At 44.8% G+C, this 144,179-nt stretch overlaps 4 protein-coding genes across 4 annotated transcripts in view; 2 read left to right on the top strand and 2 right to left on the bottom strand.

The window, feature by feature from the left end:
* LOC137533355 (serpin A3-5-like) overlaps positions 1-11,674 on the top strand; it is a 59,557-nt gene extending 47,883 nt beyond the window's left edge. The window contains exon 5 of the mRNA XM_068254722.1: positions 11,300-11,674. Within this exon, the coding sequence (XP_068110823.1) occupies positions 11,300-11,488 (189 nt within the window). The 3' untranslated portion in view covers positions 11,489-11,674. The remainder of the gene's footprint in view (positions 1-11,299) is intronic.
* An 11,995-nt stretch (positions 11,675-23,669) lies between these two features.
* On the top strand, positions 23,670-32,272 carry LOC137533636 (alpha-1-antiproteinase 2-like). Its single transcript, XM_068254977.1, has 3 exons — positions 23,670-23,711; positions 26,948-27,609; positions 31,891-32,272. Exons 2-3 carry the CDS (start codon positions 26,952-26,954, stop codon positions 32,130-32,132), a joined length of 900 nt encoding a protein of 299 aa, XP_068111078.1. The 5' UTR covers positions 23,670-23,711; positions 26,948-26,951; the 3' UTR covers positions 32,133-32,272.
* Positions 32,273-39,301: 7,029 nt separating this feature from the next.
* Positions 39,302-109,591, bottom strand: LOC137533635 (alpha-1-antitrypsin-like). Its single transcript, XM_068254976.1, has 6 exons — positions 109,574-109,591; positions 94,691-94,813; positions 81,235-81,898; positions 66,674-66,950; positions 62,931-63,078; positions 39,302-39,490 (listed from the first exon to the last, which is right to left on the bottom strand). The coding sequence occupies exons 3-6, from the start codon at positions 81,872-81,874 to the stop codon at positions 39,302-39,304; spliced, it is 1,254 nt and encodes a 417-aa protein (XP_068111077.1). The 5' UTR covers positions 81,875-81,898; positions 94,691-94,813; positions 109,574-109,591.
* A 6,127-nt stretch (positions 109,592-115,718) lies between these two features.
* LOC137533634 (alpha-1-antiproteinase-like) lies at positions 115,719-133,904 on the bottom strand. The gene is made up of 5 exons (XM_068254975.1): positions 133,810-133,904; positions 133,330-133,730; positions 129,710-129,980; positions 127,464-127,611; positions 115,719-115,904 (listed from the first exon to the last, which is right to left on the bottom strand). Exons 2-5 carry the CDS (start codon positions 133,712-133,714, stop codon positions 115,719-115,721), a joined length of 990 nt encoding a protein of 329 aa, XP_068111076.1. The 5' UTR covers positions 133,715-133,730; positions 133,810-133,904.
* Positions 133,905-144,179: the final 10,275 nt, after the last annotated feature.

Here is a 144,179-nt window from a genome sequence, read left to right as displayed (position 1 = left end):
TGGCTCGCCTGAAGGCCCGTTCTACACACTTTCTGGGGTATCCTCGGTCCTTAAATCGCCTCTTTAAAACCTTGCTTTCAGCTTCAAAAGCGTCTGTTGTTGAGCAAATCCTCTTAACCCTAATAAATTGTCCCACTGGGATGTTATTTTTGAGATTTGTGGTGTGATATGAGCCATACTCCAACAAGCTGTTGGTGGCAGTGGGCTTCCTATAGATGGTGGTTTGTAATTTGTTATCGGGACCCTTATAGATATTTACGTCTAAAAAATCCACCATCTGTCAACTTGATGTTCAAATTATTTCTGTTTAGAGCTTCCAGGAATGCTGTACACTCCTCCCTTGGTCCCTGCCAGAGTATGAGCAGGTCGTCGATGAAGCGATACCAACCCAAGATAAAGGGGTGGTACCGCTCCATCGACGCCGCCCACACTGTCTCCCTCTCCCACCAACCCAGAAAGAGGTTCGCCACCGATGGGGCACATTTAATCCCCATGGCGACGCCCCTCCTCTGAAGAAAATATTGTCAATCAAACAGGAAGAAGTTGTTCCTCATGACATAATCCAATAGCTCCAAAATGAATCCCTGAAGTTCTCGTTCCATGGCACTTCCCATCTCCACAAAATATTTGACTGCCATAAAGCCATGTGTGTGGTCAATATTAGAATATAAGGATTCTACATCGCAAGTTATTAAAAGGGTTTCCTTTTGTACCTCCAGATTGTCAATGCGACATAATAAGTCACCTGTATCTCTGATGTAGGATGACAGGGCCGTTACATGGGGTTGCAAGAAAAAGTCAATAAATTGACTGCAATGTTCGTTGAGGCCGCCAATTCCTGATATAATCGGGCGACCCGGTGGGTCGTCCATTTTCTTATGCACCTTGGGGAGCATATAAAAGGTGGGAGTTATGGGTTTATCTACCCACAAAAAGTTTTTCTCTTTTTCACTGATTACCCCAGACTCCAGTGCCACAGCAAGTAATCAGTGAAAAAGAGAAACACTTTTTGTGGGTAGATAAACCCATAACTCCCACCTTTTATATGCTCCCCAAGGTGCATAAGAAAATGGACGACCCACCGGGTCGCCCGATTATATCAGGAATTGGCAGCCTCAACGAACATTGCAGTCAATTTATTGACTTTTTCTTGCAACCCCATGTAACGGCCCCGTCATCCTACATCAGAGATACAGGTGACTTATTATGTCCCTTTGTCAATGTATGGCGCCAATATTGTATTTGAAAATAAAGGTGCATTTTTTCAGTTTTTCATCCATCACTATTTACAAGCTTATAATTAAAACAAAATTGTAATATACCCTCTTTACATGCATATTAAAAATGTTCAGACCCTTAGGTAATTATTTATGTTTTTTGTTCTTTTTTTTTATTTTGTTTTTCATTACAAATTTTATTTGGGTAATGTTTTGGTGTGGGAGGTAAACAGTTAACTTTAAATGTAATTATGTGTGTTTATTTCATTGAAAAATGTATGTAGATGTAGCTTTACTATTTGACCACAAGATGGCCACTGTCATAAAAAAATTTTTTAGTCCTGGAAGCGAACGCTTTCATGTCCAGGAAGCATAAGGAGGGCGGGAAACTTTTTTTCATCAGAAAGATGACGGTTTCTGGTCAGATGCCATTGGTCTTTCTACCGGGGACTTAGATCAATGAATTGGAACTATGGGGCCCCCCTTGGTCCATGCTCAACCCTCCGCTATGCAAACACAGCCAAAAATATATGTTTATATTTTAAAACACATCCCACTTTTCTGCACAAAAGCCCCCCGCCACACACACACTTCTTTATTTAAGTGGAACTTCAGCCTACACAAACATACTGCCATTAAAGAAACTCAGAGATCAATAAATATAAAGCTCCGATACTTACCCAAGGCTTCCTCCTGCCCCATAAACACAGCTAAGCCTTGTAAAAAAAAATACAATAAAAAAACATAAATAGTTACCTAAGGGTCTGAACTTTTTAAATATGCATGTGAAGAGGGTATATTATGAACATTTTTTTAATTATAAGTTTGTAAATAGTGATGGACGCAAAACGGAAAAAATGCACCTTTATTTCCAAATAAAACATTGGCGCCATAAATTGTGATAGGAACAAAATGTAAATGGTGTAATAACCGGGACAAATGGGCAAATAAAATACATAGGTTTTAATTATGGTAGCATGTATTATTTTAAAGCTATAATGGCCGAAAACTGAGAAATAATAAATTTTTCCCATTTTTTTCTTAATATTCCTGTTAAAATGCATTTAGAAAAAAATAATTCTTAGCAAAATGTACCACCCAAAGAAAGCCTTATTGGTGGCGGCAAAAAAAAAGATATAGATCAATTCATTGTGATAAGTAGTGATAAAGTTATTGGCGAATGAATGGGAGGTGAAAATTGCTCTGTTGCATAAGGTGAAAAAATCCCCGCGGGCTGAAATAGTTAAGTTACATTAGTTATGTTAATTAAAATAGATAGGTAACATAATCTCTTACCCACCCTGTTTTAAAAGAACAGGCAAATGTTTGTGATTTCATGGGGGCAGCCATCTTTTTGGTTGAAAGGAGGTGACAGGGAGCATGAGACACAGTTCCAACTGTACTGTGTCCTGATTACCCCTCCCAGCTGTGTGTGCTAGGCTTCAAATCTCAAATTAAAAAAAAAAAAATTGCACCAAAACAGCAGAACGAGAACAACAACATCAGAAATCCCATCATGCTTTGCACAGCATCAAGGGAAAAATGCCTGGGCAGTTTTATTTGATGGGGCGGAGCTTAGCTTCTGTGTAGCTAAAAACTAGGCTTGGGTAAGAAAAACAAAGTTCTGATGCTGTGAAACTGTTAAAGAAACACCAAGCCTTTTCAGTGCTGCTGAGTAGATTTTTTAGTCTGGAGGTTCACCTTAAGCCTTGCAGACTAGCAAAAGGAGTGGGTTTAATAATTACCTTCTTCTCAGTGCATCCAGCTGAACACTTCCTGCTGCTATTCCCCGCCTCCTGATGCCATGAGAGTAGTGTTGGGCGAACATCTAGATGTTCGGGTTCGGGCCGAACAGGCCGAACATGGCCGCGATGTTCGGGTGTTCGACCCGAACTCCGAACATAATGGAAGTCAATGGGGACCCGAACTTTTGTGCTTTGTAAAGCCTCCTTACATGCTACATACCCCAAATTTACAGGGTATGTGCACCTTGGGAGTGGGTACAAGAGGAAAAAAAATTTAGCAAAAAGAGCTTATAGTTTTTGAGAAAATCGATTTTAAAGTTTCAAAGGGAAAACTGTCTTTTAAATGCGGGAAATGTCTGTTTTCTTTGCACAGGTAACATGCTTTTTGTCGGCATGCAGTCATAAATGTAATACATATAAGAGGTTCCAGGAAAAGGGAGCGGTAACGCTAACCCAGCAGCAGCACACGTGATGGAACAAGAGGAGGGTGGCGCAGGAGGAGAAGGCCACGCTTTGAGACACAACAACCCAGGCCTTGCATGAGGACAAGAAGCGTGCGGATAGCAATTTGCATTTTGTCGCCATGCAGTCATAAATGTAATACAGATGAGAGGTTCAATAAACAGGGACCGGAAACGCTAACCCATCACAGATGTTCATTGTTCATGTTACTTGGTTGGGGTCCGGGAGTGTTGCGTAGTCGTTTCCAATCCAGGATTGATTCATTTTAATTTGAGTCAGACGGTCTGCATTTTCTGTGGAGAGGCGGATACGCCGCCGATCTGTGACGATGCCTCCGGCAGCACTGAAACAGCGTTCCGACATAACGCTGGCTGCCGGGCAAGCCAGCACCTCTATTGCGTACATTGCCAGTTTGTGCCAGGTGTCTAGCTTCGATACCCAATAGTTGAAGGGTGCAGATGGATTGTTCAACACAGCTACGCCATCTGACATGTAGTCCTTGACCATCTTCTCCAGGCGATCGGTGTTGGAGGTGGATCTGCACGCTTGCTGTTCTGTGTGCTGCTGCATGGGTGTCAGAAAATTTTCCCACTCCAAGGACACTGCCGATACCATTCCCTTTTGGGCACTAGCTGCGGCTTGTGTTGTTTGCTGCCCTCCTGGTCGTCCTGGGTTTGCGGAAGTCAGTCTGTCGGCGTACAACTGGCTAGAGGAGGGGGAGGATGTCAATCTCCTCTCTAAAGTCTCCACAAGGGCCTGCTGGTATTCTTCCATTTTGACCTGTCTGGCTCTTTCTTCAAGCAGTTTTGGAACATTGTGTTTGTACCGTGGATCCAGAAGGGTATAAACCCAGTAATTGGTGTTGTCCAGAATGCGCACAATGCGTGGGTCGCGTTCAATGCAGTCCTAGGCCGAAGAGGTCATAGCCTAGGGTCACAAAACCTGTTTATTGGGCAATTTCAATGGTGGCGAGTCTGACGTACATAAATCGCAGCAATGGCCGTTAGCAACGTCTGAATCTCACGAAATGTCTCATGCAGGTAGAAGACATATTGTTAGACTTGGGCTCCAAAGATGGGTTCCCTACATCTCTGCAAACCAGAGTTACAGGGCTCCAAATTTGGTAAAATCCCCCATAGGCTTTCATTGGGCCTCCTATTTACAGTTCCAAAATCTCACATCTTTTCAAAGGGCAATTACTCAGCAGTGGCAAATTTTCTAGCATTGTAGGGACCCTTAGGGGGAACATGACTGGTGAGTTTCGGGCCCCTAGGCCAAAGAGGTCATAGCCTAGGGTCACAAAAACCTGTTTATTGGGGCTATTTCAATGGTAGTGATGGTGACGTACATAAATCGCAGCAATGGCCGTTAGCAAAGTCTGAATCTCACGAAATGTCTCATGCAGGTAGAAGACATATTGTTAGACTTGGATTCCAAAGATGGGGTCCCTACATCTCTGCAAACCAGAGTTACAGGGGTCCAAAATTGGTAAAATCCCCCATAGGATTTCATTGGCTCCCTATTTCACTTTCCAAAATCTCACATCTTCTCAAAGGGCAATGGCTCAGCAGTACCAAATTTTCTAGCATTGTAGGGACCCTTAGGGGGAACATGACTGGTGAGTTTCGGGCCCCTAGGCCGGAGAGGTCATAGCCTAGGGTCACAAAAACCTGTTTATTGGGGCTATTTCAATGGTAGTGATGGTGACGTACATAAATCGCAGCAATGGCCGTTAGCAAAGTCTGAATCTCACGAAATGTCTCATGCAGGTAGAAGACATATTGTTAGACTTGGATTCCAAAGATGGGGTCCCTACATCTCTGCAAACCAGAGTTACAGGGGTCCAAAATTGGTAAAATCCCCCATAGGATTTCATTGGCTCCCTATTTCACTTTCCAAAATCTCACATCTTTTCAAAGGGCAATGGCTCAGCAGTACCAAATTTTCTAGCATTGTAGGGACCCTTAGGGGGAACATGACTGGTGAGTTTTGCCACTGCTGAGCCATTGCCCTTTGAAATGGTGTGAGATTTTGGAACGGTAAATAGGAGGCCCAATGAAAGCCTATGGGGGATTTTACCAATTTTGGACCCCTGTAACTCTGGTTTGCAGAGATGTAGGGACTCCATCTTTGGAATCTAAGTCTAACAATATGTCTTCTACCTGCATGAGACATTTCGTGAGATTCAGACGTTGCTAACGGCCATGGCTGAGATTTATGTACGCCACCATCACTACCATTGAAATAGCCCAAATAAACAGGTTTTTGTGACCCTAGGCTATGACCTCTTCGGCCTAGGGGCCCGAAACTCACCAGTCATGTTCCCCCTAAGGGTCCCTACAATGCTAGAAAATTTGGTACTGCTGAGCCATTGCCCTTTGAAAAGATGTGAGATTTTGGAAAGTGAAATAGGGAGCCAATGAAATCCTATGGGGGATTTTACCAATTTTGGACCCCTGTAACTCTGGTTTGCAGAGATGTAGGGACCCCATCTTTGGAATCCAAGTCTAACAATATGTCTTCTACCTGCATGAGACATTTCGTGAGATTCAGACTTTGCTAACGGCCATTGCTGCGATTTATGTACGTCACCATCACTACCATTGAAATAGCCCCAATAAACAGGTTTTTGTGACCCTAGGCTATGACCTCTTCGGCCTAGGGGCCCGAAACTCACCAGTCATGTTCCCCCTAAGGGTCCCTACAATGCTAGAAAATTTGGTACTGCTGAGCCATTGCCCTTTGAAAAGATGTGAGATTTTGGAAAGTGAAATAGGGAGCCAATGAAATCCTATGGGGGATTTTACCAATTTTGGACCCCTGTAACTCTGGTTTGCAGAGATGTAGGGACCCCATCTTTGGAATCCAAGTCTAACAATATGTCTTCTACCTGCATGAGACATTTCGTGAGATTCAGACTTTGCTAACGGCCATTGCTGCGATTTATGTACGTCACCATCACTACCATTGAAATAGCCCCAATAAACAGGTTTTTGTGACCCTAGGCTATGACCTCTTCGGCCTAGGGGCCCGAAACTCACCAGTCATGTTCCCCCTAAGGGTCCCTACAATGCTAAAAAATTTGGTACTGCTGAGCCATTGCCCTTTGAAAAGATGTGAGATTTTGGAAAGTGAAATAGGGAGCCAATGAAATCCTATGGGGGATTTTACCAATTTTGGACCCCTGTAACTCTGGTTTGCAGAGATGTAGGGACCCCATCTTTGGAATCCAAGTCTAACAATATGTCTTCTACCTGCATGAGACATTTCGTGAGATTCAGACTTTGCTAACGGCCATTGCTGCGATTTATGTACGTCACCATCACTACCATTGAAATAGCCCCAATAAACAGGTTTTTGTGACCCTAGGCTATGACCTCTTCGGCCTAGGGGCCCGAAACTCACCAGTCATGTTCCCCCTAAGGGTCCCTACAATGCTAGAAAATTTGGTACTGCTGAGCCATTGCCCTTTGAAAAGATGTGAGATTTTGGAAAGTGAAATAGGGAGCCAATGAAATCCTATGGGGGATTTTACCAATTTTGGACCCCTGTAACTCTGGTTTGCAGAGATGTAGGGACCCCATCTTTGGAATCCAAGTCTAACAATATGTCTTCTACCTGCATGAGACATTTCGTGAGATTCAGACTTTGCTAACGGCCATTGCTGCGATTTATGTACGTCACCATCACTACCATTGAAATAGCCCCAATAAACAGGTTTTTGTGACCCTAGGCTATGACCTCTCCGGCCTAGGGGCCCGAAACTCACCAGTCATGTTCCCCCTAAGGGCCCCTACAATGCTAGAAAATTTGGTACTGCTGAGCCATTGCCCTTTGAGAAGATGTGAGATTTTGGAAAGTGAAATAGGGAGCCAATGAAATCCTATGGGGGATTTTACCAATTTTGGACCCCTGTAACTCTGGTTTGCAGAGATGTAGGGACCCCATCTTTGGAATCCAAGTCTAACAATATGTCTTCTACCTGCATGAGACATTTCGTGAGATTCAGACTTTGACCTCTTTGGCCTAGGGGCCCGAAACTCACCAGTCATGTTCCCCCTAAGGGTCCCTACAATGCTAGAAAATTTGCCACTGCTGAGTAATTGCCCTTTGAAAAGATGTGAGATTTTGGAACTGTAAATAGGAGGCCCAATGAAAGCCTATGGGGGATTTTACCAAATTTGGAGCCCTGTAACTCTGGTTTGCAGAGATGTAGGGAACCCATCTTTGGAGCCCAAGTCTAACAATATGTCTTCTACCTGCATGAGACATTTCGTGAGATTCAGACGTTGCTAACGGCCATTGCTGCGATTTATGTACGTCAGACTCGCCACCATTGAAATTGCCCAATAAACAGGTTTTGTGACCCTAGGCTATGACCTCTTCGGCCTAGGACTGCATTGAACGCGACCCACGCATTGTGCGCATTCTGGACAACACCAATTACTGGGTTTATACCCTTCTGGATCCACGGTACAAACACAATGTTCCAAAACTGCTTGAAGAAAGAGCCAGACAGGTCAAAATGGAAGAATACCAGCAGGCCCTTGTGGAGACTTTAGAGAGGAGATTGACATCCTCCCCCTCCTCTAGCCAGTTGTACGCCGACAGACTGACTTCCGCAAACCCAGGACGACCAGGAGGGCAGCAAACAACACAAGCCGCAGCTAGTGCCGAAAAGGGAATGGTATCGGCAGTGTCCTTGGAGTGGGAAAATTTTCTGACACCCATGCAGCAGCACACAGAACAGCAAGCGTGCAGATCCACCTCCAACACCGATCGCCTGGAGAAGATGGTCAAGGACTACATGTCAGATGGCGTAGCTGTGTTGAACAATCCATCTGCACCCTTCAACTATTGGGTATCGAAGCTAGACACCTGGCACAAACTGGCAATGTACGCAATAGAGGTGCTGGCTTGCCCGGCAGCCAGCGTTATGTCGGAACGCTGTTTCAGTGCTGCCGGAGGCATCGTCACAGATCGGCGGCGTATCCGCCTCTCCACAGAAAATGCAGACCGTCTGACTCAAATTAAAATGAATCAATCCTGGATTGGAAACGACTACGCAACACTCCCGGACCCCAACCAAGTAACATGAACAATGAACATCTGTGATGGGTTAGCGTTTCCGGTCCCTGTTTATTGAACCTCTCATCTGTATTACATTTAGATGTTCGCCCAACACTACACGTGACCCGTTCGCCAATCACAGCGCTAGCCGAACGTTCGGGTAACGTTCGGCCATGCGCTCTTAGTTCGGCCATATGGCCGAACAGTTTGGCCGAACACCATCAGGTGTTCGGCCGAACCCGAACATCACCCGAACAGGGTGATGTTCTGCAGAACCCGAACAGTGGCGAACACTGTTCGCCCAACACTACATGAGAGATATGAATCACATGATCGGGGGCGGGCGAATGGCAGCAGAAAGTGTTCAGCTGTGAGTTCCACTTCCAGTGCCTGGTTGTTGCAGCCACTGTGTAGCACCAGAGGCCAGAAACATTGGACATGTACAGTCAGTCACATGCCAGAAAAATTAGGTTCAGGATCAGCCTCAACCCTTTGTTGGTGGTGGTGGAGAAGTCAGTCGCAGCGTGCAAAGATGCTGTGTGGGGACTGACTTACAAGTCTTCAGGCAGGCAGTATCCCTCCGGGATCCATGCTTCATTCATTTTAATGAAAGTTAGGTAGTCAACACTTTTTTTTACCTAGGCACATGTGTTAACTTTCCCAAATTCAATGCCGCCAACAGATTGCTTCCGTTGTCACACACAACTTTTCCGATCTCCAGTTGGTGCAGGGTCAGCCACTGATCCACCTAATCATTCAGAGTGGCCAGGAGTGCTTGTCCAGTGTCACTCTCATCTTGCAGGAAAGTCAGGCCCAGGATGGCGTGACACCGTCGTACCTGGGATGTGGAATAGGCCCTGGGGAGCTGGGGGTGCAGTTGTTGTACTAGTAGAGAAAGCTGCAGCAGTGGAGGAGGATAGCGAAGAGGGTGGAGGAGAAGTAGGAGGAGAAGAGGGGGTGGCAGCAGGACTGCCTGCAAGTCGTGGTGGTGTCACCAACTTTGCTGCAGAGCCACGCATTCCTTGCTTGACAGGCTGGTAGCCATCAACAGGTTTACCCAATGCGCATGTGATATGTGTACGTGATATACCTGCCCTGACCGTGCTTTGCATACCAAGTATCAGTGGTCAGATGGACCCTTGCCCCAATACTGTGTGCCAGAGATGCCACGACTTTTTGGCCTTTTTTGCAAAGGCCTCAGACTCCACCAGCTTGTATAATAAAAGTTAGCAGCCTAACAGTTCCACAAACCAGCTGTCAGACGCCGGGAAAGGGGGTGACTCTGAGACATTGGCTTCTTCCGCTCCAAAACTTCCTTGACAGAAAGCTGACTGTGGGCAGATGAGCAGGAACTGCTCAAGGTGAGAGGCGGTGGGGTGGAGGGAGGTTGAGAGGGGACAAGGACAGCAGAGGTTCACATGGCTGAAGATGTTGGACCAGGAGGAGGAGGGTGGCTTTGAGTTTGTGTGCTGCTTTTCCTCATGTGTTCATCCCATAGGTGTTTGTGATGTGAGATCATGTGACTTCGCAAAGCAGTTGTCCCTAGGTGGGTGTTGGACTTCCTTTGGCAGAGGTTGCAAATGGCATTGTTGTTATCAGAGGCAGACACACACAAAAAATGCCACACTGGTGAGCTTTGGAATGACGGCATTCTGGGGGTGGCAACAGCAGGTGTTGAAGGACGTGTTGGCTGGTTGACCCCAGGTGCCAATACATGCTGTCTGCCACTAGCTCCTTTTGATGACGAGCCGGCGCGAACAGCTGATATCTGCCGGGTGACTGTGCACTGACTAACCGTTAGGGCCATCTCTATCAGGAAGGGGAGTTTTAGGGTTAGGCATCAGGAAGGGGGGCTTAGGGTTAGGCATCAGAAAGGGGGGTTTTAGGGTCAGGCACCACTATGGGGGTCTTAGGGTTAGGCGCCACCAGGTGGGTTTTAGGGTTCAGCACCCCCATCATAGGGGTCTTAGGGTTAGGCACCACCAGGGGGGTCTTAGGGTTAAGCACCACCATCATAGGGGTCTTAGGGTTAGGCATTGGTAGAGGGAGGGTTCTGTGTGAGAGTAGGGTTAGGTTTAGTTGTAGTAAAATATTGGTAATATTTACCAATGTTTTACTATGCTTATTACCACTGTAAATGTATTTTCATTTTCATTGTTATGTATGATAGTTTGCGATTTTATTACCCGTATTATAACATATTTATTATTCTATCGCAGATAAAGATGAAGAAACAATAAAAATATTTTTATAGATAATATCTTAAAGGAGAGCTGTAGTGAGAGGTGTATGGAGACTGCCATATTTATTTCCTTTTAAACAATACCAGTTGCCTGGCAGCCCTGCTGATCTATTTGGCTGAAGTAGTGGCTGAATCACACCAGAAACAAGCATGCAGCTAATCTTGTCATATCTGTCAAAATTGTCAAATAAACCTGATCTGCTGCATGCTTGTTCAGGGGCTATTGCTGAAAGTATAGGAGGCAGAGCATCAGCAGGATAGCCAGGTAACTGGTATTGCTTAAATGGAAATAAATATGGCAGCCTCCATATACCTCTCACTACAGTTGTCCTTTAACATTTCGAATCATCTGCACCCCACGCCCTTTTTCCTTTGCACCCTTATTTGATGTATGCGTTCTACAGTCCTATGTTCTACAAAATATCCAATAATAAGGACTAATATCCCTATTTTTCTTTTTCAATTATAAAATGAATGTATTGTTATGTATGTATGTAATGTTATGTATTATTTTAACCTGGTCTTAATTTTTTTTATTTTATTTTTGGTGGGGGGGTCTGCAGGCTGTCCATAAATCAGTGGTGACCGTAAACGAGGAGGGGACTGAGGCTGCCGGGGCGACCGGTGTCGTGGGAACTGAGAGAAGTAAACCACGTGTCATTGCAGTGAAGCGTCCTTTTCTGATGACCATCCTAGATAAGTTCACAAGGACCATTCTCTTCGCTGGGAGAATCATGAGACCAGAGAACTAGGCTCCCAGAAGCCCTGTAGCTGCAATAAATGAATACAGCAGTTTATCTCCTTCTGTGATGTGACATTACTGGTGTGATATCAATCTCATAAAATGTATGGGTTAAGGAAACTCTGTCTCTGATTTTCTAAGTGTCTCTCGGAAATATATTCTCTCTATCACTCAAAAATAAAACTGATTCAGCAAACCTGTCTTGAACTGATTTAAAATTGTCTACCATTACTTTAGTCTGGGTCATAAATGGACAGGTGGTGTAACAATAGACAGAGCAGCCATAGCCTAGAGGCAGGGGGACTCAATGTGTCACTACCGAATCCTTTCCTTTTTCCTTTTAATGTATTATCTGTCCATGTAATGGTTAAGGCGCCTGGTAACTTTGGTGCTGGATCATGCCACTATTCTACTCTTGGCTTCCTAAATAGAGACGGCTCGAACCTCCGGTTTTCAGTTCGCGAACCGCGAACGCGAACTTGCGGAAAAGTTCGTGAACCGGCGAACATAGCGAACCGCAATACACTTTAATGGGCAGGCGAACTTAAAAAACTACAAACACTGTTTCTGGCCAAAAATGTTTCAAGGGGTCTAACACCTTGAGGGGGGCATGGCAGAGTGAGATACATGCATGCCCGTTTCTAGGGCCGTGCGACCAGTGCGGCCACCCTGAGCGCTGAAGGAGTGGGGGCGCTGTAATGGAGGGGGGCGTCAGCCACAGGAAGTGCAGCCCGACCTCTCCCTCCCTTCCTCTCCGCGGGCCGCCCTCTGTGCTCTCCCCTCCGTGCTACCCCCTCCGAGTGTGATTGCAGAGTGAGCGCAGGGAAGTGCTGTGTACAGAGGGCAACTCACCTGCCTGCGTTCCAATTGCCGCTCACTCGCCACTGGTCAGCTCCTCTGCCCAGCCGCTGATACACGCACTGCTTCCTGTTTAGCTCTGTACATAGCGCTTCCCTGCGCTCACTCTGCAGTCAGACTCGGAGGGGGGAGCACGGAGGGTGGCCCACGGAGAGGAAGGGAAGGAGAGGTTGGGCTGCCCTCCCCGTGGCTGACTCCCCCCTCCATTATGGGGGGGCGGGTACCTAACTATGCTGGGGGGCAGCTACCTAACTATGCTGGGGGGGCAGCTACCTATCTAACCTATACTGGGGGGCACCTACCTACCTATTCTAAACTACCTGGGGGGCAGCTACCTAATTTAACCTATACTGGGGGGCAGCTACCTATCTAACCTATACTGGGGGCAGCTACCTAATCTAGCCTATACTGGGGGGCAGCTACCTAATCTAACCTATACACTTCACAGCTTCAGTACAGTATATCTACTCCCCTGCAAACTTAATTTAAACGCCCAGGGGAGTAAATATACGTACCCCCCTGCTACCACTGCTGTACGCGCTCCCGCTTATTTGTGCGCTCGTTCACGTTGCCATCTGCCCGATAGGAGATCAATGAATGGGAAGTCCCCGTAGCAATGATCGGCGCCTTCTATGAGAAGCTGCACGATCACTCTAATAAATAAGTTTCCCATCCTCCGTACACTTCCTGTAAGCATACATATTTCGCTTACAGGACGCATAAAAAAAAAGACTGAGGCCATCTTGTGGCCAAATAGTAAAACTACATCTAAAAGCATTTTTTTTTTAATGCAAAGACCCGTTTTTACATTTTAAATTAGTAAATTAGTAATTAGGTAGTACATTTTAAATTAACCCCTTACCTCCCACACTCCCCAATAGTTACCAACATTTATTTTTTTTGTAAAAAAAAATAAAATGAATTTACAATTATAAAAAATACATAAATAGTTTTCTTAGGGACTGAACTTTTTTAATATGTATGTCAAGAGGGTATAATACTGTTACTTTATAAATTATGGGCTTTTTATTAATGATGGATGCAAAACTGAAAAAAAATGCACCTTTATTTCCTAATAAAATATCGGCGCCAGACATTGTGATAGGGACATCATTTAAATAGTGTAATAACCGGTACAAATGGGCAAATAAATTACGTGGATTTTAATTACGGTAGCATGCATTATTTAAAAATTATAATGGCCGAAAACTGAAAAATAAGGATTTTTTTTCCAATTTATTTCTTATTTTCCCATTAAAAAACATTTAGAATAAAATAATTCTTGGCATAATGTACCACCCAAAGAAAGCCTAATTAGTGATTAAAAAAACACATTTAACACATTTCATTGTGATAAGCAGAGATAAAGTTATTGGCAAATCGATGGAAGGAGAACTGAAACGTGAAAATTGCTTGGATGCTGAAGGGGTAAAACCCCTTAGTGGTGATTTATGGAAAGCACTTATGCATTAAGCAGCAATCTGCACATTGATGTGTGTGCTGGAAAAAATGGTTGAAGCAAGAATAGTTTAATGTATTCCCCTTGCCCAGCCTGAATATTCAATTTCCAATGACAAAAAAAATGCTTTGTTTATTTGTTGGATTTGGTTCATTTCAGCAGTTATGGCAGGAAATGAAAGTGTGCCTGAGATGAAAGGGTTGAACAATTTTATACATACCTGGGGCTTCCTTCAGCCCCCTCCATGCAGATCGCTCCCTTGCAGCCGTTCAAAGCCTCCTGGATACTGTGGTAGATGCCTCGTTATCTTTGGCTAGTTGGCAAAGGCACAGTCCGCCTGCGCACACTCCCCTGTGGCTGGGAGCATTCTGCACCTGCGCAGTACGCTCCCGGCAATGAGAGTGTGGCAGGGCCATGCATGCACACCACGCCCGAGTGAGTGATCAGCCTGTAAGGGGTTGGAGGAAGCCCAAGGTATGTATAAAACTTCTCAACCCTTTGGTCTCAGGTTTAGTTTAACCCAGACAAAGCATGCATGAGAGAGTTCATCTAATTACCTGGCATGACTGCTGAAAAGGACTGAATGCAAGGGTGTCCTTGGGGACTATGGTTTGGGTGAAATGCAGTGATTACGTGTACTTTAAAGCGGTATTGTCACCATAAAAATCAAATTTCAACAGCAACGGGTCTGAGTGTATTAAGTGATAAAGATGCTTATCCTGCATTCAAAACTTGCAAAACTTTTTCTGCTGTTATGGTTTGTAGTTATCACATACTTTACCAGGGGCGTAGCAATAGGGGGTGCAGCGGTAGCGACCGCATCGGGGCCCTTGGGCCAGAGGGGCCCCGAATGGCCCTCCCTCAACTACAGTATTAGCTCTATATTGGTCCTGTGCTCATAATAATCATTTATATATATACTTTGAATAGTGGTAATCATTAACAAACTGCTCCCCATCCCCTTCTTGCACCTCTGACACTGTAGTTGCCATTGGCAGCTTTTAGTGCGCTGTTTCAATTGCTATGTATAGAGTGCATGGGGGGCCCCATTGTAAAACTTGCATCGGGGCCCACAGCTCCTTAGCTACGCCACTGTACTTTACAAAGCACAATAGGACGACAAGGGGAACATAGATACACTAACAAAATGTACAACAGAGTTCCAAGCAGCACAAATATTGTGACAAAAACAGTAAACATTAGGAGCAGGACCCTGCCCTTGCGAGCTTACAATCTAATGGGTAGTGGGGGACACACTAGGTAAGGGGGTGCCAAACAGTGCCAAAGAGTTGAATGCTGGGAGTTATTTTTATCTATAATATATTCCTCCTCTTCCATTTATTTCCCTGCCTAGCTGCTTATCAGAAACACCCTCTGATCACTTGTGTTTACAAGCAAGGCTGAGGTGACTCAGCGATTGGAGGATAAGACAGTGTAGTTCCTAGTATACACCTTAGTGGGAGTGTCTGAAGACTCTGGGAGGAGGGCAGCTAATGAATACACAGTGAGCAAGAGAAGGGAGGGGGGAAAACAAGAGTCAGGGAGGATATTGTAACGAATGCGGAATAGTCTCCTCGGTCAGCGCACAGCAGGTGCGCTGACACAAGGGAGATCTCCTACAAACGTTCAAACAAGAGGGACCCAGTAGTGGTGGAAACAAAGCAGCCAGCAGGAGGCGCTATGGAGCACAGAGGAGAGATTCCTCCGTGCGCTCCAAAGATGCCAGACTGCGACTGCACAATGCAAAAACAGTACACAGGTGTGAACACAGCACTGAGACAGAATAGACTAGAGCAGAATGCATAGAAACAAACTGGACAGTCATAGAATGAAAGGATGTCTGCCAATCTAGTTGCAAGCCATGCAACGGCATACATCCACAAGACGAGAAAGGAGAAGTACAGAGATCGAAGTAGCGATGCACGACCGCAGTGCACGCTCACTTCGCACACTTCAGACAGAGAAGTGCCTCAATGCCACCGCAGCACTGAGACGAGAGCAAGAAACCGGAACACATCCGATATGAAAAATAACAAACGTACTCGCTAAACACGGTCTCCGCACGAAAAGTGCAACAGAGACAAAACACGTTCCAAGCACGGTCGCCGCGCGTTAAGCGCAACAGCGACAAAGCATACCACCCTAACTAACAGCAGAGATCAAATGGCAAGATGGGTTCAACCTGACAGGAGTTGAGAACCAGCTCCTGAATAACTAACAAAACCCTTGCAAACAGATCACGGAAGGCTGTGCTCAATCCAGTCACACTAAACAGGAACTATGACAAGCAAAGTCTTCTGGGAGGAAGTGACATTTATACTAAAGCCCTTCCAGAGAAGTAGAGAAGTCAATTTGCAAAACAAGTGGATGCAAATTACCTCTGCAGCAAGCTGCAAGCTGACAAAAGGTCTCTTTTCTAGAGACCTGCAGAATGCAACCCTGAAAATGACAAAAACTGCCAGCTTGCGCAGGCCAACAGAACAGATCCTTACAAATATAATGTTGGCATTAGCTTGGCAAGATGGCCACTGCCTAGAATAGGATTTTCTGCTTTTCCTTTATAAAATTCACAGGAATCATTACGTGGATTTCACAATACATCTGTTATTTAAGTAGAAGTAGTATTTATCTACTTATATATGTGTTTTTTATTTCTAGGTTAGCATGGGTGTCACTTGTTCTTTAAGTGAAGCACAGTCAAATTACGTGTTTTTGGAGGGAAAACACTTCGCCGGTGCTCAAACTTTCCCGGCAGGCCCACTTACGCCACTAAGGTCATGTATATCTGGCCCCACCCATGACACGCCCATGTTTTGTTGCATGGCCACACTAATTTTTGGCGCGACGCGCTGCGCGTGGCGCACAGGTGTGTGTCAGTCAAAATATCCTTTGTCAGTAAATTTTTATAATGTTGTCAGTAAAAAATAATGTGAACAGTTGGCAACACTGTCCCTAGGGTTTGTAAAAAAAACATCTGTCTCACACTGCAGCAAAGTTCTGATGACTTCATGTACAACGCTACAAACAAAGGAGTCGCAGGTTGAAAAAAAGTTGTAGACTGGCCCTTATTCAGCAATCCCTCAGAGGAGATTCCTCCTATATTCTTATCACACACACAGGCTAGTGACCTTATGGTGTCTGATCACTGACATAGTGGAGTGGGTAAGATTGATGTCTGACTTTAGTTGCCTCATTGAGAGCTTGTTGTCTCATACTGAGTCCCAGATCCTATAATAACCGTATCAATCAGTGCCATTCTGAATGTTTTACCAAAGTTACAGTGCATACTATGGGCCTGATTCACTATTCGGTGCTAACCCAGTTAGCACACCCAAAGGCTATGGGCGTGCTAACTAGGGTGCTAAGTAGTTAGCACCAAGAAAAGTGAATCAGCTCACGCGCAAAGTCCCACGTGCATAGTCGCATCGGGTGCGTCATTTTCATTGCACCGTGATGCGACGTTGCACGCTGTACATGCACAAAGTTTTGCGCGTGGGACTTTGCGCTAGTTTAGGCGTGAAGAGGGGCGTGAAGAGGGGCTTTTCACAAGCGTGCTAACAGTTAGCACCGATTTGTGAATCAAGCCCTATATCGTATGTTCAGCATGTCATTGTTGTTCCTCCATATAGCATGTGCTCTCATGTAGTAAAATAATACAGCTGTGTGTGTATGTATGTACTGGGAGCAGAGCTGTGACGTGGGACTTGTCGGCTGCAAGGGGCTGGAGGAAGCCCCGGATAAGTAGATCTGGGGGTAGCATAGATTGCCTGACATTTCCTTTAAGTCTAAGGGCCTGATTCACAAACGCGTGATAACTCAGTTATCTCGCCTAAAAGCTTTGCACCTGCAAACTAAGGTGCTAAGTAGTTTGCACTGCAAAGCTGATGCTGTTCGCGTGCTATTTTAACGCGCGTATGGCGTTACGTGGTGTGCACGAACGGCACTGCGCGCTATGCTCTGTTCGCGTGCAAAATCAGACTAAAATATAGTATTCACTGTAACTTTGGCAAAACATTCAGAAAGTCACTGATTGATACTGTTATTACAAGATCTTGGACTTCATTGAGACAACAAGCTCTCAATGAAATAACAACAGTCAGACATCAATCTCCACTCCATTGTGTTGTAAATGTAATCAGAGGCCATAAGGTCATTAGCCTGTGTGTGATAAGAATCTAGGCATCCTTTCGGAGTGATTGCTGAGAAGGGAAAGTCTACAACTTTTTATTCAAAATGTGACTCCTTTGTTTGTAAGGTTATACATGAAGTCATCAGAACTTTGCAGCAGTGAGAGACAGATGTTTTTAATGAACCCTAGGGAGCAGGGACAGTGTACAAATTCCAAAGTGTGTATGAGTCTTTATCTGTGTAGTGGACACATGCAGTCAATATAACAACGGTGCGAGAGCAGAATACATTTTTTTCTCTCCATGCCCTTAGCTGTCAGTTGCTCAAACTTTTCCCCCCATGGGCCCCCTGTGGTTTCTGGGCCCCCCTGCGGAGGCATCCCTTGCAGGGTCTATTGTTACGCCCCTGCCTTCTTCCTGGATCCTGCGCTGCGTTCCACCACTCACGTCATCACTTCCTGCAATGCCGCCCACTGAAGTACAGTGGGTCTTGTAGTTTTTGAGAAAATTGATCTTAAAAATGCAAAGGAAAAATGTTTTTTTAAACTCAGAAAAATTACAGTTTAAAAATAATTTTCCTTTGTATTTTTAAAATCGATTTTCTCAAAAACTACAATGTCTTTTTGAAAAATTATTTTTGAACATTTCGATTTTGGTGGCAATAGCGTGTATAGGGGCTTTGCTCTTAACTGCTAAAGTCGGCATGAAATTATGCAAAAATTACACAGAATTATAAATGATTACAATTACAGATGAAATGAATTATGATTTTTCCCAAAATTTCACATTACGAATTTGCATCGTAATTGCAAATTTTATGCGAAATTACATCTATGCAAAATTTGTGCTCATCACTAATCATGCTTTGGGGCTGTGTGGCTAGCTCAGAGTCTGGACTGGAGCTCTTGCTCTAAGAGAAACCGTGACCAAGCACTGAACTTCATCACAATCAGTAGCTGATACCCCCTTTGCCACCGGAAATCTTTTCCTTTTCACAAATGGATCATCAGGGGGCTCTGTATGGCTGATGTTGTGGTGAAACCCCTCCCACAGTGTGATGACAGGACCATGGTTCTGACATCACACTTGTTACATTGTGGGAAATAACAGCTGTTTACAACTGCCAAAAAAGCAAGCAGCAGATACTTCCACTGACATCACCTGCCAGCAGTAAAAATGTCACCATGTGATCAATGTCAGAATGTAAATCAGGGAGAGGAAAGATTTTACAATAGGCAAACACTGACTAAATCATTTATACATAATTATTGTAAAGATTAAGCACTTTTTTTCATTATGTTATTTTCACTGGAGTTCCTGTTTAAGTCAAGGATCTGATTAATTCAACTAATATCAGCACATCCTTTAGGATAATGTCCAAGCGTCAGTAATAAATTTGAAGTTACGTTGTACAATCGACCAACACTTCAATTCACTTCACAATAACATCAGAAAATCAGTTTTACTCTGGAATGAAGAAACCGCTTCATTGATGGTGATGTGTCATTACACCAAACAGCCAAACAATCCAAAAGTCAAATGACAATATTGGTAACAGTCTCTTGGGCACAGACCAGCTGATAACACAACAAATGCAGTGTGGTGTTACTGTATCTTACCTATGTCCCAGTAATAAAGCAATCATATGGCGATAGTCTAGACATAGGCCTCAAGCTGTTTCGGATGATACTACGTCCATCCTCAAGCCTGAAAAAGTGCACCCTAATGTAATCTACTAATCCATCTTAAATTCCACCCCAATAAACAATTGTCCAATCACCATGCATCATTACAATTTGAATTGACCAATCATTGACCAATCAGCGTTACCTACTCGAGTGGACCTAATGAAAGCCTAGTGACATATGCAAGAAGCATCACCAAGTATCTCAAGAAGGCTGAGCATGCGCCACCAATAGCCATCCAGTACAGAGGTGTCACTAGGGTTGGTGTCACCCGGTGCAGAAACTTCTGGTGTCACCCCCTCTTACCATGCACCTCCAACTTCACCAGGTAGTAATGATATGATGATCACCATGTGGCCCTAGGGGCCTCTGAACTCTGTTATAGAGATGGCTCGAACCTCAGATTTAGGGTTGGTGGACCGCGGACGCAAACTTCCAATAATAATAATGGAAACACCTAACATTTTGCCATCATAATCTTTGAACATGTTTTAAGCAATCAAAACTTGACATACTGCATGTAAAAAAAATGTTTGTTTATTATTTTTGTTATTTGATATGTTTAATTAAAATAATTGTTTTTTACAGATTTTTAAACAAAAGTTGGTTATAATTCATAAAAATGGCAGATCTCTCAGACTTTCAAAGAGGCCAGATTGTTGGTGCTCGTATGGCAGGCGCTACTGTAACAGGAACTACCCAAATGCTTGGCATTTCAAGAGGTATTGTCTCAAAAGTAATGACTGCCTTTAATAGAGAAGGAAAAACGGCCTCAGCAAAGCACAGTTGTGCCCGAAAGTTGCATGCTGGGGGTTCTTTTTATCTATAATATATTCCTCCTCTTCCCTTTATTTCCCTGCCAGCTGCTTATCTGAAACCTGATCCCCTGCTCACTTGTGTTTACAAGCAAGGCTGAGGTGACTCAGCGATTGGAGGAGAAAAGAAAAAAGTAAAGGGCAGAAATGACATCACGAGTTAGCCTTAACTGTGGGCAAAAGACATGGTTCCCACCAGGAAGCGAATTCTCTTCATTTACTATATAACATTCACTGAAATCAAAACGTGGACAGTGCAATACATGTGTTATGCAAGTAGATCAAGTATTTATGTACTTTATATATGTGTTTTTTTTTCCATGGCATAGTATGGCTGATCCTCCTGCTTTAAGGGCCTCCTGAGAATCCCCCATGAAGAGATGGATAAGTCCAAAACCTGTCGGTTCTGTCAGATTTCTACTACCTGCTCATTTTACTCTGGAGGAAACATGCATATTATTTGTATGTGTGTATAGGTATTTTACATTTTACAATTTTTCACGATAGTGGTCCTTTATGGTCACATTCATACTAGTCAGTGAGTTAAAATGCATAAAAATGCATGAATGCAAACTCATGAATGGGCTTGTGAGTTTCAGTGCATTTCCACACATTTCCGTAAGTTTTAACTCCCGGCATGTTGAAATACACTGCACAGCAACTCACTGCTGTAGTGTAAACGATAAATTAAAAGTTTATGGACTTTCCTGTTCCCTTGTAAAATGCACACTGTGTGCAGGGAGTTAAAACTCACTGCAACTCACTCAGTGTGAATGAGCCCTAAGAGGAGTTTCATACAGACCAATAAAACAAACAGCACTTTGTGAGCCAAAAAGAGTGGGATGAAGCGTTACAACACTATTTAAATTACCTGTAGTTCTCTGAACTTATCAGGACATCAGGACATTGTTTGATTGTTGCTTGTGTAATTTTTTCTTTTTTCATTTATAAGCTGGAGCCTGGAGAGGATGGGGAGGAGGGGTTTAAACTACTTATATCACAGAGTTACTTACCATTCCAAAATATCTCTCTGTACTGTGAGTCATGTACAATTATCTTTCTTTAAAGTAAAATTTTCCATAACTGTCAGATGTAACAAATATGGAGACAGAAAGGAGAAAAAGCGCACACTGTGACACTCGTAGGTGATGGCTCTAGGCCCTATACAGGGGCGTAACAAGGTCCCACCGGGCCCCCCTGCAGAAATACTGAGGGCCCCCCTGGGGCCTGCTCGGGGCTGTTTTGGGGGGGCTGGAGGGGTCGCAGCATGAGCTCCCTCCCCTCCGGCTCTCCCCTCTGCGCTTCGCCTCAGTGTTAAATAGTTTGTGTATGCAGCGGCGGGCAGCGGCAGTTACATACCTTCCGTGCGCTCCAGCGTGGACGTTTCTCCCTCTAGTGTCTGACGTGACTTCCTGTATAAACAGGAAGTCACGTCAGAAGCTAGAGAGAGGAACATCCACACTGGAGCGCACGGAAGGTATGTATCTGCCACTGCCTGCCGCTTGGATACACAAACTATTCAACGCTGGAGGGGAGCGCAGAGAGGAGAGCTCGAGTGGAGGGAGGGGGCAGACCGCCCCCCCTCCCCGCCTATGTGCAGCATGACTTTCTCCTCTCGCTGCGACCCCTCCAGCCCCCCAAATTGGCCCCAAGCAGGCCCGGGGCAGGGGCTGCAGGCCCTATTGTTACGCCAGTGGCCCTATACTATAGGAAAGGTCTCACCTGGTTGTCTAACTTGAGAACTTACTGAATAGATACTGACCCTAGCCAGGATTTAAACCCTGCTCTCCCATGTCAAAAGTAGAGCCCTTAACCAGAACACTATCCAGACACTACAAGCCGTCATATCGTCAGAGTTGTCGTTTATAATAAAATACCGACAAAAATAGGAGAGGTGTACTCACTTTGGCGAGATACTGGCCTATATGCAATTAACTTTTTCCCCTGAATTTTCACCTAAGAGATAATTTTTCATCTTCTATTTAAAATAACTTTTCAGCATTTCGCAACTGGAAAAATTCCAAAAAGTAGGTGAAAAAAAACTGTCAAAATTATTTTATTTCCTTGCTTGCTTGTGGTTTAAATGGCATTTTATTGACATGCTTGAAAAAATTACCTAGGAGACAACTGAGAAGAAAAAAGTTACATGCATATAGGCCACTATATTTATATTTAAAACTTCTCTGAGAAATAAACCATTAAACAAACATGGCTTTGTGAGCCAAGAAGAGCTGGAAAAACAGTTGCAACATGGTTTAATTTACGGTATGTTCTCTGGACTTTGATTGTGGTTTGTGCAATTTTTTCATATGTAAGCTGGAGAGAAAGGCTGGAAAGTATTTATTTCAGATACTTCAGAGGGAAGCAGTAGATTTGGGCGCATGAGACAAGTGGACAAAAAGGGCGCCCCATTCACTTTCATTATAAATATCGTTTAATGGGCGCTGAACGGGGAAAATAAGGCGCCGGAGATTTTTAAGGATTTATAACGGCGCCCGGAGATTTTTAAGGATTTATAACTATGTTTGTGATGATTTAAGTTTACAAAATGAGCCCGTGACGAATAACGTTTATGAAGATAATAAATCACTATTTCTAAAACATTTCTAACACATTATTATCCACCCAAAAAAATAATTCACATTTTTTTTCTTTACATTCTTTATTTATTCATGTCTGTAAAACATTATTATCCATAGGGGGTTTTAGGTTTAGGCACCAACAGGGGGGTCTTAGGTTTAGGCACCAACAGGGGGGTCTTAGGTTTAGGCACCAACAGGGGGGTCTTAGGGTTAGGCACCTACAGGGGGGTCTTAGGGTTAGGCACCTACAGGGGGGTCTTAGGTTTAGGCACTAACAGGGGGGTCTTAGGTTTAGGCACTAACAGGGGGGTCTTAGGGTTAGGCACCAACAGGGGGGTCTTAGGGTTAGGCACCAACAGGGGGGTCTTAGGGTTAGGCACCAACAGGGGGGTCTTAGGTTTAGGCACCAACAGGGGGTCTAGGGGTTAGGGATAGGTACAGGGAGGGTTTTTAATAAACGAAAATATAAGTTTCACTTTACAAACAGGGAAGATTAACGTTTTAAGAATTGCCGATCTCATACACATTATTTAGTGATTTATACATTTTTAAATCACTATTTATAAACGAAATTCTACACAATAATTTCTATAAACGATATTTCCATTTATCGTTTATACCACGCGCCCTTTTTTCCCGACGCCCTTTTCGTACGTACGCACTTCAGAGACTTTTTGCTCTGTCCAAAATATCTCCGGGTTCTGTGGGTGAGTCATGAACAATTCATGTTTTAATCCTTATTTAAAATAAAAGTTTGCTTAGCTTGCAGATTTAACATATATATGAGTTCAGAGAAAGTCTGTATAATAATAATAATTGGTATTATTGTCGCTGTTCCAAACTGGATTTAACCGCAAATTAGCCCATTTTTACTTACCAAACCTTTTCACGGTATTGCAGAATGTTTCGCTTTAAAAATTCAAAATTCTTCTAATTCTCCAGCAGATTTTGGGATAAAATTGCATTGAAGTCAATACCTCTTAATTTAGTGATTTATAGCAGAGCCCCAATACACGCTTTAATCACCATTTCCTAGGTATGTTAAGAAGAACAGTGGGAACAAGGGTGGTGGTGGTGGTGGTGGTGGTGGTGGTGACATTTTAAAAAAAATACTCTGTAGTTTTTGAAAAAAAATTGGCTTTAAAATTACCATACTATAAATGTTTTTTTAAAGAAATCTGAAGTGAAAATAAACTTATGATATAATTATTTGTATGTGTAGTACAGTCCTATCTAAAAAAATTAGCATATTTCATCCGACCAATAAAAGAAAAGTGTTTTTAAAACAAAAAAAGTCAACCTTCAAATAATTATATTCAGTTATGCACTCAATACTTGGTCGGGAATCCTTTTGCAGAAATGACTGCCTCAATGCGGCGTGGCATGGAGGCAATCAGCCTGTGGCACTGCTCAGGTGTTATGGAGGCCCAGGATGCTTCGATAGCGGCCTTAAGCTCATCCAGAGTGTTGGGTCTTGCGCAGTGGTGCTTCAAAATTTCGCATGCGCGAAATTTCGCATCGTAATTCGCCGTTTTCCATCGTAATCGTATTGCGAAATTTAAGGGAGGATGCGTAATAAATTACGTGTGGACCGTAATTATGTATCGTAATTTCGTATGACTTCGTAACTTCGCAAAATTACGGTTCATTACAATATTAGTCATTTTGCATTGATGCACGCTTACAAATTTCCGCATGCAGACATGTTATGTTAGTGACGCGCATGCGCTGTTTAATGCGTATGTTTATACGCATCATAAGCATGATTGTGTGCATTAAAATATAGTATGCGCATGCGCAGTGGCTAGTTAAGTGATGCGTAATTACGTTACACAATTTCGTTTACACGCGTAGTATCGTAGCCGTAACTACGCTGTACCTGTAACTTCGTAAAATACTACGCAAAGTTAAATGCGAAGTTTTACGATGCGGAAAACTTCGCGAAATTTGCGAAACGAAGTTTTTGGGCCATTACGAACACCGACTCTTGCGTCTCTCAACTTTCTCTTCACAATATCCCACAAATTCTCTATGGGGTTCAGGTCAGGAGAGTTGGCAGGCCAATTGAGCACAGTAATACCATGTATATATACCAGTATATATATATACTGTAAATATCAGTGTAAGTTAAAACTTTAATTTTCATCAAATTTCAAAGAATGGGGGTAGCAAAATTATACAATGTTGGTGTGTTTTACTTTTCAGATCTGTCTTGACCTTTGAGTACCGAACAATATTATGGATATTCAGAACCACCAGATTTTTTTGTAGAAGACTTCAAGGAACACGTTTTCTGATATCTGGGTCATTTGCAATTAACTTTTTCTCCTGAGTTTTCTCCTAAGTGATATTTTGAAACGTGTCAATGAAATGCCTTTCAAATGACCAGCAAGCAAGAAGACACTTTTGGTACTTTTTCATTTGCAAAATTCTGAAAAATTATTTTGAACAGAATATGAAAAATTATCTCATAAGAGAAAACTTAAAGCAGAAGTAAAATAATAAAAAAAAAACTAAGAGTTTCACTTACCTGGGACTTCTTCCAGCCCCTTGCAGCCTTCCTGTAATGTGCCGGTCCTCCATGATTCTCCATTCTCCTGCCGCCGGCCGCTTTCGGTTCGGGGAACTCGGCACATGCGCCGGCGCCACGGGCCACGTATATAGCGCAGGAGGCTAGAAAGATACGCGTGGCTCGGGGCACGCAGTTGCTGACGACTTGTAAGTCGATGGTACAATAGTACCGATAGCGGCTGGCGGTGAGAGAACAGAGGATCATGGAGGACCGGCGCGGGACAGAAAGCCTGCAAGGGGCTGGCAGAAGTCCCAGGTAAGTGAAACACTTTTTTTTATTATTATTTCAGTTCTGCTTTAAGAGATAAAAATTTATTGCATATAGCACAGAATGTTTTTTATTTTCGCACAGAATTTCTCATTCATGCCCTTGAGCATGCTCAGTATACATTTTTTGTTATATATTTGTATATTACAAGAACACAATTTTGCATGATGTTCGGGATATACACATTGTTATTCTGTGAATTTTTGAATTCCAAAGTCCAACTTGAAATTTTAAAACTTTTCTCCTGAGTTTTCTCCTAGGAGATAAGTTTTCATTCTTCTCTTAAAATAACTTTTCATCACTTTGCAATTGAAAAAAAAAATACCAAAAAGTAAAAGAAAAAGTGCTATCAAAATCATTTTGAGCATTTTCTTGCTTACTGGTAGTTTAAAGAGCATTTTCTTGAGAGGTTGTGAAAATATCACCTAGGAGAAAAGTGAATTCCATGTGGGCCCATGTCATAAAATGTCTTTAAACCACCAGCAAGCAAGAGAATACTCAAAACAATTTTGATAGTACTTTTTAAACAACTTTTTAGGTGGTTTTTCAGTTGTAATATACTAAAATGTTATTTTAAAGAGTAGACAAAAATGATCTTCTGGGACAGTGTTTCTCAGCATTTTATTGGTATGTACCCCTTTTAAAACCCTGTACTCACCTAGTACCCCCCTAGCATAGTAAACATTATCAGAAGTACCCCTTGACAAATATAAATTTAATCTTAGTACATGATAATTGGTTCTTAACCATTTCCAAGCATCTACTATTGCTTTTAATTAGCTAAAACACTAATTTGGTGTTGTTTAAATAAGATCATTTTCTAAAACTCTAAATTTGTATATTAAGCCCCAGTACCCCCTGGAACCATTAGAAGTACCCCCTGGGGTACGCGTACCGCACGTTGAAAACCTAGGAGATATTTTTAGCTGGAATTCCAAATTCTGACTTTCAACTTTGAAATTGTAAAATGCGGAACTGGTAACTCTGTGAAATCTGTGCACTCTATTCTTCTTCCAACCCTCTCTTTTTTCCCTCAATGACTTCACTTTTCCTCTTTCCATCCTGCCCTTTTAATTGCTTAATATTTATTTTCAATTCTTTCAGAACAATGAGGATCCTCTTGATTTTGTGCTTGAGCGAAGCTCTGTTTTGTTTGGGGATCTTTGGTCACTCCACCAAAGATGAACACCATCACGCTAAGGACCACCATGAGGATAATCATGTGAAAACCAGCCCTTTGTGTACAAATATATCACCACTCCAGAAGATAATACCAAGCAATATCAAATTTGCCTATCATTTGTACACACACCTAGCAACAAAATATCCCAACGATAATATATTCTTCTCTCCAGTTAGTATTTCCATGTTATTTAGCATGATCTCTGCTGGTGCCAAGGGTCAGACACAAACTGAAATATTGGAAGGACTTGGGTTCAATACATCATCTGTCTCAGAAGAAGACATCCACAGAGGTTTTCAGCAGTTCATCAGCATCCTCGATGCATCCAATCGTGATGTAGAGCTCCACACTGCCAATGCTCTCTTTGTCCAAAAGAATACCAAACTTCTTGAGAAATTCTTGGAAGATCTCAAAGTCTTCTATCACTCAGAAGCAATTTCCACAGATTTTCACAATACAGAAGAAGCGAAAAATCAAATCAATAGCTACGTGGCCAGTAAAACCAATGAGAAAATCAAGGATTTGCTGGATAGTGTTGACCCAACCACACTTTTAGTCCTTGTCAACACCATCTACTTCAAAGGTAAGTTATAAACATTTCAACAAACATTTTATTGTGTACACACTGTAAGTAGAAACGTATGTATATGTGCAGTTATCCTTTAAATTGGAACTCTACTCTACCTTCATTGACAATTGCTACAAACATATATCAAGATTTATAATTCCTTTTTATTAGATGTTTCCTTCCATTTTAATTTTCAGCTAGCTATGGATTTCCAAAACTGGCTAAAACTGTATGAGAACTTCTCTGCAAGCCTGAATGTGCTTTGCCTTTGTGGAGAATGGACTGTCTTGGATTTCTTAAATTACAGACTGGATAATTAGCTGCACAGAGTAGGAGCTTGTTATACACTTTTCACACCTGTACTAATCCAATGACTGTCAGCAAGCTTTGGAACTCCCTTTTCACAGTCTGTATGTATTAGTGTACTATTAAGGTAGCGTAAGCTGAGGAGGAAGCCACCGCAAGCGACATGCCCAAAGCCCAGGAGCCGAAGGTCACAGGCGAGGGTCCTAAAGTACAATTTTCGCATTTGTGTTTCTGCTGGGTCCCCTATTTCTTAAAAATTAGTGGATGTGACCAAATTGCTGTGAACAGGAATACACCGTTGGTCGACGAGATTTCCTGCTGAGTCCCCTTAACTAGACTAGCGCCATCTTGATTTTGTGTAATTTTGACAAGTTACACAAAGTTATGTTCATGAAATTCAGTGAAGTATTTTGAACACGTTTTCACTTAGATGACTATGGGCTTGATTCACAAAAGGGTGCTAACACAGTTAGCTCGCCTAAAAGCTTTGCACGTGCAAACTAGGGTGCTAAGTAGTTTGCACTGGAAAGCTGATGCTGTTCTCGTGCTATTTTAGCGCGCGTACGATGTTACGCAGTGCGCGCTACGCTCCATTCGCATGCAAAATCAGCTGCTTCGCGTGCAAAGTATGCTTATCACGCTACTTATCATGCAAAGTGGCTGATTTTGCATGCAAAGCGCTGCGCGCAAAGCTTTATAAACTTTATGCGCGTTGACTCTTACGCGCATATTAGCACGTGAAGAGGCAGTTTGCACGTGCTCAGGGGCTTTGCACTGGCGTGCTAACACTTAGCACACTTTAGTGAATCGAGGACTATATCTTCAAAAATGTATGTGCTTGCATGTGAAACTTAATTTTTACCAAATGCATTGAAGTCAGTGGCCATGGGAATTCAAATTAATCATGGTTCATTAATGGGACATATCCCCAAGTAAATATATAAAATCATATGCAGAGAAAAGAGATAGGTGTAATGTATTTTGTGAAGTTACAAATCGTTGTGAAATCACACATTCTAATCCCGATTACGTGCAAAATAAATTGTGCATTAGTTTTAAATTTCGGATCGTAATTGCAAATGTTGCTGTGAAATTGGAGCTCATTGCTAGCTTGTATTAGGAATCTTGAAAACAATTGGGCTTATGATGTCACTCACATGCGCAGAAAGTGCCCGGCAACAGGCACGCCATCAAGGACGCGCACCACCGGCCCAGCGCAGCCGTACTACTAAGGGTCATAGCGACCTGGAAGTAGTGCGGCCACATAGAGATTTGCGGGCGAACTGTTCGCTCACATCTCTATTTACCAGATAAAAAAATTGATTTTTGATTTTATGCCCGACAGTTACACGTTAAGCGACACCGGCCCCTTAGTCTCCAGGCCCTCCTGTGAAGGCAGGGGTCACAGGGGTTATTGTTACGCCAGTGAGTCAATCAATTTTCAAGAGATTCCAGTAAACAATCTATCAAAAATTGATTAAACTGCAACTTTGCATTGTTCAATGCGCTGCAACACTATGAGTCATTGATCTACCACCATTCTTGCCTTCTCCCCCCATAAACCATTAGCAGCTCATTTGAGATAAGTGCTGTAATGGTTGTGTGTCGCAACTCAGATGTCTGATTATTTGGTGATCTGCAGAATCACCAACAATGCAGACGCTATACCTGATTATGTTTTATTGTCTCTCTGCTAGTGGAGGATATAGAAACTGAAAGCAGAAGTCCTCTGTTATTGTCTCACACTGCCCCCTAGTGACAAGTGGCCATAAATACACATTACAGAAGTACTATTTAGTAGCAAGCAAATGTAACAAATAAGTAAAAAGAAATGTGCTAAAACAAATTGGCCTGGAGAACTTGCAAGCATTGGCTGCTAAAGGGTTAATACTTTCAGTCGAATGTTGTTCAGACTGATCTGATATTTTGTGGGGATCGATTCCCATCAGATTCAATCAAAGTGATTGAATCCGTGGGTAAATGAATGGATAAATGATTCCAATGAGATCAGGACCTCTGAGCCAGCTTCACACAGTTTTTCTACTGATAAAATAATAAGCATGCGTGTTTTATTTTGCTAACTTTTGCCGGTTTAATGCATTTATTTGAATTTTCATTTCAATGGTTAATTTTGTAGGGCAGTGTTTGTAAAATTGAAGCTTATGTAATTGCTCTCAGTTTTCCTTGGATTCCTGGCCTTGCACTTCATATTCCTAGTACAGTAAAGTCCCTATTATCCAGCACAGGTGGGGATTGCCTCATACTAGTTATGTGTGCGTGTTGGTTGCTTGAGAATCCAAGGAACTGGGCCTAAAATGTAACTCTAACCTCCCCCTGTAGATTAAATACAGTGCAGTGGTAACAACTTACGAATAGAGTTGAGCCGAAATTTTCGTAATTTCGCATTACTATAATTACGCATGCGAAATTTGCGATTACGATGCGAAATTACGGTAGCGTAATTGCCATTAAAATCGTAATTGAAAATACCATAAGCGTAATTTTCAACTCGTAATTTCGCGTTTCGTTCATGCCGTAATTTCGCATTAAACGCTACCGTAATTTCGCGTTAAACCATAACGCTCCGTATAATGTAAACTTTAACATCGATTTTCTCAAAAACTATAAGGTCTTTTTGAAAAAAAAAAAATTTTCCTCTTATTCCTTCTGATCTCCTTAATATATTCTCCAAATTTGAGGCTCTTAGCATTTAAGGGGGCTTTGCTATTAACCCTTAAAGTCGGCGGCTTTTTTATATTATACGGAGCGTTACGGTTTAACGTGAAATTACGGTAGCGTTTAATGCGAAATTACAGCATGAACAAATACCCATTGTAATGCGAAAATTACGCGAAAATTACGCTTACGCGAAATTTCGCGAAATCCTTCTTCTTTACGATTATGTACTTACGGCCATAATCGTAATTACACTAATTACGCGGAATTTCACGAGATCGTAATTACGTCATTACGCTCATCTTAACTTACGAATCCTCCGGGCGCCTTCCTCTTCATTTCTGCAGCTCCCAGCTTTGTAGCGCCCTCTCCGTATGGCACCCCAAGCGTGCACGAGAGCGGATGCGGGTCAGGTGACATGGCAGATGCTACACACATGCAGACATGTCAGACGCAGATGGGAGCTTCTGGAGTGAGGAGAACCGGCTCTTGGAGAATTCATAGTTGTTTCAGTTGCGCACCACTGTAAAATGTAATGTAAATGCACATATATGCGTTTTTACATGCGGCCCATAGACTTTTATTAGCGGCAAATGCTAGACTTTTCCGCGTTTCTGCCTAGTGTGTGTTCCTAGCCACAATGTTTTGGAGACATAAAGATCATGGATCTCTTGATTGGATCTTTAAAGGACATCTGAGGTGAAAATAAACTGATGAGATACATAATTATGTTTATTCTCCTTCTCCTAAAAATGAAGTTTTTAGACATACCACGGTTTTCTTGTATATGTAAATCTACTTTTTTAAGTTTTTACTGTTTCTTTGTTTCTGCTCGATGACACATTCATTGAAGTATGCCAGGGCTAAAATCTATGAACTAGTATAGACCCTTTTCATCACTTTCCTACTCTCAGAAGCCATTTACTGCCAGAATACTGTTTTATGGCTGTGATTCCTTATCAGTAAGAGTTACACTATAGTCCAACCCAGCCTTGACCCAGACAGAAAATGTCACTTACATATCTGATGTTTAACTCTTTCAGGCTGAGAAAGAAAAAAAGGAACACAGCATAGTAATTTGTGTGATTGGCACTGTACATACACATGTCTATCTCAACATGTTACATCACCTTGGATGTCCTTTAAGATGCCTTGATGAAGGTGTCCTTGGCAACTCCTACTACCTTTGAACTCTAAAGTTCAGTGAGTGTTGCCTATTTTGGACTTTTAGGACCATAAAAGTTTCTACAAACTATTTAACAAGAAGGACTAATATTTTGATTTTTGTCTATTGATGATAAAATAAATCTTCTGTATCCTTATTCTATATTATTTACACCTCCTCTGATTTATCTTTGGATCTGCAGGCCATCCATAAATCTGTGGTGAGCGTAAACGAGAAGGGAACAGAGGCTGCCGGGGCCTCAGCTGCTGGAATATCAAGAAACATGCTGCCGCCGCTGTTTGAAGCAAACCGCCCTTTTCTGATGACCATTCTCGATAAACTCACAGGCAGCGTTCTCTTCACTGGGAGAATCATGAGGCCAGAGAACTAGGCTCCCAGAAGCCCAGAAGCTGTGACAGAAAATAAATACAGCGGTTTATCACAGTCTGTCATATGAAATTACGCTTTGGTGTGATATCAGTCTTGTAAAATATATGAATTAAAGAAACCAATTAAAGTGTCTCCAGAAAACCTGGCTTGGACTGATTTAAATGTGTTTACTTTTACTTTTGCTTGGGTCAAACTGGGCTGTTGTGGTGGAAAAAATGCAATAGCGGCAGGGGCGTACCTAGAAATCCCCGGGCCCCCCTGCAAAAAAAAAATCCGCCCCCCCCCCCCGGGTCCGCTCAGGGACTTTTGGGGGGCAGGAGGGGTCGCAGCATAAGAGGAGTGTGGCAGATCGGTGGGGAAATTCCCCCCCCCTCCCTCACCTCGGGCTCTCCTCTCAGCGCTCCCCTCCTGCAATCATTGGTGGCAGCGGGCAGGCAGCGGCGGCGGCAGGCTGAATACATTACCTCCTTCTTGCTGGAGATCTTCCGTTCTCTAAGAGCAACTTCCTGTTTACACAGGAAGTTTCATGAAGCTCTTAGAGAGAATGGAAGACCTCAAGCGAGAAGGTGGTAATGTATTCAGCCTGCCGCCACTGCTGCTGCTGCCCGCTGCTCGTGACGGCAGGGGTCGCATCCCCTATTGTTACGCCAGTGAATAGCGGCCATAGCCCAAGGGTGGGGGACACCATTTCTCACTACCCTGTTCAGTGCCCTCATAGGCCCCTTTTGCACTCGTGTTGCAAGTGTGTGTTGCATTACCCTGTTTTACTGCAGGGTAACGCAACGCAATGCAAGTCAATGGAGCCTAGTACAGCCTAGCCTAGCGTTGCGCTGGAAGCTTTCAAGCCGCCATACGTCTCCTTCTTTGCATTCCCGTCCGCAATAACATCAACGGAACGCAAAGAAGGCTACATGAGGCTAGGCCTCTTGGCAAAACTAGCTGGCGGCGGGGGACTGTGAGTGACTGCAAGGGCAAGGGATGGCTGCAAAGGAACCCGTAGAACAGGGATGCTCAACTTCGGATTCGGGAGATACCCGGATAGTTGCTATCCGGATATCTCCCAGTAAACCTGTGCGGCTGGGCGGGGAGGTCAAGCTTACCTGTCTGACGTCTTCTTCGGTCCGTCCCTCGGTGCCTCCTACGATGCGTTCCACGCGCGTCACGTGACTACAGAGACTTCCTCCTTCAACCCGGAAGGAGGAAGTGTTTGTAGTCACAGGACCGCTGCGTGGAACGCATCGTAGGAGGCGCCGAGGGACGGACCGAAGAAGACGTCAGACAGGTAAGCTTGACCTCCCCGCCCAGCCGCACAGGTTTACTGGGAGATATCCGGATAGCAACTATCCGGGTATCTCCCGAATCCGAAGTTGAGCATCCCTACCGTAGAAGCCCCAGGTGAGTAAAACTGATTTTCTTCTCCCTGGCTTAAGTTCCTCTTTAAAGAATATCCAAAATAAAATGATACAAATAGAGCCCTAACATAGCTTCCTGAGGGTCCCTAGACTCCGACCGGAAACCGGACGGGCATGGGCCACAGCTATAGGAAGCCGCTGACCTTTGACCCGGATCTAGTTTTGCCTGCACCTGTTCACTCTGTCAGTGATGCTGATCTGCCTGCGCTCCCGCCGTTCTCGTGATCCAGCCAAATAGAGCATAAGTAAGTAAGGTAAGTGTCTGGAGACCTTCAAGAAACTATGTAATGCCTTTTTTCCACCAATTTATTCAGCTCGGATATCCTTTAAAGCAAGAAACGAAACAAACCAAAAAAAAAAAAACTAAGAAGAAATGCAATCCTGAAATAAAGAAAATATTTTTTGCATTTTTACAAAATGTTTTACTATTTTTAGTATTGGTGCGTTTCACAAGGTAATTGGGGAGAGCACATCCAAGCTTGCTCAAGAATGTGTGCATCCGACATTCACACATACGGACCACCATGCCTGCTTATATGTATTTGTATCTGAACTACTAAGTCTAAATAGAATTTCACTTTTCTATTTTTTTTTTTTAGCCGGTCGCCTGGCGTTGCCTGGGTATGTATATTTGGCTAGTGTTGGCTCCGCCCACTTTTTCTAATCCTTACACACAAAAATACTCAATGACTTAGTTTGTGAGCTTTGCGGTCTTTGGCATCAATAATTTGCATTGAAATGAAACAAATCTGATTGGATGTTTGTAGCTCCACCCCATTTTTTGCCAGATTTGAACCCGAGTCACCCAATCACCAACTGTACCAGGTTTGAGTCTGGTGCCATTAACAGTGCAAGAATGGCAGCAATTAAATATTCCTGTTGAAAATTAATAGGTGAATTTTGATTGGCTGTTGTAGGCTCCACCCACTTTTCTGAATATTACTCCCAGTCACCCAGTGACCAACTGTGCAAAGTTTGAGAACCCTGCCATTACCAGAGTAAGAATGGCTGCAGTTTATATTTTCCCAGTGAAATTTGTATTTGTCTCCGCCCACTTTTTACTTATGGGGATAAAAAGTATCCTACACGTTATTCCAGGTAATGTACTATGTGTGTGCCAAATTTCATTCAAATCCATTCAGCCATTGTTGTGTGATCGAGTAACAAACATCCAAACATCCAAACTTTCACATTTCTAATATTAGTAAGATATTTATTTTGGTTTTCTGGGCTAAAAATCTCAGTTTGAAGTTTGAGCTGTATTTAACATCACACTTACATTCCTGCTGTTCATTCAGAGAATTCAAAGAAAGTGGTAATAGCAATCGATTCCCTGATGACCGCAGGACCCCCAGCCACTGTCCCCCCAAAATGTTTGTGACACCCCCCTCCTTCCCAGGCCCATGGTGAGAGGTGTATGTTCACCTGTCACACCAGCGCAAAGCCTCACCTCCCCCAGTGTCCGCCATCTTTTTGCAACATTATGAACGATGAACCTTCAACACTCACCATGGGCACATGGGAGGACACAGACACTTGGGGGGGTGGGGGGGAGGCAGGCGCCGGAACTAGATTTTATGCTGTAATTTATCCACCTACACTAAATGGGTATGTGCAGTGCACCCTTTCCTATCTTATCTTAGGCTTATAGCTTGCTCTCGGCGACTGGAGGACGTTCCCGCAGTGTCTCCAGTACAGTACTCACTCCACTTCACTCTCAAGCACGGTGGAGAGGGGGCGCAGATGCAACGCAAATAGGAGATCCTTACCAGACTGGAGATGCACGGACAATAGCATTTGTTTCTAGGCAACCCCTTGTCTTCTTGTACGTAAGCGGTGACACGTAGGAAGTGGATGCGACGTACCTGGAAGTACTAGCGCACCAGGGCTCTTCCTGTACGCATTGAGACAAATGCTTGTTCCGGGACTGTGCGTGATGCTGCAGGTTCAGCCCCAATACAGGGAGCAGTATAGAATTCGACCTCCCTATCGGTATGATTATTTCTGGATTTTAAAGTCTAAAAGCGGTTAAATTTTTTCAAAGCTTTCAGACCTTAAAAGCAGGAAATAAATGTTCCCGCGGTAAGATCTGCAGCAGCCCCAGCACTCAGCCACCTCCCTGGGATCCAGCGCTGCAATTCTCCCTCCATCCACCAGGTGGCACTGTACCCCTATAGTGAAATCACCGTCTGTCATCATACCGACAAACAGGGATCTCAGCCAAGGGATTCAGAGCATCCGAGGACCGGAAGAAGAATGGCTGCCGGTGTCTAGATGCCAGGGGAGGTGAGTTGAAACGCCGCCATGCTGCACTGTCTCTGCCTACCCCAAGTCAGGCTCGGGATCACCGCTCCTGGCTTCCTTTTTCCATGAATGACTCAGGGTTACCGCCAAGGAGGTTAAATTACACACCTCTCAGAATGGTGACAACCTTTCTCTCCACCGTAGAACTGAGTAAGAGTCTTTGAGGAGGCGCAACAGTGCAGAAAAAATTGTTGACCATCACTGTCTCTGTCTCCATGTGCCGTGCAGCTATGCGGCAACTGAGATATATACTGCTTGTTTTTACAATTGGATGCTATCAGGAATATATTTTGCAAATGTAGATCGGTCCCCACGTTGTTACTTCATTTGACACAATCTATTGGAAATCTATCTGCAGTGTGTGGGCAGCAATAGTTCCCTCTCTTCTGATTAGATTCAATTAGAGAGAGATCTGTCTGATGGTCAATCTGGTGGAAGACTGACAGGTTTGGGGCCACTTTAAGGTTCAAATTTTTATTGTCGTCCCTCATCTCCTTGGCCCACTATTCTTCATATGAAAAAGCCACGAAGCTCCACAGAGGTCCCACAGAGAGGATGTGAAGGAACATTTTTGCAATGGGGACACCGACAGCCATAATAACCCCAAATGATTTCTACCTCTCTTCCCCACTAGTCAAATATAAAATGTAATACATTTCTGGAATTAAAGGACCACTATCTCGAAAAATCGTACAATTAATAATACATGAAAACACATAAAAGTATGATGCAAAAGATGGTGGTAGGTTGGCACTGCAGTGCAGATACAATAAGCTATGGAACATGTACTAGTGGGACAAAGAACAACGAGGGGTTGCTGAGCTGGGCTTCCACACCAAGTATGACACCTGGTCCGCCGGTGCACAATCCCTCCGTGGGTCACCACTCCACACCAATAGAATACTATTCGAAATGAAGGAGCCACTCAACTGGCATTTTTAAACTTGCGTTTATCAAAACAGTAGCCGACACGACATGTTTCGGGGTTTCCCCCTTCCTCAAGTGTACATGCAACCTCACCAACACATCAAACTTATGAACTTCAATAGCCAACACCCAAATTGAAAGACCCTCCTCTTTGGTCAGCTGACCACCTCTAAATTAACCCCTCAGGGTAAGTCCAAGTCCATCCTGTTGGGCACTACAATCAGGTGTCTACTAGTGGGACATCAAGTTTCTCCTCTTGTAAGCCCTTAATCAGCGTGCTCAAGCAGGCAGTATTAGTAAGTAGATCAATGATTGAGAGATAACAAAACAGAAAGAAGGCTGGCACTGCTGCAGTGGCTCAATTTATTGTAGCAAAATTGAACATCACAAGTTCATAACATTGTGCAAAGTTGCGTTTAAAAAGTTGGTTCACATACCAAAGTGAGTGAGGAGGCGCTGTAGATGGTGGTGGGTGCCGGGTACAGGGTGACTGTGAACCAAATTTTTATACGCAACTTTGCACAAAGTTATGAACTTGTGATGTTCACTTTTGCTACAATAAATTGAGCCACTGCAGCAGCGCCATCAGCCTTCTTTCTGTTTTGTTCTCTCTCAATCATTGACACATAAAATTATATTTCTCCCCGAGTAAAATGTACTAGAAATTACTTTTCTCCTATGTTGCTGTCACTTACATAAGTCAGGATAAATCTGACAGAACTGACAGGTTTTTGACTAGCCCATCTCCTCATGGGGGATTCTGAGGGTTTTCTTTAGTTTTAAAAGCACTTAGTGAACAGCAGTTGCTCAGTCCAATTTTAAGAATAGTGTGCAAATTGGTAGGGGGGTGGCCTGCATCTTTGCATCCTTTCCGGGGAGTGTTTTGGAAGGAATAAATTAAATACTGAGAATCCCCCATGAAGAGATGGGCTAGTCAAAAACCTGTCAGTTCCATTAGATTTCTACTACCAACAGTAATTGACAGGAACATAGAAAAAAAGTAATTTGTAGCACATTTTACTCTGGAAGAAACCTAGTTCTTACGTGTGTGTTTGTGTGTTTAAATGTATTTTAAATGTTTAATATTTTTGCGGTAGTGATACTTTAAAATAAGATTGCTTCAACTGGACATCTTTTCATTTTCAACGTACATTGACCTGGTGAGATGAAGAACATAACATGGTTTGCATGAAGAAAAAACACCATACTTTTTTAGGAAGTTGGTTAAAACCAAAACATGATGCGCCTGTCCATTTGGTGTTACCACCATCATGGCGTGCATTGATAAGGGGCCATCACAGTATAAGCATAGCTCCTAACTGTCCCCCTTTTGGCCTGTAACCCACTGCAAAACACTATCGCTAATCGCAAGCGCTAGCATTTTGTATGAGCAGTTTGTCAGCAGTTTCATGAGCGTTTTAGGAAGTGATTTTACAAAGTGTATCAATTTGCCAGCGATTGTGTAGCGATTAGCGATTAGCATTTTAAAGTCTGATTGGTCCTTTCAATTAATTTTAATTTTGTTACAGTGTGTGGTAACGTTAAAACGCTAGCAAAATCGCTCCATGCAGGTTTTGATGAGCAATTACGCCAGTGATTATATACTTTACATTGAAGCGCTAACCCCCCCCCCCCCCCCCCCCCAAATACTGCATGTCCTGGGTTTGCGATTTAAGTGGAAGTTGCCCCATCCATTTACATTAGCTGAGCGTTTTGGCAAAACGCTAGTGTTCTGTAAAGCTCCAAAAATCCTTTCAAAATCGCCTTTGTGGGTTCCAGCTAGAGATGTGGCGAACGGTTCCCGAACCGTTCGCCGGCGAACATCTCTAAATCCATGGGCCTCTTACTACTTCCGGGTCGCACTGACCCGGAGTAGTACGCCTGCGCTGCCCGGCGGAGCGCGTCCTAGATCGCGCTCCCGTTGCCGGGCACTCTCTGCGCATGTGCGTGACGTCATGAGTGACGTCACGCTCATGCACAGAGAGTGCCCGGCAACAGGAGCGCGATCTTGGACGCGCTCCGCCGGGCAGCGCAGGCGTACTACTCCGGGTCAGTGCGACCCGGAAGTAGTAATAGGCCCAGAGAGGTTCGCCTGGCGAACTGTTCGGCCCAACACTAGTTCCAGCCCTTTGTAGGGAACCCTCATTCTTCTTAATTTTTCCCTCTTTCAGGTCTAATGTACAGATTTTTCTACTGAGAAAATGTGTTTAACTGATTCTAAACTTTATCCCATCCTTATAATTGTTATAATTCTTATTTTCAAATGTAAATATGAAGGAAAATGAACCAGGATAGAAAGAACCAGTGTGGTTTGAATTATAAAACAAGATATTGTTCTCATGCAATCTTTAAGGTATGCGTGACTAGGGGTGTGGCGGGGACATGGTTAGGGGTGTGGCTTAAGTGTCCCTCTTTTTGATCTCTAAAAGTTGGGAGGTATGACTACTATAAATATAGGGTAGTAAAAAGAGGACTCAGCAAATGAAAAATATTTTATTTTCTTATTCATTTGGAGGCAATAGTTTTCCTAATTCTTAGGTTTTATGAGTTTTCCAATGAAGAGATCAACTTTAGCTCGGTTTTCTCTAATGAGGAACACGAACGGTCTGTTTACTTTGATCTCGGGTGGCATCCCATGTAACGTTAATCCACCGGCAGAAGCAGCAGCCGCCTCTGTACCGCTCTCGTCCACGCTCACCACTGCTTTCTGAACAGCCTGCAGATCCCAAAATAAAATAAAATCAGGCAAATAACGTATCAGAATGATAAACACTGCATTTATTACCTTCATTATGTGAAGACCGTGACAGGACACAGAGAGTTTATATTGCGCTTTTCTCCTGGTGGACTCAAAATGCTTTAGGGCTGCAGCCACTTAGGACGTCCTCGAAGGGCGACCAGGATCATTAGGGACTTTGCCCAAAGACAAGTAGAGGAAAAAGCTCTCAGTCTATGAACCAAAGCACTCAATGGCCTCGATTCACCAAGCGGTGATAACTCAGTTATCACGCCTAAAGGACTTTAGGCGTGATGACCTTTTCACCACTGAGTTATCACCGATTTTTCCTGCTCTTCGCGCGAAGTTACCGCGCGTAAGCGCGTTCGCGCGTACGCGCGTGAGTGCGCGCGCAAAGTCCCATAGGGCTGAATGGGAGCTTCGCGCGAAGCGTCGGGTGTTGCGCGCGCGCTTACGCGCGTACGCGCGTACGCGCGTACGCGCGGCAACTTCGCGCGAGTTTCTTCTTATCATGCCTAAAGTGACTTTAGGCGTGATAAGGGCCTTTTCACCACGGTGCTAACACTTTGCACCGCTTGGTGAATCGAGCCCAATGAGTCGTGCAATAAGAATCATGAAAAATATTTTTGAAACATAATTAAGACATGTATAATACAATTTTAAAAAACCCCAATTGGGCAAGTTAAGAAAACGGTCTAATATTTAGCACAGCACCCACAGCAGGTTTCACGTGGTCTGGGGTCCTGAGGAACTGGACATTCTGGCAAAACCGGTCGACACACCATCCAGCACAGCCCCATATGTACCAGCCATCATTGCACACCCTCTGGAGATATCCTGGACTGTCAGCGGTCGCACCACCATGTACATGGCTCAGGCCTAAAGACTTTGCCCTGCAGATCCTCATTGAAGATGTAGTAGCTATACCCAGTGTTTGTTTTTGTTTTGTTTTTTCTTTCAACTTTGCAATCCTTGTGTAACAATGTGTGTCAGCAAGACTTCAGATATCCGATTATTTGATGATCTGCAGTATCTTCAAATAATACGGATATACAAAACTGGATACGTAAAACTTTATTGCACAAGTGTAGTGATTGGTGCAAACAGTAAATCAGGAGTACCCCTTCAGTGATAGCCCTTGGTGACTGAGGCTATCACCAGACAGAGAGTGGTCGTTCAAGTGAAGTCGGCAACGGGTCGTCAGCAGTGGTACAGAATCGTCAGGCAAAATCGTGGTCAAATACAAGCCGAGGTCGGCAGCGGGTCGGACAGGTAAGGTACAGAATCAGGAGGCAAAATCAGAGTCAGAGGTTCAGGCTGGAAATCGGCAACAGATCAGATAAGCAGAGTACAGAATCGGAAGGCAGAAGAATAGTCAGAAAAAAAAGGCAAGAATCAAAACACAAGAGAAAATACAATGGTATTGAATACTACTGATTACAGCTATCAAAGGTCTGAGCGCTAACACGAAGTATTCGCAACAACAGACAAAGAGCAACTGACAGGCAGATACTTATATGCTAAGGATCATTCAGCAGTGCCGCCCAGAAGCCCAGCCAATCGGTGTGCTCACCGAGGTCAGCTGACGGGTGGGTCAGCTGACTCTTCTCCTTAAGCAATGAAGGTTCTGCCGCTGGGCCCGCGCGCGCGTAGCCCTGAGTCTATGCACGGCCGAAGGACCTGACCAAGGCGTCCTGCACGCCTGCGAGACAGGGACGGCCACCAGCTGAGATGCGGAAGCGGCACACATGCCGCTCTCCGCCGTGGCGGTGTCCCCGCCACTCGTAACACCTTGGAATACAAATTGCCATGAAACATTACTCTCTTCTGAGCACTTTGACATATCTGTGCAGTTTGGTTCAAAAACAGGAGATGTTAGGATTCGACATCTGTCTTCTTGTCAGTGCTAGGCACTCAAGCACAATTTAACTTTTTCCATTGAGGAATGGGATGTTGAGATTGGACACCAGACCCTTTCAGTGCTAATACATGCTTTGATGTGTACCAAAGTGACTTGGCTGATCATTCTAAGTGCCCATACATGGTACAATTTTTCATTTTTTTTCAATTAGATAATTTAGTTTGATTATTCCGTTAGATTGAATATTAAGATTTTTCCAGCATGTCCGATCAGATTTTTCTCAAAAAAACGGGATAATCGTTCGAATTTCTTGATCGAAAAAAAAATATTTTCAACTTTCATTTGATTCGATTATTTAGATCGAATAAATGGGATAATCAAACGTTTTTGTTGTACCATGTAAGGCCACCATTAGGAATCATAACGTTATCTGTGGATTTTTTTTCCAGCATGTCCGATCAGATTTTTCTCAAAAAACGGGATGATCGTTCGAATTTCTTGATGTTGCGATTAGACATCTGTGATGTGTATGACAAAATTTAGCAAAAATTGAAAGAATAGTGTTCATGGAAATGCCAATGTGGTGCTGGTATTATCTTGCATGCTTATTTTTGCCCCATGAGGAATCCAAGAAGATAATGTTATTGCTAGCTGGACTTTGGGTGCTGTGCTAAATATTAGACAGTTTTCTTAACCTGCCCAATTGGGGGTTTTTAGAATTGTATTGTACATGTCTCACAGAGGAACTCCAGCGAAAATAATATAATAAAGTGCTTCATTTTTACAATAATTATGTATAAATGATTTAGTCAGTGTTTGCTCATTGTAAAATCTTTCCTCTCCCCGATTTACATTCTGACATTTATTACATGGTGACATTTTTACTGTGGGCAGGTTATGTAGCTGCTCCTAGCTGTTTTGGCTGTTAGAGAAAGCTGTAAACAGCTAATTCCTGTCTGTGAACCTTGTTACATTGTAACAAACTGCCAAAAGTACCGCGGTCCCAGAGCTTCTTGTGGGAGGGGTTTCAGCACAAAATCAGTCATACAGCGCCCCCTGATGGTCTGTTTGCAAAAAGCATTATATTTCTCATGTAAAAGGGGGTATCAGCTACTGATTGGGATAAAGTTCAATTCTAGGTTGGAGTTTCTCTTTAATTCTGTTTAATAAATATTTTTCATGATTCTTATTGCACGACTCATTGAGTGTTTTGGTTCGCAGATTGGGTTCTGCTTCTTCCTCTACTTCCCTTTTATCCAAACCACTCTGAGCCGTGTATGTTCATAGATATTGATTTATATTAGTTCTGGGATAGGCAGATGTTGGTTTGAACACACCTCCTTTCTAGCCTTGCCAAAGACTCCATCCTGTTTTGCATACTAGTTTGAGCCAGGATTCAAAACCTAGTCAAAGGCTCAAATCCTACATCAATCTGTTACGCTATCCAAAAATAAAAAGTTTGTGATAAAAACAGCATAATTCAGCAATAGTTGGAAGCCGAATTGTGTCTTACTCCAGTCAAAAGCGTCTTGGAGGGGAATAAACACAATGAACACAGCTGGGAATTGTGCAGGAGCAGGGTGAGACGTTTCTCAGCTTTACCCTGTGCCCAAATTCCCTGGTGTCTTAATTAAAAATACTGCGGCTTGTTCTAAAAAACACCCCAAAAAATTTAATGATTTGAGCTCTCTGAAGTATCATATTTCTACCACATTTGAAAAATATGCAAATCATTTAATATGTTTGCCTCTAACGGGTTCCCCTAGACTAGGCATGGGCAAACTTGGCCCTCCAGCTGTTAAAGAGGAACCGTAAGCTCAAGAAACAACTCACTGCCAGTGTGTAGCCCACATCCACTTTATCAGGGAAAAAAATGCACATAGCAAATGTTATTGCAGCTTTAAGACATTAGTCCCGCTCCCTGAGGCCACAGATCCGCGGCTGTTTATTAATTAGGTTTTGGAAGCACAGCCTTCTGGGTAATGTCAGTTGTGTTGTCATATCTGCTGGACATGCTCACGCAGAAGTGTGCAGAGAAAGCAGGAGCTGGCTTTGTGACACCTGTTCATGCTGCAGAGCTGAGCAGCGATTTCTCAGTCAGTGTGTTTGCATTATGAGAGGCTATGAGGGAGAAGCTCATAATGCTGGCTTCACAGGAGGTGAATTCTTCTCCCTCTGCCCAGCAAATCTCTATAGCTTCAGGCATCCTGTGCAGCTGGTGTTTAGCCTACACTAAGCAGGCAGCGTTTACTCTGTGGCTATGAACAGAGAGAAAAGATTCTGATAAATGTATATAGAGCAGCTCCATCCGGCATGTTAGCTCAGAAATACTATGCATCTCTGGAGATAAGGCATTCCAACTAGCAGCTTCTGGGAACTAAATTACAGCTTTGTCTGCAGTAGTCCTCATCAGTATCCAGATAACATTAGCAGCAGCTGGGGATGGGCACTCAAGCATGCCCTTGGAGATCTGTGGGAGTGACTATCCACTTGCTTAAACTTAAAGTGTGCCAGAGCTCAAAGTTTTAAAAGATTTTCTACATACCTGGGGCTTCCTCCAGCCCCATCCACTCTGATGGTTCTCAAACCGCCGTCTTCCGCTGCGGTACCGGGTCCCCGCACTACCATCAGTCAGAGCCAGTCTAGCATAAGAGAAGTGCGCTGTTTGCGTATCTCTCTATCAGTCGCTGGAGAGATATGTAGAGGGTGCATTTCTCCTGCGTAGCTGGCCGTGATTGATGTCAGTGACGGGACCCGCTTCCCGAAGCTGCAGGGAGCGGAGGACGACGGCGTGGGATCGATCGGAGTGGATGGGGCTGGAGGAAGCCCGAGGTATGTAGAAAATCTTTTTAAAACTTTGAGCTCGGAGTCCCCTTAAAGTGAACCGAGCACCTTTTTAGCACTCAGGTGTAATAGAACGCAGAAAAGCCAACGCGTGTACTGACAGCAAGGCGGCAGAATCCGCGTCCAGCACGGCGGTTTGCACGCGTCTGGTGTGGCTGGGTCTGTTAGTTCACACAGATTGACAAATACGCGCGCGCGCTGAGAGGCAGAACCTTTATGACAACCAAGGAGGGATCAGCTGACCAGGTTGGTCAGCTGACCTCAGAGCAAGTGACTATTGGTTAATCACTGATGGGTGGCGCCGGAGAGCGCCGCTCTATATATAGTTACTGCTGGTCAGTCTCAGGTTGTCTGCCGTTGCGAACACTTACGTGAAAGCACTCAGACCTTAGTCAGATCCTACAGTGTGTTAGAACCAGGAGGACCTGGGAATTCACACTGAGCCAGATTACTTCTGTGTATCATTGTGTTATACTTCAGACTAGTTCCAGGGTGTCGAGACCACGGACCTCACACCCAAGATTAGGGACTCTGTGTTATCATTGTGTTATACTTCAGACTAGTTCCAGGGTGTTGAGACCACGGACCTCACACCCAAGACTAGGGATACTGTGTTCCATCATATTATAGTCCAGACTAGTTCCAGGGTGTTGAGACCACGGACCTCACACCCAAGACTAGGCATTGTTTTGATATCTGTTATGACCTATTGCATTTCTGACTATCCCTCTGCTTTCTGATTCGGTACCTACGCATATCTGATTATCTGTTGCCAACCCTGCCTGTCTTTGGATACCGAATCAGCCTTCTGTCTCTGTACCTTGTCTGTCCGTGTGTTGCCGACCTGGCTTGCTCGACCTTGAGAGCTATCTCTCTCAATTAAGAGATAGTCTCCAGACCTGCTAGTGACATCCACCTTTCAGGTGTCACTCACTCACAGGTCCTTCCTACTTTCAGCCTGGGGCTCCACCTCTTTGGAGGTCTCAAGCTGCTGGAAAGTTTTCGCACTTCCCAGAGGGCAGTATCGATCATACTGCCAAAGACCACCTGCTCCTCGGGTGGTCCAACTCAAAGTCATTACTGTTGCACCAAACACTCACACTATATAGGTGTCCAGAGGTTAGCTTTATATCTGTATTATCGGTGATTCTGCAGATCATCAATAGTCAGGTATATATCTGTATTATTGGTGATTCTGCAGATCATCAATAATCGGGTATATATCTGTATTGTTGGTGATACTGCAGTATCACCAATAATCAGATTCTCTCTGTGTGCTGACACCAATCGTTACATCAGGACATTTCTATAGCACATGAAAAATGCATGCCAAAAATCTGTTTCATTATTAAAATAAACTTTCATTTTACCTTGTATTTTACAATCAGCAGGCAGCCATGTACTGTGATTCAAAAGTGAATCGCAGCGCATGTATGGAAACTTCAGAGAGTGCAGTCTATGCACTGTCTGATGTCCCTGCGATCCCATTTCCAAAAGCGCGGCTGAAAGTGTGCTATAAGAACGAGCCCTTACCTAAGTCTGAAAAAAGCAGTTTAACTTACCTAGGGCTTCTTGCAGCCCCCCTGCAATCAACCTATGCCATCCAACAGTGATGACCACCTCAAATCTGGCCAGTTGTGGCCAGTTGCAGGTTACTGCGCATGTGCAGCTCCGAGCCACGTGCACCCTGATTGTGCTCACTATGCCGGAAGCATTCTGTGCATGAGCAGTAGCGATTTTCCCCTACTTCGCATGTGCAGAATGCTGCCGTGCACGGGGACGTGATGAGGAGGTGCATAGGCGACCAGCTTTAAGTGGTCACCGCTGCGGACTGGAGGGTTGCGGAAGTACAGGATGACGAAAGGGGGCTGCAAGAAACCCTAAGTAAGTTAAACTGTTTTTTTGTTTTAGACTGAAAGGATAACTGAGACGGGAATGATGGCAGTATTTATACTTAACTGGGGCATCTTCCAGCCCCGTGAGGTTGGTAGGCTCCCTCGCCGTCCTCTCTGGCGTCTCCATTCATATGTAATAACTCTCGGTATTCTGGCCAGTCGTGGGCTTCTGTGCATGCACGGCCAGGCCACGCTCCTGTGCCTGGGAGTGTTCTGCACCTGCACAGTACTACTGCACAGGCACAAAGCGCTCCCGGGTACAAGAGCATGACGGAGATGAGCGCGCATGCACAGAAGAGCATGGCTGGCCTGAATACTAGGAGCTATTACAATTGAATGGAGCCATCAGGGAGGACAGCGGACCTCATGGGGCTGGAGGAAGACTCAGGTAAATACTGGCATTATTCCCGACTCTCTCTGTAAGATTTCCTTTAAAGTAAATGGAATGAGCACCATCAGGATCCTCAGTCGCAATTCCCTAAACAACATACAGAGTGTGAAATAATGGACGCACAACCCAGTATACGGTACTTTCTAGAATCCTAGCAAATTTCTGGTCTCCAAAAGCCTTCCATGGCAGCGGGTCGAATACTGCTAACCTGGTGACAGCGCTGGAACGTGGAGACCGTCAGAGGAACGGGGAGGCTCTATTGGACCCAGAGCCTTTCCTCTCCATAGGTAAGTATCTGGGTTTTTTTTCCCCACTTCAGTATTACTTACACATATGCAATTTTCCTATCAGATCGGCTGATCCAGGGGCATAACAATAGACCCTGCAAGGGATGCAGCTGCAGGGGGGCCCAGAAGCAGCAGGGGGATCCATGGGGGGAGAAGTTTCTTTTCTCTGTCCTGAGACACTTACAACTAAGGGCACAATTCTTCTAATGACTGCCTCTGCTTGGCCACTAATAAGGAATCATACAAAGTTTTGCAGACTAAGATTTGTAGACAGTCCCTATGCAGTGGGCAGCAGGGTCTTGTGTACAGTGCCCTTCCTCCAGCCTCTCTACCCCTCCCCAAGTGCTCTGTATTGTAGTGATGCTGATGGAGTCTGCAGAGTCAGTTTTGCTCCATCAGAATGCTGCAGAGGATGTCAGTGCTATATAAATACATAATAATCATATGGTAGGGAATTAGACTATGACTATGGTAGGGTTAGATTGTGCACTCCTCTGAGGACAGTCAGTGACATGACTATGTACTCTGTAATGTGCTGCAGAGGATGTCAGTGCTATATAAATACATAATAATAATATGGTAGGACATTAGACTGTGACTATGGTAGGGTTAGATTGTGCACTCCTCTGAGGACAGTCAGTGACATGACTATGTGCTCTGTAAAGTGCTGCATAAGACACCAATGCTATATAAATACATAATAATCATATGGTAGGACATTAGACTTTGACTGTGGTAGGATTAGACATCTCCTGCTGCACTTTACAGAGTACAGAGTCATGTCACTGACTGACCTCAGGGGAGCTGACAATCTAATGCCATCAGCGGGAGTGAGGACACGGCAATGCCGGCGCAGTGGTTTTCAGACTTTAAAGTCAGAAATTCCAGAAGTGAACCTGAGGCGGGGCCGGAGCATCGGTGAGTGGCTGCGCCAACACAGGATGTCTGTGGGGGACCATTAGAAGCCCCGGGTAAGTTCAACTCATTTCCCCCCAACCCCCTACAGTATTCCTTTAATAAGCCCAGTTTATCTAACCTTTCTTGGTAAGTGAGACCTTCCATCCCTCGTATCAGTTTTGTTGCTCGTCTCTGCACCTGCTCTAAAACTGCAATATACAGTACTTCCCTTAATGCGGTGCCCAGAACTAGTGTTGGGCGAACAGTGTTCGCCACTGTTCGGGTTCTGCAGAACATCACCCTGTTCGGGTGATGTTCGAGTTCGGCCGAACACCTTATGGTATTCGGCCAAACTGTTCGGCCATATGGCCGAACTAAGAGCGCATGGCCGAACGTTACCCGAACGTTCGGCTAGCGCTGTGATTGGCCGAACGGGTTACGTGGTTCGGACCCGAACGCGCTCTGATTGGCCGAACGGGTCACGTGGTTCGGGTAAATAAATACCCGATCCACGTCATTTCCCCGCCATTTGTCTGTGGGTTTAGCTTTGGGTAGGCAGGCAGGGTAGTTCTCTCTCCAGCCAGGCTAGCCAGGGTCCCCCGGTCATTGTGTCGCTGCTGGGAATAGTAGTACACCGCTCAGCCACACTATATAGCATTGTGTTTACTGCCACTCTGTGTGTCTGCTGGGAACAGTAGTACACCACTCACCCTGTATAGCATTGTGCTCTGTGTCGCTGCTGGGAATAGTAGTACACCGCTCAGCCACATTATATAGCATTGTGTTTACTGTCACTCTGTGTGTCTGCTGGGAACAGTAGTACACCGCTCACCCTGTATAGCATTGTGCTCTGTGTCGCTGCTGGGAATAGTAGTACACCGCTCAGCCACACTATATAGCATTGTGTTTACTGCCACTCTGTGTGTCTGCTGGGAATAGTAGTACACCGCTCACCCTGTATAGCATTGTGCTCTGTGTCGCTGCTGGGAATAGTAGTACACCGCTCAGCCACATTATATAGCATTGTGTTTACTGCCACTCTGTGTGTCTGCTGGGAACAGTAGTACACCACTCACCCTGTATAGCATTGTGCTCTGTGTCGCTGCTGGGAATAGTAGTACACCGCTCAGCCACATTATATAGCATTGTGTTTACTGTCACTCTGTGTGTCTGCTGGGAACAGTAGTACACCGCTCACCCTGTATAGCATTGTGCTCTGTGTCGCTGCTGGGAATAGTAGTACACCGCTCAGCCACATTATATAGCATTGTGTTTACTGTCACTCTGTGTGTCTGCTGGGAACAGTAGTACACCGCTCACCCTGTATAGCATTGTGCTCTGTGTCGCTGCTGGGAATAGTAGTACACCGCTTAGCCACACTATATAGCATTGTGTTTACTGCCACTCTGTGTGTCTGCTGGGAACAGTAGTGCACCGCTCACCCTGTATAGCATTGTGCTCTGTGTCGCTGCTGGGAATAGTAGTACACCGCTCAGCCACACTATATAGCATTGTGTTTACTGCCACTCTGTGTGTCTGCTGGGAATAGTAGTACACCGCTCACCCTGTATAGCATTGTGCTCTGTGTCGCTGCTGGGAATAGTAGTACACCGCTCAGCCACACTATATAGCATTGTGTTTACTGCCACTCTGTGTGTCTGCTGGGAACAGTAGTACACCGCTCACCCTGTATAGCATTGTGCTCTGTGTCGCTGCTGGGAATAGTAGTACACCGCTCAGCCACGCTATATAGCATTGTGTTTACTGCCACTCTGTGTCTCTGCTGGGAACAGTAGTACACCGCTCACCCTGTATAGCATTGTGCTCTGTGTCGCTGCTGGGAATAGTAGTACACCGCTCACCCACACTATATAGCATTGTGTTTACTGCCACTCTGTGTGTCTGCTGGGAACAGTAGTACACCGCTCACCCTGTATAGCATTGTGCTCTGTGTCGCTGCTGGGAATAGTAGTACACCGCTCACCCACCACTGTATAGCATTGTGCTCTGTGTCGCTGCAGGGAATAGTAGTACACCGCTCACCCACCACTGTATAGCATTTCTGTACTGCCACTGTACTGCTGCCAGTCAGCGTGTACTTTTACGTATAAGTGAAATGAAGAAGAAATCCTGTGAAAGAGGGAGGGGCAAGGGAAGAGGTGTTCCCCCTGACGGTTCAAGCACAGGCCACAGTGGAGCACCGAAGAAAACCCACTCAATACCGCCCATGTTGTCCAGGAAATCAACCCTCACAAATCCAAAAGAACAGGACCAGATAATTAATTGGATGACCTTTCAAGCGTCCAGCAGTGGGTTAAGCAACACCAGCACATCACGCACGAGGTCTGAGTCCTCAGCCAGTTACAACAAGGAGCCAGTGGGCACAAAGCAGACACAACCGGCAGCGACACCACGCACACAACTGCCAAATAACCAGTCCGAAGAATTTCCTCAGGACACAAAGGGGTATTCGCAGGAGCTATTCCCAGCCCAACAAACTTTCAAAGGTCAATGGAACTGCCAGAAATTTTGTGCGGATTCACAACCATTGACTGTGGGAAATGCACCGCGCACTGAAATGCAAGGCGAGTCCGAGGAGGACTCGGAAACCCAAATCCTAGAGCAAGTTGGGCAGGAGGGGTTTCAATTGCAGGAGGTCGGCCGAGAAGATCTTGAAGACGACGTTGGAGTGTGCTGCGCAGAGGTTGTTGTGGGGAGCTCTACTCCACGGCGGCGGCCCACAATCACATATGACGAGTTTGAGGAGATGGAAGAGCAGGAGGAGGGTATGGACAATGTTGACAGAGACCCAGATTTTGTATGTGAAGGAGAACATCGCCGTCGTAGCAGCAGCACAGATGAGTCTGTTAAAGAACCCACTGCTGCACGAGTTCGACTTGTGATACAAGGTAGGCGGCGCGAAATTTCAGGCACCACAAGCGTGGAAGTTCAAGTGAGACAAAAAAGAGGCGCAAACAGGAATCGCCAGCAAGGCAGGTGCTCCAAAGTCTGGCCTTTCTTTGAAGACTGCAGTGAGGATGGTACCATGGTGATTTGCAAGGTGTGCAAGACCCGCCTGAGCAGGGGGAAACATATTAACAACCTCTCCACCACCAGCATGACCCGCCACATGGTATCCAAACATCCCACTCTGTGGCCGCCAGGACAGGGTACCAGCAGCAACACTGCCTCCCTTGGGGTCACCAGACTCACCACCAGACCCTCCTCAGCAGCAGCAGTAGCCCAGCCATTGCGTGGTTCACAACAACATTCACAAACATCAGACGACGCTGACACTGTCACTTTCCGGAATAGTGCTCTTGAGGTCTCCCAGTCATCAAACACAACAACCAACAGCCATTCAGTGTGCAGCCCTACGGTTCAGTTGTCTGTCTCGGAGATGCTTGAGCGCAAGAGGAAATTGCCAGCAAATGACCCCCGGGCCGTGGCAGTAACAGCCAGCATAGCCAAGCTTCTGGCCTGCGAAATGCTGCCATATCGAGTGGTGGAGACAAACAGCTTCAAGGGCATGATGTCAGTGGCCATCCCACGTTACGTGGTTCCCAGCCGCTACCACTTTGCGCGTTCTGCAGTGCCTGAGTTGCATGAGCACGTGGTCAGCAAAATAACCCGAAGCTTGAAGAATGCTGTTGCCTGCAACGTTCACCTCACCACTGACACCTGGACGAGTTCGTTCGGCCAGGGTCGATACATCTCCCTTACCGCGCACTGGGTGAACCTTGTGGAGCCTGGCAGCGATTCCTCACCTGCTACCGCACGGGTGTTGCCCACACCGCAAACAGCTGCACCGCCGTCCCTCCCACTGGATAACAACAGCAGCACCTACCTCTCTGACTCCTTCTCCTCCAACGCATCTCAAAGCTGTACCTCATCCGGAAACGCTAACCCAGCAGCAGTAGGATCGTGGAAGCAGTGCAGCACAGCTGTTGGCATGCGTCAGCAAGCGTTGCTGAAGCTGATCTGCCTTGGGGATAAGCAGCACACAGGGGAGGAAATTTGGAAGGGAATAAAGGAACAGACGGATTTGTGGCTGGCACTGCTGGACCTGAAACCGGGCATGGTTGTGTGTGATAATGGGAGTAATCTCATTTGCGCTTTAAGGTTGGCTAAGCTGACACACATCCCTTGCCTGGCGCACGTGATGAACCTAGTAGTTCAGCGGTTCCTGAGGACATACCCAGGCGTGGCCGATCTTCTGTTAAAGGTGCGACGAGTGGCCAAACATTGTAGAAATTCCAGTACTGCTTCGGGGGCACTCGCCAAGATGCAGGAGCGCTTCAATCTCCCCCACCATCGCTTGCTGTGTGATGTCCCTACGCGCTGGAATTCTACGCTGCACATGCTAGCCCGCTTTTGCGAGCAGAAGAGTGCAGTGGTCCAGTACATGACGGCGCAGTACCGAGGCGCATCCGGACAGCTGCCAAGCTTCTGTGGATCCGATTGGGCCAACATGTTGAACCTCTGCCAAGTCCTCCAAAATTTTGAGCAATCCACGTTGCTTGTGAGCAGTGACAACTCTTCAGTATTACCATACCACCGCTGTGTTTACTGAAGAAGTCAATGTTGAAAATCAAGGAAACAGCTGTCATGATGCAACTGGGGGAATCTGAAGGAGAAAACGATCAGCGTGATGGTACCAACATCAGGCCATCTGCTGGCCCCAGCAGCTATGACGAAGAAGAGGAGGAGGAACAGCTGGAGTTGGAGCAGGAATTTCATGCCACCACTGTCGAGGGCCAGAGCGGTGCACGTTGGACTTCCACAATTCAGCGCGAATGGTCAGCAGAAGCAGACCAGGAAGAAGGTGACGACTATGATGCATCACAACAACTATCACAACGCTCACAAGAGGATGATGAGGATTCTGGCAGGACTCTGGCACACATGGCTCAGTTCATGCTAGACTGCATTGAACGCGACCCACCCATTGTGCGCATTCTGGACAACACCAATTACTGGGTTTATACCCTTCTGGATCCACGGTACAAACACAATGTTCCAAAACTGCTTGAAGAAAGAGTCAGACAGGTCAAAATGGAAGAATACCAGCAGGCCCTTGTGGAGACTTTAGAGAGGAGATTGACATCCTCCCCCTCCTCTAGCCAGTTGTACGCCGACAGACTGACTTCCGCAAACCCAGGACGACCAGGAGGGCAGCAAACAACACAAGCCGCAGCTAGTGCCCAAAAGGGAATGGTATCGGCAGTGTGCTTGGAGTGGGAAAATTTTCTGACACCCATGCAGCAGCCCACAGAACAGCAAGCGTGCAGATCCACCTCCAACACCGATCGCCTGGAGAAGATGGTCAAGGACTACATGTCAGATGGCGTAGCTGTGTTGAACAATCCATCTGCACCCTTCAACTATTGGGTATCGAAGCTAGACACCTGGCACGAACTGGCAATGTACGCAATAGAGGTGCTGGCTTGCCCGGCAGCCAGCGTTATGTCGGAACGCTGCTTCAGTGCTGCCGGAGGCATCGTCACAGATCGGCGTATCCGCCTCTCCACAGAAAATGCAGACCGTCTGACTCAAATTAAAATGAATCAATCCTGGATTGGAAACGACTATGCAACACTCCTGGACCCCAACCAAGTAACATGAACAATGACCATCTGTGCTGGGTTAGCGTTTCCGGTCCCTGTTTATGGAACCTCTTATCTTTATTACATTTATGACTGCATGGCGGCAAAAAGCATGCTATCCGCACGCTTCTTGTCCTCATGCAAGGCCTGGGTTGTTGTGTCTCAAAGCGTGGCCTTCTCCTCCTGCGCCTCCTCCTGTTCCATCACGTGTGCTGCTGCTGGGTTAGCGTTGCCGGTCATGGCGGCAAAAAGCATGCTATCCGCACGCTTCTTGTCCTCATGCAAGGCCTGGGTTGTTGTGTCTCAAAGCGTGGCCTTCTCCTCCTGCACCTCCTCCTGTTCCATCACTTGTGCTGCTGCTGGGTTAGCGTTTCCGGTCCCTGTTTATGGAACCTCTTATCTTTATTACATTTATGACTGCATGGCGGCAAAAAGCATGCTATCTGCACGCTTCTTGTCCTCATGCAAGGCCTGGGTTGTTGTGTCTCAAAGCATGGCCTTCTCCTCCTGCGCCTCCTCCTGTTCCATCACGTGTGCTGCTGCTGGGTTAGCGTTTACGGTCCCTGTTTATGGAACCTCTTATCTTTATTACATTTATGACTGCATGGCGGCAAAAAGCATGCTATCCGCACGCTTCTTGTCCTCATGCAAGGCCTGGGTTGTTGTGTCTCAAAGCGTGGCCTTCTCCTCCTGCGCCTCCTCCTGTTCCATCACGTGTGCTGCTGCTGGGTTAGCGTTGCCGGTCCCTGTTTATGGAACCTCTTATCTTTATTACATTTATGACTGCATGGCGGCAAAATGCATGCTTCCTGTGCAAACAAAACAGACATTTCTTGCATGTTAAAGACAGTTTTCCCTTTAAAACTTTAAAATCGATTTTCTCAAAAACTATAAGCTCTTTTTGCTAAAAAAAAATGTTTCCTCTTGTACCCACTCCCAAGGTGCACATACCCTGCAAATTTGGGGTATGTAGCATGTAAGGAGGCTTTACAAAGCACGAAAGTTCGGGTCCCCATTGACTTCCATTATGTTCGGAGTTCGGCGCGAACACCCGAACATCGCGGCCATGTTCGGCGAACGTTCGCGAACCCGAACATCCAGGTGTTCGCCCAACACTACCCAGAACTTGATTCTATATTCCAGATACGGCCTTACTAGAGAGTAATCAGAAACAAACTTCATCAGTACACCAGGAGAAGTTTCAAATACTCTGCACTTTTATTGTGCAATTATGCCACAGATTGTTCTGACAATTGTTTTGGGGGCCTCGCAAGGTCCCCCTTTCTCAAGGCATGTGGTATCCTATGCTAGGTATACACGATGCGTTTTTTCGGTCGATTTTCCGTGTGATCTATTTTCAATTCGTTTTTCCACTTGATTTCCCGCTTGATTCTCTTATCTTTTCTTATCTACTTCCATTCACTTCTATGAGAAAGCGAACAGAAAAACAATCGAAAATAAGATCGGACATGTCGGAAATTATGTATCGAACCATCTATCTGCCAAATTATCTTATGGTGTGTACCCAGCATTTCTAGAGTATAGAGATGGCCCAAACAGTTCACCGGTGGACAGTTCCCAGCGAACTTGGGCTGTTCGCCTTTCGCATTTACTGCAAATGTTTTTTGAAAAAAATGTGCATTCGCATTCTTTACATTAAAGTCAATGTCCGTAGAATTTAGCGGTAGATAGCCCCCATACGTGCAAGAAACTCCAAATTTGCAGGGTATGTTAAAGAGGACAGTGGGAACAAGAGAATTTTTTTTTTCAAAAAGACCTTATAGAAAATTGATTTTAAAGTTATTATAGGAAAATATTTTAAATGTGGTAAATGACAGATAATGTATCAATTAAATGGTAGTGTAAATTTACATATATCAAAGGAAAGAGCAGGGAATTTCGTGGCAGGGTTTCTGCATAAGGACCCCCAGGAAACCCCGTGGAAGTGGCATCGCTTTGGCCAGGGATCGCTATACAGCCACAAAATGACTGTATAAGGTCCCTGGCAACTTTACTTATTTTTTGGACCTTTTTTTTTTTTTGTTCAGAGTATGAGAAATGCAAAAAAATTACGCCAGGTCCCCTTTCCTGAGCCTCTTTAACCCCTTGTCCCCCATGCAAGTTGTGATAGCCAGAATGCAAAGCCCGAGCCGCGTGGGGCTTCGCACCCTGAGCTATACCAGCCCGCATGGTCCATTATATGTCGGGCTCTTTGGGGGGGAGGGAAGGCCAGGTCTTCCACAGAGCCCTTGTCCAATCCATGGACAAGGGGCTCTTACCCAACTCTGGTGCCCTCAGAGGAGGTGCGGGTTGACGACGCCCTGGGGGGATCATAGTGGCAACTGGGAGTCCCTTTTAAGAAGTGGACCACCGGATGCCAGCCCCCTCCCCAGGAGAGCACCCAAATTTGGTGTTTCTAGAACATAAGGGGGCTTTGCTATTAACCGGTAAAGTCTGCAGCCGTTCGCCTGCCATTAAAGTCTATAAAGCCCGCTGGGAATGGCAGATTTGCGAAGTTTGGCGGATATTCACGTTCCAAATCCGCGAACCTAAAATTTGAAGTTCAGCCCATCACTAATTGATGCCTGACAAAAGCAAAAGAGGAGTTTGCCAAAAGTTAAAGGACCATTTTCTCAAACCCTCTCCCCCAGAGCCATTGCATACCATGGACAAGGTGTTCTTTCACACCTCCAGTGCCCATGAGGCAGGTGTGTGGTTGTAGGCCCAGGGGAGCCATGGTGGCATCTGGAGGCCCCCTTTAAAATAATTCACAAGTGAATTTAAAATAAATAAATAAAAAAACAGATACCTAAGGAGAGGGAAGGCTCTGGGTCCTATAGAGCATTCCTGTTCCTCTCGTGGTGCCCTCATTCCAGTGCTTTCACCCCCATTCAGATATGCCACCACAGGAGGCTTCAGGAGCCCGAGTGCTCTTAGAGACAAGCAGCTCCATATTGCGCATGCGCAAGTGTGAAAGAGAGTGCGCTTGTGCAGTACAGAGTGGCCAGTCTTCAGGAGAACTCCGAATTTTGACGTTTCACAGAGCAGCATTTGACCAATCAGTCGAATACCTCTAATGGGGTGACAGAGCTGGAATGCGGGGGCCAGGAGAGGAGCAGGAAGGCTCCATAGGATCCAGAGCCTTCTTGCTCCATAGGTGAGTATCGGTTTGTTTTTGTTTTAAATTCAGTTCAGATTTTCTTAACCTGTTGCCGACTGCTCCACGCCAATTGGCATGAGCAGTGCGGCAGCCCCAGGACCGCTCCATGCCCATTGGCGTGAACGGCCCTCTATGAGGCTAGCAGGAGATCGCGCGCATGCTGCGCCCGCATCTCCTGCTTGGGGGGCGGAGCTCCGCCCCGCCTTCAGTTTCTGAGCGGCAATCGCTGAAGCCTATGACGGCTGATCACGCTGATTGGCTGGCGGGGGGAGGGAGAGATATAGAATAAATAAAAAAATAGCACATTTTATTGAAAATTTAATAAAATAAATATTTACCCCCAAAAAAACAAACACCTGGGGGGCCATCAGACCCCACCAACAGAGAGCTCTGTTGGTGGGGAGAAAGGGGGGGAATCACTCGTGTGCTGAGTTGTTCGGCCCTGCAGCTTGGCCTTAAAGCTGCAGTGGCCATTTAAGCAATAAATGTCCTGGTCACTAGGGGGGGTTAACACCGCAGTCCTCAAGTGGTTAAACAACCATAAACTTTATAACCATAAATATGTACCTATAATTAATATTCCCACGCCAATATCCTTGGCAATGATCCTACGCCAATATCCTCTCGACCTTGACTGAAAATCCTCGAAGTCATGCACCTCTCCCCACGGCCGGCACTTGCTACACTAAAGTATTAGCAAACCCTGGCAAAGCATCTTTAAAGGAATACTGTAGGGGGGTCGGGGGAAAATGAGTTTTCTGACTTCAATGTCTGAAATTTCTTTAGTGAACCGGAGGCGGGGCCGGAGCATCGGTGAGTGGCTGCGCGGGCACAGGGTGTCTACGGGGGACCATTAGAAGCCCCGGGTAAGTTCAACTCATTTTCCCCCGACCCCCCCCTCTCCTACAGTGTTCCTTTAAATAAGCTGCCCAGCCTGCCCATTGGTCTTTTAAGAAGCCACCATGAACAACAACAGCCTGTTATACCAGTCTGCATGGGTGACAAGAGGCTTGGAGGGGTGGGCAGGGAGGGGAACTTGGTGCTGTCTGTTTTCTTAAAGGGAATCTTAAGTGAAAATAAACTTATGATAAAATTAATTTTATGTGGGTACACATGTTGCGATTTCCCGCTCGATCAGCAGGATTGATCCTGGTCGATCGATTATTTCCGACATGTTCAATCGGGTTTCGATTGATACAGCTGTCGATTTTGCATATTTAACATGACTAAATCGATGGCTGTATCAATCGAGACATGATCGAACATGTCAGAAATAATCAATCAACCGGGATCGAGCTTGAGATCAAGCGGGAAATCGCAACATGTGTGCCCAGCATATGGAATAGAACATAAGCAGCAAAGATATGAGTCTCATAATTGTTTCCAGTACAGGAAGAGTTAAAAAAACTTCAGTTGTTATCTATGCAAAAGAGCTTCTTTGAGCTCTCCAACCAATTTAGTCAAAGAGCAGCGCTATTTTCTGAAGCACTTAACTCAGTCTGTCTCTCACTGTTTCTTGTTTGTTTTTAAGGTTATATCTGCAGATCTAAATGACCCTTTGAACTTTCCTGCTTTGTTTCATAGTTTAAAGTATAGAGTATTGTTTGTAAACTGCAAATATTAGAGAATGATGCAATGCTCTAAAAAAAAAGTTATATAACTGAAAATAAAAATATGAGACACTTTTCTTTGCTACTAATGTTATATGAATTACCCATACTACACGTACAATTCATTATATCGCAAGTTTTTTTTTTCCGCTTCAGTGTCTCTTTAAAATTTATATATAAAACACGAAATTTGGTGTATATTAAAGTGTAATTGTCGGGCATAAAATCAAAAATCAATTCTTTATTTTTATCTGGTAAACAAGTAATAAGCAGTGCTGCTCATCCAGATTCCGGATATCCGGGTAACCCGGATATCCGACCTTTTTTCAGCTATCCTTTTCTGATTCAGATACCGGATTTCTACAGAAATCCGGATAGCTATCTGTGGATAGTTGGCTGGCAGTGTGGATATCCGCGGATATCTGCAGAAATCCGACTATTGAGATACTGTATGACGTCCAGGACGTCATTGAGCCAATCAGAGCGCTCCCAGCAGAAGCCCCAGCAACCAATCACAGAGGGGAACCCTGGCCAGCCCCACCTGACCTCATTGAGCCAATCAGAGGGCTCCCAGCCTAAGCCCTGGCACCCAATTAGTGTTGGACGAACAGTGTTCGCCACTGTTCGGGTTCTGCAGAACATCACCCTGTTCGGGTGATGTTCGAGTTCGGCCGAACACCTCATGGTGTTCGGCCTTTTTAGTTCGGGTTCGCCCGAACTATTCAATGCCCGCCGAACAGGCCTGAACAGGGCCCCTGTTCGGCCGAACAGGGCCCTGTTCGCCCGAACATGCCGCAATACGGCCCCCCTATGGGGTCGCAGGCATAAGGGGGGAGCATGCCCCGATCGCGGGGGGGGTCGGAAATTCCCCCCAACCCCCTTTACTAGCGCTCCCCCCTCTGCCCGCTTCCCCATAAAAAAAGTTTAAGGCAAGTTAAATAGTACCTGGTGGCTGGCACTGGCAGTGGAGTGAGGAGGAGGAGGAGTCCGAGTAGCAGAGTGACGCGTTGAGGCCGGGCAGCGGGCGGTTCAGCGGTAGTACCCTTGTGGTACTTCCGCCCTTTCTCTGACCTCACATCCTCTACGTGATGACGCATACGAGGGTACGCGTGACGCGTACCCTCGTATGCAGAGGACGTGAGGTCAGAGGAAGGGCAGAAGTACCACAAGGGTACTACCGCTGAACCGCCCACTGCCCGGCCTCAACGCGTCACTCTGCTACTCGGACTCCTCCTCCACCTCACTCCACTGCCAGTGCCAGCCACCAGGTACTATTTAACTTGCCTTAAACTTTTTTTATGGGGAAGCGGGCAGAGGTGGGAGCGCTAGCGGAGGGGGTGGGGGGAATTTCCGACACCCCCCCCCCCCCCCGCGATCGGGGCATGCTCCCCCCTTATGCCTGCGACCCCATAGGGCCCCCAAAATGGGCATGTTCGGGGGTCCCATTGACTTCCATTGAGTTCGGCGTTCGGGCCGAACATGCCGAACATCTGGCCCATGTTCAGCCTGTTCGGCCCGAACCCGAACATCCAGGTGTTCGCCCAACACTACACCCAATCACAGAAAGGAACACTGGCCAGCCCCGCCTGTATAATAAGGAGGGCTGCCATGATGAGACATATCGTCCTTGCTTGTGAATGCTCACTGAGAGACATGCTCCAGTGCTGCTGGCCTAGCAAGTGCTGTACACAGTGATAAACCTAAAGCTGTTCAGTGATTAACCCCTTCACTATCACTACACTATTGTTGTATTGTTAATTAGCTTGATTTCATTGTGTGACAGTCAGAGTGTGTGCTGCAGGGCTACTGCAGCTGCTATGTGTCTGTGTGTGTGCTGTGCACAGACCAGGCCAGCTGCTGCCTGCTGGCCAGCTATTAGCCTTAGCTAGCTACAGTATAGGTTAGGTTAGGTTAGGGAATAGGATTACTGTGTTATTGTTTAGTTAGTACTGTAGTACTGCTGTCAGTGCTAGTAGTTGTTAGAGTAGTAGTGCTACTGTGTTAGCTTACTATAGAACTGATGTGCTGCTGAGCAGTGCCAGTGTGACAGTTAGTGTCTTCTCCTCTGCTGTCTGACTGTTGCTCGGCACGTGGCACTTGGCACATGGCACTTGGCACGTGTGATGTGGCACCTTGCACGTGGCACTTGGCACTTGGCATGTTCACTTTGCACTTGGCACATGGCACTTTACATGTGGCACGTGCAAAGTGCCAAGTGCCACGTGTAAAGTGCCACGTGCAAAGTGCCACGTGCCAAGTGCAAAGGGCCACATGCAAAATGCCAAGTGCCAAGTGCCAAGTGCCACTGCCAAGTGCCACGTCCGGCATGCTCCTGGCAGACGTTACACCTGCTGCATTGCCCTGCTCCTGCTGCCTTTGCTGCTCCCACCGCCAGGGTGCCACACTGCTGCTGTGCTGATACCACCCATATTTAACCTAAATCACAATTGCTGCATCATTTTTTGGAGGTGTCTAGGCTGAAAACTGCCATGTCCCAGTTGTGTGGTTGGACTTTGGACACAATGTGGGCTGCACGACTGCTGTCTGGAACCTAGTCCTGATGGATGTTAATTGACAGCCAATTTTTTTTTTTTTTGGGGGGGGGGATTTTAAGTCCCCACATTATCAATTACTGTTCCTCTTTAAAAAATAATGATTCTACATGCCTCATTTACCCTAAAAAACGTTTTTAAAGCAATTTAAAGGCCAGATATCCGAAACCGGCCAGATATCCTGGATACTGAGGTCTGATATCCAATTCGGATCCGGATTGGAAAATTTTGAAATCGGATACCTATTTTGAAAAGGGGTATCCGAGCAGCACTGGTAAGGATGCTAACTAGGTAATACAAAAGTTAAAATCACTATCACTTTTCTTGTTGATAAATGATCCTTCCCCAGTTTACCTGACTCTTACTTGGTACACACAAAATTTGGTACGCAAAAAGGAAGTTGCAGGGCATTCTGGGTTGTCCTTTTTTGCTTCTCTACTTCCCTTCAGACTTAACTAATGCAGCCTGATTGGCTGAAGCCTCATTCCTTCCTGTTTTCCCCTCCCACACCTCTATTCCTCTGTGATTGGCCAGTATTTCTCATTTTCTCATGCTGAGACAATGCACTTTCTAGAGGAGGGTGGGCAATGAATACACAATCAGGCAGAGGAGAGTAAGGGAGAAAATGACACCAGGATTGGCTTCAAAGACAAGAAAAAAGACAAACACCTATATAGCGCTTTTCTCCTGGCAGACTCAAAGCACCAGAGCTGCAGCCACTAGGACGCGCTCTATAGGCAGTAGCAGTGTTAGGGAGACTTGCCTAAGGTCTCCTGTCCAGTAAGGTGCTGGCTTACTGAACAGGCAGGGCCGAGATTCGAACCCCGGTTGCCCGTGTCAGAGGCAGAGCCCTTAACCATTACACCATCCAGCCACTTCAAAATAGCCACACTTAAAATGGGAAATGCTAAGAAGGATTTTCTCTTTTTTTACTGTAGAAAAATCACTAAAATCAAAATGTGGACAGTGCAATACATATGCTATGTAAGTAGAGCAAGTATTTATCTACTTATATATGTGATTTTTTTCTGAAATAGTGTGGCTGACAGCTCCTCTTTAAAGTGCTTCACGCAGCACAATGTCATTTTACCCATTTAAAACCATTTTTTCTTTGAACTTTTTAATATCGATTTTCTCAAAAACTACATCTTTTTCAACATTGTGTTTCCCCTCGTTCCCACTATTCTCCTTATCCTACCTAGCAAATTTGGTAAGTATAGCATGTGTGGGGGATTTGCTATTAACCACTAAAGTGGGCGCCATTGACTTTGCTTAACGGCCATTGACTTTGCTTAAAGGACTTACGAGGCCAAGTCCATAAAAAAAAAATGAAAAAAGTTAGCTACCTTGCTCAGCTTGTTAGGCACGGAGGACGCTGTCCGCGCCCTCCGTGCCGTTCCGCCTGGTCCCCGCCGCTGCACAGCCCCCCGAACGGTCCCCGACCGCGCGGCCCGGGTCGGGCTCCCCAGCCTGTACCAAGATGGCCGGCGGAGCTGGCCGCGGCTGCGCAGTCCGCATAGCCGCGAGTGCGGCTGCGCAGCTCTAAGGCCAACCCCCCGATCCACGCAACAGTAGCGTGGATCGGGGGGTTGGCCTTAGAGCTGCGCAGCCGCACTCGCGGCTATGCGGACTGCGCAGCCGCGGCCAGCTCCGCCGGCCATCTTGGTACAGGCTGGGGAGCCCGACCCGGGCCGCGCGGTCGGGGACCGTTCGGGGGGCTGTGCAGCGGCGGGGACCAGGCGGAACGGCACGGAGGGCGCGGACGGCGTCCTCCGTGCCTAACAAGCTGAGCAAGGTAGCTAACTTTTTTCATTTTTTTTTTTTATGGACTTGGCCTCGTAAGTCCTTTAAAGGACACAAGAAGGACACAAGAAGTGAAAATAAACTGATGCAATAAATGTATCTATCCTCCTTCTCCTAAAAATTGTTATTTTTTTTAGATATCTCATGGTTTTATTTTATTTTTTAATTCACTGAAGTATGCTAGAAGAACTAAAATCTATGAAATTAACGTTTTTTTTTCTCATTGCGGCTCTCGGAAGACATTTCCACTAGGGAAGTGTTTTCTGGTTGTAATTCCTTATCAGTAACTGTCACTTTCTTACCTAATTTTTAACTCTTTCAGGCAGAGATTGAAAATAAGGAATACAGCACAGTTACCTGTGTGCTTGGCACTGTACATACCCATGTCTATCACATCATGTCACCTTGTGTATCCTTTAAGAGTTTTGGAATAAATTTGTCGTACCACCCCAAGTTCAAGGAAAGGACTACCAGAGGTGTCCTCATTCATCCCTAACTGAAAGTAGAACTTACCTCAGACACTTTTAGTTCCTTGGATCCTGTAACCCCAGTAAGGTCGGCATTATTAGAAAACACTCTTTTAATGCCTAATGCAGTCAGTTCTTTCTTGAGGTCAACAGCTGAAGACATTTTAAATTTAGGAATTGATAGAAGGATTCCTCTGTAGAGGGAAATGTAATTATGATTAAAGCGGTATCGTCACCATAAAAATCAAATTTCAACAGCAACTGGTCTGAGTGTATTAAGTGATAAAGATGCTAATCCTGCATTCAAAACTTTCAAAACATTTTCTGCTGTTATGGTTTGGAGGTATCACATACCTTTGGAGCACTGGCTCTTTAGTAGTCGGTGCCAAAGAATTGCATGCTGGGGGTTCTTTTTATCTATAATATATTCCTCCTCTTCCATTTATTTCCCTGCCTAGCTGCTTATCTGAAACACGATCCCCTGCTCACTTGTGTTTACAAGCAAGGCTGAGGCGACTCAGCGATTGGAGGAGACATGAAAAAAAGTAAAGGGCATAAATGACATCACGAGTTAGCCTTAACTGTGGGCATAAGACATGGCCCCCACCAGGAACAGAATTCTCGTAATTTATTATATAACATTCACTGAAATCAAAACGTGGACAGTATAATACATGTGTTATGTAAGTTAGAGTGACCAGACGTCCCGGATTGCCCGGGACACGTCCCGGATTCGGGGTCCGCTGTCCCAGACAGCATGAGGTCCCGGGAAACGTCCCACTTTCAGCAGCGGGACGTCCCGGCCTCGGGACTCTGGCCACTCTCTCCTCAATGAACTGGCAGCGGCGTCTATAGACGCCAGGTTGGACCCACAAAAATCTGGTCACTCTATGTAAGTAGATCAAGTATTTATCTACTTATATATGTGTTTTTTTTCCCTGGAATAGTATGGCTGATCCTACTGCTTTAACACAATGCATTCACAAGGGCTTCTTAGACAGTCGATAAAGGCATAGGCATTCAATTCACTTGTTCTCATAAGTTTCCTCTTAGGAGATCATTTTTCATCTTCTGTTACAAGAATTTTTAGTACTCTGCAATTGAAAAAATACCAAAAAGTAGGTGGACTGCTAAAATTATTATACTGTATATAAATTATATTCTTGGTTGCTGGTGGCTTGAAAGGCATTTTAGGTTGTGAAAATATCACCTAGGTGAAAACGTAGGAGAACAAGTGAATTGAATACAGGCCAAGGGCTACCAAAACTTTGATCCCGAGCAGGTTTAACAAATGTACCTGCCCTTTTCCACCATAATTGTGAGTATCTTCTTGGGTAAACTATCCAGTTATGAAACAAAATATTTCCCAGATCTAGCCACTCACACCCCATCACGTTTGCTCCTAAACAGGAAGTAGTTACAGTAACTCCCAACACAAAGAATGTAAGTGGCATCCTGCAAGGGATGATGGGTCGCCACCAGTGAGCAATGGACTACTTTGTGGTAGCCCCCAGATCATGACCCCAGGGATCGCCCAGCTAGAGAAAACAGAGAACATGTGACGCTAAATTGTTCAAAGTCAATTGCTGCAGACAAGTGGAAGTGGGTCACAAGCCAAAGGTGAAAACAGATCGAGTTCAACTGTAAATGGATAGCAGGCCAAAGGCCAATAACGATGAGACAGTCAGGATGAGGTAAGCTAAGTACAAGTACTACAGTCTAACCCAAGCCTAAAAAACTATCCGCACTGAGTACACAGTGAGGCAGACTTTTTTGGGCAGAAGACTTGAACATTTACTTCATTATAACCTTTTTGGTACACTCCTGCTGTCATACTCATGCAAGGTAGGCCATGGCTTTGTTTGTTTGGCTAAGTGCGAGACCCCTTACAGCGTTATGCCTTATGCTGGGCATACATGGTGCGTTTCTGCGGCTGAATCAAGCGATTAGATGGCGCGAGGACGCGCGGGAGTCGATCTGGCGGCATAATCGAGCCACAGAAACGCACCCTGTATGCCCAGCATTACACACATAAACATTTAATTGACATGCAAGGTTTGGTGCCAAAGCATTGTTCTTGTTTAATCTCTTGTTATTGACCTAGGCTTGTGAACCCAATTATACTTAAACTCCACCTGCCCTGACCTATGGCCTGTTTACTGTTTACATGTTTTCTGCCTGCCCAAGACTTCAGCTATCCTTTCTGACAAACTCCACAACACAGAATTCTTTGAGTCACTGGTGGAACATTCCTACGGATCATGGCAGCTACCAGACAGCAAAGTTGTCCATTGCCCGCTAGCAGTAGCAGCCCATCATCCCTTTCAAGGTGCTCTGGTGATGACCTGTAGTTGCTTTGACTCCACGCCTAAGGAGAGCCCACAACTACCACTGGTGGGTGACTCTTGATCGTAACACCTGCACATTTGTGTTCGTTGTGGTGAATGCAGCCTAATAATGATCTTGGATTTCTAGAAGTTGTTGTATCTTTACAGGTGAAATTCTAAAAATTGGAATATTGTGTAAAAGTCCATTCATTTCAGTAATTCAACTTAAAAGGTAAAACTCGTATATGAAATAGACTCATTACTTGCAAAGTGAGTTATTTCAAGCCTTTATTTGTTATAATTTTAATGATTATGGCTTTATGGCTTATGGGAACCCCAAAATCAAAATCTCAGACTAATACCAAATTGTGAAAATGCTCAATATTCTCGGCTCAAAGTGTCTAATCAGCTAATTAATCCAAAACACCTGCAAAGGGTTCCTATTTCATACATTAGTTTCACCTTTTAAGTTGAATGACTGAAATAAATGGACTTTTGCATGATTTCCTTATTTTTCGAGTTTCACCTGCATGTCTATGTGTAAATACATCTTGTCTATGCTCATTTGTATGGCACTTGGGGCCTTTTTTCGTACGGTGAGGATATCTTTGTATAGAACTAATGAGTTTCAGAAGGTTAATGATGATTTATACCTGACAACTTGACATATTACATAACCATCGTGTAAAGATCATACGTTTATTTATCTGACTATCCCGTTCTACCACAGTAATTTTGGTTCCTGTGGAGCAAAAAAAATCACCTAAAGTAATTGTTATCTGTGTTTTGATGGTAACAGTAGATGGGAGAGTTTTTTTTTATTTTTAAAGACATGAAACTTTATTAAGCTATCAAAACTTCCTACTCCAGCTATGCAAAAAAAGGTAATTAATTAAAGTAAACCTGTGATGTTTGTGTGATACCATAAACCTAGATACTTATGGATCCTAAATAGGCTTCCTCCAGCAGAGTCTCGTTCCAGAGCTGGGCCCTCCCGAAGTGTGGCTTCCCTGCGCATGCATAATAGCTCTGTACCACTTGGCTTTCTTCGGCAATAGCCAGGCCGGTGCGCAGTATGGTACGGGCATAGATGGCTCACATCTGCACAGTAGTATGGACCTGATCTGGCCCGGATATTGCCAAAGAAAGCCGAGCTGAATAGAGCTAGTGTGAATGCGCGAGGTATCAACATGCATTGACAAGCAGAGTTTTGGAGGTCCATCTGTTGGAACGAGACTGCAGAGAAGAACGGGAAAAGCCTCTTTAGGATCCAGAGGCTTTCACCACCCGAAGTGAGTATCCCCATAGGGGCATTATTTTCACTACAGGTACCCTGTAAGGTTTTTTTTGCACACCAAAGAGTAAAACACTAATGGGGCATCAGACTGCTCACATAAAGATGGGCATTGGGCAAGTCTTTCATCTCATATCTTTCTTGGAGATCAGAAAAAAAGGATCTTACTCGTACATTGGTTCCATCTCTTCAATCCACTTCGATATAAAGTTATTTTTGAGAGCTCTCATCAGGTCTTCAAATCTTCCAGGATCTGGTACAATGAAGAAGGCTGAGATGCTTCCTAAATATGGGACCTCAACCAGTGTACATCCCACCTCCCTTATGTAGGCCGTACGATAGCTTCCTTGTCTGCTCATCATTGGCACTGTGATAACTGTTTTATTATCCACATGAAAGTCAGCATCATGCGTACGCCTCTTGTCAAAAGCATCCTTCCATTTTCCTGAAAAGAAAATCAAAATATCTGTCACCTATTAGCATTCTTCATTAACACTTCTAATTTAAAGGGGACCTGAACTCAGAACTTCCTCTCTGCTCTAAAAGATAAGCAACAGCATAATTACCTTTAAAGGAAAACATTTCTTTGTTACAGCTGATACAAATCCTGCAATAAATCTGCAGTGTGTCTGCTTCCTGCTTTCATGGAAGCAGACATAGGGCTAAGATTCTGTTTACCAATTTGGTCTCTGGCTCTGCTAGTGATGATCATAACCAGCTAATCACTGTTACGTGAAATTTCATGTCAATTTGCGCAATTACGACTATATGTAACTACGATTTGTAAATTCAGTTGATTTTGTATATACATTCGTAATGTCATGTAATTTTTGCATAACTTTGTGCTGACTTTAGCAGTGAGTGAATAGCAAAGCCTCCATATTGAGACCAAAATTGCTTTGTATGTTAAAGTGGATCCGAGAAACTTTTACTCATTGCATAATTGTGTTCCTTTCCTATTGTTTATAGGGCATTCCTCAAGCCTAATACTTTTTTGTTTTTGTTTTAATACTCTAATTCCCTATAAACTAAATAAACCACGCCCACAGGTTTTCAGAGAGCCTTGGCAGTAGCAAGGGCTCATGGGAGCTCAGTCTGGGCAGGAGGAGGAGGAGGTGTTACTAGATTCTTTTGCAAATATGTGTCATCCAGATACATTAATTACAAGGGAACTTGTAAGGATTGTGAGGTATTTATGACAAATAGATAAGGCCCCTGGTTTACTTAAAGTGGATCCGAGATAAACTTTTACCCATTGCATAATTGTGTTCCTTTCATATAGTTTATAGGGCATTCCTCAAACCCGATACTTTTTTTGTTTATTTTAAAGGAATTAGAGTATTAAAACAAAACTAAACAAGCCTTGCCCACACCTTTTTCAGAGAGCCTTGGCACTCAGTCCCATGTAGCAAGGGCTTATGGGAGCTCAGCTCAGTCTGGGCAGGAGGAGGAGGAGATTACTAGCCATTGATTTCAGAGGCAGAGGGGAGGAGGGATTAGGTTTTTTTTCACAGGCTAAGTGCTGGAGATGCAGATAAGCTTGCCTCTGTGTAATGTTTACAAACAACATGGCTGCTGTCATTGTATCACAGGAAGAAATAATCATTTTCTATTAAATCTGTATGCAGCTAGATTTGCTGTGTAAACTATCTAAACTTTAGATAAGATATATAGACAAGTTACTTGTTATAGTTAGTTTTTCATCTCGGATCCGCTTTAAGGAAAGTAGTGGGAAAATGGCAACAAAAGGAATTTGTCAAAAACACCTTGTAGTTTTTGAGAAAAATTTATTTTAAAATTGCTGTATGAGTTTAGGAGAATACTGGAAACAAATAAAAAAAATTTTTATCAAAAAGGCTTTGTAGTTTTGAGAAAATCAATTTTAAATATGCAGGGAAAATGGTTTTTAAACTCGGAAAAATTACAGTTTAAAAACCATGTTTCCTTTGCATTTTTAAAATTGATTTTCTCAAAAACTACAAGGTCTTTTTGAAAACATTATTTGGCTTGTTTCCAGAATTCCCCTGAACATACTTAGGGCCCTTTCACATCAGAGCTTGCGTTGGAGAACGCTCAAAGCATACGTTTTGTTGTATGCGTTTTAATGCTTTTTGATATGCGTTGCACTGCAGTGAGTGTGCGTTTTTAATCCGTTTTCAATGCGTTACAGCACATAGAAAAACGCAGGTAATTTTTTTTTCTTTTAGTTGTCAACTTTCTACATTGTTCCTCTGTTGCATTCTGGGACTGATTGCCTGCATTAACGGATTAAAAACGCGCATAGTGTGCGTTTTACATTGACTAACATTGCAACGCATAAAGCTAGCGTTGGCCAAAAAACTGCGCCTGGGTGCAGTGTAACGCAACGCACAAAAAGGCTGCGTTATATGTGAAAGCTAAAATGAAAGTCTATGGACTTTCATTTCACCTTGGGTAACGCAAACTTTATCCTTTGCGTTGAAACGCAGAAAATCTGCCCTAATGTGAAAGAGCCCTTAGCGATTTTGGTGATGATAGCATATATGGGGGCTTTGGTATTATCCACAAAAGTCGGCACAAAAATACGTGAAATTATGCAGAATTATGGATGGATTACGTTTACATGAGAAATACATTACAAATTTTCCTGAAATTTTGAATTGAAATTTTGCATCGTAATTGCAAAATTATGACTATTTGAAATGTGTGACACAGCTGAGGGATCAAATTACAAGGTGTGCTTAGTCGCCAATTGGGGTAATTAAGCAGGCTAAACTCTCTAAATACTGTACATTCAGGTGCATTTCACTCTTTTTTCCGTCTGTCCTGTGCAAGAGTTCAGGTCCACTTTAAGTGTTATCAAAACTGGATGCTGTCTTGAAGGAAGAATTCAAGATTGTGTACATCTCTTTGGTAACCAGGGTTGCTCTCAGAGTTTGCAAATTCGAATTTACCCATGATCATGGGTAGATTTTCATGATTGCCGAATTCGAAGAGCGATACTGCTCCCGAATTCGAAGTCGAATGTACCCGAAAAGTACCTCTCGAATTCGGCCGTGATCACGGGTGTTAACCTGTGATCACAAATTCGGCTTGGGCCAATTAGAAGGCCCCCAGCTGAGGCCCTAGCAACCAATCAGAGGAGGGGAGCCTGGCCCTCTTCTCCTCTATATAAGGCGGCGGCCATGTTGCAGAGCCCGTCCTTGCATGTGACTGAGCGGTACTGAGAGCATCTCCAGAGCTGCTGCGTGTCTGAGCAAGTGCTTTCCTACTGTGAAAACAGAGCGTTTTACATCCTACACACATTCTACACACATTTATTATACTCATTTATAGATAGATAGTGATTTGATTGTTATAGTTCAGTCAGCTAGTGTAGTGTATATACTGTATGCTGTGCTAGGCTGGTGTTAGGTTTGTATGCAGGCTAGGCCTGCTAGCCTAGGTAGCCTTAGCCTACTACTAGCTTAGGTAGGTGAGAGATTATAGTTAGTTGTGTACTAGTAGTTTACTTAATTTCTACTGTTAGTCTGTGAGTTTATAATAGCTTCAGTACTGTGTTAGTTACTGTACAGGCCAGCATCTGTTGTGATCTGAGACTGCCTGCCATCTCTGCCTGACCCTATTGATTGCGTCCGTGTGTGACAGACTTTGATTGTCACTGTCGGTCACACGAGTTAGTTATCGACTACTAGTCTACTACACTGCTACTACTAGGGATTATAGTTAGTTGATATTTACCTACGTACTAGTTTACTTAATTTGTACTGTTGTTATTCTATGAGTTTATTAGCTTCAGTACTGTGTTAGTTACTTTACAGAGGGCAGCAACTGTTGTGATCTGTGACTGTCATCTGCCTCACCCTATTGATTGTGTCCGTGTGTGACAGACTTTTATTTGTCACTGTCTGTCACACGAGTTAGTTATAGACTACTGTAGACTACACTACTTGTACTACTAGTATTTAAAAAAAAATAAAAATTTCATTTTTTTGTCACTCACCCACCAACCCAGACTCTTTATTAAAGTTTACAGCCTTTCCCACCCTTTATATATTTATTATATTTTTTCTTTCTTGTTGTATTTGTATATTGTGCAATGACTGGCAGAGGTAGAGGCACCCACAGGAGGGGCAGCGCCATTGCTGCAGCCACTGGCAACACCAGTAGGACTGTGACTGGTCCGTCACTAGTTACTGACCGCAGAGTCGTGGAGGAGGAAGCAGAGGTGCAGCAGTAGCGTATTGCGCCCATCTTTGCCGTGGATCGTCATCCCCGGCCCATTGCAGAGAGTCAGGCACAGGCTGTGGTGGAAATGATGGCAGAGCAGCAAGCCACCGTTTCCAGCCAGACCTCCAGCGCCAGCGAGACCAGTGCCACCACCAGCACTCCGGTCCGCGGCAGCAACCACCCTCCACCACCACTTGAGGTCACGTTGACCCCAGCGACCAGCCTGCCCTCACTGACCTCGCTGTTCACCCCAGGGACCGCAAGCGTTTTGAGGGATGTTGTGCAAAAGTTTGAGTAGGAAATGTTGGGGAAATGTAAGGAGGAGGAGGAGGAGGAGGAGGTGGAGGAGTTTGTTGTTGGCGGCGCACAAGAACTGGAATTTCCGGAGGAGGAGGAGGGGACTGATGCAGGGGATGATGGGGCAGAGGAGTTGGTTGAGGGCTCAGAGGAGATGTTTGGGGATGATGATGATGAGGCGCTGGATCGTCCCTATGTGCCACCACCAGCACAGTTGGTAGAAGGCAGCTCGTCATTGGAGGAGGAGGCGTCTCTGGCACAGAGGTGCGGCAGCAGCATGGCAGCCAGCACAGGGCATGGAAGGCAGGAGCCACAGCCTGCTGCTTCAGCCGCTACCACCACCACCCGCACCAAAGCTCCTCCCCCCGGGCAGCCAGTCCTCAGTGGTCTCATCTGCTCCCTCCACAGTGGCCTCCTCATCCCCCGTGCAGGAAAACGCCGCCAGACCCTGCTCAGCGAGTCCTTTCCTGGTGTGACCAAGGTTCTGCCTGCCACCAACAGGCGCATCCGGGTGCTGAACGGGTTGCTTGCCCGGGCCATGTGCTACCAGCTCCTGCCATACTCCTTTGTGCAGGAGGGGAGTGACATGAGAATGCTCCTGCAGTATGGGATTTCGGAGTGGCAAATCCCCAGCCGCCACTATTTCTTCCGCACTGCGATCCCAGCACTGCACCGGTTTGCTATGGCGAATGTGGGCTGCTTGCTCAATCACGCCGTGAGTGAGCGGATCCACATTACCATGGACTCCTGGAGCAGCCATTTTGAGACAGACCGCTACCTGTCCTTCACGGCTCACTGGGTCAGCCTGGTGGAATGCGCCAGCGAAGAAGCAGCAGATCCATCCTCGGGCACATCAGCAGCAGCAACGGCACCAGTTGTCCACTATGTGGTGCCACCACATGGGGTCAGGGGAGAAGCAGCAGCTCCCGCTGCCAAGCGACTCCGCATCAACAGCAGCATGAAGGCCCGCCACTGCCAAGCGCTGCGGGAGATAAGAAGCCTGGGGAAGAACAGTTTGATGGCAGCCAACGTGCTCCACTATCTGAGGGAGCAGGAGAAGACGTGGCTGACCCCCAGAGGCCTCAGAGTCGGATTGGTGGAGTCCGACAATGCGGCAAGCCTGCTGGCTGCCATCAACAGGGGACACTTGACCCACGTCCCCTGCTTGGCCCATGTCCTAAACCTGGTGGTGCAGAAGTTTCTGCGCACCTACCAGGGGATGGACAATCTGTTGGAAGCGGCTCGGAAAATTGTTTGCAGTTTCCGGCACTCAGCCGCTGCCGCAGAAAACCTGGCCGACATTCAGCAGTGCGAGAGCCTGTCATGTAGTGTTGGGCGAACAGTGTTCGCCACTGTTCGGGTTCTGCAGAACATCACCCTGTTCGGGTGATGTTCGAGTTCGGCCGAACACCTGACGGTGCTCGGCCAAACCGTTCGGCCATATGGCCGAACTAAGAGCGCATGGCCGAACGTTCCCCGAACGTTCGGCTAGCGCTGTGATTGGCCGAACGGGTCACGTGGTTCGGACCCGAACGCGCTCTGATTGGCCGAACTGTCACGTGGTTCGGGTAAATAAATACCCGAACCACGTCATATCTCCGCCATTTGTCTGTGGGTTTAGCTTTGGGTAGGCAGGCAGGGTAGTTCGCGCTCCAGCCACGCTAGCCAGGGTCCCCCCTGTCATTGTGTCACTGCTGGGAACAGTAGTACACCGCTTGCTCAGCCACACTATATAGCATTCTGTTTACTGCCACTCTGTGTACCTCGCTCAGCCACACTATATAGCATTCTGTTTACTGCCACTCTGTGTCTGCTGGGAATAGTAGTACACCGCTTGCTCAGCCACACTATATAGCATTCTGTTTACTGCCACTCTGTGTACCTCGCTCAGCCACACTATATAGCATTCTGTTTACTGCCACTCTGTGTCTGCTGGGAATAGTGGTACACCGCTCGCTCAGCCACACTATATAGCATTCTGTTTACTGTTCTGTGTCTGCTGGGAATAGTGGTACACCGCTCGCTCAGCCACACTATATAGCATTCTGTTTACTGTTCTGTGTCTGCTGGGAATAGTGGTACACCGCTCGCTCAGCCACACTATATAGCATTCTGTTCACTGTTCTGTGTCTGCTGGGAATAGTGGTACACCGCTCGCTCAGCCACACTATATAGCATTCTGTTCACTGTTCTGTGTCTGCTGGGAATAGTGGTACACCGCTCGCTCAGCCACACTATATAGCATTCTGTTTACTGTTCTGTGTCTGCTGGGAATAGTGGTACACCGCTCGCTCATCCACACTATATAGCATTCTGTTCACTGTTCTGTGTCTGCTGGGAATAGTGGTACACCGCTCGCTCAGCCACACTATATAGCATTCTGTTCACTGTTCTGTGTCTGCTGGGAATAGTGGTACACCGCTCGCTCAGCCACACTATATAGCATTCTGTTCACTGTTCTGTGTCTGCTGGGAATAGTGGTACACCGCTCGCTCAGCCACACTATATAGCATTCTGTTTACTGTTCTGTGTCTGCTGGGAATAGTGGTACACCGCTCGCTCAGCCACACTATATAGCATTCTGTTTACTGTTCTGTGTCTGCTGGGAATAGTGGTACACCGCTCGCTCAGCCACACTATATAGCATTCTGTTTACTGTTCTGTGTCTGCTGGGAACAGTAGTACACCGCTCGCTCAGCCAGAGTATATAGCATTGTGTTTACTGCCACTCTGTGTACACCGCTCAGCCAGACTATATACCATTGTTTAATGCCACTCTGTGTACACGGCTCAGCCACACTATATAGCATTGTGTTTACTTCCACTCTGTGTCTGCTGGGAACAGTAGTACACCGCTCACCCGCCACTGTATAGCATTGTGCTCTGTGTCACTGCTGACAATAGTGGTACACCGCTCACCCACCACTGTATAGCATTTCTGTACTGCCACTGTACTGCTGCCAGTCAGCGTGTACTTTAAGGATAAGTGAAATGAGGAAGAAATCCGGTGAAAGAGGGAGGGGCAAGGGAAGAGGTGTTTCCCCTGACGGTTCACGTACAGGCCACAGGGGAGCACCCAAGAAAACCCACTCAATACTGCCCATGTTGTCCAGGACAACAACCCTCACAGATCCAAAAGAACAGGACCAGATAATTACTTGGATGACCTCTCAAGCGTCCAGCAGTGGGTTAAGCAGCACCAGCACATCACGCACGAGGTCCGAGTCCTCAGCCAGTTAAAGTCTGGGCTTTCTTTGAAGACTGCACTGAGGATGTTACCATGGCGATTTGCAAGGTGTGCAAGACCCGCCTGAGCAGGGGGAAAAGTATTAACAACCTCTCCACCACCAGCATGAGCCGCCACATTCTATCCAAACATCCCACTCTGTGGGCAAACGCGGCAGGACAGGGTACCACCAGCAACACTGCCTCCCTTGGGTTCACCAGACTCACCACCAGACCCGCCTCAGCAGCAGCAGTAGCCCAGCCATTGCGTGGTTCACAACATTCACAAACATCAGACGATGCTGACACTGTCACTTTCCGGACTAGTGCTCTTGAGGTCTCCCAGTGTTCATCAAACACAACAACCAACAGCCCTTCGGTGTGCAGCGCTACGGTTGAGTTGTCTGTCTCTGAGATGTTTGAGCACAAGAGGAAATTGCCAGCAAATGACCCCCGGGCCGTGGCAGTAACAGCCAGCCAGCATAGCCAAGCTTCTGGCCTGCGAAATGCTGCCATATCGAGTGGTGGAGACAAACAGCTTCAAGGGCATGATGTCAGTGGCCATCCCACGTTACGTGGTTCCCAGCCGCTACCACTTTGCGCGCTCTGCAGTGCCTGAGTTGCATGAGCACGTGGTCAGCTAAATAACCCGAAGCTTGAAGAATGCCGTTGCCTGCAAGGTTCACCTCACCACTGACACCTGGACGAGTGCGTTCGGCCAGGGTCGATACATCTCCCTTACCGCGCACTGGGTGAACCTTGTGGAGCCTGGCAGCGATTCCTCACCTGCTACGGCGCGGGTGTTGCCCACGCCGCAAACAGCTGGATAACAACAGCAGCACCTACCTCTCTGACTCCTTCTCCTCCAACGCATCTCAAAGCTGTACCTCATCCGGAAATGCTAACCCAGCACCAGCAGCAGTAGGATCGTGGAAGCAGTGCAGCACAGCTGTTGGCATGCGTCAGCAAGCGTTGCTGAAGCTGATCTGCCTTGGGGATAAGCAGCACACAGGGGAGGAAATTTGGAGGGGAATAAAGGAACAGACGGATTTGTGGCTGGCACCGCTGGACCTGAAACCGGGCATGAAGCTAGACACCTGGCACGAACTGGCAATGTACGCAATAGAGGTGCTGGCTTGCCCGGCAGCCAGCGTTATGTCGGAACGCTGTTTCAGTGCTGCCGGAGGCATCATCACAGATCGGCGTATCCGCCTCTCCACAGAAAATGCAGACCGTCTGACTCAAATTAAAATGAATCAATCCTGGATTGGAAACGACTACGCAACACTCCTGGACCCCAACCAAGTAACATGACCGATGAACATCTGGGATGGTTTAGCGTTTCCGGTCCCTGTTTATTGAACCTCTCATCTGTATTACATTTATGACTGCATGGCGGCAAAAAGCATTGCTGCTATATCCGCACGCTTTTTGTCCTCATGCAAGGCCTGGGTTGTTGTGTCTCACAAAGCGTGGCCTTCTCCTCCTGCGCCTCCTCCTGTTCCATCACGTGTGCTGCTGCTGCTGCTGCTGCTGCTGGGTTACCGTTGCCGGTCCCTGTTTATGGAACCTCTTATCTTTATTACATTTATGACTACATGGCGGTACAAAGCATGCTATCCGCACGCTTTTTGTCCTCATGCAAGGCCTGGGTTGTTGTGTCTCACAAAGCGTGGCCTTCTCCTCCTGCGCCTCCTCCTGTTCCATCACGTGTGCTGCTGCTGGGTTAGCGTTGCCGCGTGGTCCCTGTTTATTGAACCACTTATCTTTATTACATTTATGACTGCATGGTGGTACAAAGCATGCTATCCGCACGCTTCTTGTCCTCATGCAAGGCCTGGGTTGTTGTGTCTCAAAGCGTGGCCTTCTCCTCCTGCGCCACCCTCCTCCTGTTCCATCACGTGTGCTGCTGCTGGGTTAGCATTACCGGTCCCTTTTCCTGGAACCTCTTATATGTATTACATTTATGACTGCATGCCGACAAAAAGCATGTTACCTGTGCAAAGAAAACAGACATTTCCCGCATTTAAAAGACAGTTTTCCCTTTGAAACTTTAAAATCGATTTTCTCAAAAACTATAAGCTCTTTTTGCTAATTTTTTTTTTCCTCTTGTACCCACTCCCAAGGTGCACATACCCTGTAAATTTGGGGTATGTAGCATGTAAGGAGGCTTTACAAACCACAAAAGTTCAGGTCCCCATTGACTTCCATTATGTTCGGAGTTCGGGTCGAACACCCGAACATCGCGGCCATGTTCGGCCTGTTCGGCCCGAACCCGAACATCTAGATGTTCGCCCAACACTACTGTCATGACACCGGCTAGTCATTGATGTGCCAACTCGCTGGAATTTCCACCCTGGCGATGTTGGAACGGCTGGTTGAGCAGAGGAGGGCTGTCCACCACTACATTGTTGAGGCCACTGTCGCCGGCACCACAAAACTCCAGCTCATTTTCAACGCACAGTGGGGGCAGATGCAGCAGGTCTGCTTGGTGTTGGCTACCTTCCTGCAGGGAACCAACCTGGTGAGCGAGGAACGGGCATCCCTCTGCTAGTGGGTGCCCTTTGTCTGCTGGACAGGGCACTTTGTGATTTGATGGATGTGGGAGAGGAGGCCCTGATCCAACTGGAACAGCAGCCGTCTGCGTAGTCCACTTCTGCGCAGGAATTTGCGTTGTTGGAGGAGGAGGAGGGGGAGTTGAAGGTGCTGTTGAGGGGTACCAGAAAAGCGCAGCGGCAGTTGTGAGAGGGTTAGAGAGAGGAGGAAGAGGCTCAGGGGCCAGAGGAGGAGGACAGTGAACTTGAGGCCACTGACCCTGATGTCTCTACTGGACGGACCGTCCCTGTTCACCATGGCAGGGCACATGCTGCGGTGCCTGCGCACAGACCCCAGGGTTAAGCAGATGCAAGCGAGGGAGGACGCCTGCATCAGCATGATCCTGGACCCGCGGCTGAGGGGGAGGTGGGCTCAGTTCCTGCCTGCTGGAGACCGTGAGCAGCGAACAAGGGAGTTGCAGGAGATCCTTGTTCGGCGATTGGAGGAAGCCTTCCCCCAGCCTTCCACCCCCTCTGTCCCTGTCCAGCCAGCACAGCAGCCGGTGCCTGCAGCCAGCAGCAGCAGCAGCATCAGGCGCCCAGGAGACCTGCTGTCCTTGACAAAGGCACTCTACCTGACTGTAGAGCAGCCGAGAGAGGAGGTGCGTGCTGTCTGTGTTCCCACCACCAGGGTCCACAGAATTATGTGCTGCTGCCATGCGCCACTAGCTATTACGCCACAACACTAGCTACATTTTTTTTGTAAAAAAAAATAAATTCTGAGGTGTCTGGGTTGAAAACTGTGCTGTCCCAGTTGTGTATTGGACACAATGTGGGCTTCACGACTGCTGTCTGAAACCTCCTGCTGTATGGTGTTTATTACTACAGCCGTGGTACCAACGCTAGGGACCATGGCTCATTATACTGCCTGCTGCCACACGTCACTCCCCCTCCTGCTGCTGCTGTATTTAACCTCCTGCTGTCTGTGTTCCCACCACCAGGGTCCACAGAAGTATGTGCTGCTGCCATGCGCCACTAGCTATTACGCCACTACAATAGCTACATTTTTTTGTAAGAAAAAAAAAATTCTGAGGTGTCTTGGTTGAAAACTGTGCTGTCCCAGTTGTGTATTGGACACAATGTGGGCTTCACGACTGCTGTCTGGAACCTCCTGCTGTTTGGTGTTTATTACTACAGCCATGGTACCAACGCCAGGGACCCTGGCCTGTTACATTGCCTGCTGCCACACGTCGCTCCTCCTCCCCCTTATGCTGCTGTATTTAACCTCCTGCTGTCTGTGTTCCCACCACCAGGGTCCACAGAATTATGCGCTGCTGCCATGCGCCACTAGCTATTACGCCACTAGAATAGCTACATTTTGTTGTAAAAAAAAAAAATTTCTAAGGTGTCTGGGTTGAAAACTGCGCTGTCCCAGTTGTGTATTGGACACAATGAGGGCTTCACGACTGCTGTCTGGAACCTCCTGCTGTTGGTGTTTACTATTACAGCCGTGGTACCAACGCTAGGTACCATGGCCCGTTACATTGCCTGCTGCCACACGTCACTCCTCCTCCTGCTGCTGCATTTAACCTCCTGCTGTCTGTGTTCCCGCTGCCAGGGCGCTGCTGCCATGCGCCACTAGCTATTTCGCTACAAATTTAGCTATGCTGATGAAATAAAAAATAATTTTACAACAGTTCAGTTCTGTAAGGGAAAAAACATTAAGTTGGGTAGAAGAGGAAGAATAGGAACTCACACAAAAAAAAAAGATGGTGGTGAAGAAGAAGAATAAGAAGAAGAATAACGAGGTGAAGAAGAAGAAGAAGAAAAACCACCAGATGATAATGAAGAAGAACCAGATGATGAAGAAGAACCAGATGATGATGAAGAAGAACCAGATGATGAAGAAGAACCAGATGATGATGAAGAAGAAGAACCAGATGAAGATGAAGAACCAGATGATGATGATGAAGAAGAAGACGTAGAAGAACCAGGTGAAGAAGAAGATGAAAAACCAAGTGAGGATGAACCAGAAAAAGAAGTAGAAGAACTAGATGAAGAAGAAGAAGAACCAGGTGCCAGTGAAGAAGAAGAAGATGAAGATGATGGTGATGAGAAAGAAGATGGTAAAACAGAAAAAGAAGACGGTGAAGAAAAAGATGGAGAGAAGAAAAAGAAGAAGGTGAAGACGGTTTTAAATTACACCTATTTAATTGTGATTTCCCTTTTAAAAAAAATTGCTTTAAAGTGACCCTGAAGTCAAGGTAAAAAAATGAGATTTACTCACCTGGGGCTTCCCTCAGCCCCCTGCAGCCGATCGGTGCCCTCGCAGCTCCGCTCCGATGGTCCAGGACCCGCCGGCGAACACTTCCGGTTTGGCCTTCACCGGCTGACAGGCATGGGAACGCGAGTGATTCTTCGCGTTCCCAGCCTGTATATCGCCCCCTATGCTGCTATTGCGGCAAGGCAAAACTCCCTAACACTGCAGGGTGGCCTCTTGAGTATGTCCCAGTCACTGCAGCTCTTGAGCGCTTTGAGGCCAACAGCAGGGATACTCATCCGGATATCCGGGTAACCCGGATATCTGAACATTTTTACACTATCCGGCCGGATCCCGGATACCTTGGCCCAAATCCGGATAGCTTCATGCGGATATTTGGCCGCATACCCGGATATCCGCGGATATCCGGCGGATATCTGGATCTGAATACTGTAACTAAGGAGATGACGTCCTGGAGCCAATCAGAGGGCTCCCAGCATAAGCCCTAGCAACCAATCACAGAGGGGAACCCTGGCCAGCCCCACCTGACCTCATTGAGCCAATCAGAGGGCTCCCAGCCTAAGCCCTGGCACCCAATCACAGAAAAGAACACTGGCCAGCCCCCCTGTATAATAAGGAGGGCTGCCATGATGAGACAGATCGTCCTAGCTTGCTGAATGCTCACTGAGAGACATGCTCCAGTGCTGCTGACCTTAGCAAGGGCTGCCTGTACACAGTTATAAACCTAAAGCTGTTCAGTGGTTAACCCCTTCACTATCACTACACTATTGTTAAATCATTCATTAGCTTGATATCATTGTGTGACAGACAGAGTGTGTGCTGCATGCCTGCTGCAGCTGCTATGTGTCTGTGTGTGTGCTGTGGGTGCACAGACCAGGCCAGCTGCTTTAGCTAGCTACAGTACAGGTTAGGTTAGGGATTAGGGAATAGCATTACTGTGTAATTGTGTAGTTAGTACTGTAGTACTACAGTCAGTGCTAGTAGTTGTTAGAGTAGTAGTACTACGGTGTTAACTTACTACAGAACTGATGTGCTGTGAGCAGTAGCAGTGTGACAGTTAGTGTGCACTAGTGTCTTCTCCTCTGCTGTCTGACTGTCACTCGGCATGTGGCTCTTGGCACTTGGCACGTGGCACTTGGCACGTGTCACGTGCCAAGTGCCACGTGCCACGTCCGGCATGCTCCTGGCACACGTTACACCTGCTGCTGCTGCATTGCCCTGCTCCTGCTGCCTTTGCTGCTCCCACTGCCAGGGTGCCACGGGCCACTGCTGCTGTGCTGATACCACCTATATTTAACCCAAAACACAATTGCTGCGTAATTTTTTTGAGGTGTCTGGGCTGAAAACTGGCCCAGTTGTGCGGTTGGACTTTGGATACAATGTGGGCTGCACAACCGCTGTCTGGAACCTAGGCCTGATGTTAATTGACAGCCATTTATTTTATTTTTTTTGGGGGGGGGTTCAATCAACAATTAGTGTTTCCAATTAAAAAATAATGATGATACATGCCTCATTTAATCTAAAAAACCCTTTTTAAAGCAATTTAAAGCCCACTTCCAGTTTTTCTATTTGGATATCCGAATCCGCCCGGATAGCCCGGATAATGCGTTCGGATGTCCGCATGAACGCGGATATCTGAAAGTTCGGATTCAGATATCCAATCCAGATCCGGATATCTGGGTATCCGGATCCGGATCAATTCGGATTTTTAAAAGTGGTATCCGAGCATCCCTGGCCGACAGGAGAAAAGTGCTATACACTTACAAATGTTTGGATTAGATTAATGACAGGAGTTGCATATCATGCTTATATTTGGAATTTACTAGTGTCATTATTTTATACACTTTCTGGATAACTATTAGCCTATACTTAATGGTGTATTGTTTAATTACAAATAATTTTTTACCATAATGTGGGCAACTTACCACCACCTCCTCCTGGGCACCAGAGGTGGGGATGAGCCCCTTGTCCATATTATGGAGAAGGGCTTTGTAGGAGAGGGAGAGTCTTTGCCTGACCTCTCTTATAGAGTCATATCATGTACCATGCAGACTGGTGTAGCCTAGTACTGAGGAACCCCAATCAGGTTGACTCAGACATCCCGGCTATGCCAACCTGCATGTATGAAGCAGTGCTATTAATTTGTTCCTTTATAAAGAGATTTGAAAATACCCATAACTTACCCTTGAAGTAGATGGTGTTGAGGGCAACTGCAACAGTTTGTGGGTCAACACTGCCCAAAAGGTTTTTAATCATCCCATTGGTTTTCTCCTCCACGTAGCGGTTGATCTGATTTTTGGCGTCTTCTGATTTTTGAAAATCTGTAGAAATAGCTTCTGCCTGATAATCCTTGAGATCATCTAAAAACTTCTTCAGAAACATTGTGTTCTTTTCAGCAAACAGTGCATTGGCAATGCTCAGCACCGAGTCGCTGTTAGTTTGGGTAAGCATTTTCAGTAGATGCTTGTAGCCTTTGCGGACATTCTTTTCTGAATTCAAAGTTGCATTGAAATCAAGCCCTTCAAGGATCTGAGTCTGTGTCTGACCCTTGGCACCAGCAGAGATCATGCTGAATAACATCGAAATGCTTATTGGGGAGCAGAATATGTTCTGGTTTGGATTTTCATTAGCTAGGTGAGTGAAAAATGTATATGCAAATTTAGAATTGCCTTCTACAATCATCTGGAGAAGGTGATCATCACTATCGTGTTCCTCTTCTTCATAGTTGTTTAAAAAACGAAAGAACACTGTACAAAGCAGAGCTTGGCTCAAGCTCACAAGCAAAAATACTTGCATGGTTCTGGAGTAAATGAAAGGCTGCATCTTCTAAAAACATCACAATATATCCTAGAATGGAAATTAAAAAGGGAAAGAGAAAAATTAATTAAAGGAATACTATCGAGTCACATATTTTTTTCAATTGACACAGGAATTGTTTGGGAAGTGCTGCTAAGTACTGGTGTATACATTTTAGTAGCAACCTCTTTGTTTACTGTTATCAAAATACTTTCAAACTTTACTGACGCCAAAACTGACGGCAGACTGAGACATGAGGAGAGGGGAAATTCCCCTCACACTTGATCAGTTAACTCTATGTGTAACTCTGTGTGTGACAGAGAGAAAGCTCCCAACAGCTGCAGCTCCTGTGTCCTGTGTTTCTGACTGAAGTGTCTGAAGAGAGCAGAGGAAATGTAACTAATTGTCACAGCTTTTCATACTGTTTTTGCTTTCAGAGTTTGATATGTTTGATATTTGCATTCTGTAGTCTGATATGCAACTCTGGCTGTGTATTAAAGCAGACACCCCTTCTGCAATTGATTTGTCCCAATATAGCTAAATCCTACCCTCAATAAATTACAGCTTTTGCCTCTGATATTTAACATGAAAAGTAGGAAAATGCTTACACAGCTACTTACCGTATATACTCGGATACAAGTCGACCTCAAAATTTGACCCGCTTAAGCTGGTATTTTTCAATGTTTCAAGTATAAGTCGGCCCACGAAAGTTGATAGCTGCAGGTGGGGACTAGGAGGGTTACTGGTTCTGCACTTGGGGACCAGAAGTAATGTCTGCACTCGAAAACTAGGAGAGGTTAATAGCTAACTCCCCAGTTGCAGCCAGCACCTGCCCAACATTGAACCCCTGTGCCCTGTATGGCTGCAGCTGTGTCCTCCCTTCTGTGTGCCTTGTAATTCCTTAGTTTGCCCACCTATAGACCCCTCTCTCTCTCCCCCACCCCAAGTGCCCTGTATGCAGAGTGCACATTGCAGCACAGCAGGCATACATTCCTAGGGCAGAGTTTCCCCTCAAACCTCCCCTCCCTTCCCAGCCGCTGTGGTGCCTTCCTGTCTCTCTAGCTCTGAGTGCCCGCTGCCCTCTCCCTACGGATGCCCGCCTCTCTCTCCCTGTTACGTGAATGCAGTGTAAGCCGGGCTGACATACATTACCTAATCCCCCGCTGCGCGCTGTGTCCTCTGATCTCCTCTTCGCTGATGCTGGTAAGCGTACTATAGCGTCTCTCCCGCTTCCGGTACCATGTGACTCCCGATGTCACATGCTACCGGAAGCGGGAGAGACGCTATAGTATGCTTACCAGCATCAGCGAAGAGGAGATCAGAGGACACAGCGCGCAGCGGGGGATTAGGTAATGTATGTCAGCCTGGCTTACACTGCATTCACGTAACAGGGAGAGAGAGGCGGGCATCCGTAGGGAGAGGGCAGCGGGCACTCAGAGCTAGAGAGACAGGGAGGCACCACAGCGGCTGGGAAGGGAGGGGAGGTTTGTTAGGGAAACTGGCCATAATTATTAGTAGGTGGAGGCAGGAGGGAGGGAGAGCCAGAGAGGGGGGCAGTTTAAAATAGCATAATTAAGAGAAATAGGCGCTGGACCCCAGCAATAAGTTGGTAAATTTAGGACTGTCTCAAGTACAAGTCGACCCCCCCATTTTTACACTGTGATTCAGTCCTAAATTTCTCGACTTATAGCCGAGGATATACGGTAGACATTATTTGTACATTATCATTTTAGAACACTTGGGCATTGATAGTATTCCTTTAAGGTTAGGTCTGATTCACTTAAATAAGTGTGTCGTCCCCAAGGACCGTGGGCAGGATGTGACCCTCCCTGACATTTTTTGTGGCCCCTAAGATCTTCAAATAAGCATCAGTGTTAGCAGTAGTGATGAGCATGAATTTCACAATGTAAAATCTAAATGCAAAATTTTGGGGAAAATGTTGCTTGTAAATTGTCAGGTTGGAAAATATTACCCCTGTCGCGGACAGCAGCGCGGCTGCTGCTTCCACGTCTGACGTCACGGAATCCGCCGTCGCGCCGTCACAGACATCAGTGCGGGGCTCTGGAAGGACAGGTCTCTCCTCTGCACATCAGATGAGGTCAGCACGCTCGCGCACGGGGCGGCAGGACCTTTATAACTTGAGGAGACAGGTCAGCTGATCCTGCGGTCAGCTGACACCAACCTGTCAATCACACGCTGCTGATTGGTCCAGCCCTCTGGGTGGGCGGCTTGAATCTGCTTTCTGTATTTAAGCTTGGAGATGTCATTTGCTCGTCGTCTGGTGTTGCGAATACTTTAGTGTTAGCGCTCAGACCTTAGTCAGATCTGTGTGTGTTTGAACCGGCAGGACCCCGGGGATTCGCACTTAGCTTAGGAAAAAACATACCATTGTGATTGTATTTTTGACCTCTGCTTTGCCTCTTACTACTCTTTTGCCTTACGATTCTGTACCTTTGCCAATCTGATCTGTTGACGACCTCTGCCTGTTTATTGATTTTGATTCTTGCTGTAATGAATAGCGGAGATGCTGCCGCGCGGACAAGCGGCAGGGCGGCTGTCTCCGCGTTCAAGCCGGCGGCGTTTTCCGCGCAGCAACATGTCTCTGGTTCGCCTGGGCCTTCTAGTGCACACAGATGGAGAGCTACACGCACGCGCACCAGGCGACAGGACCTTTATGCCAACAGAAGGGGAATCAGCTGATCAGGCCGATCAACTGATCCCAGCTGGACTCTGGATTGGCTGAGTGTCTGGGGCGGCGCTGCAGAGCGCTGTAGTATATATAGGACTTGCTTGGCAGTTTCTGGTTGTCTGCCTACGCGAATACTAACGTGTGAGCACTCAGACCTCAGTCAGATCTTACAGTGTGTTAGAACCAGCCGGAGCTGGGAATTCACACTTAGCCAGATTTCGCTCAGGCGCTACTGTGTTATTACTGTGTTATACTTCAGACTAGTTCCCGGGTGTTGAGACCAAGGACCTCACACCTAAGACTAGGGAATTACTGTGTTCTTCCTGTGTTATACTTCAGACTAGTTCCCGGGTGTCAAGACCAAGGACCTCACACCTAAGACTAGGGAATTACTGTGTTATACTCCAGACTAGTTCCCGGGTGTTAAGACCACGGACCTCACACCTGAGACTAGGGAATTACTGTGTTCTTCCTGTGTTATACTTCAGACTAGTTCCCGGGTGTTGAGACCAAGGACCTCACACCTAAGATTAGGAGATTACTGTGTTATACACTTCAGACTAGTTCCCGGGTGTTGAGACCAAGGACCTCACACCTCAGAATAGGATTGTGCTATATTGATACCTGTTATGATCCCTGGCTTTGCTGACCTCTCTCCTGCTTACTGATTCGGTACCTTGCCTATCTGTCTACCCGTTGCCAACCTGGCCTGTACCCGGATACCGTATCAGTCTTCTGTCTCTGTACCTAATCTGCTCGTGTGTTGCCGACCTGGCTTGTATGACCCTTCTGGCTGTCACTCGTCCCTTGGGTGCACAGCCTCTCTGTACTCCTTGTGACACCAGCTCTATAGGTGTCCATTAGCTGTTAAGGCTGCCTGCTCCTCAGGAAGTCTCATTACAGTCCAGTCAGGGGACTTTACCTACAGGAGTCCACTGGCTGCAGTACAGTCTGATTCCCAGCCCATCAGAGAATCCTTGGCTGCAGTACAGTCTGATTCCTGAGTCATCAGGGAATCCCTGGCTGCAGTACAATCTTCATCTCCTCCTCTATAGGAGATTAGTATCTACACTGTCAGAGGCCACCTGCTCCTCGGGTGTCCACTGGCTGCAGTAGTGTCTGTATCTCCCGCTCCTCGGGAGATAACCTTCTTACTGTTGCACCAAACACTCACATTACATAGGTGTCCTGTTTCTAGCTATACTTGTATCATTGGTGATTCTGCAGATCATCATCATATAATCAGGTATAACATCTGTATTATTGGTGATACTGCAGATCATCAATAATCAGATACACTCTGTGTGCTGACACCAATCGTTACAGTTTCACAGTGTGATAACGCACTTGCTTAGCCAAACAGCACTGGAGAATGTCTCTCAGTGAGCAGTCACAAGCAAGAATGAGATTCATCATGGCACCCCTCCTTATATACAGGAGGGACTGGCCAGGGTTCCGTTCTGTGATTGGTTGCTAGGGCTTAGGCTGGCATCCCTCTGATTGGCTCAATGATGTCATGGACGTCATCTCCATAGTTACAGTATGCGGATTCGGATATCCGAACTCAGTATCTGACCAGATTCCAGATTTCAGATAGATATCCGCATTAACTCGGATAGCGCTATTCGTTTTTGCACAGAAATCCGGAATATGAATCCGAGGTTGGATAGTGGAAAAAGTTTGCATTATCTGGGTAGTTCGGGTACCCGAATACTGGATGAGCATCCCTGCCTGACATTGTCATTTATTCAAGCGCCTGTCATTGTCATTTATTCAAGCGCCTGTCATTGTCAAGTGCCTGCCATTGACATTTTTTCCTGTCCATATTTATTCAAAATGTCTTACCTCTGCTGGCATACACTTTATACAGCCAATGAAAGGGACTTACATAAGAGCATGAGAAGTCAGTTCATATGTGCAGAGAAGAAGTGATTCACTCCTCTGACGATCCTGTTACTGCGGTCTCATGGCTTTCTGTGTGCAGTGGAGTTATGGGCCAGTTGTTGGATTGTGCCACACACACATCTATTCACAAAACAACAACCCCTGCCAGCAACCTCCCGCCCTCCTTTGCCATGATCTCTTGGATGTCTTTGCAAGGGCAGAAAAATGTCATGGCAGTTTTTCAGGAGGGGCGGGGCTTGACAACCAAACCTGCATTTTTCTGCAAAAAAAGTCAGTTCTTAAAGGGAACCAGAGATGAACGCTTCACACAAAATAAATATATCAGTCGATAGCTTGTAAAGAATAAATGCTCTACCTGATCATTTTGCTGCTCTGATGTGCCCATTTGAGTGTTTTTTATCCAGGCCCTCCCATGTCTTCAGAGCTCTGGTGATGCAAAGCAGGAAAGCTGAGCCAGGAGGGGGCAGGCTTGGGCTTGAGAAGACTCCACAGAAGACTGACTCAGCTATAATGATTCCAAGTCAAACCTAGACTGAATCAGTCGGGGATTCTTATCACAGCTGATAACAGGCAGAATGAAACTAAAAGCAGGGTAGGTGTTAGGCTTGGTGGTGTATTCTCCACAGTCAGCATGCAACGCATGAGCTGACGTGAAGGAGGTACACACACTAGCACAAGGACCAGCACACACATCCCTAGTATAGTGGAGGGGAGGACTGACTCCAATAGGAGATTGTGGCGAACAGAGCCGGTGCAGATCCGACAGCCACAAACAATACTTTTGCGATAACGTCTCAGCGCAAGGTAGCGCTGAGCGCATAAACCAGAACTGAGGAGATCAGGACAGGTAGACAGAATGAACGCTTGCTAGCTAGCCGCTACTTAGTGACAGCAAGCGTCCACAACAAGACAGACTGGAATGAGGCAGCCAATGCGTTTGCAGCGATGGCGTGCCTCACAAAGACAGGACAGGATAGTCAGGAAATAGCAGGATCGGGATTGGCCAGGAACCTGACACATTCAGAGAAAAACTCATTTTCTGTTTCAGAGTTAAGTTCTTCAAATTTCTTAAAGGAACAGGGACCATAATTAACAGTGTCATACTTTCTGGGAATCCCCCCCACAATGGGGATTGGTAATGGGGTTATCATAATGTTAGGCTTGATGGTGTATTCTCCACAGTCAGCATGCAACGCATGAGCTGACGTGAAGGAGGTACACACACTAGCACAAGGAAACAGGCTATCCCTAGTATAGTGGAGGGGAGGACTGACTCCAATAGGAGATTGTGGCGCACAGAGCCGGTGCAGATCCGACAGCCACAAACAATACTTTTGCGATAACGTCTCAGTGCAAGGTAGCGCTGAGCGCATAAACCAGAACTGAGGAGATCAGGACAGGTAGACAGAATGAACGCTTGCTAGCTAGCCGCTACTTAGTGACAGCAAGCGTCCACAACAAGACAGACTGGAATGAGGCAGCCAATGCGTTGCAGCGATGGCGTGCCTCACAAAGACAGCACAGGATAGTCAGGAAATAGCAGGATCAAGATAGATGAACGTAACACAGACAAATATACAATAAGTATGTTTTCCTAGCGTATTACAATTACAGCTATCAATGAAACTATTTGTAACGTCTGACTAACATATGTATATATCGGCAATAAACCGATATATGACATAAGCAGGAACACTGACTAGGACTGGAGCAATACAGGGAACAGGACTCAGAAGGATTCGCTATCTCTTCGCAGAGATGAACGCAATCCACAAACGGTAACAGAACAGGATTCAGAAGGATTCGTTATCTCTTCGCAGAGATGAACGCAATCCACAAACAGAACCAGGAGCAGGATAACTAACTCAGCACGGGTGATCACGATACGTGCAAACTACCAAAACGTGCTGGAAAGCTGACTAACTGAACACAGGATATAAGCAGTTCGTGTACGTATACATCAGTGACACTGAATACAAGGAAAATAACAAACGTGCTGGTATGCATATATATTGGCAATGAACCAATATATGATGCAAGACCTGCAAAGTATCTTTAGAACAAGAAACACGATCTGAGGCTGAAGCAACAGCAAGACAGGCTTAAACTGAAGCTATGATAACCCGAGGAGTCCTGCAGGAAGCAGATCTTTATACTGAGGTCATCCAATGGGAGTAGACATGCAGATTCCCACACAGGTGAATGACAATCAGTCACAAGCTGACAGCAGGGAAAGGCAGACAAAGCCATGCAGCTTGCATGGAAAGAGATCAGAACTGCCTGAGCTGCAGCACTACTACTGCCAGCAGTACCTGCTGCAGCAGCGATCATGACAGTACCCCCCCCCCCCACCCCCCCTTAAAGGCGGATACCAGACGCCTCTCAAAACTGACATTCCCAAGGAGACAACCTAACTGATAATTCATGATGACCGGGACAGCCCGGCAAGACCAAATTCCAGAATCAGTCATCACAAGACTGGACCCATCAGAACCAGAACCTACAGAACCATGCCCATCAGTACTACAAGTCTCAGTGTGACACCCATCAGAACCATGATTTCCAGAAGAAAGCCCCCCGAAGCTCTCTGAGCGATACCCACTGCCTTCCAGGGACCGTCCAAAAATGCCAAAGCCTTTGCAATGCCCACCGGAACTGTCTTTACCAACACAAAACCCCCCACTGTTGAACCAGTCCAAGGTACCAGGACAAGCTTCCTCAGAGATCTCCCAGAACACTTTGAAGCTCCAAAGAGATCCCAAAAGGTCAGAACGCCCTTTAGGCTCACATGGAGAACTATCAAGAACCCCCATGGAACCTATGGCAATTCCCGAGTCAGGGTTACAAGGACAAACATCAAGATCAGGGCTTTCAGGGACCAGAACCATCTCTGTGCATGCAGGCAGACTGGCAACATCAGAACATGTCTCCCCTAAGGAAGCATCTGAGTACGCTAACACCTTAGACACACTTGGGCATTCTGGCACACAAAGCACATCTGGGCACACTGGCACAAGAGAAACTTCTGGGCATGTCAAGGAACTGTGAACCTCAGGGTCAGCCAAGATAGGACCGAAACCAGGACTGGACAAAAATTCATCATGACTAGACTTCACAAGCACTGGACTCTCACTAAAGAATGCAGGAACAGACTTGGATGTCGCTGATTCTAGCAAGGTTATTAACAAATCAGGTTCAGGGGCATAAACAAGACAGGACAAGTCTTCTGATGTATGAACTGAGCTAGATAGGGATTCCACAACTTCCTCTGGACTAGACAGAGACTCATCTAGTACCTGGGATTGGGGCTTCAAAGTAGCTGCAAAACAAGTCAATATTACAGCATCCCCCACTGAACTGGGCAAATCTGAGGAATTCCCTGGACAGTAAGGGAACTCCGGAATCTCTGCCACTCCGGCCAGAGAATCAGAATTTTCCAAGATACCAGGCAGGTTTTCAGGAACACTTACTAAAATCAGACTGAAATTCTGAGACTTCTGTTATTTTGACCAGAGAATCAGAATTATCCATGTTACAGGGCAAGACTTCTGAAACATTCAGAGGACAGGGCTGGAGTTCCTCGGCTGTTACAACACTGGAGAGGGACTCAACAACATTGGTTAAATCAGACTGTGTACAGGGCAAGGTATCTAAGACACTTGCTGACGAGGACAATATTTCAATGACTTCTGCTTCATTAGACAAAGATTCATCAAGTTTATTTAGAGTGGAATTTAATTCTAAGACAGCTGCTAAACAAGTGAATATTGCTGCAACACCCACTGAGGTAAGCAGTGCCTCAGAGTCTTCTGCTGGAAGGTTTGAAGTATCCAAAGTACTGGGTGAAGCATAGGACTCTGCGACCCCAGCTTCACTGGACAGGATCACTGAACAGTCCATATTGCAGGTCAAAACCATGGAAGCACCTGCTGGACAGCATAAGGATTCTGTGACCTGAGCTTCATAGGAGAGATCTACTGCACAATTTATGGTACAGGGCAAATTTACTGGAACATTTTCTGAACAAGGTAATAATTCTGTGATTTCAGGTTCACATAGCAGATGCTCTGAGCTATTCACGAAACTAGAGCGAGGTGTAGAAACAGGAAGATCAAGACACAATGTTTGTGCATCTGAATCACCATTCATTTGTAAAATTGGGAAATTCAGATGCTGGGGTTCTGAGGTTTCTAGACAGGATTGCTGGGACTCAGAAGATAATGTAATGCATCTATTGGCATCTGCTGGATCAGACAGGAGTTGAACTTTATTAACACAGGTAATTTCTGCAGAAGTGTTTGCAGAGGCAGGCAAGATTTTTCTGATGTCTGTTTCACTGAACAAAGAGTCATGAGTACTGGCTAGGCTGGACTCAGAAGTCAGCAGGACCTCTGGATTCTCTGCTGAGAAATTTGTGCAGGGCAAGGTTAAGAAAGTATCAGTGGCTTCTGTTTTACTGGGAAGTAACACTGAGTTATCCATGGTACAGGGTGGAATTGCAAGAACTTCAATTTCACACAAAAAGAGCTCCGAATCACCTGCTGAATCAGCCAAAGGTGCTGAAGCAGGCGGGTCAGAACGCCAAATTTGCGAATCCGGAGTCAAGTTCAATTGTGAGACTGAAGAACTCAGAGACAAAGGTTCAGAGGTCACCTGACTGGATTGCGGAGCCTCAGGAACTGAGAAAGTGGAACAATCTCCAGCTGACTGTGTTTTTTTCTGGTATCAACAAATTGAGTCGCATAAAAATCATCCAAAGTCGTTTCCCACACATCAATCAAAGGAGCCACAAAGTTATACCTACACACACCAGTCTCTATTAGGTTATAGGCCGACTTAATGCATGCATTCAATACTAATTCACTTTTTGCACTGTAAAATTGACAAAATGAACTTGAATCATTCTTCCATTCACAGACCAGGGCTTCCATCTCTCCCTTCTCGAATGGAGGATCCCATGCATACTTAACAGCTGAACATTCAGGCTGATCACAGTTTGCAGATATGATTGTGGCAGGAACATGTATTGGGTTAATTAGCAGGTGATTGGCAGATTCCTTATTCTTAAGAATCTCCAATACCTGTAGCAAGTGTTGAACTGTAGTGTATGCAAACTTCCCTTGGTTCACAAATAAGTTGATTTGTTCAATACTCTGTAATATCTCCTCATAATCATACTCAGATAATTCTTTTAAACAAAAATCTTTATTTTCCCTAGCCAGGGATGAAAGTTCATTAGTAGTTTCATAAGTCGATTTAACTCCCCTGAAAGACAATTGCATTTCATTATCCATTAATGGCAGAATCTCATTACAGGTTTGATGCGCAGTCGCTAAAAATAACGACTCTGCAGATCGGACATGTTTCTTATAACGTTTGCGTTTGGCCTTAGACCTTGCTGCCTTTGGTGATTTATTCAAAGCTGCAGGAAAATTATCAGTAATACTCTCTGCTTGCTGATCATTTTTGCAAGCAATTGAAGGAGCAGCTGATTGGCCTGCTGCCAGGAGTTCATTAAAAGGGTAAGGCAAATTAGTTTTGCGCAGCCAGTTATGGATCACAAACGCTAGAAATTCCAGCGGTCTCTCTTTCAAATTGGTATGATCGAGGACATCATAAGCCCACTGTAACAATTCCCCTTTAAACAAGATACAACTTAGCTGGAGTGCCCAGGTTGAAACAGGAGTCGCTTGGAGATCGGGATTGGCCAGGAAACTGGCACATTCAGAGAAAAACTCATTTTCTGTTTCAGAGTTAAGTTCTTCAAATTTCTTAAAATTGGTAATGAGGTTATCATAATGTTAGGCTTGGTGGTGTATTCTCCACAGTCAGCATGCAACGCATGAGCTGACGTGAAGGAGGTACACACACTAGCACAAGGAAACAGGCTATCCCTAGTATAGTGGAGGGGAGGACTGACTCCAATAGGAGATTGTGGCGGACAGAGCCGGTGCAGATCCGACAGCCACAAACAATACTTTTGCGATAACGTCTCAGCGCAAGGTAGCGCTGAGCGCATAAACCAGAACTGAGGAGATCAGGACAGGTAGACAGAATGAACGCTTGCTAGCTAGCCGCTACTTAGTGACAGCAAGCGTCCACAACAAGACAGACTGGAATGAGGCAGCCAATGCGTTGCAGCGATGGCGTGCCTCACAAAGACAGGACAGGATAGTCAGGAAATAGCAGGATCAAGATAGATGAACGTAACACAGACAAATATACAATAAGTATGTTTTCCTAGCGTATTACAATTACAGCTATCAATGAAACTATTTGTAACGTCCGACTAACATATGTATATATCGGCAATGAACCGATATATGACATAAGCAGGAACACTGACTAGGACTGGAGCAATACAGGGAACAGGACTCAGAAGGATTCGCTATCTCTTCGCAGAGATGAACGCAATCCACAAACAGAACCAGGAGCAGGATAACTAACTCAGCACGGGTGATCACGATACGCGCAAACTACCAAAACGTGCTGGAAAGCTGACTAACTGAACACAGGATATAAGCAGTTCGTGTACGTATACATCAGCGACACTAATGTATCAACATAACACGAATACAAGAAAAATAACAAACGTGCTGGTATGCATATATATTGGCAATGAACCAATATATGATGCAAGACCAGCAAAGTATCTTTAGGACAAGAAACACGATCTGGGGCTGAAGCAACAGCAAGACAGGCTTATGCTGAAGCAATGATAACCCGATGAGCCCTGCAGGAAGCAGATCTTTATACTGAGGTCATCCAATGGGAGCAGACATGCAGATTCCCACACAGGTGAATGATAATCAGTCACAAGCTGACAGCAGGAAAAGGCAGACAAAGCTATGCAGCTTGCATGGAAAGAGATCAGAACTGCCTGAGCTGCAGCACTACTACTGCCAGCAGTACCTGCTGCAGCAGCGATCATGTCAGTAGGTGTTTACTGTCATGTTCCCATTGATAAATGTAGTAAAATACATGAGGGTGCTTTGTCTCTGGTTCTCTTTAAACCTTTATTTTTATCTAAGTCATTTGGTGAAACTTTAAAACATTTAGTACTCATTTTAGAGTGACGGTATACATTTAAACACACATTCCAAAAAAATAGAATTTAGATTTTTGTTTGTTAATGTTAATCTTAGCTGTCTGTGGAGATGACTCACTTAATGTGAATAATGTGTGCATATCATCCAGGGGCGTAACTAGATGTCCCCGGGCCCCCCTGCAAGAATTTGAGTAAAAAAAGCATGGCAATTTTACCAACATCAACAACCGTTGTTTGCCTTAAAATAAACTGTATCAAATGAATCTTAAGGCAGCCTTACATCTAGCGACCAAGAAGCAAATCTCTTTCTGGTCAAATCTGATAAGAGAGAGATCTGTCAGCTGCCCATGTACCTCAAGCCGATTCCAGATTAATTTCATGCTGAAATTGATCTGCAATCGGCCTTGCGATGCTGTATCTGCCGCCTTGCTGACCCACTGCTGCCCCCTAATGTGTAATGTACAACACCCCTACCCCCTTCGTGCTCAATGCACAGTACATTACCTCTCAGTGTCCACTGCTCGCTCCAGGCACAGTCTTTCGCCCACACACGCAACCCACATGGTTGCTGGAGTAATGCGTATGTGATGTCACACATGCGCCGGCGTTGCACCAGCAACCACATGGGGTGCGTGTATAGATGAAGGACAGCACCCAGAGCCAACCCGGAGGTAGCGGCGGCCGGTCATGTAATGTATAGTGCACTGGGCGCCGGGAGGGGGGGTTGTACATTACACATTTGGTGGGGAAAGCATTGGGGGTTTCGCCGCGTTCATCGCTCACCCCGATTTCGCTCGCTGTTACCGCCACGCACCTGATCGAGCCAGTCGGCCCTACATCTTGCAGCATGTCCCTCCCACTAATGCGACCAATTTCGGCACAAAATTGTTCACATTGCCGATTACAAATATAATAATTGCATCGATCGGTCAATCGGCCGTCGAGTGACTCGAGTCACCTGATGTATGGCTACCTTTAGATAGAAATTACTGTGATGTATACAGTCCATTTAAACAAAACAAAAACAAAAAAGCTTGTCTCATCAAAAGTAATCATTTTTAATATTATTCCTGATAAATCAGATTACCAGTAATGTAATTAAATTATAATAATTAAATTACTTTGTAATGCAAATATTCTCAGTTTGAAGAGAGATTTGAGCAGCTTATTGTGCATGGACTTTATGTGAATTATTACTTACAGGAGACTTGATGTAAGAGACCAGGAGGTCCTCTGTGGCTGGACGGAGAGACTGATGTACTTTTCAGCTGAGTCACACCTTGTAGTTCCTCTGGCCACTCCCATCCCCCGCAGCCTCCGCCCCCTGCCAGTAGATTTATACCTTCTCATAAAGCAGTAAAAGCTTCTCTGAAGAACTTGTTTCAGCGTTATACAGGCAAGGTAGTCATGACATCTCATCAAGATTTATTTGTGGATTTGTTTGCTACTAGATTTTAAAGGCCCACTCCAGCAAAAAAAGTAAGCAGTTAAAATATGTTCGAACTGACAGGTTTTTGGACTAGTTCATCTCCTCATGGGGGATTCTCAGGGTTTTCTTTGTTTTCAAAACCAAAGACAGTTGCTCAGTCTAACAGACAAAATAGTGTTCAAACATGTAGGGAAGCTGACTGGTATCTTACTATTTTGGCAGTTAAACTGCCGCTAAGGCAATGCTTTGAAAACAAAGAAAATCTTGAGAATCCCCCAGAGAAGATGGACTAGTCCAAAACCTCAAACACTGGTTCGCACGAATGTCAGGGGCCCCAGCCTCTCTCACTTGCTGGGGCCCCCAAACCACCATGCGATACCCAGAGGGAAATGTGGGCGAGCCCTGGTTCTCTCACCTCCAGGGACTTCACCCCCATCACCTCCAAACTGAATGCAAACTGCAACACACACAAAAAAAAAAAAAAAAAAATTATGTGTGTTGCAGTTTGCATTCAGTTTGGAGGTGATGGGGGTGAAGTCCCTGGAGGTGAGAGAACCAGGGCTCGCCCACATTTCCCTCTGGGTATCGCATGGTGGTTTGGGGGCCCCAGCAAGTGAGAGAGGCTGGGGCCCCTGACATTCGTGCGAACCAGTGTTTGTGATTTTAAATTTCTGTTTTGCAGCTTCCAGGATGCGGTTGACAGGTGAGTGGTTAGGGAGGGGACTGTGTGGGAGATGTGCCTACACGGGGCGTCCCTGTAAATGATGCAATTCACGATTACGTCCAACCAAGCCTCCCACCTGAATGCTAATTTATGCAAATCCTGCTAGATCGGTATGGCAGGCAAAGGGTGTCTGACCGCGCACCTGATTGGCTGACTGGTGCCTGCTGGCCAGATAGAGGTAGGAAATTGCCTGAACTGGTAGTGAGCAAAAAACTAGTCCAAAACCTGTCAGATTTTTACTGCTTACTTTTTTTCACTGGAGTGGTCCTTTAAATAAGGCATACGTTTTAGGAAGTTCTCCTCCATCATCTCTTTTTTCCACAAGTTTTGACCTGTCATACTGTAACTAGCGATGAGTCTTAATTTGCAATTATGATATAAAATCCTAATTCATAATTATCAGAAAATGAGTAATTTTTTGTTGTCATTTTGCCTTGATTCCAAATCCATTCGTAATTCTGTAACTTAGTGTAATTATGAAAAAAAAAATTATGGGTAACACTAAAGCATGATTTTGTGTTTTGCACAAGAATTTTCCCTGAAAAATACTTGTAATTACGAAAATTTGATGTATGGTCAAAATTATTCAAAATTTGGTTTAATTTCAGTGATTATGATTTTCCCATTACAATGGTAATCGTAATTCTGAAAATCAAGCAAAATGTAGCAAAATCTTAATTCTTCCTATTATTGGTTTATAAAGCGCCAACGTAATTAGCACATTGCGATCATCACTGGTCGTAACTATGGGGGATAGCACTTGTTCTGCTCTGAAGTGGTAGTTAGTGCTTCATCTGTACCCTATTGGGGGTTGTCAAACATTTGTAAGTATGGAGGCACCTCCAGAAGATGGAAAACAACAAAGCTCACTTTGAGAGAGGAAAGAAAGGACATTGAGTCACTCCTTGTTGATCATGATCACGGAAATAATGTCCAACCCCCACATATAAAGTTTATATCGTAGTGGATAGAACAGACTCACATTTACATCTGTAGTTTCTCCTCATGCTGAAGCCTTGCCAGAGTACACACTCAGCATTGTGTCCTCCCCTCTAGCCTGGTGCCCCTGCTCTCTGCTTGCCTGGATCAAATTACATCTATTTTCACAGTGTGAGAGACAGAAGACAGGAGAACTGCTGCAGCCTGTCTTATCCTGTCTGTTTTCTATCATTCTTATTTCAGATGTCTGTCTGCCTGCCTGGATTAGATCACTTGGACATGGGGGTGGAGTTATGACATCAATCTCCAATCTCCCAGCATCCTTTGCACCTATGGTTTGGAAATAAAAGAAATCACCCTGGCCTAATTTTTATACTGGGGTGGATTTCAAGACAAAATGTGGAATACAGACCCTGGGGGTGACAAAATCACACTTTATTATGGGCGCTTTTATATATCTTGGCAACCTATTAGGTTTAAAGCAAACTGTAATTTATAATGTAGGTACTCTCTAAGAAATATACAGTGGTGTGAAAAACTATTTGCCCCCTTCCTGATTTCTTATTCTTTTGCATGTTTGTCACACTTAAATGTTTCTGCTCATCAAAAACCGTTAACTAGTAGTCAAAGATAACATAATTGAACACAAAATGCAGTTTTGAATGTCGGTTTTTATTATTTAGTGAGAAAAAAAACTCCATATCTACATGGCCCTGTGTGAAAAAGTGATTGCCCCCCTTGTTAAAAAATAACTTAACTGTGGTTTATCACACCTGAGTTCAATTTCTGTAGTCACCCCCAGGCCTGATTACTGCCACACCTGTTTCAATCAAGAAATCACTTAAATAGGAGCTATCTGACACAGAGAAGTAGACCAAAAGCACCTCAAAAGCTAGACATCATGCCAAGATCCAAAGAAATTCAGGAACAAATGAGAACAAAAGTAATTGAGATCTATCAGTCTGGTAAAGGTTATAAAGCAATTTCTAAAGTTTTGGGACTCCAGCGAACCACAATGAGAGCCATTATCCACAAATGGCAAAACATGGAACAGTGATGAACCTTCCCAGGAGCGGCCGGCTGACCAAAATTACCCCAAGAGCGCAGAGAAAACTCATCCGAGAGGCCACAAAAGACCCCAGGAGAACATCTAAAGAACTGCAGGCCTCAGTTGCCTCAATTAAGGTCAGAGTTCACGACTCCACCATAAGAAAGAGACTGGGCAAAAACGGTCTGCATGGCAGATATCCAAGGCGCAAACCACTTTTAAGCAAAAAGAACATTAAGGCTCATCTCAATTTTGCAAAAAAAACCATCTCAATGATTGCCAAGACTTTTGGGAAAATACCTTGTGGACCGACGAGACAAAAGTTGAACTTTTTGGAAGGTGCGTGTCCCGTTACATCCGGCGTAGAAGTAACACAGCATTTCAGCAAAAGAACATCATACCAACAGTAAAATATGGTGGTGGTAGTGTGATGGTCTGGGGTTGTTTTGCTGCTTCAGGACCTGGAAGGCTTGCTGTGATAGGTGGAACCATGAATTCTACTGTCTACCAAAAAATCCTGACAGAGAATGTCCGGCCATCTGTTTGTCAACTCAAGCTGAAGCGATCTTGGGTGCTGCAGCAGGACAATGACCCAAAACATACCAGCAAATCCACCTCTGAATGGCTGAAGAAAAACAAAACGAAGACTTGAGTGGCCTAGTTAAAGTTCTGACCTGAATCCTATTGAGATGTTGTGGCATGACCTTAAAAAGGCGGTTCATGCTAGAAAACCCTCAAATAAAGCTGAATTACAACAATTCTGCAAAGATGAGTTAGCCAAAATTCCTCCAAAGCGCTGTAAAAGACTTGTTGCAAGTTATCGCAAACGCTTGATTGCAGTTATTGCTGCTAAGGGTGGCCTAACCAATTATTAGGTTCAGGGGGCAATTTCTTTTTCACACAGGGCCATGTAGGTTTTGAGGTTTTTTTTCTCACTAAATAATAAAAACCATCATTTAAAACTGCATTTTGTATTCAATTATGTTATCTTTGACTAATAGTTAACGGTTTTTGATGAGCAGAAACATTTAAGTGTGACAAACATGCAAAAGAATAAGAAATCAGGAAGGGGGCAAATAGTTTTTCACACCACTGTAAGTCTGTGCAGAGAGCACCTAGAGGGATAAGATTTTTATAAACAATTATCCCAAGCCAGGATTCATTTGCCTGCCAGAGTGTGACAGTGTCTTAAAACAATTTGCACTTTTGGTTGCGGATTTGGCAATTGAAGAGTCAGAAACTGACTATAATAAACTAGAGACTGAAATAACAAGTACAAAGGCAGATCAGATAAAAGCATCCAAAGAACAGTATATAGAGAGTCGATTGACTGTAATTGAACAAAAATTGGTGCCAATCCAGTAACAGAGTGAAAAGGATACGAATGAAAAATATCATACTGGTTATGAAGAAGGGAAGGTATTTTCCTGCAACATGAGAATAGCCAGAGGAAAAAAAGAGAGAAAATACCACTCCATAGACTATGACCCAATGGCCAGCTCTCCAAGGAGCTCTCTACAGTCCAACATGAGTAGCTGCTCGGAAGAGGAGGCCCCCTTTAGAAAGGAAAAAAACAGACACAGTAAATGGAAAACAAGGTCAAAAGGGCATTCTAAAGAGACAACCAATAACATGGCAGAAGGAACCACTTCTCCGATCACAGAGGAATGTCAAGAAAACGCTATATGACTCTATAAAAATCTTTCAGTTGGCATGAGTCCAACTGAGCCAAGGGTGTATTCTGCTATTTACAAAGAGACTCTCCTATTTTCTTAATGGTAGACGTCGACCCTGTAAGGATCCCTCCTGTAGCATGTCCTGTCGGTTGCAGTGGAGCTGCAACCGAGCAGTTTTGATTTCTCTGCTTGCATTTGGTTGCTTAGTTTTGATTGCATTCTTAATAAGTCTCACTGCCATCTGCAATCACTCTGCAGTTCAGAGCAGCTCAGGATGTTGTCATGAATCCACCTATGGCTTGCAGACAGCTCTGGATTTCTTACATGCATGTTGTTGCATAATTTGGCATGCGTTTGTAATGAGAGTCCTTTCCATCCACAGTCAGCTTGCAGCCTTCAATCAGCCTGAGGCCCCCTGCACACTGTAAATCCATTTCGCAATTCCGATTCCAATTCCGTTTCTGATTCCGATTTGCAATCCTGATTTTCCCTGAATGCAATCAACACACAAACACTCAATGACCAAGTTTGTGAGCTTTGGCATCAATAATTTGTATATTCCCATAGAAATTAAACAAACATTGGCTGTTTGTGACTCTGCCCCCTCCAGCATTTGAACCTCAGGCACTCAATGACTAACTGTAACAAGTTTAAGGCATCTTCTATTAACAGTGGAAAAATGGCAGCATTTTCAATATTCCTCTTGAAAATCAACAGGTGAATTTTGATTGGCTATTATAGGCTCCACCCACTTCCCTGAATATTCAGCCCAGTCGCCCTGTGACCATCTGGGCAAAGTTTGAGAACCCTGCTATTAACAGTGTACGAAGGCCTGCAGATTATATTTTCCCAGTGAAATTTGTATTTGGCTCTGCCCACTTTTTGTAACGTGGACAATGACCAAGTTTGTGAGCTTTCAGGTCCTTGGCATAAATAAAAACAAATCTGATTGGCTGCTTGTGGCTCCACCCCCTTTTCTGAATTTGAACCCCAGTGACCCAATGACCAACTGTACCAGGCTTGAGGCTTGTGACATTAACAGTGCAAAAATGGCAGCAATTTTAATATTCCCCTTGAAAATCAACAGATGAAGTTTGATTGGCTCCACCCACTTTTCTGAATATTAATCCCAGTCACCCAGTAACCAACTGTGCAAAATTTGAGAACACTGCCATTAAAAGTGAAGAACGGCTGCAGTTTACATTTTCCCAGGGAAATCTGTTTTTCACACCACTCAGTTTTTGTAACCTTGACAGACAGTCACTCAGTGACCAAGTTTGTAAGTTTTTGGGTTCCTGGCATCAAAATTGTATGAATGAAAGCAGTTTATCCAGCAAATAAATCTGATTGGCTGTTTGTGGCTCTGCCCCTTTAGTGAATTTGAACCCCAGTCACTTAATGACTGACTGTAGCAGGTTTGATGCCTCTGCCATTAACAGTGTATATGGTCCCCTTGAACATTAATAGGTGAATTTTGATTGGCTGTTGTAGGCTCCACCCATTTTTCTGAAGATTAATCCTAATCAACAAATGATCTACTGTTTCAAGTTTGAGAACCCTGCCATTAACAGTGTAAAAATGGCTTCAGTTTACTGTATATTTTTTTCCCATGTAAAAAGTTAGATGTTTTTGGCTCCGCCCACTGTTTCTAACATTGACATACTGTCACTCAATGACCAAGTTTATGAACTTTGGGGTCCTTGGTATCAATTAGTTGCATTTTCCCATTGAAATTAAACAAATCTGATTGGCTGTTTGTATCCCGCCCCCTTTTCAGAATTTAAACCCCAGTCTCCCAGTGATTGACTGTAGCAGATTTGAGGCCTCTGCCATTAAGTATGTAACAATGGCAGCAATGTAAATATTCCCCTTTAAAATCAATAGGTGAATTTTGATTGGCTGTTGTAGGCTACACCCAATTTCCTTAAAGGACTTACGAGGCCAAAATCTGCCCCCAAAACGTAAAAAAAGTTAACTACCTGGATGACTTTGTAAGGCACGGAGGACGCCGTTCCACCTGGTCCCCTCTGCTCAATAGCCCCCCGAAAGGCTGCGACCCCACGGTCCGGGTCGGTATCTGCAGCCTGCATAAAAATGGCCGCCGGAGCTGGCCACGGCTGCGCAGTCCGCATAGCCGTTACTGCGGCTGCGCAGCTCTAGGGCCTATCCCCCGATCCACGTAACAGGCAGCGTGGATCGGGGGATAGGCCCTAGAGCTGCGCAGCCGCAGTAACGGCTATGCGGACTGCGCAGCCGTGGCCAGCTCTGGCGGCCATCTTTATGCAGGCTGCAGATACCGACCCGGACCGTGGGGTCGCAGCCTTTCGGAGGGCTATTGAGCGGAGGGGACCAGGTGGAACAGCATGGAGGGCGCGGACGGCGTCCTCCGTGCCTTACAAAGTCATGCAGGTAGTTAACTTTTTTTACGTTTTGGGGGCAGATTTTGGCCTCGTAAGTCCTTTAACATTAATCCCAGCCATCCAGTGTCCAACTGTGTCAAGTTTGAGAACCCTGCCAAAACAGAATGGCTGAAATCAATCTAACAAATCTGATTGGCTGTTTGTGGCTACACTCCCTTTAGTGAATTTGGACCCCAGTCACCCAATGACTGACTGTATCAGGTTCGAGGCCTCTGCCATTAACAGTGTAAGAATAGTAGTAATGTAAATATTCCCCTTGAAAATCAATAGGTGAATTTTGATTGACTGTTGAGGGTTCCACCCACATTTCTGAATATTTATCCCAGTCACCCAGTGGCCAACTTTGTCAAGTTTGGGAACCCTGCCATTAACAGTGTAAGAATGGCTGCAATTTATATTTTGCCATGTAAAAAATGTAGTTGTTGGCGCCCCCCACTTTTTCTAACCTTGACATACAGTCACTCAATTACCAAGTTTGGAGCTTTGGAGTATTTGGTATCAAATATTTGTATATTCCCATTGAAATTAACCAAATCTGATTGGCTGTTTGTGGTCCCGCCCCCTTTCTTAATTTGAACCAGTCACCCAGTGACCAACTGTGCCAGGTTTGAGACATCTGCCATTAACAATGTAAAAATGGCAGCAATTTAAATATTCCCCTTGAAAATCAACAGGTAAATTTTTATTGGCTGTTGTAGACTCCACCCATTTTCCCAGTGAAATTTGTTTTTGGCTCCATCCACTTTTTTGTAACCTTGACAGACAGTCACTCAATGACCAAGTTTGTGAGCTTTCAGGTTCCTGGCATCAAACATTTGTGAATGGAAGCAGTTTATCAACCAAGGAAATTGGATTGGATGTTTGTGGCCCCACCCCTTTAGCGAATTTGGACTCCAGTCACCCAATAACTGACTGTAGCAAGTTTAAAGCCTCTGCCATAAACAATGTAAGAATGGCAGAAGTTTAACTATTCCCCTTGAAAATCAATAGGTGAATTTTGATTGGCTGTTGAAGGCTCCACCCACTTTCCTGAATCTTAATCTCATTTACCCAGTGACCAAGTGAGGCAAGTTGCAGAACCAGTGGCGTCCCACAATGGGGCCTCCCAAGCACTCTATACATAATAATTTATATGGCGCACCAAAACCTGCCAATGGCAACTACAGTGTCAGAGGTGCAAGAAGGGAATAGGGAACAGCTTGTTAATGATTACCACTATTTAAAGTATTTATAGAAGTGATTATTATGAGCACAGGACCAATAGAGAGCTAATTCTGCACTTGAGGGAGGGCCCCTTGGGTCCCCTCTGGCCCAAGGGCCCCAATGCAACCTCTGCAACCCCTATTGCTACGCCCCTGTGGAGAACCCTGCGATTAACAGTCTAAGAATGGCTGCAGTTTAAATTTTCCCATTAAAAAGGAATGGCTGAAATGTGATTAGCTGTTTTATGCTCCGCCCACTTTTCCTGGATTTGTAACCTCGGTCACCAAGTGACCACCTGTGCCAAGTGTGGAGACTGTGGCTTGATTACTGTGAGAATGGCAGCCTTTTACATTTTTTCCATTGACATGAATGGGTGAAATCTGATTTGCTGTTTGTAGCTCCGCCCACGTGTGCAGGGGGGACCCGAGACCCCCAGAACATACCATCCCAGGTAGTAAGGGATCTGTATACCAAGTTTCATTCAAATCAGTCAAGGCGTTTGAGTCATCGCAGCACATACATACTGTACATACACACATACATACGATTTTATATATATACACTAGTGACCTTAGCCAGTTTAAAAACGGGCTAGGTCTGTTTTTACTTTGCCGCCCGCCGCGCGTGTACACGTGGCGCGTGCTCTCACGTACCACGCACATGTGACGCGCACACACGCCGCCCGCACGCATGCCGCGCGCACACACGCCGGCCCCTTTTGGCCCCGTCCTCCTCCGACTCTCGGCAGTGTCCCTGCGTCTGTCCCTGCACATGCGCAATGCTAAAAAGCACTGACACGGACAGACGCAGGGACACTTGCATTTTACTGTATAGGATAGATGGAGAAATGTATTGTGTACCGGCTCGAGCAACAGAAGCAAAGGGCCATAGCCATGTACTATGGCTAAAATTCATGGTGCACAATTATATAGGTTCCTTTTGTTGTTGTTCATGTTGGTGGTAGTTATGAGGATGAGGCATGTTTGGGCAGTGGTGACACCATAAGTTTTGGGTCAACAAGCTTGACATCTGCCCACAATTGGCACAGTATGCCATCTGGGTTCTTTCTTGCCCAGCATCCAGTGTTCTGTTGAAAAGGACCTTCAGTACCGCAGGTAGGGTTGTCATGGACAATCAATCATGACTATTGTCAAATAATATCAGCCGCCTCCTTTTTAACCACTTTGGTACAAGCAGCCTCTGCCCCCTTAAGGACCAGAGGCTGTTGGCACGCTAAAACACCGCATCCCGACGAATCGCCGAAAAAAATCTGCCGCTCCCGCCGGTCACGCCACTCTGGCCCCACCACAGGCAGCTCTCTCTGCCGTCTCTATGACAGCAGAGCTCTGTGCGCCAGTCAGGAGCCGCTTTCATTGGCTCCTGACCCTGTCACTCAATGTAAGCCAATGGGAACGGCTTACAAGAATGACAGGACCAGGAGCCAATGAAAACAGCTCCTGCCCGGCTCACAGTGTTCTGCCGTCATAGAGGCGTCAGGGCTGCTAATTGCGGCGGATGGAAAGCGGCGAGAGCGGCGGTGTCGGGCGGGAACGCGTGGTGAATGGGACGTAGAGTTTACGTCCGGTCAGAACCGCAGCGCCACCTGCCCGACGTAGATTTATACTGCAGCGGTCCGCAAAAAGTTAAAAAAGGAACGAAAGGTGGGTTACTAGCAAATATTAGCCCCCGCGCCCCCCCTTCCCAATGACAGATGTACAATTTTGGTATGAGCATTATGGCAAAACAATCTATATATATAAAATGTATGTATGCTGAAAAGCTTTATGGAGATGAAGATTTCATTTTTCCTCACGACCTGGCACCTGCTCACAGTGCCAAAACCACTGGTAAATGGTTTACTGACCATAGTATTACTATGCTCAATTGGCCTGCCAACTCTCCTGCTCTGAACCCCATAGAGAATCTGTGGGATATTGTGAAGAGAAAGTTGAGAGACGCAAGACCCAATACTCTGGATGAGCTTAAAGAGGAACTCCAGTGAAAATAATGTAGTAAAAAAAGTGCTTCATTTTTTACCATAATTATGTATAAATGATTTAGTCAGTGTTTGCTCATTGTAAAATCTTTCCTCTCCCAGATTCACATTCTGACATTTATTACATGGTGACATTGTTACTGTGGGCAGGTTATTTAGCTGTTTCTAGCTGCTCTGTCTGTTACAGACAGCTAATAACAGCTATTTCCTGTCTCTGAACATTGTTACATTGTGGCAGTTTGCCAGCAGTACCGCGGTATTCAGAGCCTCTTGTGGGAGGGGTTTCAGCACAAAATCAGTCACACAGCGCCCCCTGATGGTCTGTTTGTGAAAATCATTGTCTTTCTCATGTAAAACGGGGTATCAGCTACTGATTGGGAAAAAGTTCAATTCTTGGTTGGAGTTTCTCTTTAAGGCTGCTATCGAAGCATCCTGGGCCTCCATAACACCTGATCAGTGCCACAGGCTGATTGCCTCCATGCCACGCCGCATTGAAGCAGTCATTTCTGCAAAAGGATTCCCAACCAAGTATTGAGTGCATAACTGAACATAATTATTTGAAGGTTGACTTTTTTTGTTTTAAAAACACTTTTCTTTTATTGGTCGGATGAAATATGCTAATTTTTTGATATCGGAAATTTGGGTTTTCATGAGCTGTATGCCAAAATCATCAATATTAAAACAATAAAAGGCTTGAACTACTTCAGTTGTAGTGTAATGAATCTAAAATATATGAAAGTCTAATGTTTATCAGTACATTACAGAAAATAATGAACTTTATCACAATATGCTAATTTTTTGAGAAGATTCTGTATGTATGTACAGTATGTGTATATGTGTGTGTGTGTGTGTGCCGCGATCACTCGACAATGCCCTGACCGATTTGAGCAAAACTTGGTATACAGATCCCTTACTACCTGGGATGATATGTTCTGGGGGTCTCGCGTCCCCCCCGGCACACCTGGGCGGAGCTACCAACAGCAAATCAGATTTCACCCATTCATGTCAATGGAAAAAATGCAACAGGCTGCCATTCTCACAGTAATCAAGCCAGAGTCCCCACACTTGGCACAGTTGGGCACTTGGTGACCGAGGTTACAAATCCAGGAAAAGTGGGCGGAGCATAAAACAGCCAATAAAATTTCAGCCATTCATTTTTAATGGGAAAAATGCAAACTGCAACCATTTTTAGACTGTTAATGGCAGGGTTCTCAAACTTGGCACACTTGGTCACTGGGTGAATGAGATTAACATTCAGGAAAGTGGGTGGAGTCTTCAACAGCCAATAAAAATTAATCTATTGATTTTCAAGGGGAACATTTAAACTGCTGCTATTCTTACACTTTTAATGGTAGAGGCTTCAAACTTGCTACAGTCAGTCATTGGGTGACTGGGGTCCAAATTCACTAAAGGGGCAGGGCCACAAACAGCCAAATAGATTTCCTTGGTGGATAAACTGCTTCCATTCACACATTTTTGATGCCTGGAACCTGAAACCTCACAAACTTGGTCATTGAGTGACTATGGGCCTGATTCACAAAGCGGTGCAAACTTTTTTGTGGACTTTTGCGCGCGCAAAGTGCCGCGATTCGCGCGATCGCGGCACTTTGCGCGCGCAAAAGTCCACGAAAAAGTTTGCACCGTTTTGTGAATCAGGCCCTATCTGTCTAGGTTACAAAAAAGTGGACAGAGCCAAAAACAAATTTCACTTGGAAAATATAAACTGCAGCTATTCTTACCATGTTAATAGCAGGGTTTTCAAACTTTGCACAGTTGGTTACTGGATGTCTGTAATTAATATTCAAGAAATGGGTGGAATCTACAACAGCCAATAAAAAATGTACCTGTTGATTTTCAAGAGGAATATTTAAATTGCTGCCATTCTTACATTGTTAATAGCAGATGCCTCAAACCTGATACAGTTGGTCACTGGGTGACGGGTTCAAATTAAGAAAGGGGTGGGGCAACAAACAGCCAATCAGATTTGCTTTCAATGGAAATATACAAATTATTGATACCAAGGACCCCAAAGCTCATAAACTTGGTAATTGAGTGGCTGTATGTCAAGGTTAGAAAAAGTGGTGGGCTCCAACAACTACATTTTTTTACATGGCAAAATATAAATGGCAGCCATTCTTACACTGTTAATGGCAGGGTTCCCAAACTTGACACAGTGGGCCACTGAGTGACTGGGATTAATATTCAGAAAGTGGGTGGAGCCACAACAGCCAATCAAAATTCACCTATTGATTTTCAAGGGCAATATTTACATTGCTACCATTCTTACACTGTTAATGGCAGAGGCCTCAAATCTGATACAGTCAGTCATTGGGTGACTGGGGTCTAAATTCATTAAAGGGAGTGAAGCCACAAATAGCCAATCAGATTTGTTATATTGATTTCAGCCATTCTGTTATTGGCAGGGTTCTCAAACTTGACACAGTTGGTCACTGGATTGCTCGGGTTTAAATTCTGAAAAGGGGGCGGGATACAAACAGCCAATCAGATTTGTTTAATTTCAATGGGAAAATGCAACTAATTGATGCCAAGGACCTCAAAGCTCATAAACTTGGTCATTAAGTGACTGTATGTCAAAGTTAGAAACAGTGGGCGGAGCCAAAAACAACTTACGTTTTACATGGGAAAATGTAAACTGCAGCTATTCTTACGCTGTTAATGGCAGGGTTCTCAAACTTGACACAGTTGGTCATTTGGTGACTGGGATTAATATTCAGAAAAGTGGGTTGAGTCTACAACAGCCAATCAAAATTCACCTATTGATTTTAAAGGGGAATATTTAAACTGCTGCTATTCTTACACTGTTAATGGCAGAGGCCTCAAACTTGCTACAGTCGGTCATTAAGTGACTGGGGTTCAAATTCACTAAAGGGGCAGAGCCACAAACAGCCAATCAGATTTTTTTTTTTGCTATATAAACTGCTTCCATTCACACAATTTTGATGCCAGGAACCCAAAAGCTTACAAACTTGGTCATTGAGTGACTGTGTGTCAAGGTTACAAAAACTGGGTGGAGTCAAAAAGAGATTTCCTTGGGAAAATGTAAACTGCAGCCCTTCTTCAATGTTAATTGCAGGGTTCTCAAATTTGCCACACTTCGTCACTGGGTAAAAGAGATTAAGATTTAGGAAAGTGGGTGGAGCCTGCAACAGCCAATAAAAATTCACCTATTGATTTTCAAGGGGAATATTTAACCTGCTGCCATTCTTACACTGCTTATAGCAGAGGCTTCAAACTTGCTGCAGTCGGTCATTGGGTGACTGGAGTCCAAATTAGCTAAAGGGGCGCAGCCACAAACAGCCAATCAGATTTCCTTGGTGGATAAACTGCTTCCATTCACACATTTTTGATGCCAGGAACCTGAAACCTCACAAACTTGTGTGTCAAGGTTACAAAAAAGTGGGAAACAAAATATAAACTGCAGCCATTCTTACACTGTTAATGGCAGGGTTCTCAAACTTTGCACAGTTGGTCACTGGATGACTGGAATCAATATTCAGGAAACTGGGTGGATTCTACAACAGCCAATCAAAATGTACCTGTTGATTTTCAAGGGGAATATTTAAATTTCTGCCATTCTTACACTGTTAATAGCAGATGCCTCAAACCTGCTACAGTTGGTCACTGGGTAACTGGGGTTCAAATTAAGAAAGGGGGTGGGCCACAAACAGCCAATCAGATTTGGTTAACCACTTCACAACTGAGGGGTTTTACCCCTGAAACACCAGCGCGATTTTTACCTTTCAGCACTGCTGCCATTCTTTTTTTTTCTGTAATATGATTGGTTATTGGGGACTGGGGTCCCCATAACCAATCATTGGACTGCAGAGCGGGGGTGCGTGTGCGCGCGCGCGGGTCGCGGGGGCGCGTGATCGCGCGCTGCACGTTTGTTTACTTTAGATTGTTATGAATGAAGACTGCTTCTGTTTGAAGCAGTCTTCATTCTATCCGCAATCGGCGAGTCTAATTGGATTTAGGAACGCTTGTTCCTAACGTCCAATTAGTCACCTGCTGTGCTGGCTGGCTGGAGTGTGCGCGCGAGTTCCCCGCCTACTCCCAGCCAGTAAACAAACAAGTGCGCCTTTCTCTGTCCCTGGGGGCGAAGCGGTGCGCAGAGGGACGGAGAAATTTAGTACTGGGGGGGTTAAGTGGTTAATTTCAATGGGAATATACAAATTATTGATACCAAAGCTCATAAACTTGTTAATTGAGTGACTGTATGTCAAGGTTAGAAAAAGTGGGTGGCACCAACAACCACTGTTAAGAATTGCATGGAGATTGTGCGCTGCACAGGGAACAATGCACACACCCGCAACAAGGCAGAAATGTTACTGATTAGGAAAGAACTGAAAAACCAGGAATAAAGAATAATGGAGATTTTATCAGTAATGAAACAAAGTAACATGCTGTGCATTAAACTCATGCACAGCAACAATGAACAATATCTAGCAGGCAAATGCATTCAATAGGCATACATGCACCACCACAATGATCAGGTATGAACAGACAATGTCTTGCAGGCAAATGTATTCAATAGCATACATGTAATTCAGAGTAAATACAAGGGCCTCGCTGCATAAGGTGATTTATGCAGAGCAAACCCAGTGTATGTTCAGGTGTGTTTTAAATACCATGCTGGGAGATCATGTGACAGTCCAGACCACCTCCTAGCAACAGTCTGTGGAGAAATACCATTCCTGTAGGAGTGAGCCCTCTGCTGGTGAGCAGAGAGTAGTTCATGCTGCCAAATTCCAGAGGAGAATGATGACATCTGCTGGTGAAACAAAGGTAGTTCATTCATGACGTCACCAGCAGATACAGATTGTGACAACTACATTGTTTACATGGCAAAATATAAACGGCAGCCATTCTTACACTGTTAATGGCAGGGTTCCCAAACTTGACACAGTTGGCCACTGGGTGACTGGGATTAATATTCAGAAAGTGGGTGGAGCCTACAACAGCCAATCAAAATTCACCTATTGATTTTCAAGGGGAATATTTACATTGCTGCCATTGTTACATTTTTAATGGCAGAGGCCTCAAATCTGCTACAGTCAATCACTGGGAGACTGGGGTTTAAATTATGAAAAGGGGGCGGGATACAAACAGCCAATCAGATTTGTTTAATTTCAATGGGAAAATGCAACGAATTGATGCCAAGGACCCCAAAGCTCATAAACTTGGTTATTGAGTGACTGTATGTCAAAGTTAGAAACAGTGGGCGGAGCCAAAAACAACTAACTTTTTACATGGGAAAATATAAACTGCAGCCAGTCTTACACTGTTAATGGCAGGGTTCTCAAACTTGACACAGTTGGCCACTGGGTGACTGGGATACATATTCAGAAATGTAGGTGGAGCCTACAACAGCCAATCAAAATTCACCTATTGATTTTCAAGGGGAATATTTACATTACTACTATTCTTACACTGTTAATGGCAGAGGCCTCAAACCTGATACAGTCAGTCATTGGGTGACTGGGGTTCAAATTCACTAAAGGGGCAGAGCCACAAATCAGATTGCTTTGCTGGATAAACTGCTTCCATTTACACAATTTTGATGCCAGGAACCCAAAAGCTCACAAACTTGGTCACTGAGTGACTGTGTGTCATTGTAAAAAAATTGGGTGGAGTCAAAAACAGATTTCCCTGGGAAAATGTAAACTGCAGCCGTTCTTCACTGTTAATCGTAGGGTTCTCAAACTTTGCACAGTTGGTTACTGGGTGACTGGGATTAATATTAATTGGGTCACTGGAGTCTTTGGGTCACTGGGGTTCAAATTCAGAAAAGGGGCAGAGCCACAAACAGCCAATGAGATTTGTTTCATTTCACTGGGAAAATACAAATTATTGATGCCAAGGACGCCTAAGCTCACAAACTTGGGCATTGAGTGTTTGTGTGTCAGGGTTAGCAAAAGTGGGCGCAGCCAATAGCAGCCAAATACATACCCGGGCAACGCCGGGTCATCAACTAGTCTGCTTATATAAGCCCAGACTTCTATTGAGTCCAACAACCATCACACTGCCAGCTGTAGCTGCCTCGGTTTAATGTTTTAACTAGTTAATGCCACATAGAGGGTTGTCTTTCACCATTAACTCAACAACCTTGCTCACTCATCATTAAAGTGAACCTAAAGAGAAAAAATTATATAGTCATCTAAGAAGAGGGAAGGGGTTGGATCCCATAGAGCCTCCCCAGTCCTGTCTCCAGTTCTTCATTCCAGCGGAGTCCCCCATAGAAGCTAATGTAAGAGTGAACAGAGGCGCCAGCAGGATAAAAGGTTCTAAAAGGCTTAAAATCCCTCAGGAGGTGGTGGTGGACTCGCCTTCCCAAAGCAGACAAGATATCGTCAGTTTTATGACAACAGGTTTATTAATATACTCCAAAACAAACAGTGCAACGCGTTTCACGGGTATGTTCCCGCTTCCTCAGGCAATAAACAGATAGGAGTACACAGTATAGTCTCAAGGTCATGAATAGCGTCTCTGTTAACACAGAGGCGTTATTCGTGACCTTGAGACTATACTGTGTACTCCTATCTGTTTATTGCCTGAGGAAGCGGGAACATACCCGTGAAATGCGTTGCACTGTTTGTCTTTATCCCCATAGAAGCTATTCAACCTACAGGCCAAATAGCTCTCCAGAACTCTTCCTGAAGGCATTGGAAGTACTCGTGTCCCTGAGGACTTCTGAAGATGAGCAGATCCGTACTGGGCTCACGTATTAGCAATAAGGATACATATTTCTGAAGGCTGTCAAGGAGTCCAGAAGGTGGGAGTTTAGAACAGGAGACAATGGGGGAACAAAGAGAAAGGAAGGCTCTATAGGATCCAGAGCCTTCCCTCTAGGTGAGTATCTAACCTGAGCTAATTTCCTCCCTCCAGCATATTAGTATTGCAGAAGAGCTTGAACAGGATGGACCCAAGGCCGGATCTATACTTTTGTGCCCGATATACATGCCAGTCAGAGTAAGCAATGTGGCTGGAGTTGACTTGAGCCTGGGATGTGCCAGTCCTTTATGCAGTCATTAGATCCTCCAAGTGCACACCACAGCTTCAGCTGATCTGGAGTCATGTCAGTTGCAGCCAATCAGGCAGGGGCACTGCAACCAAACCAGCCAATCACGGTTCACGGATGCCTGTTGTTCTAGTTGGAGCTGATGGTCTCTCTGCGTACAGTAGCAGCAAGTGCAGTGATTGGACCAATGATGGATGGGATGGTAGGGACACCCTGAAGCATGGAAACTGCACAAATATCCCCATTTATATTATTTTTTACCACAGTTCAGGCTTCTAATAAAGCAAGCAACAGAAAAGTCCCCCAAATATAGGCAACCAGATTAGCCCTATGTATAGGAAGCCAGATTAGTACCTCCAAATATAGGTAGCCCCACACTCCATATGCAGAGTAGTGAGAGGAACTCTAGAGTAGCAAGGGAAGTGCTGAAAGGAAGAGACACACCTCTCTGGTATTTCTCCATTGCTGCTCTGCCCCTCCCGTCTGTACACCATAGTAATTACTATGGGAGTATGTACTGGAGAGATAGAGCAGCAAGAGACATACTACATATGAGTGTCTCTTCCCTTTCAGCGCTTCCCTTGCTACTGTGCAGTTCAGGAGCCCGCCATGGGTCTCTATGAAGCAGACAGCACAGAAGAACCCCTGATAACTAACTGAGACCACCAGACACCCCTTGGCTGTGGGCCCCATAGCAGCAGCTATGGCTGCTATGGTGATCAGTATGCCAGTGGCCTCAGTCACAATTATTGGGATGTTTGTACATGGGCTGAGCAATGGTACTGTAATGAAGAAGGAGAAGATAACTCAAGCTTCTTTTCTGAAAGGGAACCTTAACTGAGAGGGATATGGATGTTTCCTTTTAAACTATACCAGTTCCCTGGCAGTCCTGCTGATCTCTTTGGCTGCAGTAGTGGCTGAATCACACACCTGAAACAAGCATGCAGCTAATCCAGTCTGACTTCAGTCAGAGCACCTGATCTGCATGCTTGTTCAGGGGCTGTGGCTAAAAGTATTAGAGACACAGGATCAGCAGGAGAGTCAGGCAACTGGTATTATTTTAAAAGGAAAAATCCATATCCTTCTCAGTTTAGGTTCCCTTTAAGTAACATGAGGAAATTTGGATCCCAGTAAATTTTGATTGTTGTCCCTCATTTCCTGTCCCTGAGACCACTGATCTTCATATTAAAACCACAAAGCTCAAAAGAGGACCCAGGGAAAGGATCTGAGGGGACATTACTGCAATGGGGACACCGAAAGCAATAATATACTGCAAATAGTTTGGCCGCTTTCCACATTTTCCAAAATTAAATAACATTTGTTTCTGGGATTTAAATTTAGTGGTATTGCCAGTTAAAAATGAAATAGATACAACTGGTCGTCTTTGTATTTTAATCATATTCGTTGGCCTGGTTAGATGAGAAACATCCCAAGTTTACAGAGGAACTGTAACTAAGGATTGAACTTCATCCCAATCAGTAGCTGATACCCTCTTTCCCATGAGAAATCTATTCCTTTTCTCAAATGGATCATCAGGGGGCGCTGTATGGCTGATATTGTGATGAAACCCCTCCCACAGTGTGATGTCAGGACCATGGTTCTGTCAGTTTACTTTCTGTAAACCTTGTTGCACTGTGGGAGATTTCCAACTGCCAAGCAAGCAGTATCGCCCCCCTGTACATAGAACTCTCAGTAACGAACATTCCGTACAGATCACCTGGCAGAACTAAAGATGTCACCACCAGTGATAAATGTCAGAATGTAAATCAGAGAGAGGAAAGATTTTACAATGGACAAACGCTGACTAAATAAACTATAGATGAATATTGTAAAAAATAAGCAATTTTATTCATTATCTTATTTTCATTGCAGTTCCTGTTTAACCACTTCACCACTGAGGGGTTTTACCCCTTGAGCACCAGAGCAATTTTCACCTTTCAGCGCTCCTTCCATTCATTTGCCAATAACTTTATCAGTACTTATCGCAATGAAATGAACTGTATCTTGTTTTTTTCGCCACCAATTAGGCTTTCTTAAGTTGGGACATTATGCCAAGAATTATTTTATTCTAATTGTTTTTTAATGGGAAAATAGGAAAAAATGTGGGAAAAAATGTATTATTTTTCAGTTTTCGGCCTTTATAGTTTTTAAATAATGCATGCTACTGTAATTAAAACCCATGAAATGTATTTGCCCATTATTCCCAATTATAAAACCGTTGAAATTATGTCCCTATCACAATGTTTGGCGCCAATATTTTATTTGGAAATAAAGGTGCATTTCTTTCAGTTTTGCATCCATCCCTAATTACAAGCCCGTAGTTTATAAAGTAACAGTGTTATACCCTCTTGACATAAATATTTAAAAAGTTCAGTCCCTAAGGTAACTATTTATGTATTTTTTTTTAATTGCAATTTTTTTTTAATTACAAATAAAAAAAATTGGGGAGTGTGGGAGGTAAGGAGTTAATTTTTTGTGTAAAACTAATTTATTTGTATGTGAAAAATGCTTTAGGGTGTAGTTTTCCTATTTGGCCACAAGATGGCAACTGTAACTTTTTGTTTAATTCGACCTGCAAGGACGCTTGCAGGAAGTACTAGGAGGCTCGGAAAGTTTTTTTTTTTTTCACAATGATCGCGCTGCTTATCGGAGAAGCAGATGATCATTGCGGGGCTTAGATCAACGAACGGGAATGGATTTTCCCGTTCATTGATCTCCGGGCCAGCGGCGTGTTTACGAGCGGGAGTGCATGCTAGAGCGAGCGGGAGCGTGGAAAGTACGGATTTCTCCGTCCCTGGTGGTGAAAGGATGGAAAAAGGGACGGAGAAATTCGTACGCGTGGGGGTAAAGTGGTTAAACAGGAACTGTAGGGAAAATTACTTTATGAGGAAAAAAAATATTTACAACATCATTTTATAAATTATTTAGTCAGTGTTTGCCCATTGTAAAAATATTTTCTCTCCCTGATTTACAATCTTAAATTTATCACAGGTGGCGACAACCTGATCCCCAGAATGCTGGGGGGGGGGGGGGAGATTCTGCATAGCTAATCAGCCCAGGTTAAACATCACTGGGAGGACGGGGCTGAATACCAACATACAGCAATATATAGATATAGAAAGTGTTTCTGATGTGGAAACCAGGAAGATTAACATGAAAGTGGGTATGCTGAATAATTTACTGTATTTTACTACATGTCACTACATATGGTGGTGACATACAATAGCACAACTTCTTTTTTTTAGTGCGTGCGTGTGAGTGTGTGTGTGTGTGTGTGTGTTTTTAGGAAGTTAATTAAACCAAAACATTCCATGCACCTGTCCATTTGGTGTGACCACCATTGTGGTGTGCATTGAAAAGGGGCCACCACAGTATAAGATAAATATGCTGCAATAAGGGTGAGAATCAGGCCAAAGTCATTTGCGCATTGAAAATGCTATTTTCGATTTTGAAAATTTTTTTGCAAAAAATGCGAAAATCTATATTTTACTGCAAAAAGCGTGAAATTGTAGAAAAACAATACTTTTACCGAAAAATAGTGAAAGTTTGTGAAAAGTGTGAAAATCGTGAAAAATAACCAAGCTTATTTTTGATGGCATTTTTGCTCGAAAATCGAATTTAACATTATTTTCGCAAAAATGAATGCACAAAGAATATTGGCATGTTTGCACATCACTGGTGAGTATACAGTATGGAAATTAAACATCATCTTTTACATTTTTTTTATTGATTTGAAGGCCACTGTTTGTCTAATTTTACGGTTTTATCAATATTCCAACAAAGAGATCAACATCATCTTGGTTATCTTTAATGTAAAACATGAAAGGTCTGTCTGCTACTACAGCCTGGGGGGGCAGACTTGTGGGCGTGTTCTCACCAGCGGAAGAGGCAGCCGCCTCGGTCCCGCCCTCGTCCATTCTCACCAGTGCTTTATGGACAGCCTGCAGATCCAAAAATAATATACAGAGAAAATGTCAACTTCCTTATGTGCAGATTGTGTTCCACCGAAACAAAAGCGCTACTTGTGCTAAAAAGTCAAACGGCATTCCAATCATTAGAGCTCCGTACAGTTCTGTATTTCTTCATTAACTGGTAACTATTTCTAATACCCCCTAACAGGGGGCGCAAGTGTCAAACACAAGGCCCCCGGGCCGAATGCCATTTTTTGTGGCCCTTGTGCGCTTCAAATATACATCATTGTAAGCATACAAGAATGACAATACACTGCCGTCCCATGCAGAAGATGACAGTGTTTCTAGTTGTAAAACTGTCAGTTTGAGCATGGTTGCAGTAACAACCCACAGGACCCCTGCAAAACTAGCATGGGCCTCCCTCCTTGGATCCAACGTCCCCTGTGTGGCTGATAAAACACACACTAAGGCCCAGTGCACACCAAAAAGAGCTAGCTTAATCACAAATGCTTAGCGCCTTTTTGAGTGATTTTTCTAGGAGATTCTAGGCATGTGTCTAGTGATTTTCTAATCATGCCTAGCGATTTTTTGAGCGTTTTTGGTGTAGCATTTTTTTACATTTTGTTACAGAAGAGCTGGAGCTGAACAGTTTCTATAACCGGTTCAGCGCCACAGTGCCGAAAATCCCATGCATCCGAGCAACGTTCACCTCCCATTAATTCGCCTATAACTTTATTGCTACTTATCACAATTAATTGATCTATATCTTGTTTTTTCCGCCACCAATTAGGCTTTCTTTGGGGGGTACATTTTGCTAAGAGCCACTTTACTGTAAATGCATTTTAACAGGAAGAATAAGAAAAAAACTGAAAAAATTCATTATTTCTCAGTTTTTGCCCATTATAGTTTGAAATTAATATATGCTACCGTAATTAAAATGCATGTATTTTATTTGCCCATCTGTCCCGGTTATTACACCATTTAAACAAGGCCCCTATCACAATTTATGGTGCCGATATTTCATTTAGAAATAAAGGTGCATTTTTTCAATTTGCGTCCATCACTAAGCTTATAATTTTAAATAATATAATAACATATTCTCTTGACATGCATATTTAAAAAGTTCAGACCCTTGGGTAACTATTTATGTTGTTTTTGTTTTTTTTTAATTGTATTTTTTTTAAAATAAAAAAAGTGTATGTGGGTAATTTTTGGTGTGGGAGGGAAACTGCTAATTTTAAATGTAAAATAATATTTTTTTTTAATTAAAAATGTATGTGGGTGCAGTTTACTATTTGGCCACAAGATGGCCACAGTGAAAAAAGTCCTGGATGCGAACGATCTCGCATCCAGGAACTAAAATGCTGTGGAGAAGTTTCCTGGGGACAGAAATACCGCGCTCTCTGGAGAGAAAGCGTCGGTATTTCTGCGGGGAAGTTAGATCGGTGAATGGGAATTATATTCCCATTCACTGATCGGGGGGCTAGCGGCGGGCAGCGGGAGCGTGCGCGGGAGCGCGCTCGATCGCGCGCATGAGCCGGCGGCAGCAGCAGTGCCTATCTGGACGAGGAAGCTCGTCCAGATAGGCCGAACTGGTTAACAAAAACACTTGGAAAATCACTTTGTTTTAGAGCTTTTCCGAGCGCTTTTCCACTTTCCTATACTTAACATTGAGGCTGAATCGCCTCAGAAATCAGCAGAAATGCTGCAGGACCCGCGTTTGTGTTTGGGAGAAAATCACATGGCTCTGGTGTGCTCCATCCCATTCAAATACATTAGCCAAGCGCTTTTAAAAGCGCTGGCATTTTTAAAAGTGGTCAGAAGCGCTCTTGGTTTGCACCAGCCCACACACGTTTCCCCCGCTACCTTCTCCCCACATAGCAGAGTAGCATAACAGTGTAATTATATTATCTGCACCAGTGCTGTGTCTTGTCTCTTCTGGTCTTCCCAGCACTGCACACTCTATACCTCCAGCTTCCAATCACATAACATGCGTTCGGAGCCAAAGATATGCATAGTATGTGGCTGTCAGGAAGAGGAGCCAACACAGCACTGGAGCAGGTGAATATTAAACTACTCCACTGCACCACTCCGTGGACGGGGAGAAGAGGGGAGGATTGGGGATGGAGCAGGACACCCCCTCCCCCCACATGGTCAACATAGTTACGCCACTTTGAGTCAACTTGGCCTTCTTAAAAGTCCACTTCCATGGATTTTCTTAATTTAAAGGGGGTTGTATCTAAAAATTAAAAATAGTGCCCCAAAATATGTAACCCCCTTTTTTTAAATAGGTCCCTATACGTCCTTCATTTTTTTTTTTTTTACTTTTTACCTGGTCTAATCAAAATCACTTTATTCGCCAAGCACAACCGAGTTGTGCCCAGAATTGGGTTTGGCACATACAGATACGAATGCTCCGAGAAAGGATAGGAAGTAAAGATAACAGAATCAAGGGTTAGCAGGAGTACAAATAAAATTAAAGATCAGGAGAGCAATTACAGTTAAAGTTACAGGATACAGTTCCAGCACAGTGTCACATAAGGTCAATCAGTAAGACAGGAGTGCAGTTTAAAATTAAGTACAGACAAGTTTAAAATTAATTAAAAACAGTCCCGTTCCCGACACAGTGGTTTACTAGGTAGAGCCAGCGGCGGCAGTTATTAGATGGGGTTTAAAGTGGAATGGGTGGGCACCGAAGGTGGAATGGCCAGAAAGGTAATCAGGAGGCTGACAGCAGAGGGGAAAAAGGAGTTCTTGTGCCTCGTAGTTCTAGTGGCGATAGCTCAAAACCTGCGGCCTAAAGGGAGCCGACTGAAAAAGCATTGACCAGGGTGGGTGGGGTCGCCAGTAATCCTCAGGGCTCTGGAGCGCAGTCTGGAGTTGTGGAGGAGCTCGAGTGAGGGTAGAGACCTTCCAATGATCCTCTCTGCTGCCCTGATGACAACCTCCTGCCCTTATAAAGTTTCCTGGTGTCTAACTGCCCTCCTTCTTCTCCCTTCTTGTAACAAACATTTCTGGTGTTGTCTCTGCAGGCTGCTCTGACAGTGTTGAGTAGAGATGGGCCGAACGGTTTGACCACAAACCGATTCGCGAGAACTTCGGTGGTTCGCGTTCGCGGTGAACCGTGAACTATATGCGAGTTCGACCCATCCCCTGTACTACATCATTAGGGTCAACTTTGACCCTCTACATCACAGTCAGCAGACACATGGTAGGCTACACTCCCTCCTGGAGCCCCCACCCCCTTATAAACGGCAGGCAGCGTCAGGCATTTCACTCACTCATGTGGCTGCAGTAATTAGAGAAGGGAGAGAAACCTGCTGTAGACATAGGGAAAGCTTAGTTAGGCTCTTTTTAAGCTTGTTAGCTTGCACCTTGCTGATACTTATTGCTAAAAAGCACTCCTCAACAGCTCTTTTGAGAGTTAATGTTGTTCTTGTGATCTATTTTTTTTTTGTGTGTGTGTGTGTCCCACGGACACTTGTTGTATATACAGCCCTGTCAGTCGGTCGCAGCTGGCCTTTGGCCCCTTGGTAATTCCTACTGTGCCACTGCCAGGCCCAGCACATTCAGTGACTACCTGTGTGTGTGACACCTGCACATTTGTAATACCAATCCCTGCATATCTGTTCAGTGCACCTACCTACGTGACCGCACACAGTGTTATATTATATACCAGTCACTGCACCTGTTCACGGTACATGGGTGTGTGACAGCTGCACATTTGTAATTCCAATCACTGCATACCTACGTGTTCAGTGCACCTACCTACGTGAGCGCACATAGTGTTATATACCAGTCACTGCACCTGTTCACGGTACCTGTGTGTGTGACAGCTGCACATTTGTAATACCAATCACTGCATACCGGTTCACTGCACCTACCTACGTGAGCGCAAGCAGTGTTATATTATAGACCAGTCACTCGCTGCACCTGTTCACGGTACCTGTGTGTGTGACAGCTGCACATTGTACTGATACCAGTCACTGCATACCTGTTCACTGCACCTGTGTAACTGCACATTGTATTAGTCAAGTCAGTGCCCACCTTTCACTTCATCCTCCCCAATATGGGCAAAACAGGCAGAGGCAGGCCACCCGGCAGGACTCTGTTCGAGGTCGTGCTGATGTGATTTCGTGCGGCCCTGTACCAAAGTACAGTGTTCAGAAGGTGTGTGCCATCAACCCCCCAGGTTGTCAGGACGTAGTTGACTATTTAACACAGAACACCTCATCTTCCTCAGCTTCCGCATGGAAGCGTGACATATCTTCCTCCGTCCTGCTTTGATTCTGGCACCCCACTTAACACTCAGTCAGCCACCACCACCAAAGTGCCATCACCCCAGGGCTCAGTGGTGTGGAAAATTTTGTGTGTGTCTGCCTCAGATGAGAGCAATGCGATCTGTACTCTCTGCCACCAAAAATTTAGCTGTGAAAAGACCAAGACCCACGTAGGGACAACTTTCTTATGAAGGCACATGATGACAAAGCACAAACTGCAATGGGATGACCACCTGAGGAAAAGCAGCACACAAAAGCAAAGCCACACACCGCAGTGGAAGATACCAGGCCACAATTATTTCTCAAAAAAGGTGATACCCAAACTGTACCATGATGTTGAAAGGTAAGCGGTGTCATCTCTGGCACAAGGCGTGGGGTCAAGGATCCATCTGACCATGTGGTCTGCAAAGCACGGTCAGGCCTGCCCGAAGACTAAGTCGGTCCCCACACACAGCATCTCTGCCTGCATGCTGTGTGACTGCCTGCCCCAAGACTAAGTCGGTCCCCAAACAGCATTTCTGCCTGCAGGTCGCTTGACTGCCTTCTCCACCACCACCAACAGGGTCCAGGACTCCAGGTGGATTCCTGAATTTTTAAGGCCTCTTCCTCTTTGTTCAGACGCATCCCCTGTAGATGTGGGTCAGCGTGTTTCTGGCAATCTCCCTAGGAGGACACGCACAGCTCAGAGCTGCCTTTATAGGTTAAGGAGGTGTGTCTGAGGTGTGTCAGCTGATGCCTGCGGTCAGCTGACACTGGCTGCAGGGATGTTGCTGATTGGTCAGATTTTCCTGGGGGCTTGGTCTGTGATCTATTCCTGCTACATAAGCAGTGCTGCTCGGATACCCCTTTTCAAAATCCGGATCCGATTCGGATCCAGATACCCAGATATCCGATCCGGGTCGGATATCCGAGTTCAAATTTTTGTGATCCGAATCGGATATCCGACCTCAGTATCCGGGGTATCCGGGCGGATTCGGATATCTGGATAGAAAAAACGGAAGTGGCCTTTAAATTGCTTTTAAAACGTTTTATAGGGTAAATGAGGCATGTAGCATCATTTTTTTTAAGGGAAACACTAATTGATGATGTGGGGACTTAAAATCCCCCCCCCTCCAAAAAAATAAATAAAATGGCTGTCAATTAAAGAGAACCCGAGGTGGGTTTGAAGAATATTATCTGCATACAGAGGCTGAATCTGCCTATACAGCCCAGCCTCTGTTGCTATCCCAAACCCCCCTAAGGTCCCCCTGCACTATGCAATCCCTCATAAATCACAGCCATGCTGCTGACAAACAGCTTGTCAGAGCTGGCTGTGTTTATCTCTAAAGTGTCAGTCTGCTGCTCTCCCCGCCTCCTGCAGAACTCCAGTCCCCGCCTGCATCCCTTCCCTCCCTGCTGATTGGGGGGAAGGGACGGGGGCAGGGACCGGAGCTATGCAGGAGGCGGGGGAGCAGCTGAGACTGACACTACAGATGTAAACAGAGACTCACAGCACGGCTGTGATTTATGAGGGATTGCAGAGTGCAGGGGGACCTTAGTGGGGCTTGGGATAGCAACAGAGGCTGGGCGGTATAGGCAGATCCAGCCTCTGTATGCAGATAACATTCTTTAAACACACCTCGGGTTCTCTTTAACATCAGGACTAGGTTCTAGACAGCGGTCGTGCAGCCCACATTGGCCTCGATTCATAAAGCATTACCTCATGCGGTAATGCTGAAAACAGCAGACTTTCCCGACCACTTAGAAATGTGTCAATTCATAAAGGCTGTTACTGCATGAAAAGCTGACATTACTGACCAGGGATATAAATTACCAACTTGGCTGTAGTTACCTCCAACACATGTCAGTAAATTGTCAGCAAATGTCAATCCATAAAGCCTGCAACAAGCGGTAAGCCTGACGATAGTTACCGACATCTCTGGAGAGACGTTAAAGGGGTTCTTTCTCGAAAAAAGTAGGCAGTTAAAAAATGTGACAGATGACAGGTTTGGGGCCATTCCATCTTTTTAAGGGGGATTCTTTGTTTTCAACAGCATTTCCTGAACAGCAGTTTAAGTGCCAAAATAGCAAGATACCAGCCGGCCTCCCTAATCACTTGCACACTATTATGTCAGTTAGATTTTGCAACTGTTGTTCAGGAAATGCTGTTGAAAACAAAGAAAGCCCTGCGAATCCCCCTTAAAAAGATGGACTGGCCCAAAACCTGTCATCTGTCACATTTTTTAACTGCCTACTTTTTTCGCAAAAGAACTCCTTGAACAAGTTACCGACACCTCTGATGAATGCAAAGTGCAGAGAGTCGAAGTCTGTTTGAGTCATCAGTGGAGAGAGCCGTCTGTGTGAGTCATTTGAGCAGGCAGGGAAAGTCTGTGCGAGTCATCTGTCTGAGTCATCTGAGTGAGTCATTTGTGCAGGCAGGGAAAGTCTGTGCGAGTCATCTGTCTGAGTCATCTGTCTGAGTCATCTGAGTGAGTCATTTGTGCAGGCAGGGAAAGTCTGTGCGAGTCATCTTTCTGAGTCATTTGTGCCAGTCATTTGTGCAGGCAGGGAAAGTCTGTGCGAGTCATCTGTCTGAGTCATCTGAGTGAGTCATTTGTGCAGGCAGGGAAAGTCTGTGGAGTCATCTGTCTGAGTCATTTGTGGAGTCATTTGTGCAGGGCAAAAGAGAGAATCGCCACACTGCTCTACTCTACCGCTCAATGGGCTGCGGTAATTTACCGACTTTCAAAGGCAGCTGGGGAAATCTTTATGAATTAGCACACAGACCGGGAGAATACCAAGTGCAGTATTTTTCCGACAAGATTTTTTTTATCGCACTGCTTTTTATGAATCGAGGCCAATGTGTCCGAAGTCCAACCACACAACTGGGAGCAATTGTGTTTTGAGTTAAATATAGGTGGTATCAGCACAGCAGCAGTGGCCTGTGGCACCCTGGCGGTGGGAGCAGCAGAGGCAGCAGGAGCAGGGCAATGCAGCAGCAGCAGGTGTAACGTCTGCCAGGAGCATGCCGGATGTGACACATGGCACTTTGCACTTGGCACGTGGCACTTTGCACTTTGCACATGGCACTTTGCACTTGGCATTTTGCACTTTGCACGTGGCACTTTGCACGTGGCACTTTGCACATGGCACGTGGCACTTTGCACCTGGCACTTTGCACGTGGCACTTTGCACTTGGCACGTGGCACTTTGCACATGGCACTTTGCACGTGGCACTTTGCACTTGGCACTTTGCACTTGGCACTTTGCACGTGGCACTTTGCACTTTGCACTTTGCATTTTGCACGTGGCACTTTGCACTTTGCACATGGCACTTTGCACGTGGCACTTTGCACGGGGCACGGGGCATTTGGCACTTTGCACTTTGCACGTGGCACTTTGAACTTTGCACATGGCACTTTGCACTCTGCACATGGCACTTTGCATGTGGCACTTTGCACTTGGCACCTGGTACTTTTTACTTGGCACTTTGCACGTGCCACTTTGCACTCTGCACTTGGCACTTTGCACTTTGCATGTGGCACTTTCCACTTGGCACTTTGCACTTTGCCCTTGGCACTTTCCATTTTGCACGTGGCACTTTGCACTTTGCATGTGGCACTTTGCACGTGGCACTTTGCACTTTGCACGTGGCACTTTGCCCTTGGCACTCTGCACGTGGCACTTTGCACGTGGCACTTTGCACTTGGCACTTTGCACATGGCACTTTGCACTTGGCACTTTGCACTTTGCCCTTGGCACTTTGCACGTGGCACTTTGCACTTGGCGCTTTGCACTTGGCACTTGGCACTTTGCCCTTGGCCCTTTGCACGTGGCACTTTGCACTTGGCACTTTGCCCTTGGCACTTTGCACGTGGCACTTTGCACTTGGCACTTTAGCCTTGGCACTTTGCACTTGGCACTTTGCCCTTGGCACTTTGCACTTGGCACTTTGCACGTGGCACTTTGCATTTGGCACTTTGCACGTGGCACTTTGCACTTGGCACTTTGAATGTGCCACGTGACACGTGCCACCTGCCATGTGCAAAGTGCCAAGTGCAGAGTGCAAAGTGCCAATTGCAAAGTGCAAAGTGCCATGAGCGAAGTGCAAAGTGCCAAATGCAAAGTGCAATGTGCCAAGTGCCACGTGCCAAGGGCCACGTGCCAATTGCCATGTGCCGAGTGACAGTCAGACAGCAGAGGATAAGACACTAACTGTCACACTGGCACTGCTCAGCAGCACTGCAGTTCTGTAGTAAGCTAACACAGTAGTACTACTACTGTAACAACTACTAGCACTGACTGCAGTACTACAGTACTACTAACTACACAATAACACAGTAATCCTATTCCCTAACCTAACCTATACTGTAGCTAGCTAAGGCTAATAGCAGGCCACTGGGCCAGAAGGCAGCAGCTGGCCTGGTGGTCTGTGCACAGGCTCAGCACACACACAGACACATAGCAGCTGCCTGCAGCAGCCCTGCAGCACACAATCTGACTGTCACACAATTAAATCAAGCTAATGAACAATACAACAATAGCGTAGGAATAGAGAAGGGGTTAATCACTGAACAGCTTTAGGTTTATACAGCACTTGCTAGGCCAGCAGCACTGGAGCATGTCTCTCAGTGAGCACTGCAGTCACACATGACAAGATTTCTCATCATGGCACCCACAGGGGAGACTGGCCAGGGTTCCTTTCTGTGATTGGGTGCTAGGGCTTAGACTGGGAGCCCTCTGATTGGCTCAATGAGGTCAGGAGGGGCTGGCCAGGGTTCCCCTCTGTGATTGGTTGCTAGGGCTTTTGCTGGGAGCCCTCTGATTGGCTCATTGATGTCCTGGACATCATCTACCCACTTAGTTACAGTATCTCAAGATTCGGATATCTGCCGGATATCCGTAGATATCCGGATTGCCAGCCAACTATCCGCAGATAGCTATCCGGATTTGGGCCCAGGTATCTGGAATCCAAATATGGTTGGATAGCTGAAAAAAGGTCAGATACCCCTGTTACCCGGATATCCGGAATCTGGATGAGCAGCATTAAGCTCTGGGCATTCAGTTGCTCACTGTCCGTTATAGCTATCAGTTCGCTGCCTTACTACTGAGCCTAGTTTAGCTATTCTTCATATATACAGTATGTACTTTAGTTAGATTAGTCTTGTATATCGTATATTGTATATTCTCCTGATTGTTTTTCTGTGTATGACCTGGCTAGCCCCTCACTCTGACTCTGTCTCCTCCTTGTCTGTACCTCAGCCATCTGATCTTATGTGTATTACTTCAGCCTGTTAAACGACTTAGTCCTTGTCTCAGCCTTCTGTACTTCAGTCATCTGACCACCAGTGTATGAACTCAGCCTGTTATTGACCTAGCCTTGCCTCAGTCCTTTTGTACCGCATACTTCTGATTTCATGTGTATGACCACAGGTGACGATCTGACCACGATTTATCGTATACTCAGTGAATTCAATAATACCCAGCGTTACACTCCCTATACAGTTCCCTGGTGTCTAATGTCTCCTCTTTCTAATATACAGTTCCCTGGTAGATATCAGAAAACTGTATATGGGAGGGAGGTTGTCACTAGACACCCGGGAACTAAATAGGGACGCAGTTCCCTAGTGTCTAGTGCCCCCCTCCCCCCACAGTTTCCTGGTGTCTAATGCCCCCCTCCCTCCCCTTTAGAGTTTCCTGGTGCCTAGTGCCCCCCCCTCCCCATACAGTTAACTGGTGTCTAGTGGACCCCTTCTTCCACTATACACATACTGTAGACACCAGTGAATTGTATAGGGGAGGGAGGGGCCCACTAGACACCAGTTAACTGTATAGTTGTAACGATTGGTGTCAACACGCAGAGAGAATCTGATTATTGGTGATCTGCAGAATCACCAACAATGCAGATATACACCAGATTATGGATGATCTGGATGATCTGCAGAATCACTAATAATCCAGGTATGTCTAACCTCTGGACACCTGAGATATGAGTGTTTGGTGTAACAGTAGCACTTTGAGTGAAAACCACCAGAGGAGCTGGAGGTTAGAGGAAGAAAGGAATTCACCCCAGACTGTGGGTGAATCCCTATAGGCTCAAGGCTCCCTAGGAGAGGGGCCTAGGCTAGGTTGCAGGATGCCCTGCTGCTAAGATAAACAGACTTGCCCTAACTGGATGTGAGATCCTAGCTCTCTACACCCTGGAGAGGGGCTAAGGTAATACAAGTACTCAGTGCTAGTCTTGGGTGTGAGGTCCGTAGTCACAACACCCTGGAACTAGACTATAGCATAACATAGCATTGACACAGTATCCTAGGCTTGGGTGTGAGGTCCGTAGTCACAACACCCTGGAACTAGTCTATAGCATAACACAGCATTGACACAGTATCCTAGGCTTGGGTGTGAGGTCCGTAGTCACAACACCCTGGAACTAGTCTATAGCATAACATAGCATTGACACAGTATCCTAGACTTGGGTGTGAGGTCCGTAGTCACAACACCCTGGAACTAGTCTACAGCATAACATAGCATTGACACAGTATCCTAGGCTTGGGTGTGAGGTCCGTAGTCACAACACCCTGGAACTAGTCTATAGCATAACATACGAGAGTAATCTAGCTCAGTGTGAATTCCCAGGTCCTCCCGGTTCTAACACACTGTAGGATCTGACTGAGGTCTGTGTGCTAACACATTAAGCATTGCAACGGCAGACAACGTGAGACTGAGGGACGAGTGGTTATATAGTGCAGCGCTGATCAGCGCCGCCCAGTCCCTTCCAGCCAATCTGCATACATCCTAGGATCAGCTGACCAAGGGAGTCAGCTGATCCCTCTCTGCTTCCCATAAAGCTTCTGCCTCTCCGCGCGCGTGTATTCCTCAGCCTATGTGCACAGGAAGGCTGAACTAGATCAGACACATGTCGCCGCGCATAAACCGCCGGACTAGACGCGGAAGTAGCCGCCACGCCGTCAGAGCACGCGGCGGCTATTCCGCAATCCTTCACAATAGTGTAGGGAGCAGGTCATTAGACACCAGGGAACTGAATAGGGATACAGTTCCCTGGTGTCTTGTGGCCCCCTCCCTCCCCTATATAGTTCCCTGGTGTCTAGTGCTTTCTCCCTCCCCCATATGGCTTCCCAAGTTATATAGGGCTTTACCACCAATATATCATCCCTGGTGGTCTAGAGTGGACCAACAATGCAAAGAGGGGGCCAAATTTAAAGGGCCAGAGTTTGACATGTATGCTTTAGATAGAAGACGTTAATAACACATATAAGTGCACCAACACGTATGAAGAACCTTAGTACAATAAGCCTGTTGCAGATCTCACTTTGGACAGCTTCAGGTTTTTGAATCCTGTAATCCCAGAAAGGTCGGCTTTATCAGAAAAGACTAATTTAATTCCAAGTGCAGTCAGTTCTTTCTTGAGGTCAAAAGTTGAAGACATTTGAAGTTTAGGGATTGATAGAATGATTCTTCTGTGGAGGGAAATATAATAATAATTATAATAATAATAATATATAATAAATAATTATGATTAATAACAAGATAGATGCAAAAAAATTATATATATCATATTTTTTAGAAGAATCCCTCAATAGTAAACTCCAAGACTTTTTTCAGTGGTTTTCTATAAATGATCTATTACTCATAAGCCCATCCCGCTCTATATCAGGCCTATATCTCCCACTTTGGAATATATGCCTAGATTGGCCATTTATTTAAAGAGACACTGAAGCGAAAAAAAAAATATGATATAGTGAATTGGTTATGTACTATGAATAATTACTAGAAGATTAGCAGCAAAGAAAATATTCTCATACTTTTATTTTCAGGTATATAGTGTTTTTTCTAACATTGCATCATTCTATAATATGTGCAGATTACACAACACTCAGGATTCAAAATGAGTCTTTCAGAGCAGTCTGTGAACTAATGACCTCTCCTCTGGCAGAGAAAAAGTAAATAGTCCAGGAACAGTTGAGATAATAAAAGTCAGATAACAGCCCTCTCCACGACTAACTTAGTCGGAGAGCTTAATGGCTTGTTTGCATAGAGATAACAACTGGAGTTTCTCAACTCTTCCTATACTGGAAACAATTAGACTGATGTATCTGATCTTAATGTTTTATTTCTTAGCTGTGCTACACATACAAATCATAATATCATCATTTTTTTTTTTGCTTTAGTGTCTCTTTAATATTGATCATATATGGTGCTTATCCATTTTTTATGTTCAGTAAACTCCAAGAGACGTGGCCAAGTAGTTTACTATATCAGAAGTGTAATATCTCAGGATTGATACATTGTATATTCCTACATGCACATGGTCGGGACCTGTGGACTGAGTCTATTATAGCCAGAAGTTTACTATATCAGAGTTATCTATTACCAGATTATGCTGTATCAGTACATACCTTAGCATAACAATGGCCTGTGCACTCAAAGCTCCCTTACTATGGAGGTAGCAACTTATATGACTGGCTTGCCAAGCTGGTATTTAGAAATTATTAACCACAAAAAATACCACTGGATTGGTGGGTATAATCTTGGGTTATTCCATTGGATATAAACTCAGCAGAATGAATAAAAAGATTGGATATAGAATAAATATGCTGATGTTTTAAAAAGTATACTAGTTTTTACTTTAAACCTTGGATGGATTTCTTGTGGCATGCAGGATCTCAGAACTAGCCTCTCCTTTCACTCCATGACTGGAAGAAAAGTAAGACTTCCTCATGTTTTCTTGACCACAATGTGACTGAATAGTGTCCTAGTTAAGGCTGCTTTCACAGTGGGACGTTAAAGTCCCACGTTACAGCAGCCAGTAACGCAGCCCAACTTACAACAATGAAAAATCAATGTGCTGTTCATAAGGCACACGTTGCATAGGAGTATAACGCTGCATGTTAAATGAAAGTCCAGCATGCAGTGCGTTATACTCGTATTTAGCTGCGTTAGAATGTTTGCACATGCTCAGTAATGTTTGTTTGTTTTTTACATTTGACGCATGCACCGTTTTCGTTCGATCACTATGCGTCAGAAAGTACGCATCAAGAGACACATAACGCAGTTCAATATAACGTCCAACTTCAATAGTAACATGCGTTGCGTAAGGGGAACGTTATGCGACCTTAACGTTGCATCAAACGCAACGTCTTAGTGTGAAAGAGCCCTAAGGGTTCTGCCTGAGTTAACGCAAAATATGATGCAAGATTATGAATTAATATCAAATTAATTACAAGTTTGCCAAAAATTCCGAATTACGATTGTGCACTGCAATTGCAAATTAGGATGCACTCTTGGCTCTTCCTTTTCAGTAAGGAGTCTTTGTCCAAGTCTCCCTAAGTCTACAGTGTGCACTTGACACACTTGTGGTCTTAAAAGTAACAACATTGTGTGGTCTACTGAGAGTGCTTTTGTGACTGCAGCTCTCAAGTGCTTTGCATCCAACAGGATGTTAGAATTATTAACATAGAACTAGACAGGTAAAACACTTGGGGGTCAGACTACTCAAGCAAAGATGGGAAGGTCTTTCATCTCATATCATGCTTGGAGATCAGAGAAAGGTCTTACATTGGTTTCATCTCTTCAAACCACTGCCGTATAGAGTCATTCTTGAGAGCTTCCAACACATCTTGCAATCTTCCAGGATTTGGTATGATGAAGAAGGCTGAGAAATGTCCTACATATGGAACCGCAACCAATGTACATCCCACCTCCCTTATGTTGGCCATACGATAGATACCATCTCTGGTCATCATTGGCACTCTGACAACCGTTTTATTGTCCACATGAAAGTCAGCATTATGTGTACGCCTCTTGTCAAAGGCATCCTTCCATTTACCTGAAATGAATATTAAAATATCTGTCAGCTATTAGCATTCCTTTTAATAGAGATGATCGAAAAAGCTTAAAGTGGTCTGAAAGTCAGCATTTCTACTTTGCTCTAAAAGATTCCTCACAGCTTGAAAGCTACTATCCCAGATTTTGTTTTTAGCAGAACATCACTGAAATGGTTAAACAAAAGCACTTTGTCCTGCTATTCAGCTTCAAAGCCGCATCTGAGCTGTAGATAACAGTATCTTTGTTTATATTTCAATGTTGTTACAATGTGTGTAAACACAGTCTAACAAGTGAAGGAACTCTCTGTGCTTCAGACAGACAGACACACACACACACACACACACACTGTACACACACTGTACACACACTGTACACACACACACACACACACACACACACACACACACACAGTTCAGAAAAGCTCATTAGAAGATGTTAATATATAATAAAAAGCAGTTTGAATAAAATGCTATGCCAGCTTTCAGGTACGATAAACTACACTTTGATAACTTGTAATTTGTAAACAGACAATATTACTTGTGCACAAAAGCAAATATGATAACTGTATATGAGTAATAAAAAGTAGGAAAACACATTTTTATTGAATGTTATGTTGGAGTTTCAAACCACTTTAATTCCGAATTCGGTAAATACCAAATTTCACATTCTGATATTCAGAAGGCATTTTCCATTTAAGTCAGTGGTGCCGATTTCCCCGTTTAACAACAAACATTCTCCTGTCACCATATTTGCCATTTATGTTAAGAAGATTAGAAGAAACATGGCAAAAAAAAAAGTGTTGCGGAAAGACTGTGTAGTTTTTGAGAAAATCTATTCTTAAGTTTCATAGGAAAATGTTTTTTAAACTCTGTAAGATTACAGTTTGTCGCAGTGCACTGTACTATATACTGAGTTCTGAGTTTTGTATATACATTGTATACATTTTAAGAAAACAGACAGTGTTGTGTCCCCCCTCCTAAGCCTCCTTAAAGTGACACTGTAGCAAACAAAAATGTATGATCTAATGAATTGTATGTGTAGTACAGATAATGAGTAGAGTAATGAGTACAGCGCTGGGGTCTAGTGCAGCGCTGTACAGTGGAAAGTCATGTCACTTAAAGAGGAACTCCAGTGAAAATAATGTAAGAAAAAAGTGCTTCATTTTTACAATAATTATGTATAAATGATTTAGTCAGTGTTTGCCCATTGTAAAATCTTTTAAATCCCTGATTTACATTCTGACATTTATTACATGGTGACATTTTTACTGTTGGCAGGTGATGTAGCTGCTGCATGTTTTTTTGGCAGTTGGAAAAAGCTGGAAACAGCTATTTCCCACAATGCAGCAAGGTTCCAAAACAGGAAACTGCCAGGAGTACGTACTGAAGAGTTTCCTGTGGGAGGGGTTTCACCACAATATCAGTCATACAGCGCCCCCTGATGGTCTGTTTGTGAAAAGGAATAGATTTCTCATGTAAAAGGGGGTATCAGCTACTGATTGGGATAAAGTTCAATTCTTGGTCGGAGTTTCTCTTTAACTGTCCCCTGGAGTGGCTCATAATATAATCCCATACACAGGCTTATCCCTATGCATGCATCATGTAGTGTATGGATCGCAGTCAGGACCAATTTAGGGGGAGGGAGGGAAATAAAATAGCATTTTTTATTTAAAAAAAAATCTTTTTAAATTAATTTTTTTTAAATCGCAGCAACAATAAAATACAACCAAAAAATACTCTATTAGTGGCAAGGAAAGGGGGTAAAATTCATTTAGGGGCTAAGTTGTATGGCGGAGCAATCAATCGTTAAAGTGGTGAAGTGCTGAATTGTAAAAAATGGCCTGGTCACTGGGGGGTGTAAACCTCTGGTCCTCAAGAGGTTAAAGAGCACTGAAAGGAGGTACCACAGGTGCGGGAAGCGCTATTTGCCAGGGGGTCCTAAGAGGTTCAGGACCCACAAATGTGAGTGTATTAATATTACTTTTAATTGGATTTATTAAAGAATTATCTTCATTAATTCTATCACTAAAAAAAATCCCCTGCTCCTTTCTTTCCCATACATGTACATAACATCACTATTGGAATACTGCAAGAGCAATATTAAGGGGAGACCCCGAGAGAAGTAGAATATCCTTGTATCATATTGGCGAGAATCACCAGCTCGTCGGATTAATGATTATGGGTTAAGAGAAGGGCCTGGAGGGTTAAGGTTAGGCACCACCGTGGGGGGAGGGGGGGGGGGTTAAGGTTAAGAACCATGGGGATGTTTAAGGTTAGATACAACCATGGGACGGTTAAAGGGGCACAACAGCAAAATTTAGGCTACTGGGATAACCCTAGTGGTATGTTTCTAATAGTAAGAGTAATTAGGTAGTGAATCTAGTTCCAAAAGTCGGCTTGATAGGATAATTTATTGCATCCTATCCTGGCATCATAGAGAGCAACCTCCTCCTCTGTTCAACTGTAAACTATGTCTCTACTCTCCATGTGTGTGATAAAAGCCTATTCTGAAAGCAGGCTTGTCATCAGCAAATAGTATGGATATCTTAGGTAAATAAACACAAAGCTTCTAGTTTATTTACCTATATCTGTGCTTACTGTTGAAGGAGCAACCATTACAGAACAAGCTTTTATCTCACGCACGGTCGGAGAGGAGATAATAAGCTGTTATAGCTGAGGTGCACAGAGAAGGACGTCTCTTCTCTCTATGTGAAGGTCAGGATCTGTAAGAGGTGCTATAAATGATCCTATTCAGCCAACATTTGTATCCAAATACACTAACTTATGTGTGTTCCTATTACCATTTGAAACATGCTACTAGGGTTATCCCAGTAGCCTAAATTTAGCTGTAGTTAAGGTTAAGCACCACGGGGGGTTAGGGTTTGGCATCAGTAGAGGGAAGGTTTTTGTGAGAGTAGGGTTAGGCTAGGTCATAGTATAATATCAGTTAAGATTACAGATATATTACTATCGGAATGAACTAGTAGAATATCGGTAATTCAACCAATATTCCAATACTGGCTTTATCCGGCACCCCTTTTTACTGGGCACTTTTTTACATGTGGGCCTAAAAAGTAGTTAAATAAAGTAATATCAGATATATTCTGTGTATTTCCTTGCTTGCAGGGGGCCTAAAAGTTATTTTATTAATAAGTAGTGAAAACATCTCTTGTGAGAAAACGCTGAATAAAAAGTAATTGAATAGGGGCTCCTGACAGCAAGAGTTTTCATCAGCAGCTGAAGAAATTACTTTGTAAAAACTGTGCTATTAATTGGTTCCCTTATAAAGACTTTTTCAGACAGAGTTGAATAAGCTCACCTTATCTTTTGTTCCAGACACTCATAACTTACCCTTGAAGTAGAAGGTGTTGAGGGCAACTGCATCAGTTTGTGGGTCCACACTGTCCAACAAGTGTTTAACCATTCCCTTGGTTTTCTTCTCCACGTAGCTGTTGATCTGGTTCTTGGCTTCTGCTGGTTTGTGAAAATCTGTAAGAATAGCTTCTGCCTGATAATCCTTCAGTGCCTTTAAAAACGTCTCCAGAAACGTTGTGTTCTTTTCTGCAAACAGTGCGTTGACAATGCTCAGCACGTGGTCGGCATTAGCTTGGGTAAGCATTTGAAGAAGAAGCTTGTGGCCTCTGCGAACATTGCTTTCTGCATTAGAAGATGTATTGAAGCAAAGCCCTTCAAGGATCTCCCTCTGTGTCTGACACTTGGCACCAGCAGAGATCATGCTAAATAAGGAAACACTTAATGGAGAACAGAATATGTTTTGGTTTGGATATTCATTAGTTAGGTGAGTTAAAAATGTATATGCAAATTTCTTACTGCCTTCTGAAATCATCTGGAGAAGGTGGTGATCACTCTCATGTTTCTCGTTTCCGTAGCTGTTTGAGGCACCAAAGGCCACCTTACAAAGCAGAGATTGCGTCAACCACACAAACAAAAGGACCCTCATGATTCTGGAATAAATGAAAGGTTGCAAGTTATAAAAACTTAAAACATATTTTAGAATGGAAGACAAAAAGAAGGGAACAGTGAATTTAGGTTAGTTTTAACCACTTCAGCCGACAGTGTTGTTAACTTTATGCATCCGAGCAACTTTCACCTCCCATTCATTCGCCAATAACTTTATCACTACTTATCACACTGAAATGATCTATATCTTGTTTTTTCCGCCACCATTTAGACTTTTTTTGGATGGTATATTTTTCTAAGTTTTATTGTATTCTAAATCCATTTTAACAGGAAGATTAAGAAAGAAATGGAAATAATTCATTATTTCTCAGATTTTGGCCATTATAGTTTGAAATTAATACATGCTACTGTAATTAAAACCCATGTATTTTATTTGCCCATTTGTTCCACTTATTACACCATTTAAATTATGTCCCTATCACAATGTATGGCGCCGATATTTTATTTGAAAATAAAGGTGCATTTTTTCAATTTGTGTCCAAGACTATTTACAAGCCTATAATTTAAAAAATTATATTAATAAACTCATTTGACATACAGTTTTAAAAAGTTCAGACCCTTACATAACTATTTATGTTGTTTTTGTTTTTTTTAATTGTCATTTTTTTTTAATTTTATTAAAAAATGTATTTGGGTAATTTTTGGTGTGGGAGGTAAACAGCTAATTTTAAATGTAAAATAATGTATTTATTTAATAAAAAAATGGATGTGGGTGTAGTTTTACTATTTGGTCAAAAGATGGCCACAGTCAAAAACTCCTGGAAGCAATCGCTTCCGGGAACTAGAAAGAAGAAAGACTTATATTCCTATTCATTGATTGGTGGGCTAATGGCAGGCGGTCGGGAGCACGCACCGTAGCGGTAGCGCATGCAATTGCGTGCCTCAGGCAACCACAGCAGCACAGCCTATCTGGAAGAACATACCGTATATACTCGCAAGCAAGCCGAATTTTTGACCCCCCAAAAGTGGGCCAAAAGTTGTTGTTACAGGAAGCCGCTCTGCCTACAGCTTCCTGTCATCACGCAGCAGCCGCCGTGGAGCGACTGCTGTGAATTATTTACATGCCCCGGGAGACGGAGAGGGGACTATTGGAAGCCGCATGGTAAGGTAATAGCAGCGGTGGCCGCGGGGGGGGGGGGGGTTGGGTGAGGAGGGGGACACTATCTACCTATACCGAGCACTATACTAGCTATACTGAGCACTATACTAGCTATACTGGGCACTATACTAGCTATACTTGGGCACTATACTAGCTATACTGGGCACTATACTAGCTATACTGGGCACTATACTAGCTATACTGAGCACTATACTAGCTATACTGGGCACTATACTAGCTATACTTGGACACTATACTAGCTATACTGGGCACTATACTAGCTATACTTGGGCACTATACTAGCTATACTTGGGCACTATACTGGCTATACTCGGGCACTATACTAGCTATACTGGGCACTATACTAGCTATACTTGGGCACTATACTAGCTATACTTGGGCACTATACTAGCTATACTTGGGCACTATACTAGCTATACTGGGCACTATACTAGCTATACTGGGCACTATACTAGCTATACTGGGCACTATACCAGCTATACTGGGCACTATACTAGCTATACTGGGCACTATACTAGCTATACCGAGCACTATACTAGCTATACTGGAGCACTATACTAGCTATACCGAGCACTATACTACCTATACTGTGCACTATGCTAGCTATATTGAGCACTACCTACCTATACTGAGCACTATACTAGGGCACTATACTAGCTATACTGGGCACTATATTAGCTATACTGGGCACTTTACTAGCTGTACTGGGCACTGTACTGGGCACTATACTGGGCACTATACTAGCTATACTGGGCACTTCACTAGCTATACTGGGCACTACCTACCCATACTGGGCACTATACTAACTATACTGGGACACACTGGGGGGGATCACACGGCCAGCATTTCCTACCCCCGGCTTATATGAGGGTCAATCATTTTTTCCTGGTTTTTCAGGAAAAAGTTGGGGGGTCGGCTTATATGCGGGTCGGCTTGCTTGCGAGTATATACGGTATTCGCCCAGATAGGCTCAAGTGGTTAAGGATACGTTGGAAGTTGGGGTGTCTTGGCATCCTAAAGGAAAAAGACACAGAGACAACAGGAGTAGTGGTGCTCGTAAAGGGTCATTTAGGGTTACACAAAATTTGGCATAATTTTTTGCATTTACTCATTGCATAGTTGCGATTACGTTATGTACAGAATACTACATTTGTGAATCGTAATTACACCAGTGTATGTGCAGCTATTAGTTAAATATTCAATGTGAAAAATGCGTTCTCATGCGAAAAAAAAAATTGCATTTGTCAGCCAGTGTACTGCATATGTGTGGTTATTAGTTAGATATTCAATGTGAAAAAATGTGTTCTTATGTGGAAAAAAATGTTGCGGCCATCAGCCAGTGTACTGCACATGCACAGCTATTATTTAAATATTCAATGTGAAAAATGCATTTATATGCGGAAAAAAATGTGCGTTATTAACACAAACGAAATTTTGCATGAATTACACTAACATGCATAATTAGGGTTAGGGATTATGTTACATTGCCAATTTTTGTACGTGTAATTAGCAAATTTTGCATTACGATTATGATGCATAATTACGCATAGGCATCATTTCTGCCCACTACTAAACAGGAGCCCAGATAGAGTAGTATGTTCTTTTTAAAAATTGTCTATATTCCATTCAATTACGGACTACTCACAAGGGTTGCAACAAGGGCAACCAACTACTTGAATCAGGTGGAGACAATAAACCGGACTCCACACAGGATGTCCACAACAGACTGGATACGGTCGCTCTCCTTGGTAAAAAGTATTTTTTATCACAATGGTGTCCACCATGTGAAACCAGAAGGCTCCCCTCCAACCGCTATGGGATGGGGGGTGTATGCACACAACAGGGATAAAACTGAGATAAAACTGGGTTAAAAACAATAATACAAATGAAAAAGGTTGAGAATTCGTACCTCAAATAAGACCTCAAACTTTTTTCATTTTAAGTATTGTTTTTAAAGAGACACTGAAGCGAAAAACGCCGCTATCCTGTGGCTAAACGAGGGTCCCTGACCCCCCAACCCACCCCCTCTGCAAAATCTAAGACCAACTTGGTCGTAGATTTTGCTGCTCTTGAGGCAGGGCTAACGGCTTCAGCCCTGCCTCTCAGCGCCGTCTATCAGCGGCGCATCGCCGCCTCTCCCCCGCCCCTCTCAGCGAAGGAAGACTGAGAGGGGCGGGGGAGAGGCGGAGATACGCGCTGACAGACGCGCGTGAGGCAGGGCCTTAATCTGGAAGAGGGGATGCGCTGCTCGGAGGGGCTTTCGGGGGGTAAGGGACCCCCGTTTAGCCGCGGGATAGCGGCATTTTAGCAGGGGCACACATGCCCCTGCTGACTATGAGGTCTGAAGCGAGATTCTCGCTTCAGACTCTCTTTAACTCACTTTTATCTCAACCTGGGCGCCTCTTTATCCCTATTGTGCACTTCAAGAATAAGTGTACTTCTAAAGTAACTGTTTGAATACTGCATACTTCCCCTCGTCTTCTCACCCCCCCCCCCCCCCCCCAATTCCATTAGATTGTAAGCTCACAAGGACAGGGCTCTCTCACTCTTTTGTGTCTTGGAACTTTATTAATGAAATAGCTTGCCCTCTGTTATACATTTTATTCATCATGTTACATCTGTCATTGTCACCACCAGTTCTGTATATTGTACCAGTGTCCATATTTGATGTCTATCATTGTCTGTATCATTACATACCCCTTGTGTGTTTTTCTACTTTGTACAGCGCCACGGAATATGTTGACGCTTAACCTCTTGACGACCAGCTAACGCCGATTGGCGTAAACTGGTCGTCTGCAAGTTTCCATGGAAACGGCCTCTCGAAGCGGCCTTTCCATGTCCGTTCACGGAGGCTGTCTCCGTGAACAGCCGGAGAGCCGCCGATCGCGGCTCTCCGGCAAAATGTAAACACGCGGGGAAGAAATCCCCGCTGTTTACATCATACTGTGCTGCTGCGCAGCAGCGCCGTAAGCCAGATCGGCGATCCCCGGCCTCTGATTGGCCGGGGATCGCCGGCATATGATAGGCTGAAGCCTATCCTTCAATGCGCAGGACGGATATCCGTCCTGCGCAGGCCATGGAGGGAGAGGGAGGGACGGGAAGCCAGGGAGCGCCGAAAACGCTGCGGAGGGGGCTTTGAAGAGCCCCCCCCCCCGCAAAGCGCAGAGAGCCGGCGGCGATCAGACCCCCCCAGCAGGACATCCCCCTAGTGGGGAAAAAAGGGGGTAAGTCTGATCGCCCTGGCTAAAACCTGATCTGTGCTGCGGGCTGGAGAGCCTACGCAGCACAGATCAGCCAGAAAGCCACTGGTCGGCAAGTGGTTAAATAAATAATAACTCATTTGTTCTCACTGCCGGAGCCAAAGGCCTCCTCCTGACAGATATCCTCTCAGCCTCACCCTACACATAGATATTGTCCAAAGCACTGGAAGATATAAGCACCACCTAATAGAGAAGTACATCAAGGATAATGGTAACTAAACCAATACAGGTGAAACTCAAAAAATTTTAATATTGAGCAAAAGTCCATCTATTTCAGAAAATCAACTTAAAAGGTGAAACTAATATATGAAATAGACGCACTGGCCAATATGTAATTCCCTTTTTCTCCTGAGTTTTCTCCTAGGTTATATTTCACAACTTGTCAATAAAATAATTTTTAAACCACCAGCACACAAGAAAATACTCAAAATAATTTTGATAGTACTTTTTCACCTACTTTTCAATTCATTTAAAATTGCAGTGTGCTGAAAAATAATGCACAAGATTAAATATCATCTCCTGCGTAGGAGAAATTTCAGGAGAAAAAGGTTAATTGCATATGGGCCCTTACATGCAAAGCGAGATATTTCAAGGCCCATATGCTATTCACCTTTTCTCCTAGGTGATATTTCGACACCTTGTCATAAAATGCATGTTTATCCACCCACAAGCAAGAAGACACTCAAAATAATTTTAGTAGTGCTTTTTCACCAACATTTGGGTGCTTTTTCAACTGTAAAATGCTGAAAGGTTATTTTAAAGGACTTACGAGGTGAAATGTTTAAAAAAAAGTTCAGTACCTGTGTCTATTTTGTATCCACGGAGGACGCCATCCGCGCCCTCCGTTTACTTTCGCTGGGTCCCTGCTCTGTTTCCAGCCCCCAGTCGGCTCCCGACCCCACTGCCCGGGTCGGGCTCTCATTCTACCAGTAAAATGGCCACAGTCCGCATAGACGTGAGTGCGCACAGGAGACAGCCTGTAGTGAGGGCGCAGTGGGAGGAGCCCTAGATCTGCGCAGTCGCACTTGCGTCTATGCGGACTGCGCAGCTGCGACAAGCTCTGGCGGCCACTTAACTTATGGAACGAGAGCCCGACCCGGGCGGTGGGGTCGGGAGCTGACCGGGGACGATAGCAGAGTGGGGACCCAGCAGAATTAAACGGAGGGCGCAGATGGCGTCCTCCGTGGATACAAAATAGACACAGGTACTGAACTTTTTTTAAACATTTCACATCGTAAGTCCTTTAAAGAGAAGATGAAAATTATCTCCTAGGAGATAACTCAGGAGAAAAAGTTAATTGCATATGGGCCTTAAATTTACTTATTATAATTTTGATGATTATGACTTAAAACCACAAAATTTAAATTTAGTTTAATGCTTGCTTATTCTTTGTACTCCATGAGGTTAATTCACGAAATTTGAATACAGCCAAGCATTAAAAAATCGCAAAAATGCTAGTACACCAAAAACACAGTAAAAACGCATTAACCTAACGGGAACGCACCTGCTGAAAATGACAGAAAGCACGTTATGTTATATTAGAACCTAGCCTCAATGTTTTGTCTATAATATGTTTAAATGCATGTTGGGCCCAATCCAATTTACTTTTTCCCCTGAGTTTTCCTAGGAGATCATTTTTCATCTTTTGTTAAAAATAACTTCTCATCACTCTGCTATTGAAAAAGTACAAAACAGTAGGCCGTGCCAGATCTCTGGAAAGGCCACAAAGGCCATGGCCTAGGGTGAAGAAAAAGCAGGAGGATAAAAGGGCGGCAGGACCTGGAGAGAGATAAGAGGCTGCATGTCAAAATAAATCATTTTTCCTGCTCCGAAGCCACTACGCTTTGCTGCACACAGTCAGAATTCCAGAGCTCCGTGCATCTCCCTCACTTCCTGGTGTGCGATGAGACAGTGCTATCTCCTGTGCGGCACACACAGTCTGAATTCCAGAGCTCTGCACATCTTCCTTACATCCTGGTGTGTGATGAGACAGTGCTATCTCCTGTGCAGCACACACAGTCTGAATTCCAGAGCTCCGTGCATCTCCCTCACTTCCTGGTGTGCGATGAGACAGTGCTGTCTCCAGGAACATACAAGCTTCAGTTTAGTGTCAGGGTTGTAGAGAAGCCTGCTTCACCATGTGCTCGCTGGGCAATCTGTAGCTCTGGTTCTAGACAAAATTTCTGATCTGGTAAGGTAAACATTTTAATAGAATTATCAGCTCCACTTTACAACTCAAGTGTATTGCTGGTCAGACTCTGTTAATGACTTGAGCCATTCTTTTATTCTCTACCCCCTGGACTGTAAATCTTATGCTAGGTACACACCATACCATTTTCTGTTAGATTTTCTGCTGGGTACACACTATGAGATTTTATGGTCGATTTACTGTCAGATCGATTATTTCTAACATGTCCGATTTGCTTTCTGATCGATTTCCGAGCATTTTCCGATCGATTTCCTATTAAGTTAACGGAAATCGATTGGAAAATGCTTGGAAGTCGATGGGAAAGCAAATCGATCTGACAGTAAATCGACCATAAAATCTCATAGTGTGTACCCAGCATTTACCTGCCAAATAGATAATTTCCAACATATTGGAAATTATCTATCTAACCATCTATCTGCCTAGCAATTAGGCATTGTTCTACTCAGCAGGAGATAACCAGAAGACAATGCACCAGAGAGAATGACCAGTCTCTACAGAAAATAATCTAATTATGCATTCTAACAGAAAAATCTAACTGAAAAATCTAACAGAAAATTGTATGGTGTGTACTAGGCATTAAACAGAAAGAGATAAGGGGCCATATGCAATTCACTTTTTCACCTGAGTTTTCTCCAAGGTGATATTTTCAAATATGTCAATAAAATGTCTTTTAAACTATCTGCAGGCAAAAAAATACTCAAAATAATTTTTATACTACTTTTTCATCTACTTTTTGGTACTTTTTTCAATTGCAAAGTGCTGAAAAATTATTTTAAATAGAAGATAAAAAATTATCTCCTAGGAGAAAACACAGGTGAAAAAGGGAATTGCAAACGGGCCAAGGGTTTTTTTTTCCCTGGAGAAATTTATGGCAGCCCCTTCTAAGCTAAATCTTAACCCCTTGCTGGCACATTTTAAAGGTAGCAGTACTACAGTAGTACGAGATACTGTAAATAACTTCTCTATAAATATCATTGCAAATGTACTGACATTGTTGTACACAACAATTTGTGCCTTGTTGGAAAACAGTAGAAACAAAAATAAAAATCTGTGAAAGAATCAGTAAAATAAATGTAGAAAATAAATGCAACCGGTCTCTGATTACAGAAGAGCAGAAAGGGAGATGAACGCTGCTCTGTTACTTCAGGCCTGGTACACACCAGGCAATTTCCCATGAGATAGACGGGTTGAATCGATTATTTCTGACAAGTCCAATCTGATTTCTGATCGTTTTTCTAACCAACTTTGTATAAGTGATTGGACAGTCGATTCAAACCATCTATCTGGTGCATACCAGGCATTAGGGACTCACTGCTCTGACAGGAAAAACAATCATTCATCATTTTTCAGAGAGAAAACATTCACGGGTCAGTAAAACAGGCATTTCCACCTGCACACCAGTAGACACTAGTCAGGGTGTTGGCCAGAATGCTATTGAGAAGTTGGGGGGGGGGGGGGGGGCGGTTTTTGGCATCGGGCCTTGGGCGCTGAAAAGTACAAATCCGGCCCTGACAGTAGGTGTTGGTAGTAGTGTAGTAGGCAGGGGCGTTACAATAGACCCTGTAAGGGGCCCAGAAGCCACAGGGGTCCCCGTCCTGACAGACTGACAACTAAGGGCAAGGAGAGAAAAAACTTCCTGCTCTGTTGTTCTAATGACTGCATCTGCTCAGTCACTGATAAGGAATAATACAAAGTTTTGCAGACAAAGATTTGTAGACAGACCCTATTCAGGGTGCAGCAGGCTCTTGTGTACAGCCTGTTCTACCTCCAGCCTTTCTACCCCTCCCCAAGTGCCGTGTCCTGTAGTGATGCTTGAGGAGTCTGGACAGGGAGAGAAGGCGGGAGGGGGCCCCATCCAAAGTTTTGCAGGGGGCCCCCGTGATTTCTAGTTATGCCCCTGGTAGTAGGAGTATTTTCCTGCTTGCTGGTGGCTTGAAAGGCCTTTTATTAATGAGATCAGGGACGGTCGTAGTCAGCCAACTTCGCTACGCTGGAACTACGCGTAGATTTACGCAACTACGCTTCGCCAACCTAAGGCTTCGAAATCAAATATTCGCTTCATATGCATTTCGTAGACTATGCGTTAAAATACGCAATTACGCGTAGTGCAAAACGTAGTGTTTATGTCCGTAGGCAGAAAATTTCACGCATAAATTCCTCTATAATTGCTTACAATGGGAACACTTCTATGCGTACATTCCCCTTTCCAATGCATTTTGTAAGCATACAATCGCACGCGGAACATTGGACTTCACGACACAATACACATGTTAACTACACACAGTGGGCGTAAGCTATGCACAGTGGTACTTCGCTACACGTAAATTTGTAAGCGTAGTTTTGAATCTACGATGCGTAAATTCGCACTGGCGTAGTTTCTGCTCATCCCTGAATGAGATGTGCAAATATCACCCAGGAGAAAACTTAAGAGAAAAATTGATTTGGATCAGGATTTTTTGCATAAACACCGGTAATAATGCTGAGCACTATCTGCCCACGGCAATATTACAAACATTTAGTAAATTGGCACCTATTTGCCTTATGCACTGGATCGAATTCATCTAAGAAATAACTGTGAATCAGTCCAATTATTTTAAAAAGCTTGATTTGTGAACTATAATTATTTTAAATGTTAATCCTCCTCCGTCAGATTCCTTTGTGTTGGAAAGGTCTCCAGTTTAGTATAATAATAATATAGCTAAGTCTAAGAACAGAAATAAGCAGCTTATTGTAGTAACTTATAGTAGAAATAATTAGCTTATTGTACATAGGCTTTAGGTGAATGAATACTTACAGGAGACTTGATACAAGAGACCAGGAGGTTCTCCGTGGCGGGACGGTGAGACTGATGCACTTTTCAGCTGAGTCACATCTTGTATTTGCTCTGGCCACTCCCACCCCCTGCAGCCTCCACCCCCTGCCTGCAGATTGATACCTTCTCATAAAGCAGCAAAGCCTCTCTGAAGCACTTGTTTCTGTGTTATACAGGCAAAGTGGACATGAAAACTCATCAAAGTTTTCCTCCAGTGTTTAGTACTCCACACACAGTATTCTTATATCAGCTTAACACATTCTAATCCTTTTTCCAATCACCCACATCCCCCAGCAAGCGCTCTAGGGGCTTGATTCACAAAAGCATGATCACTGCTATCACAGCAGTAATCACGCGATCTGCCGCGTGCGGCGGTTTGCTCGCGTAAAGGATTACTCTGAGTGATAAACGAATGAGTTATCACGCTTTTGTGAATTGAGCCCCAGGTGTGAACAAGCCCTGAGGGCTGGAACCCACAGGAGCGCTTTTGGCAGCGTTTTGGCAGCACTGCGATACGCTAGCAGTTTGCCAAAACGCTGCGCTAATGTTAATGGATGGGGCAACTTCCACAGGAGCGTTTGCGTTTCTCAGAAACGCAAACGCAGGACCTGCAGCATTTTGGGAGCGTTAGCGCTTCAATGTAAAGTATTGAACCGCTAGCGGAAACGCTCAGCAAAACCTAAACTGAGCGGTTTTGCTAGCGTTTTGCGGTTCAGCACACTGTAACAAAATGAAAAATAATTCACAGGACCAATCAGGATAAAAACGCAAAACGCAAAACGCTACACAACCGCTGAGCAAAAAAATACAATGTTGCAA

Source organism: Hyperolius riggenbachi, chromosome 9, assembly GCF_040937935.1.
Source record: "Hyperolius riggenbachi isolate aHypRig1 chromosome 9, aHypRig1.pri, whole genome shotgun sequence".
In the NCBI taxonomy this organism is placed as follows: domain Eukaryota; kingdom Metazoa; phylum Chordata; class Amphibia; order Anura; family Hyperoliidae; genus Hyperolius; species Hyperolius riggenbachi.
Note: the sequence above shows the minus strand (reverse complement) of the source record. Positions and strands in the feature narration are given on the sequence as shown.

Excerpts from the sequence above, each read along its gene's own strand:
- LOC137533634 (XM_068254975.1), bottom strand. The coding sequence starts at position 133,714 with ATGATCTCTGCTGGTGCCAAGTGTCAGACACAGAGGGAGATCCTTGAA. Across the intron at positions 127,612-129,709 it reads TTTGAAGAGATGAAACCAAT|AAGAATCATTCTATCAATCC; the intron begins GTAAGACCTTTC and ends TTCCCTCCACAG. Across the intron at positions 115,905-127,463 it reads AAAACCTGAAGCTGTCCAAA|GCTGTCCATAAAGCACTGGT; the intron begins GTGAGATCTGCA and ends TTGGATCTGCAG.
- LOC137533635 (XM_068254976.1), bottom strand. The coding sequence starts at position 81,874 with ATGCAGCCTTTCATTTACTCCAGAACCATGCAAGTATTTTTGCTTGTG. Across the intron at positions 66,951-81,234 it reads CAACACCATCTACTTCAAGG|GAAAATGGAAGGATGCTTTT; the intron begins GTAAGTTATGGG and ends TTTTCTTTTCAG. Across the intron at positions 39,491-62,930 it reads AGGAACTAAAAGTGTCTGAG|GCTGTTCAGAAAGCAGTGGT; the intron begins GTAAGTTCTACT and ends TGGGATCTGCAG.
- LOC137533636 (XM_068254977.1), top strand. The coding sequence starts at position 26,952 with ATGAGGATCCTCTTGATTTTGTGCTTGAGCGAAGCTCTGTTTTGTTTG. Across the intron at positions 27,610-31,890 it reads CAACACCATCTACTTCAAAG|TATCCTTATTCTATATTATT; the intron begins GTAAGTTATAAA and ends ATAAATCTTCTG.